We start from the raw sequence: 144,179 nt of genomic DNA, 5'->3' as shown, positions 1-144,179 counted from the left end.
ACACACACACACACACACAAACACAGCCATGGATCTAGGAAAGACACACATGCGCTGGTGTGTTCCACAGCTCCACGCTGCACAGAGCCTCCCTACACTCTCTCCCTGTAGTGTGTGAGTCACTATTCAGATACTTCCTGTTATAAGAGAGCCGTCTTTAAAACAGCCTCTCTTTCACTCCATTCCCGTTTTCCCAGTTTGAGGGAGTGAATGTCAGGCCAAACACACACCAAGGTGTCCTCTCTTTCCCGTCTCCCTCTCTGTTTTCTCTCTCTGCGCCCTTCAGTCTTGCACCTACTCAGCAGTATAAAACACACCTAATTGAACTCTCTCCTTCTAAAAGAGGGGCTCTTTTTTTTCTCTTCTTCTTATACGCATGCAGTGAAACAATGCACGCATGCATTTGCAGAGCGCCGCATGCATGCGTAGCTGCTTGTGCATGCGTGGCAGACACATACACACACCTCGGGGCAGCTCTTATAATAGCTACCGCTGGTATCAACACAGTGATGTGCAGCGTTCCGGCCAGCACCCATTTACATTACTGTATATGTGTTGTCGGGGAGTGGTGGTGCCACCTGACTTCAGTTTGCAGCATAAAAAAGAAACACATGGATGATTAGCACTTACACAGTATGTTCAAGATGATCTTGTTGACATGGCACAGATATTAGATTTTCTTTTTTTTTTTTTTTGAGCTTGCCTTCCGCTGTCTGACTGATTTCACTTCTACTCTCCTCCTGGCTGAAGTTCATCCCTCTGCTTTTCTCAAAAAAATACAAAAAAAAAGAATGATGCTGCTGCGTTCGGCTCCATCGCCGGCCTCCTCTGGTGACTGACACCTTCGGCCCCCTTGTGCTCAATTAGCTGGCAGTGCATTAGCGACCGCATGCTAATTGTCAGCTGGCAAAGGAGAGCAAGGAGAACCCTCAAGGAGATACCTCAGGGAGCGCCGGGCTGAGGGGCTGGTGGTGATGGAGGGGGAGGAGGAGGAGGAGGAGGAGGGGGAGGGGGTGGAGGGGGGTGTGGGGGGGGCTTTGTTACCCAACCAGCCCATGAGCACATACTGTATCTGCGAGCAGCAGGAGGAAGCCCTGCTCTCTCCATACAATGTGAAATATTCATGGGATATATCGCATTTCTCCCCCTGACTCCCCTCCTCTGAATTAGACAAATAGCATTGGAGTTTGATGACCCCCTCCTTCCCCCCACCATTAAATTATATTAAATACCAGAATGCGTAGTCATGTATTACGGTTTTGGACCTTTAGAAATGACAAAGAAACCTACAAACAGCATAAAACTGGCTCATCATATGGAAACATTGTGATATACATCAAACAAACAGCCACAAGAGGATATCGGACATTTCTCTGTGCTCCGAAATTGAGCTTTACCAAATCTATTCATTTCAGACAAATCTCACAAGTGTCTGCTGTATTTTGACACCAACATTATTCAAATAGGCCGTGTGGTTGCAGAGATATAGTCTTTTCTTTCAGGTGTATAATTTTCAAGCCTTAAAAAATGGGCTCGGTTTCAAAGGGTTGGAAATACCGAGCTCTCATACTTCTTCATGGCAGAGGCTGTTCAAGAGGAAGTGCTGCTCCCTCCTCCCTCAGTCTCTCGTTCTCTTTTTCTCTATCTTGTTGACTCGATCTCAAACAGCTTTTGGATCTCATCTATTTCCTGGTTACACTCCTCCCCTCCTTGTTTCTCTCTTTCTTTAAAAAAAAAAAAAAAAAAGAAAAAAAATCACATCTCTCTCATTTTACCCCTCCGCTCTCCCTCAATTCCTCCTCAGCCACCTTTCCTTTCCAACTTATCAAATTCCACAGGGGTGGGGAGGGGAAGTGAGGGGTGGATCCACCCACATGAGTGATCATTCACTGCTATTTTAGCTGTTGTTGTTCTCAGCCGGGGCCACAACATCCACCTGCGAAAGAAAAAAAAAAGAGAGAGAGAGAGAGTGAGAGGAAAGAGAAACATGCATATGGTTGCACCACTGCATCAGGCGTAAATTTAGGAGAATAAAATTGGCCCAACCTTGTTAAACCAAGCTCGTAATGGCTAATTTCCCAGTAGCAGCCAGAGGAGTGGATAGAGATGAAGGTAGATGGCTGACTCCTGTTGTTGTTGGTTCAGTGTGTGTGTGTGTGTGTGTGTGTGTGTGTGTGTGTGTGTGTGTGTGTGTCAGGCAGGGAGGGGTTGATGAAAACCCCTCTCAGTATAAAGGGAAGGTGACTGATTGAGAAGTCCCAGGTTGTGTTTTGTGGCTAATACAGTTATGTGGTGTAATCGTGCAATAATAACATCATAATCCCATCTGGAATGAGAAACAGTGGACTGTGTGCTACAGTGATTGAGGCCATTTCCTGTGTGTGTGTGTGTGTGTGTGTGTGTGTGTGTGTGTGTGTGTGTGTGTGTGTGTGTGTGTGTGTGTGTGTGTGTGTGTGAGTGTGCGTGCAGTGGCAGTGCATTTTAAGCAGCGGTGACTGCAGGAGGCAGCCTGATGGATACAGGATCATACTGCAGCGCTGACATTGTCTTCCTCTTCCTCCTCCTCCTCCTCCTCCTCCTTCACCCTCCCCTACTGTCTGCTTGCCTCTCAGCAGAATTATCACTCTAAAAACACACACGTGCACGCACACACTCGCCCTGAACCGGCACAGCTGCAGAATCAAGTGCAGCCACGACCACACACACACACACACACACACACTGATTAAAGTGCACGAGCCCGAACCAATGAGCAAAGAAGTGCATACATGCTGATGGAAGGTAGCTGCGTATTCCCTACAGTCAGGCTGCCCCCCCCACCCCCCCACCCCCCCCCCCCCCCCCCCCCCCCCACCCCGCCGCACGTACAGTACACATGTACTCTTCGACTCATTCAGAGGCAGCCATGCATGCTGGGAAAACGGTGAGCCACCAGAGCAAACAGTCACACCAAAAACAGTCAGCGGGGAGATTTCATCATGAAATCTTATGTCACCCCGTTTGCGAGGCGGCACGCGAGGGATCCTGGCGTCTGATGCCTTACAACAGGGCAAAACAGGAAGTGGCCGTCGAGCGTGCACGCATGGCTTGTTTCACTGGTGACGGCGGCTCCTCAAGCCCGTCCGGGCACAGAAACGCTTCCAAAGAAGCACAGAAGAAAGCAGTGGTGTTGGTAGCATGTGCACGTGCACGTGTGTGTGTTCAATAAAGGGGGGAGCGGGAAAAGGTGACTGAAGCTAGTGTGCGCTACGCCAGCACGTCTAACCCTCGCTCTGTGCATCGTGGTGTCCTGTGACAGCTTTAATATACACAACATCCTTCACTCACTTCTCATATCACTGCTTCCCTCAGAGGAAAAAAAAAAAAAAAACAGAAAACGAAAACAAAACATCCTCCCTTTAGAATATCAACATGTATAAACGTCTCCACACCGGAAGCTCATGAATAAGTTTGGATGACTGCGTTTTGAGGAACACCTCGCGCTCCTCGCCGCCGCGTCACCACCATGACGCAGTAATTAACACGCCGGCCTGGGCGCGCTGCCTGTTTGACATTGTGTCTGACATTGGATGTGGCGGTAGACGAGCGCTCAGAGGCATGTGATGAGCATGCCCAGCGAGAGGCTGGAGTCTAGACTCCGGGCGACACACCATATGATATTGATTATCTTTTGTTTGGCTATCTCTGCAGCTCCTTGCCCTAAAGGACTTAACTCACATTATTGTCTGGCATGAGGCTCTATTATTCCAATTGGGAAGCTCTCCAGGCCGCGGTAAATGCACTACTGTTGAAATGTGTCCATGAGAGCCTCTAACAAGGCTGCAAAACACGTCAGGTCGATTCACTCCAAGGTTTCAGTGACACAAAATGCTTTTTTTTTTTTTTTTCAAAGAATGCTGTTTGTTAGTTGAGTTTTAGCACACAAAAAGGACTGTAACTATTTGTTGCTATTCTAAATCACCAACCACAACGAACGAGGTATATGTGACTACTCTAGCATAGCTATTTAAAAGCCTGCATGCGCCACATTTCTTCATTTACTACTTTGTTTCAGTCTGTATTGAGTTCATTCTGAGCCTCTCAGATACAAACCGTTTGATCTGGCAGCTGCTGTACAATAAAACGCCAAAAACAATGTCAGCGTCGTGCTTAAAAATAGGTGCGTTCGCAAAGCAGACACAGAAATCTGCATCTCTCTCATTCTCTGTGAGTTGCAGGATAATTTTTTTTTGTTTTGTTTTGTTTTTTTTGGACTCGCCGGCTTTCATTTGATCCTGTAATATAAAAGTTCAAGTGGGCTCACACACAAATTACACTGTAAGACCTCAGAGATGAGCTGTTTCACCAAAACGGTGTGTTTTTAATAAGACCTGTGGTTTCAGTCGACCTAGTTTCTGGTGGATGGGCTTCGCTTGCAAAATTTATACTTTTGAGTTTAGTGCTTTTATCAGACTGGAGCCACGGAGGACGCTGCAGGAAGAATCTATACATTTGAGTTGGACGGGACTTTTCTGTGTTCAGGCTTTTCAAGGTACCTCAGCTTCCTCCTCCTGGTTCCGTTATAGCTCTGAGTTGGTTCTATAAATGGATTTCTACACCTCCAAACAGGATTATCACCATCATGGCAGCAATGAGCAATTTTATTGGTATCATGAGAGCTGAAACTCCTTAATCAAGAAGACTGAAAACATACAGATCAAACAGGAATAGTCTGTGGAGATTAACAAAAATAGTTGGTGGACAGACTAGAAAAAAAAAAAGAATTTCTTTGATGCTACGAGGTGATTTTAATAGCAGATACAATTAAACTGCAGTTGAATGTAAATTCTACACATTGTTCAGTTCCCAAAATGCAAAGAGGAACTATAATCCACGATATAAGTCAATATACCGTCCTGCACTGTAGGTTGTTGTTGTTGTTGTTGCTGTTGGTGCTGTTTCATTACTTTAATAGAATCCATGGACCTGTTTAAGACAACACTCTACAGTCCTCATTTGCAGCTCAATCGTTGTATTTACATCCTTAAATAAACATTTCAGGTAAAGATGTTTTATGATTTATTGAAACAATAGTGAGTTTAAGCTAGGAGACGGGTACTTTCAGAACAAAAACATGCTTTTTTTTGTACATTTTCCATCAATAAAGCTCATCTGGAGCTTCAAAACAAATTTAACCTTTAAAAATGAAGATAACACACAACCGAAAAAAATGTAGGCCGCATGTTGGTGCAGCGGTTAGCCCTTCTGTGAGGAGTGTGCATGTTCTCCCCATGTGAGCACAAGATTTCTCAGAGTACTCAAACATGCAGGCGAGGTTCGTTGACAGTCCGTCCCTCTGTGTTCGTCCTGCGATGGACGGGTGGGTGACCTGTCCAGGCTGTAACCTCGCTTCATCTCTTAGTTAGCTGGGATCGGCTCCAGCATGAAATAGTTTAGCACTTGGATACGGTCTTCTTCAGACACGCGTTTTGAGATTGTGCCGGATTTGTTTTCCTGCATGGATCCCTCACCGAGGCGTGCGGCTGGTGAAAGGCAGGTGGGCTGATGGGACGGGATGCACATTTCAGCTGAAAAACCGTTGAAGCCCTCTTTGATTTAAGTGTCACACTCGTCACCTCCAAACTGCACGATAAGAGTCCCTGTGAAGGATTGTCTGCTGTGCAATAAAATTGAAAGTAAGCACAAAAAAATAAAAAAATAAAATTACATTTACAAGCAGTTTTGTGAACGCTACAGTGAGCCGTGACAGAGGGGCTAAAGAGCTGAACGTGGCCGTGGAGCAGTGGGTTCAGACCCCGGGCTGAAGACTCAATATTAACCCGTTTCATGCAATGTTAGAAAAATTGTCTAATGATTTGCATACAGCGTTTTTATTTTGTGCAGACACAAATGTGTGTCTCGTGTGTGTGTGTGAACTGAAATTTGTGCGCGTCTAGACTCAACTTTAATAGTTCGGTCTTCACCTTCCCCTCGGCGCAGACCGACAGGCTCCCTTTTCATAGACTCTGTGGTTTTCTGCACTTTGTTTCCTTTGCTCTTTAACCCTCATCACACCCAGTGCCACTGTAGATCTCAGCGATATCTAACGCAACATTACAGGCCTGACTTGACAGACGTCTGCTTCGGTTATGAACATACGACTGTCATTGTGAAAGACAGGGAGCATCTATTTCACTCAGCAAGCATGCACCAAGAATATTACATAGATGATATTATACATGCACAAATCTAATTACAGGTAGGAGAAGGAGAGTCGCGGTCCGCAGAAGGCCAATTTGAGATGGACTCCTTGTCGTGTTTTCAGTGCGTTCCTCGATGCATTTTGCGGTGTCACTGGGTAGACTGTCCGCTCCTTTAAGGAAGTGTGTGTATTTCAGGAAGTATACACATGTATGGCTGCGATCCAGGCTTCACGGCGGAACATTTTGCTGTTGCTTTGTTTCTGCAGCCTATCCTGCTGCTCTCTCCCCCCAGGTGATGCATGTTGCTGTCCATGTGGAAGAAAGGTGATCCGGTAGACGAGATTTCCTCTTCCTTTTAGTTGTTTCGCAGCATTATACTCTCCTGTAATGTATGTTTTTTTTAATTGCAGACAGCATTATTTCATTATTTCTCTGGGGGGGGGGGGGGGTCCTTTGAAGAATCAGACTATACAGGTCAGACTTCTGCCCACATGTGAATCTTAAATCTAATTTAAACTCCACATGCAAAGGATATGCAAAGACTTTGTGAACCACGGAGCCTCTGCGTCGCCCGATTTGTACTTCCAACAGTTTCTGATTACACTGGTCCTCTCTACGACTTAGTGGGCCTTCCGAGGAGCTCCAGACGATCGTGTAGTAAATGTTACATTTTATTGAAGAAGCGCCGGTAAATTCAAGAGTGGACGGAACACACCAACAGTTGAATACACAAACAAACTCGATGCAGAGCTTCCAGGAAGCTCTCTGAAGAGACTGTGCTCTGCAGACGCAGCGGGACACATCAGGCTTCAGGAACCGCAGCCCTGCCTCTGGTCGAGCTTTCACAGATCACTTCTGGTTTTGGTGAACTCTGATCACTGCCCAGCGCCCAACAAGGCCATAATCCCAAAACGTACTCACATCCCATTAGAGTCGCTCAAATTAAACACCTCTGTCTTTCCTGTTTCCAACTAGAACTGACTGCTGCTGGTGCTTCATTCTCTCATCTGTTGACCTGGTCCCGCACCTGAACTCTTTCTTTATTCTGTTGCATCAGACTCCATGGACATAGTAAGTCTTGCCCATTAGTGACCCTGCAGCAGGTTCAGAGCATCCCCTTCCTTCTCCTTCGGACATGTACCATTTACCAGTCTGCAGTGGCGTCTCTCTGGCAAAGTAACATCGACACGGATGAAAGAGCCAAAGGTTTCTTCAAACTTGCTCAACTCATTACATTTAAACATTTTCCTGCTTCTAACACACTGAATAATTCCTATTGCTAAATACAACCATGGATCCACATAGTGTATTTAAATTACATATTTAATCGATATCTCTGAGACACTGTAGGTAAAATCAATTGTTAATATCAAATCAGCTGTTAGCTGTAATGTGATCATGTGTCAAGTTTAAATGGCTGCATTAAACAAAAGAGTAGAAAGAAAAAGCTTTGTAGCAATCACTAAGACCTTATCAAACTTAAAGCACTCCATCTGTCATTACTTCTCCGCTTTCTGCTCCGACCTGCTGGCATGGCAGGAAGGACGATTCCAGCCGCAGCGCTGCGGAGTTCCTGCCCCGTATTACCTGCTCAGCAGACACTTCCAAAGTCTGAAATAGCACTATATCTAAAAGTTGCTTACACACCCACTCATCTAACCCTCCCCTTAACCACTCTCACTCACTCATGCCCACCCCCACACGCACTTTATGATCAGCACTGGCAATTTTATTTTTCTCCCAATAATGTCACACCAGGGTTATTACACTCATTCTGATCGCTGCGATGCACATGTAACACTCTGTACGTAAAAATAATGGAAGATCAGGTGACAAGATCTGATTCTGCACTGCCTTCAGATGAAAAGACAACTTTAGTTTTTCAAAACTGATGCTACAATAACTGCAGACTGGATTTTTAGGAACCTTCCTTCACTGGTGGTTTAATTATAACTACTTACTAAACATGATAAATACATCAGTTGCATTTCTTCAAACACTGAAAGTGGCATTTTGCTAAAAAAAAAAAAAGGGGGGGAATTCAGTCATTTAACGTGTTTCGCAGGAGGCCCTCTGCGGAGCCGTGTGTGGGAGGATGCAGGCGGGTGCAGGCTATCGCCGGGCTGGAAGGCTGCAGCAGGCGAGGTCGGTAATCAGCTCCTCTCCGACTCCAGGAGTTAAGCACCTGTTGTTCGCTGGAAACCTGTTCGCTTGACTTGCACCTTCACTGCCCTCAGGGGTTAAAAACTAACCTGCAGATCACAGAGGGGGTCCGGAGCCCACCCAATTACTTTCCTGAAACTTCCTTTCAGGAATGTGTGGAGCCATTGTTGAGGTATTAATAAATACGAGCTGAAATACAGGAGTGTGTGCAGTTAAAAACAATTCCCAGTGAGAGAGGCGCTCCCATGAGGAATGTTTCAGTTAAGCCCTCCGACCCCCCTCCCTCCATGCATATGGTAAACAAAGTATGAGTCCAATGCTGTAATTTTAAAGCATTTATGCTTTCCTCCAGTATATCCCCCTTAAGCTGCTTCCCTCGATACATCTACATCTGCTTTATAACGGCCTCATCTCACTGAACAGGCTCTGTTTATTCATATCTGTCTGATAGGTGGGAGCTGGTAGAGCCAAATGGAGTCATTATTGGATTCCAGGTGTTTTTATATCGGAATCTTTATGATTTCAAATCACAGCTGAGATTTGGGGAGAAACATACAACAGCTCCAAATCACAGAATTAAACTGAAAGTACAGTTGTCAGATGAGACCCGCAGTTTCCTGATATTTATTAATGTCTGCTTTACCTCTGACATTAACATTCTCTTCCACTGTTCTTCACCGACTTCACATAATCGCTCTGACCTTCGAATGTAACTGTATCTGTTTGTTTTTCAGTGCCGTTGGACTCTACTATCAAACAGCAAAGCGGACTGGCAACCCTCACATGACAGAGAGATATTTAAGCCTCATGAAAAACTTGCATTTTGCCCCGTTTCCAAGGAGCATTTTCAAAAAGTTCCACCTTGGGAGCAGTCTTCTCTGAACACCGTTCTCATGTAATCAGACAGCCAAAAGGCAAGAAAAGTTTTACATTTTCTCAAGGAAGATTCTCCGTTGTGGAAACGAGGCCTAGGAGTTCTCAGTTAACCTTAAACAAGCGAAACTCTGGGAGAAAACTTGAGCATACAAAGACATGAGATACCGGCGTCTTTCAGACCATCGATTTATGCAACAGTGTCAGTGAACTGAAAACAATTCATAATAGCAGATCTTCCCACATTTTTTTGACTAAGAAAAATGGATACAATTTGTTCAGAACCTCTGATATGCTTTAAGCCAAACAAACTATTCATTACTTAATATTTAGAGTTTAAATTGTCATATTGAAAAGATCATTCTTGCACTTGACGTTGTTCATCTGGTCATTTTTTGCCAGTAGTCGCACTTTGTCACGCATAGGAGGTGGAAATAAGATCAATCAACATTTTACAGAAATTGATTCTATTTTTTTTAAGCTATAAACTGCAAAGTAAATGTAGTTTTTGACCCGTTTTAGGGATTATTTTCACTTATCTTTTAATATTAATGCCCTGTGTCTTTATGAGTAAACAGTTTTCAAAAAAACTTAAATTGGATTTTCCTAAGAAAGTCTTGAAGCATCCCAGACCCTGTACGTGGATCATCATTAAAAGACTTGTTTGTTGTTCTGTGGACGGCGTTTTCACCTTGTCTGTTTATGACAAACAACTGCACAGAAGCTGCATGTAAGCCTGCAAGTTGGGAAAACTTTACAAATTGTTGTTTTGTCGCTCAGAAGACACACACAGGAGTCGTCTCACATTGCCCTCCACTTATCTTGATCTCGCTAATTATATCCAGCACTTGTGTGTGTGTGTGTGTGTGTGTGTGTGTGTGTGTGTGTGTGTGTGTCTGCGTTCGTGTGTTTGACTTTCCTCCTTACGCCACAGACAGCTGTTGTTTGCTTTGCCCCCGAGTGCTCACGCTGACTTTGTAATTAGACTATCTAGTTTTTACTGAAGTGCGGAACCAGAAGAAGAAGAAGAGGAAGAAGGAGGCAGTTTATCGCCGTCGCTTGTTCCCGAAACCTCAAGAATATCACGATTATTACATACCTATTTAAACTCTATGAGCTTCAGATTCTGCTCATCTACTCTTCAACCTGTTGCTTTTTGAGATCAGACTCTTCACTCATAATCAAGCCATGTTTTTAAAAGTCGGTAAGTTTAAAACCACGCCGGCCTCGTATCAGAAGGTGAGAGAGGAAATCATGGCAAGGCATGCATTTTCTTTTTTTTTTTTTTTTAAAGCAGAGGGGGGATGGGTGGCTTTCAGATTGTCCCTCCTCCCTCTTCCTCTGTCTTTTCTCTCATCTTTGTTCAAGAGCTGCCTGGCTCAAACAAGCCGCCTCTGCACGCTCAGCTGCGAGAAACCAGACAGGAGTGAGCAGGATGAGAGGAAGGGGAAGAAAAGTGGGAATGGTGTTGTCACTGCATGAGAGCGAGTGTAGTATTACTGCAGTGTGTGTGTGTGAGTGTGTGTGAGTGTGTGTGTGAGACAAAATGACTGTGCGTGCGCATGGAAATGAGTGGGTGTGGTGTCAGGGGAGTTGCAGTGAAGTGGACATAAATGGATGTTTAAAAAAGCGTTTTTCTTAAAGTTACACACGTTCAGAAAGTTTGTTTTTGTTTTTTTTTAAAAATACAGTTTTTGGAAGTTTTCCTGCTCCCACTGTGGATTTCCTGCCTGCTCAACCCTCCCGATGAATAATAAATAAAGGAAAACATTTGTCATCCACAACATCATCCTGTTTTCTCCTCTTCCCCTTCATCACCACGCAGCAAGTGGCTCTGGTGTGTGTCTTTTGGTTTTAATGACCACTGATGACGCACGGGCGCCCGTCCTCCCCGCTCCATCTATATGCTGCGGGCAGCCGGAGACACACAAAGCTGCTCTCTGAAAAACTCCCCTCACAAAGCCCCGCATGCCTCTCATTGGTAAATCACTTAAAAAGCATGACAAATGTGCATTGGAAGTTTCTGAGCGTCCCCCCCCCCCCCCCTTGAAAGCGGCTCGCCAGCGCCTCATTCACACCCACTCCTCCGGTACACAACCGCATTGTGCGAGCCGGCCGTACGGCTTGGCCGCTACACGCACGGTCATTGTGGCTTAATTGGCACCGGCGTGAACATGCAGCAGTAATATTTACAGTAATGAAAGGGCGCCTTTGCTCCGTGCATGAGTCTTATCTTTTTTTTTTGTTTTGCTTGGGAGGGAATAATGAGATATGGAGAAGCGGCGCTGTGCGATTACTGGAGGAGTGTTTCTCCTGAGCAGAAAAGAAGTTTTTTGTGGTTGTGAAATGATTTGAGAGGGGAGAGAATGTTACACCCCAAATCCAAAACAAAAGGAGTCTTGTCCCACAACACTAATCCCAGAGGAGCATTTCTGCCACAGACTGGGATTTACTGTGTATTTCAGTCATGTGATGGGCCATCAAGCAGGAGGCTTACTGCACTTTCCTCTGGGTTCGGGTCTGAATGCAAGTTTTATTGCAACAACACTAATTTTGAATGAATGAGACGTACTGTTATCCCATTAAGATGGGAGAAATGGAAGATTCTCACCCCCAGTGGGTCAGTAAAGGGTCAATGGAATGGGTTATAACACCTCACACACGACTGGTTTTTATGTGTCCAACACACCAGACTGTTTATTTCCTTGCATATTGTTCTGTCCCGTTATTATTTAAGTTTGGGAATGTGTTACAGAAAGGAGAAAGAAGGAAAGCTGAATTACAGGAAGCAGACAGATTTGGAAAGGAGTCAGACTCAATGCGTTAATGCTTCCTCCTCTTTGAGCATGTTGGGAATTTATCAGATTCTTTATTTGTTTTTGAGTGTGTTTTTTTGTTGTTGATTGAAATAAAGCAGGGGTTTTAAACACACTTTAGATGAGGCACCACATACAACCCATTTCTTTTGATACGATGCATGTTTTACAAGCATCACTGACAGTTCCTTTTCCGAGGATCAATCGAGTGACTGCAGTCACTCACGGGGTTTTCAGCCTTTGGAGAACTTCATTTTGGATTACAACCACATCGTGTTTCCGTCTTTTAAAGTATTAACAGCTACACGGAGAAGTGGATGCTTTCAAAGCAATGTGAAGTTCAAACACAGAGGAAACGCTCACATTCACAAATGAAGAAAACCACTGCACGCGCAGGGAGATCGTGCAAACTCCACACAAAGACAACCAATAAGTGAATCATGTTGAGTCATCCATGAAACAGAAAAACATTTATTCACCAGATGCTGGGAATGTCAGCGCCAGCGCTCACAAATAATGATAAAAAAGAGCCTCTGCTGCCACAGTTGTCCGATTCTCCTCTGCTCGCCCTCTTGAGTCTGTTCAGAATTCAGCGATTAGCAGCAAGAACATGGAGACCATTCATTTCATTCTCATTCTGACATTTAGTCTCTTGTCTGCGGCTTCAGTCAGAAGCTGCACAAATATGCATGAATGGCGTTTTCCTTTTTTGTATTTGAACAAATGTCTCAGTTTGTGAAAACTGCATCACGAGACTGCATTTAATCAAAGATGACTTTTAAACCACATATTTCTATAATCGCATCATCTACTCTTTTATTGTCCGATAATCCGATACTGATGCTGCGTTGGGTTATAAATGAACCTCGAGCCGTTGCCAGATAAGTTCACACAATGCACATTTAGCATCCTGAGCATGCAGGGCAGATCACACGCGCCACTGACTTCAGCTGACCAAGCTGGCTAACGTCCCATTCAACCCCTTGTTAGCTGGAACAGGAAGAAGGATAAATACATTTGTGGCTGTTCGTCCATGTCCTGAATTTAACCGAGAGATCGCATCAACATCTGATCATACAGCATGTATCTTCCCAGAGTTCACATCAGAGTTAGTGTGTTAAATGTTGTCAGATTATTAAAATAAGTAGTGCAAATGAGTATGATCACCCACTTCATCGCTGAACTAGAAAACCCAGAACTTTTTTCTCTGTTCATACTGCTTTAAACATTTCTCAAGCTGTTGGAAAGTTCTCAGCTCACAAAATACAATAATCCTCCATGCATTTAGTGCAGCACAAAGGCCTGTTGTCTCAGGTATGAAAGCTATGCTGCAAAACACACGACACGCCATCTGTTGACAATGTTTGGGTTAAAAATGTAACTGCAAAGTGAACCAATCTGCAAAATAGACCCAAATTATTCTCTTTGCCTTGCCCAGGAATCCTCTCCTGAACCCAGAGGTTCATGCAGTGACCCTCCAGAAGGAGTCGATCTGCGGCTGGAGTTGGGAGCTGGTGCGCCGCGTCAGAGGAATTACACCAAAATACACCAGCAGTCAGAGCACAATGCAGCTTCAGTGTTAGCAAGCTAATAACATTGTGCCCTTACAGTTTCACTGATGTGATTATGTCACGTTATTGTGAACACATCCTTTGTGGAAAGACAGTAACTGCACCGATATTGCTTTTTCTCAACATTAAAAGTTTTGTTCATTTTCCAGACAAAGTCTGGCAAATACAATCATAGCGTGACGGCCAATTAAAAATAACTAACTATGCACTTCCAGAACAATGCCAGCTGTCAGCGGCCACTGGACGTCCGACTCGCCGCCGACCGACGAGACGTTATTACAGACACGAGATGAGACTGTCGTGCCAGATCCTTCGCCACGCAGAATAACTTCGGCCTAGCTGACTTTAGAAAAGCTCAAGACTCCCTTTAAGGATGTGGCCACAGGTAGCGGATCAACTCTGCTGTTGGGTTTATTGTTACTGGATTCAAACCTTTTCTCTGTTGTTGGAGATCTTTTCTCCTCTGGCAGATGGTCCGGCTTTATTATTAAAATCTGAGGAACCGTCTGTAACGCTGCCATGGTTTCTAGTGCTTGATGAAAGATTTTTTCTTTTTTTTTTTTTAAATATATCTAACATACAAAACCATTTGATATATTAATAGTGGTGTGGCTGCTGTGCATCTGTTATTGTTGTTTGATCCCTTATCCATATACTGACACTGTGAAAGTAGATTTAACGCAGCAGTAACTGAGAAATGTGTAAAAATAGATAAGACATTAACTTCATTTGTTGATTGAAATCAATAACACTTCCTGTCATGCAGACTAAGGGTTTTCTGTGATAATACAGCGTTTTGCCCCAACACTGAACAGCGGGTGCCAACAATCATCTCATCCTGAAGTGAAAACTAGTTTTCTTATTGCAAGTGAGGAAAGATTTGCATTGATTAATGCATACCATGAGGGTAAAAATGGGAAAACACGCACGCCAAAGGCTGCAGAGAGCCTGCCTTCTCAGAAATGACTGCTGTGTTTCTGCATTAATCACAAAGAGGAAGAAACTTCAGGATGTTCATAATAGATTTTGTAATAAGTACATTAAGTCTCAGTGTTTACAGGATGCACGCGTACCTCCTTGTGCTGAAAAGGACGAAAAAATTTAGACTGGTCAGCATTTATAGGATAGAACGTGAGCTTTTAAGTGAGATCAAACTGGACTGAAATGAGCGCGACGCCCCAGCTAGGGGGGGATCTGAGGGCAAATGAAAAAATAACAGGTATGGGTTACCTCGCAAACGTTGCTGCCAAGCAATTGTTGCCATCCTCACATAGAAACCCTGACAAAAGTGTAACACAATGCCCGTAGAGGAATCATATCCAAGTGCTGCTTCCTGCCATATGCAACTCCCCCTGCACATCATCCTCTGCTTATGAGGTGTGTGTTTTATCCTCATGGGCCATCCACCGACAGTGTGTGTGTGTGTAATGTTATCTTTGCCTTAAACAGCCAACATGAGTGTTTTTACTTTTAAAACCAGAGTGAAACGTGAGTCTGATCTCAGTTTTGAAGAGGGACTCATGTTTTGTACGCGTGACTATTTAAACCGACACGGCCGTCACGTCTCCGCGATTCGCCCGTAAATATGCTGTGATGAAAAATTAATGAGGTATACTTTGTCAAAGGATAAATTATTTATCCCTCCACAAGGTTTCGACACCTCCATTAAGCGTCTGGTCACTCCCTGCAGTGCAGCGTTCTTACCTATTCCACTTCGCCACAGCGCCGGAGCATTTCATAACACACATCAAAGTTTCCAGTCCACATCCTCGGCTCCCCCTGTTTGTGCACTTTGGTGTTTTGTCCCCACGGACGCGACACTCCTGCTCCCGCTAAACCCACCCGCTCTTGTGTCTTTTCTGTGCGAGACCCCGCCTCATCCCCTATTGTCATGTTAATTACCTGTTTGCTCTGTTTTTGCGAGAGCACGCCATCCATCAAAGCGTCTCCCGCCTTTTCATCTCGCACCATGCATCTCTACCTGTAATTAGGTTTGGGTGAGGAGGGGGGGCGGGGGGGGAGATGGATTTGGTTAGCACCATGCGGAGGGGAAAAGAAGACATTAGGCAGTCTCCGTGGCTGTTCTGAGACCGGCCTTTAATGGTGTCTAATTGATCTGAGCTGCCACGGGGCCATGGCTTCATGTGCTGGGAAGCTGATTATCCTTCTTTGCTGTCCTCCGTGCATAAGCGTTGGATCAACATTCTGGCTTGCGTAGTGCAATGAAGGTGTCGACAAATACGACGACAAACTCTTCGTGCTCTGCGAATGTCGGGCAGTTCGGGATCCTGGCGGTGTGCTGCGCTCGTCGTGGGGAGGCTTCACATGCGGTCAGAATAATTTAACATCCAGATGTGAGGATGCACAGACGGGGGGGGGGGAATCGATATGGATGATAGCTCCGGAGCAGGTGATGAGCAGAATGTCATAAAGTCAGAAATAATGGAGACAGATTAATATTTAACATTGAAATGGACCTAATGGATGGATGCTATTTAAAAAAAAAGAAAGAAGAATGTTGATTTAACAAAGAAAACCTCTTAAAATCTGGCAAGAGATAGCAAGACCATAACTGCTACTTACAGAATCAATAAAATACCTAAACGCATACCAAATATAAATCAATTTTACATCAAAGAAAGAACCCACTGAGACAAAACACTATTGATTTTGATCTCAAAGGCTATTTTGTGGTGTTGTTTGTATATCCACCAGTGTCAGCTAATTATTCAAACTGCCCCAGTTCATTCAGTGCTGCAATACATTCTTGCACCACAAGGAGGAGTAGTCGGTAAAACTAGCATGTCGCTCAACTAGTGGCTGCCTTGGTTGTTTTTGATCACACACACGTGTGTTCTTATTGTCCACCTTGCACGTGTGCAGAAGAACTACTTGCGACGGAACACTGTGCACGTGTTAGATAACAGCATTTTCAAAAAGCTGTGTTTTTGCTGTGCTTTCATGGAGACTGATCAGAACATTTTCACAAGGTTCTACCTTGGGAGTCATTTTCACTGAGCACCGCTGTCGTGTAAACAGACCCTCACAAGGCAAAGGAAGTTTTTCTGGTTTCACTTGAAGATGTGCAAATGGAGCTTTGGATCTTTAGAAAATCTCAAAGCACAAAGACATCAACCTCATTTACTTGAAAGCATATAACACAAATATAGTTATTGAAATATCATCCCATCTTTGCCTGATATTGTATATCATATTGTATAGATTACATTTACTGTATATTGAAACTAGTGTTGTTACTGCATCCTGTTGTTGGGAAACAGATTTACAAGGTGCAAATGCCTAATTGGGTCAATGTGCCAGGCGAAGCTTAAACCACTGATGAAATGGCATGTGTGATGGTTGGATGTGTTGGTATTCGGATATGATTTTACAACACTTAAGAGGAGCAGGTTATGTAATTCATCATCCCTTCGAAACATCACTCTCCAAACAGCAACCAAGGATAACGTGAATAACGCGTTGTACAAAACCATTTTTTCTTTCCTTGCCTGTAGGTTGATATAATTGCAAAATATTGCAGTTCATACACTATTTGCTGCTGTAGCTTGTTAGCTAGCTGTTCACGTTGAACTTTAAAGGTGGTTTTTGGCCTTGCTGCATCTCCTCATGCGTTGGGTGCATCAGCTCATCTTACATGAAATAAGACTGTAACGGTCTGCTCTTTAAACGAGAGCTGGAGATGGTCCGCGTCGGTGTTCCTTCATTATGTGGATACAGCTGTGAATTCTGCTTGCCTTCATTACTGTGGTGCAAATAAAGGCGTGGAGACATTGTTTTTATGACAAAGAACTGTGCTTAAGGAAATGTGTCACTATTTGGATTTGATCTATTTGGGTTGATTACATTCAGAACAGATAGAGGACCTGACATTCAGAATTCCTTCTTAACCACTGTATTTTCTTCTAGCTACAGACACACCTCCTACCAGGTTATGGTGAAATACAAAGATTCAAATGACATGGATAGGAATAGTAGTAATCAGAACTGTTTAATCTTGTTTTGCCATCATTCAAATGAAACAAATGTAGACGTTATTTTCCCATCTCACTCCAAATGCTAATAGGTTAGCCCGTTTTGCCTGAAGGTTTTGTTGTCCTTGTTTGGTGCACACACCAAAAAATATTAACCATCTTGCTTCCAAGCTGCAATGTACCCACGAGTATCTTCTCATCTCGAGGTTGTCTTGAAACGATTAGATTACGTTACACTCTACCACATTACAAGCTCTCATCAATCACGGCTGCAGCTTATGCTAACGTGTGCTCACTTGTGGCAGGAGCGCATTTCACAACCATCCCGCGTGTGTGTTTTTTTACTTGCTCGTGTTTTGCACTGCAGGGACGTCCGTGCTGCTCCGCTGACCTTCAGCATGAAATGAAAAGTGTCTGATGCCTCCGGTGCGTTCGGAGGGGCTTTCTCTTTTTCCGAAGATGGACAGCCATGCATTATTGATTACAAAACACTCCTGCAATGCTATTTCATCTTTCCAGCACAGCTGACCGTGAGTTGGGCTTTATTTTAGGCTAGTTGAGATCTCTGTCTTTCTCTCTCTCTTTTTTTTTTTTTTTTTTGAGGAGCTGTATGCTTTTGTTGGTGTAGGCTCCCCCCACCCCCACCCCCACCCACTTCCCTGTAGCGCCAAAAAGGAGGCTAAATGGTAGGTATGCAGACACAACCCCCTTATCTCCTGCACATCCACTGCACACAGACAGCCCAATGAGAAACAAGGTGAGGCCTGGGTCTGACAGATATTACAAATCTTTATTTCAGCTTTGTGTGTGAAGAAATTTGCACATTGTGCACGTTTGCATATTAACCAGTGATTTCTGCACCATTACGCACGTTGCGCAATCTGTGGATGCGCCATAGCCACAATTCAGATGCTAACACCCACACGCTGACTCTCTGCTTCCTGCTGGTGTTATTTAGTACAACCTGTGTGCTGATAGCATCATCTGAACTTATAAATCTTTACCTTAATTGAGTGTGAACAGGAACATGTCGTTAAATAAAAGGTATCTGAGCACTGGGGTGCAGAAGCCCCCCCACCCTCCTCAAAGGACAATAAATGTCCATACGTCATGTGAGTGGTTTTTCCTGTTTTATACATATTTTTCTTTTTTTAATGGTGGTTTTACATCTCTTTTAGGAGCGATGGTACATGTGCTCTTGATGTCAATGTGCTCATTTTGCAAATCGCATTTCTACACCTGAGCACTGCATGTTTGACACCATTTGACACAGTTGCACAACCAGCATAAGCTTAAATCGTCCAGTTATTGAGCACAACAGGACGAAATGCGAGCGTTTTGAGGACTCCCTGTGAGATTATAGCAGGAAATGCTTATACTGATTCACAGTCTTTAAATTTGCGTTATTGTGCATGCTGAGCGCTGCTTTGCTAAAGCAGAGAGGCAGCGGTCCAGAGAGTGCAGCTGAGCAGTGGCCTTACCTTCCCCGGTCCCCCGTCGAGGATGGTCACGGGGGAGGACGCCCGTGGCGACCGCGGCTGTCAGAGGCTGTTTCCATGATGCCACGGAATGATTGGTTTCATGGATCCGGACAGCGCTCTCTGACAGCGCGGGGAGGGGGGAGCTCGGACACACCTGGGAGAAGAAGTGCTGGCAGGATGTGAAATGTTACTGAGCAAGGTCGTTCCAGGGGTCATCGTCAGACCCATCGCCCATCTCCCCCCTCCCTCCCTCCCTCCCTCCCTCTCACTGTCTCCTCCTCGTCATCGAGGAATTTACATCTGGGCCTCGCGCTGCATATTGAGAATACGGCGTCTGTCTTCATCCTTTGTTTGAGCGTGATCAGGCTTTGTGTGAGGTGGTGGCGAATCCGCAGACGGCAACGCCGTTCAGATGTTCCTCTCAGCCGCCTGGTGTCATTACCGACTGCTAAGAAATCAAAGGATGAATCTTTAATTGCACAGGAGTTCCTTCACGAGATACCTCATCTGCAAAGTGCTGCAAACAAGCAAGCCACATTTCCAAGTCTGACTCATGTCTCGCCCGCTCGGTGGAAGAGCGCGGCCGGTATCACTGATGCCAGCGTGTGTGTTGGTGAGGCTTGTTAGCATGAATGACAAGGCCAGCGATGGGACTCAACAACAGCGGTTTTCAGACCCTCTTTCCCTTTTCAGCGTGTTTTTTTTCTCTACAACGCGAGTTCAGCGGATCTCCTGGAGAGGTGGGCTCCCTGACAATCCCGCTCCCCGAGCCCATGACAATTTTAATGATTGATCACTTTCCTCTTGACAATCAGCGAGGAGGGAAGGGAACAGACCGAAGCACAAAGAGGGGGGAAAAAAATGAAAAGGAGAGTGGAGGAGAGGGGTGTGGACAATCCCACAAGGTCAGCGTGATGTCCAGTCTTTTGTTTTCAGCGGTGAGAGATCGGTGGCCTGTGCAGCCGCGAGGGGACGCGCCAAGTAACCGGGGAGGCCTGGCAGGAACAGATGTTCTTACACAATGAACATGCACTCGCTTGGTTGCTTATTCGCTGAAGTCAAGGGGCTGACTTCCCCCATTTCAGAACGAGAGAGAAATGGAGGCGAGAGCACTTTCTACCTGTAGGCTGGCGAAAATGTTGCTGAGGCAATCAGCCTCATACAGTGTGATTTACATCCTGCTGGACACACACACACGCACACACACACAACAGATGGGATTCTATTTATGGGAAAGATTATATGTCGAAACAACAGTGTTGTGTGTTTGTACAACACAACATGTGCTATGTTTAGCATGTAGTGTATCAAACAGGTTTCACGTGACAAATAAAACCAGCATGATGTTTAGATACACTCTGACACCCGGACGACGGCATCAGCGAGACAAAGCTACACCTCGCTCAATGACTGAAACCAGGTGACCTAAACTAAGTGAACAAATGACCTCGAAAAGAGCTGAATTTACAGGACAAGCACACAGTGGAACAACACGACATCTAGGAACCGAAAGGAAACACAAAAAAGACAACTATTGAGAAAACTAGCAAAATAACATAATATATAGTAAAACAACAATGAAAATCAAAAGAAAAATACATAGATAGTAAAATGATACAGAACAACCACAAAGTGAGACAGAATGGCCTCAAAATGAGCATTAAGACATCTAAGATTACTAAAGAGGAACAAAATATGCAAAAGCAGCTGGCTTAAACTGTATTTGTTGCCAGTATCAAATGATGACCACACTGTAAACCGAAAAAGATACATAAATGGACAATATAAGACATAATACAACTACAGCATATGGCAATAATGACTACATAGGGATCTCCAAGAGACACAGATTCAGACACAATGCATGACTTTACAATATTAAAATACTGATGAACAACTCTAAATGATTCAAATTGTGGGATGCGTAAATGATACAAAATGACTAAAAGTGACACAAATGATCACATATGTACCTAAATTGGCTGAGTGAGGGCACTAAAGGACAAAATTAAATGTATGTAACCTTTTAATAAAGGAATTATTGAGTGTATGAGACACATGTCAAGTACAGAGTGAGATAGAAAAAAAATTAGATGGAAAATGACCAGAGGCAGCAAAAAAAGAAAGGAAAGAAAGAAAGGAAAAAGAGACATAATTTAGCTGCAATTTGAAAAATATATAAAAGTGAAATGTAAGTGATGGATTGAAGTCAAATGACAACAGTCAAACATTTAGGCCTAATAGTGTAAAACAGGCTCATGATGAGCAAAGTTGGATGAAATGAATTTCCATAAAGAACTAATAAATTACTAACAATGGACAAAAACAAGTGTGTGATGTAGAACAAGCAACGACTAACTGGTCTGACTGGGAAAAGCAGCACCAGCCTCAGTTGACACAGGCTTGTTCATATCCAGGTTTACTGGGCCATCAGTGACCCAGACTGCCATTCACGACTCACTGTCTCCCTCTGCTGGTGGCCATGCAGGATGCAGCCAATGTGACAATGAGACTCTTACACACAAGTAAAATGATCAGATCCTCCCTATAGGGCTATTTTTGTGAGCTGAAACTTAAGATATTTAAACGTTCAAGATATTTTACATCTGGCACTCCTCTCCTGTGACTTTATTGTGATGTTATCGTTGCAGCATATTATCTTGCTGTTCTGTATGGGCAACTATACTTCTGATTCTAATATCCTGCAGTGTTACACTGATGCAACGTTAGCGTGTCTATTTGGTCAAAACTTCAATATATTCTTATAATATCTTTGGCTGCAGTGGCTCGAAGGTGAGAGAAGTGAGTGTATGAGGGGAACTTTGCAGGTTATCAGAGGTGCCTTTCTAAAATATCCATTGAATTTCTGCCCAAAATGGTGAGGAGATTTCACTTCCATAGTGCTTTTCCAACAGCTGAGCAGTCCCCAGAGTGCTTTACACTGTTAAATACATTCTCTCATTCACACTGCTGTGCACGTCGCTCAGTCCATGGGAGCAATTTGGGGTTCAGTGTCTTGCTCAAGGATGCTTTGATATGTGGACAGATACAGAATCAAACTTGCAACCTTCTCTACCAACCAAGCCACAGCTAACAAAGTCAGTGGAAAATCAAACTTACACATCAGGAAGGGGGCAGACAAAAAAACTCAATATTAAAAATCAAGAATTAAGACAACAGCATATGTGACATTATTTTCCGTTGTTTCCGCTTCTGTCTCAAAACTATTTACATGCAGATGTTTTTCACCATTGAAAACCTTTTCAAACATGAAAATTATGAGTTTAACGGCTAGTGACTGCAAAAACAATCTACAAATTTGCCAGCGGACTTAACTAACTGATCAAATCAGGTCAAATTAGTAAGTAATTAAAACAGATACTGTCTTCTTTTTTAAGTACTATTTCTTTATATTCTAATTTATGTTATTAGGGGTTATTTTTTAAGGAAAATGTGTTTTCTCTAGAGCTTCATATATTCTATTGGATCTTTTTGTTATTATTTCAATTAAATACTGTGAAATTACAGACCATGATGTGTTTTCTCATCAAAGTTGACCTGTTTGTATATAATTTCTTGCCTATGTTGCTTAAATAAACATAAAAATCCTTTAAAAATCCACATAAAGCAAATTTGTTGAAAGTTCCATTGTTTTCCTGTACATCTGGATGCATAATCAACACACACATTATTGCTCATCATTTTGTTTCTGGAAACAAATTTTTCAAGGATTTTTTTTTCTGATGTTTAAGTGGCCCTCTTCAGTTTTCAAATGACAATCTAATTAAATAACACCACAGTTAATAATTTGTCAAATAAATTAATTGCAAAATAAAATAGTAATAAATTTTCCTTTCAAAACGCCAACTAATAGAGAATCATTTCCTGTAACAGAGTGGATGTGGGGCCCATTATGTACATTACAGACATTTTGAGCTTGACTCCTATACTGTATTTATCTTGAAATGTACTGAAATCCCTGGTACACACTAATAAAGGATATCTATGCACATACATACCTAAATTCAGTCAACAAAAACTTTACATCATGGGAAGAAAGTGGAGTGCTTGTGGATAGCCTGCATGTGCACAGGGAGAACATGCAGACTTCATGGATAAGCTGTGCTTCAACTTAAACTTCTTCCTTTGTGCTGTTAAATTTGAGAAAATGTCAGCCAAACAATTCCAAAAATGTTTTAAATGACTTTGTCCTGAAAGGCTACCAGGTCCTTCTTGGTTATCTGGAAATATGAATATTTGTTTGTTTTAATTGATTCTCTAATGATTTAGTAAATAAAAAAACCATGAAGCTGTGAATGTTTCATGATGCTGTTAGAGGTAAAGATTGAATATTTTGAAGAAACTGCGACACTTAAGTGTGGTTTTTTTTTGTGTGAAAAGCACTAAAATATATGAATATATTCAAAACAAATAGTCGACTCAATTTAAGGAGAATGGAAGGGACAAAATGTTTCACATTTGTTTGACTTAATTATGAATAATTAGCGTAACTATTACTGAAATGACCGAATAAAACTAATGGTCTTGTAATGAAGACAGAATGTACCGTGGAGAAACATGTTCCAGTGACAGTTTTGAAACCTCCGGAGCTGCAGGAGCTCCGGGGCGCCCGGTAGAGGTCTCCCTTGTCCGGGCTGTGGCTCTCTCTCCTCGGCTGCTGCTCTCCGCAGACCAGCCGAGTCGAGTCGCCATTTTGAAAAGCAAACCGTTCACAGCACACCCGCCCTGAGAACTGGAACTATGCCGCGGGGCCGGCCTCGCAAACTGAGAGTTAAAAGCAGCGACGAAGCAGGTAACAAGTATCAAAATGCAAGGAATAAAAACTTCAGGTTATGGGCTATCCAAATTATCCGGTGATATTTTGCCAAACACCTCCACGGCGTATATATTAACACTTGAATGTGGTGTATATAGTCCCCGGATATAGTATTGCGGGTGGGCTCTGTTTTGTACGGCGAGGTAGTGATTGAGGCGGAATGATATTAATAACATTTCGGTGGCTCTTCTTATTGGCTTCCACTCTAAATTGGTGTCCGCGAGGAGAGGAGCGCGCGTGTCGCACGCCGTTTGCTTACCGCTCGCGGCGTGGACATTAACGGTTTATCTCGTGCTCGCTGTTAGCTGGTCGCGGCTAACTAGCTCTTGTTGCCTTCACTTAGCTTCTCTGCTAGCGCGCTAGGGAGATGTTGGCCATTGTTTTGATCGTATCGGCGAGGCTGCACCGCCTGCTGTCGGACGGCTCCGAGCAAGTTGTGACACACGCCAGACCAACGCGACATCGCCAAGTGTTTAAACATCGTGTCAGTCGTGCATTTTCATGTATTCTTTAGGTATAAGTTATTTGGCAAATTGGCTCGATTGCCTCGTAACTCATCATATTGAATGGATGACGTCGGGTGTCACTAAACCACTACAACCCCATTGAAATCAAAAGCTAAATATGAACTATGGCCAAACTGTCAAACACACCTGCCTTGCTGACATAAACACACTATCATGCATGTAAATGTAAGCTGACTGTAGTTTCTTTGTGACTTTGAAGGTTTGTGTACATCTGTGTGGAAACAAGGCTAAAGACAAATGGGCACATCATGAAAAAGTCCCCTAACATCCATCCATTCATCCACATCCTGTTCATGGTCACAGGGAGACATCAAGTATCTTAAATTTGTGCTTGTGATCTGTTTGCTCCTGTTTTCCCCCTTGATGGTCATTAAATGCCTTTTTAAAACACAGGGACCTTCCTCAGGTCCCAGGGAGTCTGTGTGTGGGCTGAGGGGCTAGTCTAGAGCAGGGCTACTCACCCTGGTCCTCTTGGGCCACAGTCCTGCATGTTTTATCCTCTCTCTCAGTTGGCAGCACACCTGATTGCACTCACTGAGACCTACTGGGCTTTTAATAAGCACGATGAAGATGTCAACACCAGGTTCCGGTGTGCTGAAGCAGGGAGAGACCTGGAACATGCAGGATCATGGCCCACGGGACCAAGGTTGAGCAGCTGTGATGTAGAGTTTAGTTCTGGATTATATTTTTAATTAATAAATCTGCCCTCCCTAATGATCTTAACGAGTTTTTCTTAGATTGCTAGATTCATTATTTATGCTCATTGTCTTCTTCGGTGTTTATCTGATGCCTCGCTTCTATGGTTTCTATGGTGGGAACCATTTCCAGGTTCTAGGAACTTACTGTCATTTCACTACTGGACTCTGGGTTTAAGTTTAGAGTTTAGCTCCATGGTAGCTTTTATCTTTTAACCTCTATTAATACCTCTGGTCTAGGGGTAATATTTTGGAAAGGTTTTAAATCTGTTGGTGTGGGATCTGCTCTGCTGAATATATCTGATCAGATGAGCATAATTTTAATGTTTTGGATCCACCCTAAAATATCTATTATTTTTGGCTTTCTTTGTCGTCTTTTAAAAGGAATTTCTGTGTCTCATTGTGCCATTTTATTTGTCTATCATCAGTTTGCATGTTTGTGTGTCCGTTGTCATCGCAGTCTTTCACATTTTGTGGTCCATATGCAGGATTTCTGATAGTTATATTTCCTTTTGGTTTTCATCTTTGTGGTATTTAATGTTTTTCTTTGTGGTCACTTTGTGATTTCTCATTAAGTTACATGTAGAAATGAATTTCAGGAAAGGTAGTATGACTTTGTTCTCACTTTTTGTCAGCTTCTATTTTTTAATTTTACACATCTCCCCGGTCATTAAATGGCTCGTTTTCTTTTAACGATCATTTTATCTATTGTAATTTGCTTTATTATCACTTTTATGTGTGTTTTTATGGTTATTTGTGTCTGCATGTGGTTCTGTAGCATCTGTTTTTGATATTTTAAGGTTCTTTGTGTTTTTACCTAAAGTTAAATACAGTCAATTAGCATTTATTGATAATTATTACTTTGCAGGTCATTTTCAATCCTATATTATCATTTTCTGGGTCTTTATGGATACTTTTGTGTGTGGCCACTTTGGATCTCTCTGTGGTCATTTGCATTCATTTTGTGAGTCATTGTCTCAGTGTGATCATTTTGAGTTTTTGTTGTCTTTTTGGATTAATTCTTGGTCGTTTTGTGTGTCTGTTTTTTTTTTTTGTGTCTCTTTGTTGTCATTCTGCTTATTTTTGCTCGTCTCTTTGTGGTAGTTTTAGGACACCTTGGTGTCCTTGAATGTGCTGTTATAACTTTTTTATATTGTGGTCCGAACTAAGAACAGTGAAAACAGGTGTCAGTATTTGCTTTCATATGGACTGGTGAAAATAGCCTCCTAAAAAGTCATTATCGGTTGGTTCTATAGGTGATGCATAAGTGTGATTGTTCAACTCAGTGCAAGTAAATATAGCTTCTGAGCATCTGAGGCTGCGTCACATAAACTTCACATTATTCAAGTTTCCTGAAGACCGTTGTAATCCACTAATGTTCTCCTGTTTGTCTTCAGATGCAGATCCCAGTGAAAGCAAGGCGGACATTTTCAGCGATGGAGAGCTCAAGGACAAGAAGTGCTCCATATGCTCTCAGATCTTCACGACCGAGAGCCAGCTGCAGAAGCATCTCCGCGAGCATGAGAGCAACGACAAGGTAGTTTGGATCTGGCCACCCGCAGAGTGCACAGCACAGTATTGATACTGTTAAGAAAGCCTCACTGAAATATCTGATGTATTCGCCTTGTTGAATCTTTTATTGAGCAACTCATCACATTTCTCCTGGTGTCCATCAATTCAATTTCAATTTTTGTAATGAAACCACACACACATGACATGCAGAGAACAGTACACTATAAACAAAAGGTCCTCTAAATTTAAAAACATGTCTGATCAAGTTCAGTTTTAGGCTCTCACATACATTTCATGAAATATACCTGAAATCTGGGAGAATGTATTGGGACTGACTTGTAAAAAATGGACTAAGTCTTGAAATATTCCTCCTTCTGTTGCACTTTGAATGTGACTGAGCAGGTTTAAGCCCAGGAGACGCAGCATTGGTCTTCATCAGAACGGTAGCTGACCTTTGCAGAGTACAGCAGGTCATGTCATTTTGTATGAACAGAGGAAACTGGGAGGAGGAGGACGCAGTGAAAGCTGCAGTGGAGGACAGCAGGTTGGATTTGAGCCAGGTAGTGGTTTAACATTAAATCTGCTCTTGTCTTGTATATGTTTTCGTAATTCCGATGACTTCTTTAGTTGTGGAGCCTGAGCGCTGCTGGTTATTTCATGCAGCTGTGTGTCACAGCACACAGCACACAGCTGCTTTCTGCCTCTGCTTAAAGGGCATTTCTGGATGTACCTGCTAATTATCATGTCAGGAGCTCACATTTGAACATTTCTTCACGTTTCATGAGGTAATTTCTCATTCACACAGGAGAGTCGAGCTGCTAAATAAAACTCGGTGCTGAGTTATTTATGACTGCTGATGGTCTGAAAGTCAAGTGAAGTGAGAGATTCCACTACGGGAAGACGTCGCAGTGGGACCACAGTGGGGAGGCTGCTGGCTTTTAAACACATTAAAACCCTTCGCTGTAACGGTGAACGGCTGCCTCGCTCAGAATGATGGATGAAGTGAGAGTCGTTTGGATGAAAAGTACATCCAGCCACTGCTGTCACAGCTGAGCTCTGGACTCTAAACTGTTCAACAACATGCGATCCATGTGGTTCCTCCCACTGCCCTTCAGGATGAATTGATCGTATTTTACAGGAAGACGAGCCTCACCTTGTTTCATTATGAAATCCTCCAAGAACCAAATCGTCACACTGATTTGGCATTAATCAAAATTTAACTGCACAATAAACCCCTCTTGGGGATCCTCCATGTTTGTGGCGTTTCAGTTTCGCGGCCTCTCCATTGACTTTCATTTCCAGAGGAGCAATAACCTGCTGCTCTGCCGCTCACCGCGTCAGTGTTGAGCTCGGCCTTCAAGGAATTCTCCAAGCAGGCTGGAATTGAATCCGCTGACTCCTTTAATAAAAAACTTGAACTTAATATCGCCATGTCCGCCTCTTGGGAATAGTTCCCCTCTCTTGCTTGTGGGCAGATGTATAAAAAGGGTCGGCAGATTCAGACGTCCTTCCATCTCCAGTTCAGCTCACATTCTGTCCAGACTGACAGCTGCAACCTGTTTTTTTGGGGTGTTTTTTTCACATTTATGTCAAGCAAATTTAATTTGATGATTGTTTTTAAGAATACTAATAAGTGAAATGAAGCTTTTTTTATTTGAACCTGACAAATGGCAGAAAAGTATATTCAGTATACTTACAAAGACAATAATTATGTTTCCAAATGGTGCAAGTCCAATTTTCTTTCCAAAATTGCAACTGTCAGTCAGTTTAATAGAAGAATAATCCACAGTCTGAATGGGCGTATTGAGAAGTTTGAAGCGTGGGGTAAAAACAATTAATCAAGTCATCAAATAGAAATAGTTAAACACATCATTTTTAACTTCAGTTTTGCAGGATTCAATTATTTTCTTTCCTCTCATGTGAAGCTCTGTGCTTCAGAATTAATCAGTGGAACTTACAAACTTAATAATAATGTCACTTTTGTGCAGCAGGTGTCAGTAGTACGTTTCTGTCGCTCTGCTTGTTTTCAGTCCTTCACTTCCTCCAGTGTTCAGTCTGACGGTTTATTTATCGGACTCTGGCCAGATTAAATGTTGGATTTCAAACAGCAGAGCTGGATAGTTAGCCCGCTAACACCTGGATCAATGTTTTCTTTTATCAGCTTTTCTCTGGAAGCTGGTTTCCTTTAGGGAAACTAAGTGTCTTTCTCAATCTAATGTTTTGAGTGTACGATCCATCTCTGTTTCTGTTTGAAACACTGAATGATAAAAGGACTACACGGATATGGCTCTGTATGCCGCTGTACATGTAAACCACATGTCTATATTTTCAGAAACGACACCATGAACTCTTTAATATTCTCAGGACATCTTGCTTTGTGATAGTTTACCATCTGTGGTCGCAGGAGAGAGTGCACTTTGCAGCCTCACAGAAAATAAAATGTTCACTGACTCTTGTATTAACTTAATGAAAGCTTTTTTTCCAAGGACAGGAGCTCATGTGGTTATCCAACGCTTTACAATATAAGTGTGTGTCTCCCGACAGCCTCACCGATGCGACCAGTGTCCGCAAACATTCAACGTGGAGTTCAACCTCACGCTGCACAAGTCCACACACACCACGTCGGACTTCACCTGCCCCGTGTGCAACAAGAGGTTCTCCCGCATCGCCAGCCTCAAGTCGCACGTCATGCTGCACGAGAAGGAGGAGGTGAGTGGCCCCGGCGGCCGGCGCGTCCAGAGGAGAGCCGCGCCATCTCATCTCGTCTCGTCTCATCTGTCGTCCGGCAGAACCTGATCTGCGCCGAGTGCGGGGATGAGTTCGTCCTCCAGAGCCAGCTCTCGCTGCACCTGGAGGAGCACCGCAAGGAGCTGTCCGGCATCCGCGTCTACACCTGCAAGACCTGCGGCAAGGAGTTCAAGACGTCGGCGCAGATCAAAGAGCACATGAAGACTCACGTCAAGATGAGGTCGGGCTGGGGCTCCCCGTGCAGATTAGCCACTTTCTCAGACCCATCTGTTCACTTTTAGCCGCTCACCTGCAGCTTTCTGCTGATTTTAAGATTTTTGTGCAATGATAGAAGATATAAAAGACTCAAACACTGACTTACTATAACACCTGATTTAGAACGGAATGAGTGTAAAACAATCAAAACTGTTAAAATAGAGTCCTTATACATCATTCTTCCAGTGTTGAAGCTTTTTAAGCAGCATCTTTCAACAGATGCTGTCAGAGCAGCTCCTGAAAATGAGTTCTTCCAATGAAAAAACTCACAAGTCTGGCTTTCATCCCATTTGTGCTAATTGGTGTGAGCCACAGTAAATGAGTGAGAGGCCACATTTCTACTTGAGCTGCATTTTAAAATTCATTTGCTGATGAACATGTGATACTGCTATAAAGATTTACAATCACAATAAATAACAAACTTATGTTTATGATAGGGATTTCTTCCAATTTTGGGATTTTTTTCCGCCAAATAACCCCTCATTCTTCCTCTCTATTGACTTCAATCAGAGAGCGACACGTCTCCAGTGGTTAGACTTTTGTCATTTTAGTCATTCTTCCTTCAGTATTTGCACTTTGTGTTTCTTATTTGCCGTCATGAATTATGCAACATTGAAATAATGAAGTGAAATTCAATCTGTTTTCACACAATCTAGTGCAGTAGCTCAACAAAAGGAATCATTTACTTCATTTGAGTCTTTTGCACAACATATTTATAAACATATTTGCATATATCTTGCAGCTGTAATTTAGACAGGTCAAGCAAAATGCAGCTTGTTATAAGCTAATCTTGTGCAGAAGCTGCTTTCTCAGACCTCTGCAGCCTGTTGCTACTGGAAACTAAACAGGTGCTAAAAACAGTCCAGAAACTATAGTATTCAAAGAGAACATTCAACGGTTTTTCAGCCCATTTATGCGTAGAGAAAAAGGTTGAATGACAAAAGACATCTAATTAAACCTCAAGTAAATTTTAATTCAAGTCGGTCGTACTAGAAATAGTGGTTTCTATGGAAAAAAAAAAAATGTTTTATTCATATTCATTATCGTTTCTTTAGATTTATTTAATCAAACCTGACAAGGTGACTGTATGAAATGAATCACCACTGAGTAATTCCCACTGTTGCATAATTGCATGTCAGCGGCGGCTCAGGGGGGTGATTTCTATCTCGGAACGGCTCCGATTTGCTCCAAACCAAAAGGTCAACTCCCTGCTCCTTGATGGCTGCGTGCATTTAAAAAAAAGCCTGACCCGATCCTCCGTCCGCAGGCCGCTCGCCTCCAGCTCCAGGAACTACAAGAAGAACATCGATCGCAGCGGCTTCACCAACAGCTGCCACCACTGCGGGAAAGCCTTCAAGAAGCCCAGCCAGCTGGTCAGACACATCCGGATACACACAGGTGAGCCGGGAAGAGGCGGCGCCTCCACACCACACGGGGCTGAAAGCACATCCTGTCATTCCATGCTCGGCGTGGAAAATGAGGCTGGAACAGGAATGAGATTTTCCACGACAGACACACTTCAAATGGCGAGCAGACCTCGATCCTGCAACACAGGGTGAGATTATGGATGAAATGAAGGCTGGTAATTTCTTAAGAATATTATTTTAAAATGTAAAACACCTTCAATGGTTTACAGAGTTCTGAAAAAATCCAGCAGGTTTGCAAAGATTAGCTCCGCTGGGCCGCTGGAGCCTCATGGAAATGCTTCTCATTCATAAGAGCTGATCAGTGCTTTCATTGCTGTCAGGTTGAGTTTGTAAAAACATTCATACTGAAACAGCTGTAGCAGAGGTTTTTGGGATATTTCAGTGCATTATACACCAGAAGGTTTGATTAAAATTGGCTTTATAGTTGAAATTCTAGTCGTTTTCAGTGGTAATTGTTTGGTTTTGTTAAAATGTAGACACCGACATTACAGACACTAATCCACAATAAAGAAAATCTTTGAGTTTCTACTTTGAATTAAAGTTTCGACAATACACAAAAAAAATAAGATCACAAACTGAGCAGTGAGAGAAAAGGTTTACAATGGAAAAATGTAGTTCCCTCTAGAAAAGGTTGGAATTCACTGACGTTCACTGTGATCAGACACACTTTCAGCTCTCGGTTAAATGCTGGAAACATCATGAATCAGAGATCGACTGATTTTGATCAGATGAAGTTTTATTTTCTATTTTCATTCTTATTACCATCACCTCTGAAGGGGATTTCTTCACATTGACGTGTTGACTTGTGGACAGACGGGTGAAAAGCCAGTGATCAAACTGTCTGTCAATGTTCACAGATTGACTCAGACATGAAGCGATCAGATCTTTGTAGCTAAAAGGATTCTATTTAAATGAGTCACTTTGTCATGAAGATCCCACGAGGGAGGAGCTGGAGGGATGCTTTCTACCCGGTGTGTGTGTTTGTGTGTACACGAGGGACAAATGAGTAAGAAGAGGTATTTATGGTGGTAACCTGTGCAGGGATTAGACCACCATGAGCCTAGTTTTACCTCTGATGATGATTTGCTGCAGTGGAGAGCTGAAGTTCAACGAGCGGTGAATGAGTGACCATCGGCGGTTTGAACAGCCACTACCTGTTTTGACCTTCTTCTTTTTTGATGCCCATTAACCAAATTCAAAGCAGTTCCTGCTTGTTTTTCTCTCTGTAAAGCTCTTCTCCTTGTTGCCCTCTCGTCTGAGCGTAACCCCAGCAGGACCGTCCGCCTCGGCTCTTCTCTTTACCGAGCGTCGCAGAGGGAGCGGTGGCCGCGCTCACGTGTGGGGAGAATTTTGAAATGCGGCCTGAATTCAAACGGCGCCATCGTTCGGGGTCGTGCGGCCGCCGGCCTGCGCCCACGTGTTGTTTACACACCGTCCTCATGCTAATTCGGCCGGCTCGACGGGCGGATGACTAATGGTGGAGAAAGCTGATTCCTTTGTGTTTTGAATCTTAAACAGCCGGAGAGAGGGTGAAAAGTCACCTCGTGGATCTGTACGCACACACACGCGCATTTAGTGGGAGTGTAAGTGTTGTATTAATATTGAGTCATCCTCATTTATTTAGTCATTCCAGCTGCGATGACCTTCTGAAGTTACTGTGACGTTATCATGTTTATAATCAGATCATGTTTTCTTTGACTTTCTTCCCTGCTGGTGTGTTTTTCCATGATGAGACTGTCTGAATCCTGAAGCATCAGTTAACGTTCTTCATCCTTTGAAGTAGGGATGCACACTTAAAAAAATTTTTACGACCGTTAACCGACGCCCTTTAACCGGTTAATAACCGTTAACCGATAAGATTTAAGGCCTGTCTGGAGGGAGGAGAAGGTCTGCTGACAGAAGTGAAATGAACTAATCGCTCGGCCGCCGCCCCCGCGACTGAGGGAACAGGAAAAAAAAGGCTATTTAATTGATATTGAATGATAAGTTTATGACAATATATGTGCTTAATTCTCTCTAAATAATCTGTAACAAAGGAGCAGATAAACAGTCTGTAGTGCCGGAAAAGCTTCTGGAGGATCAGTGCGCCTGCATGGAATGGAGCGCTGCTCGTCGGTGGAGCGGAGGCTCCAAAGCGGGCGCAGACATTGGAAGCATGGACGAGCCTTTAAACGTCCTGTTGAGTGGTTACATGCTGCCGCTCCGACATTCCGACACACCACCATTTAGACATGTCACCATTCCGAAATGCCGCTATTCCGACACGCAGACGTCTCACCATTCCGACCAGGTTGCGTTACTCCGAGTGAGCGGCTGACTCGGCGCTGTCCGGTGCTTAACTGCAGATTTACAATGACAGCAAATACTCATCTAAACTGTGAAAAAAAAGCTACAAGATTTAGATATAATTAACAGCACTGTAGGTTTGAATCATCTCCTGTTGCTTTTTGAATTATGTGGAGAGCGAGCGTGCTGGTGATTTTTTGTGTGTTCTGATTAATTTCCAAATAAAGTTTTAGCTTCTGAAATCCGATTTTTAAACAGTTCTGATGGAGCTTAATGTTTATCTGGACGATGCAGCTTCATACCATTTCACTGTAAATCTGGACGACCTGCGGCGTCTGGAGATAAAAAATAATATTCAATGTAACGCCGGTTTTGTGCCACATGCGTAAATGCGCACAAAGATACACACCCTCCCCTACTGCACAACATGAAGGTAACTGGAATTAATCAGTCAATTAAGGAGTCATCTGCAGCGCCATCATTGATATCTGTAATATAATGCCAGCGTGCATGAAGACGCACGGCTCTGTGGAGAGCTCCGCAGGAAAAAAAAAAAAAAATTTAACCGATAGTATTAACCGGTCAAAGTTCCTGCTATCGGTTAACGGTTAAACGGTTAACCATGTGCATCCCTACTTTGAAGACAAATGTAAATTATAAGGAGCTAGTATAGAGGCTGAAACCAATGTTTATATTAGTGAAGTAGGATTATTCTCCACTTACACAATTTGTGAAATCTCATGGATTAGGTTTTGGCACAAGAAAGATGCATTCACTTAGTGAAGATCCGACTTGATGTCTTACATATGATGTGAAAGTTTTAACTTTTTTTGTCGTGTTTTTGTTGTTGCTTGCTGATAAGGAAGTGGTTACAAGGTGCAAACATGTAAAAATAAACTATTTTAGCTTGACAGCAGTGATCACATCCTGACTGACTGGATTTTAACGGCCTAGTGAGAGAGTGATGCTTCAAGATAATCCAAAACAGACCTGAGACATTTGATTTTTATTTAGAAGTTTTTGCATCAAATCCTGTAAAGTATAGTTCAGGCGCGTCAAACACAGTTTAGTCCCGAGGCCTCAAACAGCCCAGTTTCATCTTGAGTGGGCTGGACCGCTAAAATAGGGTCATAATAACCCTAAAATTTATATAAATAGAACTTCTGTAACTGTTATTTAACAGCGTTGTGTATGTTTCTACCAACTGACTGTGACCGTATGGCTTTAAAGCCAGTTTGAGAGCATTGAAATTACTGATTTCAGGCAGCGTCACTGACTTCTCATCTCAGATCTCAGTGTTGGGCTCTGTTTTACCTACTCTTAAAAAAAAAAAAAAGTCTTTGTTTTCTTTGAAATTTTTCTAGTTTCCTTGGTGGTTTGTCGGACCAGATTGGAGCCTCTTTGCGGGCCGGTTTTGGCCCACGGGCCTTATATTTGATTGACACTTCCGCATTTAAAGTGAAGTCGCCTGAGTCCGGTTGACCTCTGACCCGGGCTTCCCCCCTCCTCTCCCCCCAGGTGAAAGACCCTACAAGTGCGCCCACTGCGGCAAAGCCTTCAACCAGAAGGTGGTGCTGCAGACTCACATGGTGAGGCACACCGGGGAGAAGCCGCACCTCTGCATGTTCTGCCCGGCGTCCTTCTCCCAGAAGGGGAACCTGCACTCGCACGTCCAGAGGGTCCACTCAGAGGTACCGCACCACGAAAACAGTCGCACAGAGGCAGCGCTGGAGTGTTAAAGTCACAAGCCGTGACACGACTCGTTTTTCTCGCTGCAGTCATTCAGTTTGTTAAGTTTTACGAACACAGCGATCGAACTTCAGCATCAGTCGTCAGGCTGTGTGAGGACGTAACTCTTAACTACAGACCAGGGGAATAAAAACTCTCATCACACTTCAGGCTGGAATATCTGAGAAGACCCACAGTGTGACATGCATTAATGCACAAGGACACAGGGCGAGTGGGTAAATAGATGTGGAGGGGTTCGGTGCATCATGGGAGTCCTATACCATACCATGCCATACCATACCAGCTTTATTTATAAAGCACTTTAAAAACTTTACAGCTGGCCAAAGTGCTGTACACAGACAAATATAAATTACAAAATACAATACAAACCTCACAAATCCTGAACTGTCTCTCGATGTGATTGTGAGTGTGTGTGGTTGTGTGTGTCTTTGTTAGTCCTGTGATGGACTGGGGACGTGTCCATGATGTGTCCCGCCCTTGTCCAATGAAGATCGATGGATGAATAGATTTTTTATTGGTTTGGTCACATTAACAACCTTTATGTGTCTTTTGAACCAATGTTGCTGTATTTTTAGTTATTTTCTGTGAAAATCGGATGCTGGAGTCTCTCATAATGGAGAAACAAGAAAGGAGATGAACATTAAATTATGGCTTCTCTATAATTCATTTATAAAGAGCAGATGAAGATGCCAGAGAAACTTTTTTTTTCCACTTTAAATCTTTAGTAGAAACCAATTTTTCATATACAAACCTAAAATCAAAGAACCAAAACTACCGTCACATAAGACTAAGCCCTGGAGACAGATTTATGTAGCTTTTTTCTATTAAGTCTGCCAGCTTCTTGTCATCAGTTGATTAAAACACGGCTGTAATTTCAGATAGCGCTGATCAATGTTCTTCCAGTCATCAGACTGACCGCTTCACCGCTCACTTCAAAAGTCTCCCTCTCTAAAGTTTCTTTATGTGACTTCTTCTCATTAACTAACCAGTAAATCAGTGGTAATCTCCACCATCAGACACTTCAAACACTCTGTTCTTTCTTTAATTCTGTGTGATTTCTTTAAATGCTCCTGCTGCATGCCCCCTCCAGCCCCACACTAAATTACCTGTTTCTTTCTGCCGTGTTCAGACGAGCGGGACACATTGTCGTATTGTTTGACTGCCAGGAAGGAAATGAGGCGAAATTGCAGTCTTTTGTTCCTCATTTTGTTTTTCTCTTTCGTAAGCAGCCAATTTTTACAGCCCGCCTGGTTTATCCAGCCTAATTTAGCCCCGACTTTGATCTGTGTTCACCCTCAACTCTTTTTTTTTTTTCCCCCCACGGAGCCGTGTTCGACAGGTCGAAAGGAGAGCGCACATCAAAGTCTTCTTTAGTTGGACAAATCTTCATGTCAACAGTGTGTGGAGGGGCTGATGTTTGCGAGTTTGTGGACTGAGCCCATTACCAGACAGATGGAGGGATGGAGGGAGGGATGCCGGCTCGTAATGCAGCTCCAGTCTGAGCATCAGTGGATTCTCCACAATCAGCTGCATGAGTGCGTTTCAGAAAGCAGGAAAGGAAAAGCATGAAAGACACTTTGCACATGCAGCGCACGGCACGAGTGTGTTTTTCTCCGCCGCCAGCGAAGGCGCAGACATCTCTGTTTGGCACATTTTGTATCCAGGCACAGAAAATTGGGCCCAGAAATATTGGGAACGGCAGCCCTGATTGTTTGCTCACGGAACACACATCTGCAGAGGAAGACGTTGGGAAATTGGTGTGGCTGTGAACAGAAACCCGTGCGCACGTCTCACAGTAACAAGCAGTCAGATTAAAACAATGCTGCAGGGACTTTCAGTCTGCTGCTCTTTCATGGATTCAGATGGTCAAATATTCAAGTTTTTTGAATGAAAATTAGGTTTTTTCAATCATAAAAAGAAAAGCAGAGTTGTTTTCTCTTTCTGGTGTGTTTCAGGCTAAAAAGCAGCCGATTGGATTACATCTGACGGGACCGTTTAAATGATGCAGCTCATTTTCACGAGTGTTCCTCAGCCTTGCCGTTCCACACGGGGTTTGTCCTCATGTCCGACCCACTTTATGAATAAATCAGTCCTCTGTTGTTCCCAGAGATAGCAGGAGCAGATCCCTTCTCGTGAGGAGGAGCCCGGGGACTAAGGGAAAAAAAAAAGAAAGACACAAAACAAACACAGTTACAGTTAATGAAGTGTTTGGACATGGTAGATGCTGGAAAAACACTCGTCTGCATATAAATGACCAATAAAGCCGACGCTCATCAGACGCTCAGGAGCTTTAATCAAGAAGTAAGAAGAAGCCTGCATGCTTTATGTAACAGTGGAAATGTTATTATTTACCAATTTCTCCCAATATGTATTGTTGATCTATAGTTCTACAAACATTTAGAAAATAAAATGCCAGCAGATCCTCTTTAGCCAGTGATACCTCTGTTATACTCACTGGCCGTCATTTCCGCCTAAAACTGGGCTGTTTTGTTTTTATTTTAAAATGCAGAACAACTCCACATTTGGTTTTCCACACACGTTCTCTTCTAACATCTTCAGATGCTCTCAGAGTTTCACATTCAGCTCATTCCTGAACCCATTCTAATTCCCTGCACCGTGTTTCCGTCTGTTTATCTGAAGTCGGCGTTCTGACATTTACCTTTTTATCAGGTGAGAAAGTGAAGCAGGAAGTCACTTCAGTCCATTTCCCCCCCCCTCTTTCATCTCCTTTATAGGCCAACGGCTATCTTAGAGTGTTTGATTGTGGCTGCTCCTATTTTCTTACTTAAATGATATCGTATCTCTTCTCATCACCCAAGAGCCTTTTAGGCAAATGTGGGCTTCTCGTTGTGATTGAGTACACACCCAGCACATTACCAGGCACTTCAGATCCCCTCAGCGCTCCAGCATTAATGAATCCCTCTACAGATTTTCAGGTTTTTATCTTTCATCTGATACCTTCAGACCTTTTAAGTGTCGTCAGTTCAGAGCAAACGTTGAACCTGCATTCAGCCGAGGCCGGCATGTAGCTGTTAGTTGACATCTTTGTGTGTTTTTGTGTGATCTGGAGTTTGCGTTTGCCACAGCTGGAAGGCATAATTTTTGCAAACAGAGTAATTTTGGGTTGGAACATACACAGTCTTGAATCCTGATGGAGGAGCAATTCATTCTGCAGTGATGCCACATGGGAAATTAAACTCCTGCTGCGTGAGTTCACTTCAGCCCTGCTCAATATTCATCTATCGCTCAATAAAACGCTGTATTGTTTGCCTCCAATAGTGATTGGAATAGTAATCTTTCTTCTTCAGAAAGGTCAAACTCACTGGCTTCATGACGGTAACAGTTAAGATTGGAGGCAACTTTTCTCAATGTGGTATGACTCTTGTGGTGTTTCAAAATAAAATTCAATTACAGAATGAAAAAAAATCCAAGCACATTTCTATCATAATTACAATTTATGTCCATACATAAAGACTTTGTTCAACGTATATGCGAATCCTCCTTCAAAATGCTTAAAATATGTTTTCTTTTATTGTCTCAGAATTCTGACTTTTTTAATGGTAAATATTTTAAGAAAACAGATTGAGACAAAGCTTTCACTAACTTCCTGAAAACATTCATCAAAGTGAGACACGATAATCAGTACATCACAAATAGATGTAAAACATCCATATTTCAGCAGCAAATGTGAAGGTGAGAGGAGATAGAGGAGAGATCTTGGCAGCTGTTGTTCCACTTGAGTCAGTACAGAGTTTTTCACAGAAGAAAATCACTCATTCATATGGTAGTAAATTTTACTTTTGAAGCACTTTTCACAGATAAAAATCACAAAGTGCTTCACAGTAAGATACAACTCAACATAATCCACTAAGTTAATTTAAAGCTTCTGCTTCTTGGACGAATCAGTGGCAGAAATGGCCTTCATGATGTCCGGCGGCCATACATGTTCCTGTGGACGTGCCTGACCAGCCCCCAGGGTGTCACTGGGACTTTTTAGATCAAATGAAAGTTAAGTCTGTGTGGCGCATGTAGCACTGTATTACAAAAAAAAGTTTTCCATTGTTCTATTGTGGTTCACTGAACTCAAAATGTATAATAAAAATTGATTGGCCAATAAAACGCAAATACTGGGAAAGACTGAGAAAAGGTGGCTCATGAAACTAGTGACACAAACTGGTTTCAGTCAAGAGGTAATTCATGTGTCGCCCATCCATCGTAGAGCTGATTTTTCATGTGGCCTCTTGAGAAAATGAGTTGTCCATCCCGGATCAGTGGAGTCTGTGCTGTGCAGCGACAGCAGGACAGTCTTAGTGCCTGAATCTCCCGATCCCCACCAGGTTTAATCCAGTGTGTGGGACTAAAATCAGCTTCTGACCTCCCAGTTCAGGAAGGAGAGTTTGGTTTCAGAAGGTCTGAGCTGTACTGGGGAGCTTGGCCACGTTGGGCTCTAGAAGCCAAGGGTAAAATATCAAAACGAGTTCTAAAACTGAACGAACGAAGAGAAGATGAGACTGTAGTAATGTGAGACTGCTGGTTAAGATTCTCACTACAGCATTTTGCATCGTCTGAAAACTTAAACTTAAGGAGTTGAAACAAATAAAATGACTTGAAGGAAATTGCTGTTTGGCCATTGCTTGATTTCTGTTTGGTAATTTCTTTAAACTGACTGGTTTTTGAAAGAACAATATATCTGGACGTCATCAGCATAGAGGTGATGGGAAACTTTACTATAATGTCTAATAATTCAGACAGTAAATAAAGCAAGGGGAGAATCAGACCAGAACAGTTCTTGAAGTACCCGTCAGGGCAGATCTTTTAGATAAACACTAAAAGATCTCTCAGTGAGAGACAGTCTGCTTTAAGTAGACCAGTTTTTTTGTCGTGCAATTTGCTCATCTATGGGGTTTGTTTTCTAAAATCTTTGACATAAATAGTTATTTGCATGCACATTGGTCTGTAGCAGTTTGGAAGTGATGGATTGAAATGAGGTTTCTTTGATCGTGGCTCAACAACAGCAGAACTGCGCCATTATTTGGAGAGATAATAATAATTTCTATTATACTAGACCTAATAGAGCCGAGGAGACGACTGAAAACAGGGTGAAGGGTCGACATCAAAGGGACTTGAAGTTGTTTCTTTATATGACCAAGTAAAGCAGTGACGTTCTGGGTGTTCTGCAGGGGAAAGTATCAGACCATAGGATACGTGATCTGAATGTTGACTAGTGGAACAAAATTAGTTTAAGCTTCACTTGTGACTAATTTGCACGTTTCAAGAGAAAACTCAAAACTGTGAATCCGTCACATTTCCCTGAGTTCCTTCATTTTCCTCCGTCCTTTTTTCCACTGTTCTGTCTCTGCCTCAATACTCCTCACTGCTCCCTCTTCTCTTTTCCTTCTGCTCCCACTAAGAGGAAATAATGGCTCATCTGGGTCTGCTCTTGTTCCACACCCCTGTGCAATTATCCTCAACTGAGTACCGCCGAGCCATCGCCACTGCGCCGACAACATCTTTATGGAGAGAGCCCCTTCACATTTCTCACTGGCTTGAGATTTGTCCTTTCCTCTGACTCCAGAGTTCAGCCACCTTGCTGCAGCAACTTTCTAATCTGTTTGAGAGCAATTTATCCACCAACCCTCGTGTAGCGCAGCTGCAGGTTTTTTTTTTCCCCCTCCATGGAAAAGTAATGAAACCTCTCTCCCGGTCCGGTGTACCTTAATTTATAAAGGACTTAAAACAACCGCCGTACAAAAAGCGCTGTCATGTTTTTAAAATCTACACAAAGCAAGAAATAAACAATCCATATAAAATGTGAAATAAAAGTATATAATGCATGAGGAAAATATATACGGGATCTCAACAGTCCATGTTTGTCTTCCACTTTTACTTTCCTTGCAGTGATCAATGAGCTCTTAGTGGATCCATGTTTTTTTTTTAGGACGTTTCCTCAAGGTACAGTCCATCAGACGCCATCAGATGTTCTGGCTGCTCTCAAAGCTTGCTTTTAGCTAAATCCGCCCATCAAACTTACCCTTCCTCCCGTCCTCTATAAACCCATTTAATTCAGATAAAGATTTCAGGAAAGCATGAAGCAGGAACATTTAGAGTCATGAAACAACTAAACTAGAGTGTCTTCCTGTTTTGGAGGGAAGTGGACGTACACAAAGGTCCTGTTTACACATTTACAACATTCTCAATGCAAACTTCCAGTGTGCTTTAGGTGTCCATTTACACAATAGTCGCCACCAAAGCATTTAAAAGCTTCAGCTGCAGTATTGTAACTGAATATATTTGAAGAGAATGTCCTGAAGCCTGTCAGTGTAGATCATAATAAAAGGTCTCGCCTAAAGGGTATAAGTGGCCATAATTTACTCTCAGTAAACCACACACACGGAGCGTCTGAGAGTTCAGAGATGGGACCTTGCGTTTGACACAGACTGTTAGTTTTAATAAGACTCGTCCACGTCTGCTTTGACGAGGAACTGCAGACAAGGACGGCCGCTGAAGGGGGAAAGTGGCCATCATTATTTATCGCCTGGTCCTTTCAGCTCGTTCTGGAGCTACTTAGTACTGATGATCTGCTCAATAATCACATTTTATGAGACAGTTTTTAGTAACTACACGACAAATGAAATGTGTGAAAAGTCTCGTTTTGTCATATTCATCAGGAAGCGTCTCATATGGATGTTTTTAATCTCTTCCTTTACACCAGTGTGTTTACATTAGTGGAAGGCCTCGGTGAACTGGACACTTTTGAATTCCAATTGAATAGCATCAAATACAACACAGTCAGCAAGACACTTTAAAAGAGGAAAACCAAAAAAATCAACATGAGCAAGTACAGGGGAGAAAAAAAAAAGTTAACTGGAGGAAACTTCCAGAACCAAACTTTCTGTATCTTGATGTTATACTCACATATCCAGAAATCTGTTCTAAGACCGAGATGTTTAACAGCATCGTGAGCTTTTTCAAATAAGTAGCAGATGGATTTTACCATATGGATCCCTGTCAACACGCCTGACTTGATCAGACACAGAGTTATTCACACACTGGTACATCAACGGTGACGGCTTCGGTGCAAGGTGCTCACACACCATTAACACCTCCAGGGTCTGCGTTTTACCTGAAGTTGAATTTGGCTGAGCCACGTCCAATGCAAAGTTTGGATAACCGGTCGCCGGTCATTTGCACGTCAGCTTGTAATGATCTGGTTTTTTTTTTTTATTGTTTTCCAGACTAAAGGCGTGCCACTGTTTCCATGCATGGACTGCAGCTGCATATTTAAGAAGCTGGGCAGCCTGAACGCCCACATCAGCAAGATGCACATCTCTGTGATCGAGGCGCCCTCCAGCAATCCGGTGAGAGAAGTTAAAAAGGAATACTTTAGAAACCATGAAAGTAGTTAATATTGATATTTTTAAGCAGTGAGTTGGTTTGTAAGGATTCCTGTTCTCTGCGGTGTCATAGAAGCTTATTTATTTACTAATTGTAATTAAGTGAAACAACTTTTTTCCTTATATTTAATAGTCTCATTGCTCTGAAATCAGATGTCTAATATATGCATAACTCTTGGAGTTTAATTCTGAGCTTATTAAAAACATCGACCTTGAATGCTCCATCGCTTCGGCAATTACCTAAGTTCTTATGCCTCCATGAAATCAAAACACAGTAGAAACTCTCAGCAGAGTTTGTACTTCATTCTCCATCGAAGCCACAAAGTTAAACGAAGTGGGTTTTTTTCTTGCCTCCCCTAATATTTTCCAGTCCTCACTTTCAGCCTTGCTTGTTTTTGTTTGGGTGTGTGTTATTCTCATGTGTTTTCTGAAAAATAGCCAATAAATAAAATATCTCACACTGTATCGCCATCTAATTTCCTACATTTGCTCTCAAGTCCTTTGAGTTTCTGCTCTATTGCTTTTCTTTGTTCTGTGCTGCTTTGGCTCTGTTAATGCTTCCCCGTGACAGACGCTTTAACCTCACTTGCACTATCAGAGTTGTTCGGGGCTGTTTTAACCGTTCTCTCACTCATAAAGTGATCAGGCACGTTCTCTTCCAAACGTGACTTGGTTTCAGTCCACAGTGCAGAGCAGAGCCTGATGCTCTTCCAGCCAGCGTCGTCCCTCCTTCATTAGATTGGTGCAGTAATATTATGTTCATATAATTTACTCATTAGTAGCTTTTAGTGCTGGTAAATAGCTGTCAGTCACACATCTTCAGTCAGAGTGGACTTTTGTAAACTGCTTTCATTTAGCTAAGACTTACTAAAAAAAAAAGAGAGAAGAATAACACATTGACTTTTAGGGTAAAAATGCAGATTTGCTCATGAACTGTCATCACGTTTTCGCTGGTTGTTGTGTTTTTCTTCCATCCGTCCATCCATCTCTTCATCCACCCTCTGTTCTCTCCATCTGCCAGGAGACAGAGGCAGCAGGTCAGGGTCCGGTGGGTTCAGAGGGCGGCGAGGGAGTGACGGACGTCATCCAGCAACTCCTGGAACTCTCGGAGCAGGTGAGCGGGGAGACGGCACAGCCCCAGCCTCCAGAGCCTGCCATCGCCATGGAAACCGCCATCAACCCGGACATCCTGCAAGTGAGTGAAGGACGGTCGTTCACATAACTTCATCACTTTGAGGCTTCATTTGCACGTCAGTGTTTCAAGTGAAAATGGATAGTTGTGTCTTTGTTTCAGAAAAATTTACGTTTACGCAGCAATGTTTTGAAAACTACGTCCATTTACACAAAAATGGCAGAAACAAGACGAATAAAGAAGAGAATGTCACCCTAAGATTTATAAGATTCTAGATCTAATTATTTTTCCCACAAAGGTGAAATTTGCTTTGCTGCAGCAGCAAGCGGACAATAAATGGAAGAGTAGCTAAAGAATACAAACAATAATAAACATAAAACACAATAACTCAATAATAACTATGACACTATTGTACGATAATGTTGTTCGTGATCAGAAAGACACCAGTCATTATGTTATTATTGCACAGAAGAAAGAAATCCAGAACAGAGACTACAGGGAGGAATGACCTTCAGTACCGCTCCTCCACTCTGAGGGGAGGAGTGTGTCGCTGGAGGAGCTCTCCAGGCTGCAGGGAGTCATTGTTCATGAGAGGAGGCCGCTTCGCCGTCGTTCTCCTCCCCCCCACCTCCTCCACCGGGTGGAGGGGGCCGGACCGGACTTCTTAATGATCCTGACCTGGAGTTTGATTCTCTCTGATCATTCAGTTTCTTCTTTATTGTCCAAAGAGTGGCTGTGTAACAGTTTCATATCAGAATCATAAACTGGCCACTCTCACTTTTCCATATTGACCCCACCCCACCGGGTCTGACCTCTGGTCTGACCTCTGGTCTCCACTTCAATCCTTTTTCACCCTCTCCATCACAGGAGCCAGTCAGCCTTCAGCTCGATCCCCGAAAACAAGTTCTTCGTGTTCCTGTTCGAGTCCATTCATGTCCTTATCTGAATTCGTCCTTTTTGGGTCTCTTCATGAATAAATTGGAATGAAGAGTCCTGTTGTCGAACAACACTTCTTCATCTGAACAAAGAGAAACGGTTGAAAAGATCCAAACGGCCCTGTGCCAGAAATGAATGCTTTCATTATGTTTTCTCTCTCTTTAGATTAGTGTCCTATAACTTTAACTTGTAGGTGAATAAGTAGAGGAATAAGCAGGGTGGATTACACATTCACAAACAGAGTTAGATCCAAGCCACCGTGATGCAATTTTTCAAATGAAAAAAATAAAATCCTAAATATGTAAATGAGACATATGCGGACATGTTTTTCAAAGTGTATTTGATGCCAGGAGACAAACTGTGTTGTTGCTGCCTCTGCAGCAAGCTCTGGAGAACAGCGGGCTGAGCGTGGTCCATCCGCCGAGCGAGGCGGCGTCCAGAGAGCCGCAGAGCCAGGCGGCCGAGGGCGGCGCCGCCGTGGACAACAAGAAAATCCAATGTGCAGACAAACCGGTCCGGGAGAAGAAGAGGAGCATTTTTAAGAAACCCATACAAATGCCAGGTGGGAGGAATGATTCTGAATGTTATCGTCGTTCTGTCGAAGCACTGAAGATCTGAGAGTTTTGTTTTTTCTAGGCTCCATCAGGGAGGAGGACGGCGTGCGCTGGCATGGCTGCCCGTACTGCGCCAAGGAGTTCAAGAAGCCCAGCGACCTGGTCCGCCACATCCGCATCCACACCCACGAGAAGCCCTTCAAGTGTAAACAGTGCTTCAGGGCCTTCGCCGTCAAAAGCACCCTCACAGCACACATGAAGACGCACACCGGCATCAAGGCCTTCGAGTGCCAGAGCTGTCTGAAGTGCTTCTCCACGTCTGGCAGCATGAAAGTGCACATGCGGCTGCATACAGGTGAGACGCCGGCGGGGGGGGAATGCTCTCCAGGCCGAGCCGGATTCCGCTCTTCAGTTCACTCGCGCCGTCACTTCGCGGGCTTCCACACTTGTTTTACATGCGTAATCAGCAGAGGTGTCGGTAAACGGAGACCCACAGGCGCTCTCAGAATTGCCTCTTCATGTCCCCGGCAGACGCCGCTGTCATTTCCAATTTACCTGTATGTTGCGGTAAATTATCCAAGAGATTGTAAAAGCCGGTCCTGTGTAAATACGACGGCGAGAGCCCTCATCTGTATTCATGTGTTCGAGATTACCCTAAGCAGTCTTTCCCTCGACACGAAACGTTCACTCCAGCATGAACAGATAGAAAAGAAGCCTAATTATCATGTGTTTCTGCACGTTGTACCTCTCTACTTGTGTAATAATAGTGGAGTTATTGTCGAGTGTTTAGTTAAGCTCTGGTGCATCTGTCTGATTTTCAGCGTCTCCAGTCCTCCAAAAGTGTTTTTTTGTTTGTTTTTTTCTCCGCCTGTCCCAGGTGTGCGCCCCTTCCCCTGCCCTCACTGTGACAAGATCTTCCGCACGTCCGGCCACAGGAAGACTCACATCGCCTCGCACTTCAAGAGCTTACAGCAGAAGAAGCACAAATTCCCTCGCAAAGCCAACAAAGCCAAAGTGTCCAAAAGCAACCTACCTCTGCCCGACATCCCGCTGCAGGAGCCCATCCTCATCACCGACTTTGGCAAGTCTCAAAGGCAGAGAGGTCTTTAGAGTCGCGCTGTCTGTACATTCGGGATTTTTAACTGTTGCGTGTTGCTTTTGGGCAGGCCTCATCCCGTCCCAGAACCCGCGCCTGGCTTTCCAGCAGTACCTGGACGTGGTGGGCAACGACCGGCCGTACAAGTGCAAATACTGCAACAAGGCCTACAAGAAGTCGAGCCATCTGAAACAGCACGTCAGGTAAAATGTCACCGAAAGGTCCCAAACAAAATGAAAACAAAAAAAACATTTTTTTCCTTTGTTCATTTGTAAAGGGAAGCAAATTACTGTGATATAATGTCTGTGATCTTGACAAGCTACACAAACGTCCACTTTGAGACCGTCTGTGCTTAAAGGCCAAAAAGTTCAACAAGAGGCCTTTGTTGAAAATGACTCCCATGCTTTGTTGTTGAACTTGGCTGCAGTGTGGAGCAGAACTAAAAGGGGCCGAGGGTCGAGCCTTGGTGCACACCACGAGTCAAAAAGACCAGGCTCAGCAGCTAAAACCGCTTCTGTTGCATTATTCTCTCTTCAGCCTCTTTTGTCTCATTTGGAAGAATCTTTTTAATCTTAAAGGCTTAAATGAGCCGATTTCATTTAGTGTGAATATGATTTAACCGAGCTACTGAGAGAGGAGCAGGAAACCAGAGATATGTTGACTTCTCTTGTTTAAACCTTCAGGTCTCATACTGGAGAAAGGCCCTTCAAGTGTGTGCAGTGCAGTCGAGGTTTCGCCTCCTCGGGAGTCCTCAAGGCCCACATCCTGACGCACTCCGGCCTGAAAGCCTACAAGTGTCTGATCTGCGACACCACCTTCACCACCAGCGGCAGCCTGCGGCGCCACATGACCACCCACAGCGACCTGAGGCCCTACATGTGCCCCTACTGCCAGAAGACCTTCAAGTCCTCGCCCAACTGTCGGAAGCACATGAAGACGCACAGGTTGGTGCTCTCTGATGCCCCTGCATGTATGTGTGTGTGTGTGATCAGCGTCCTCACCGTGGATCTGCACGGAGCAGGTATGAACTGGCCCAGCAGCTGCAGCCTCAGTCAGGAGACGACCCTCTGGGGACGAGCACCGTGGCTCACGACATCCAGGTGGAGATCGAGGGGGACGGCCTCCAGCAGGCCGCGGGCACCATGGCGGAGCAGCAGAGCATGCTGGGACTGGGCCAGGCGGAGGTTGTGAACGGAGGACAGCAAGTGACGCTGGAGGCTCCGCTGACCGACCAGCCGCTGGTCCAGGGGGAAGGTAAACATGCTCACATGTGTATATACATACGCTGTGTATATATGCGCTGCTGGCAGTAATTGGTTTCTGCAGTATTCATTACGTACTTAATATTTTACTTTAATCAGTGAAAAAGCCATTTGTTCTCATGAATGTTTATATGAAGTAGGGCTGGACGATGGAAGATAAAAAGCATATCGATAATAAAAATCATGCTGATCATATCAGTAATTATTGATAATTTAATAATTTACTTTTAATAAAGAACACACAAACCATGCGCCCTGTAAATAAACATAGCTCAAATAAAAAAAATTTGATCTGAAATTGAATAAGTTCCATGACGTCAGCCAAAACATTATGATCACCCGACTCTTTAAGACCTGATATCTAGAAGATCTGTTTCAAGGAGGGTCGTCTGCGATAACCTTCAACAGTGACCTCATCCTTTTCCTTTTTTGGACCTCTGTTGATGGTTATTGACCTCTACAGACTGGAAATACCTGAAAAGTGTGTCAGACTATCTTAAAGTGAGCGGACAAAAATTATACAAAAAGAATAAGAAAATGCACCCAAAGTGTTCAGTGTGCTACAATCCAGTCACTTCAACCTGTTTGTTTGTTTGTTTCCGCAGACTCCTATGTGACTACCCAGCATGCATTGCCGCAGAACATTGGCCAGTTCGAGACACCAGCGCTTCCTCAGCCGGCGTTCGACCAGCAGGCTCTGACACAAGGTACAGACTGGGATGTGTGTGTGTCGTCTCTCTAGTGACAGACACGGAGGCTTCGGTCACAACAGCAACAACCAGTGTAGTTTTTTCTTTTTTAATATAATTGATAGTTTACAAATGTTTGTCTTTGAGCCATCCTGTTAGAGATGGCTAATTATAATCAATAAAACTTAAACAGTGGTGTAAACTTCAGGAAAACTTCTCCAACAAATCAAACATGTGCTCAAATCCACCATCTGTGAGCGCCGGCGCCTCACTCCTCATCTTCTGACGCTGCAAACGCGCAGTAGTGCACTTCAGACATATGGCGGCTGCTTCCTCCGCCTCCAGGCAGACTCGCCCGGCGTCCACGCTGCCAACTGGCGGCCGCCGTGTGAGCCGAGCGCGGGGACTCGAGTGGCGGCGGCATACCGAACACACTTCAAACATCTGGGACCCGGATCCAGCTTCTCCTCTAATCCTCCTCTGATCTGCTGTTGCTGTATACACACTGATGTGTGTGTAGCAGCTTTGTTTTATCTCTGGCTTCTTCGGCTTAGCTCAGACTCTGATTTGATAAATTCCTGCAGCACCGAGTTCACAGGTATTCATGCTGCGGCTCCATTCAGGGAGTCTTTAAAGCATCGCGGAGGGAGTACGCCCACAACTTTAAGAACAATGACTAATCTAAAACATATGGTCTTTCGAAAAAAAAAAGAAAAAAAAGTGAAGAGAGCCTGTAAGGATATTTGAGCATCTCTATATTGAGGCAGCTTTCAGATCAAAAACAGTATTTCTTAATATAATTTTAGTTTCATGGGTTAATTTAGTTGTATTCTTTAGAGAACAATACATCAAAGTGAAGTTACAATTCTCTTGATTGTTCATGTAAAGTACAAGATGTTAGAAATGGTAATGAAGAAACTTTCTTCATTTAGAATTAGAGGAGATGTTGATAAAAGGAATAAAAGGAATAATCTTCCTCTCCAGAGCCAGCATCCAGATTATACAGCATCGTCCTCCCACTAACTGGTGTAAGTTCAGAAAAACATGTTCAGTAAATCAGTATTTTACACTAAAAAGAAACTGACCTGTGATCAGCTGAGTAGAATGGAATCAAAATTCTTTAGATTAACTTTAAATGGGATCTTCCTTCGGTTCTCTGTGTTGGAAGGAATATCGCTGCTCCAGAAGCTCCTGTTTTCATGTTTCCTGTTTAATGTTCAGATTTTTGTTTAATACTGTTCTTACATGGTTTTTTTCATTTTGTTTTGTTGTTTTTCCTCCTGAGGCCTTTGTTCCACCATTTAACATTTTGACACTGAGTCATTTTCTGTGTCATTAAGTGGAACCACTCAGTTCTTCTCTGTTTGCCGCCATTTAAAATCAATGAGAAGCTTCTCCTCTGTTGACCCGGTTCCTGATGCAGAATAGACCCTCTGATTTCAGTGTCCTCCCACTGGAATAGTTTCCCACTTTAATAAACCCACTGAAACTGCGGCTGGTTTTTAATTCCCGGATGACGTGCAGACCGTCAGCCACGGATCCTGCAGCTGAACGGAGTGACAGCCTGAGAACACTCACTGCACAGTGAAACAGGAAGCGATTCTCTGACTGCCACGGATGTGTTTGATGAGTAGTTTAGGAGCAGTTGATACAAAAACATCCGAAGATAGTTGTTGAAGGAAGGGAATTCAGCCTAAATTTCAAAGTCATCGTCATCATTAAAATTGTTACAAAAATTAGAAAGTCTGCAAACTGTTTCCGCAGGTTTAACAAACTGTCAATAAAGTTTTTCGGTGTGTCATTTCAAAACTTACTTCACAACGTAACTTCTTAACATCCTTTCACACAGAGTTGAAATTCAACAATGTGTTTAAATTCACTTTTACTTATATTTTTTAATGTCCAATTTGCAAGGGTTTGATTTTTTTTTCTTGTAAAATCCTCCTCGTTGTAGCAGAGCGTAACGCTGGCTGCTGCTGCTGTGCGCCCCCTGCAGGTTTCACCATCGCCGAGTCGAGCTACGGCCAGTCGCAGTTCTCCGCCGTGCAGCAGCTGCAGGACTCCAGCACCCTGGAGTCTCAGGCTCTGTCCTCCAGCTACCACCCGCCCAACCTGCTGCACGTCCCCACCGCCGAGGTGGTGAGTCCACCTTTTTCAGTTTGAACATCTTATATGTTGTGTGTGGTATTGGGAACAGCAGATGGGTGAACAAGATGACATTTATCGTTAGCGTTGAACCCAGCGTGCTTCCTCTCTGTTGAACCAGGCGAACGGGCTTCTTCAGCAGAGCGATCAGAGCGAGCTCCAGCTGCCTGCAGACACACAGGAGTACCAGGAGGACAGCGAGGACAACACCAAGAGAGCCTACAGGTCTGCTTCAGGCCGGTTTATCCTGGACCCTCCAGGAAATATGATCGTCATGTTTTAGAACAAACGTTTGAGTTCAGGAGTCACAAACAGACCAGTTTCATCCTGACTGGGTCAGACTGCTAAAATAGTAATAATAATCTTTAGATTTGAACTTCAAAGTTTGTGCCTTCAAGTATACGTTTTCACATTTACTCGGAGAAGCTTTAACTTCAGCTTCCGCAATTAGTTTTAGATCAAAGTTTCCCAGATTCCCTGGAAGAAAGTCTGCAGAGTGAAGCAAACACTTAAACCAGTGAACACAAAGCTGGAACTTTCTCTTATTCTGGGATAGTTTGACTTGTGAAGGTCTAATTTTGGCGAGTCAAAGCTCAGGACTCAGAGTGAATCTCACAGCTCGTCACCCGCTGAAGTGCGTCTAACAGGACTTCACTGCTGAGTTCTCTCAGAGTTTGGAGCGATGGGGCTGAATCTCTGTGTTTGAACCGTTTTCCTTCAACACTGTCCCCAAAAACACTGACAGACACCTTTTGCATCATCAGGCTGGAAAATGGAAAGCACTTCAGCAGACTTCAGGGAATCGAAGGGTGAATTAAATCTTTTCTCTCCATCATTTGTTATTGATTGCTGTCTGAGGAGAGAAAATGCCTTTCAATGCCTGCGTTCCGAAGATGTGCTAATCTTTTTATCGTTTATCTGAATGCCGAGGCACGGATATGCACACATGCTTCAAATAGTATCAAATAGTATCTCTGCATTGTCGCGACGATGGTATTCGTACTGCGACCCTGAAAACCCTCAGCAGCAGAGCCTGATGGGTATTCCTGCTGCGGAGCGTGCCGGCTCATTAACTTCCCTCTATGCATTGTATCTGTGATTTGAATGAGACCCAAACAAATCTGTTCTCCAAGCTCAACAACTTTAATAAGATGGATGTTTGCTGGAGAAAAGCCTCAAAGCAGCTGAAATGAATCCTTCATGGAACTCCATTCATTTCAAACTTTTTATTCAAAATGAGCAGATATAGAGTCCATTTATTAGATGTAAATAAAATGAGCCTTTCAAACCAGTGCATCAATTTCAGTTCAATATTTGAATAACTTCTTAATAAAATGTATAGGCGGGATGGTAAACGTGGAGGTGATGTTATCTCATGAAACCATATAAAATAATGTATAATAGTAGCTGTGTTGCAGCTGTATCTGACTGTAGATAGAACCACTTCTCAGTCAGACAACAAAAACATAAAAAAAGTCTTTATCTTGTTTCTTCTTCTAATTCAAAGCACTCACTCTGTATATAATATTTTATCACACTGATGAGAAAGGCCTGATTCGGAAATGAGTTTGCCTGCTGTTTTGGTCTCATCAGTTTAAAATGGCTTCATGCATTTAAAGTACTTGTTATATCAACTTGCTCAGAAAAAGCGAACGCTGTTGTTCGACCTATAGAACAAATCAGCGGCTGTTTATGAGTTAGATATTTCAGTGTCTGCAAATTGCCCGATAATGGAGAAGAAGTTGGTTTCAGGGGCTTCATAAAGCCCAATCTCTTCTTCCGCAGCCCAGACTGGTAAAATACTGTCTTAATAACCTTTAAATTTAAAACTTAGAAGTTTTTCTTTGCAGCGGTGAAGAGTACACATGATGAAAATGTTCACATTTTCATAAAACCAAACAATTACGGGGTAAACAGACTACAAATCTCAACATGAAGCCCATTTTACGAAACTCTCGAGTGCAAAAAACAGTGAAATCACCAAAAACACTTCTTCTATAAACGTTACATTATGAATGATTTTTTGCAAACTCCCCTGACAGCCCGGCTTTGTGGCTAGTAGGTCTGATATTGTCCAAAAAAAATGCAGATCAAATGGTTTTATTTTTAATTTCTAAGTAAACACCTTAATGCGTTTTCATTCATTGAATGAATTTGCAAACATTTTAAAATTACTTGTGAAAAACGTGAAAAACAAAGTGAAGCACTGTGAATACTTAACAGATGTTCTGTAATGACCAAAAAATAAACCTAATTACAGTAATTTGAGCATTTCTGATGCCAGTTCTTTGTTTGACTACTTTTGATTTGACCGTTTTCTCGACTGTTGGTTGAGTTTTATGGATTTTATGGGCGTTTGGAGAAAAACAGTCACGTATTGTTTCCACATTCAGACCGAAGAGGTTGGAGAAAGAGTTAAAAAGATGACTGAAGCTCTGGACTTCATGAATGAACTCACTCTGTGGTATTTATGCTGATAAAAAGCATTTTTAGGAGCCTGCCTCCTTGCAAATAATCATCCTATTTGAATTTTTCTTAAACTTTTCAGGTGCTCGTGGTGCAACAAAGGCTTCAAGAAGTCGAGCCACCTGAAGCAGCACGTGCGCTCCCACACCGGGGAGAAGCCCTTCAGATGCCACATGTGCGGCCGAGCGTTCGTGTCCGCCGGCGTGTTGAAGTCGCACCTCAACACTCACACAGGTGAGGCCGCCGTTCGTCACGGCGGCGGCCGGGAGCGAACGACGGAGCCGTCCTTTAAGGCCTTTCCTCTGTCCAGGAGTGAAGCCCTTCAAGTGTAGCGTCTGCGACGCCTCCTTCACCACCAACGGCAGCCTGAACCGCCACATGATCATCCACATCAAGTCCTTCAAGTGCTCCATGTGCGACGAGAGCTTCCGGACCAGCCTGCTGTGCAAACGCCACATGAAGAAGGAGCACGCCGTGGAGCACCACAGTAAGAGAACCCCGGGTTTCTAACTCCCGTCAGACGCTGTGTTACTGAGCCAAACACTAAAATGATCCCACAACTGTTTCCAGTTGTAGGCTTTGGAAGTCAGGACGTGGAGGAAGACGAGGATGAAGAGGAAGGCGAACCGAAATCTCTGAAGAGGCGGAGCGCGGAGATCATCACGCTGACCGAGGAGGAGGCGGCCGAGCTGGCCAAAGATCCCGGCGAGGAGGCCTCGGTGTCGGAGCGCATCCTGGCGCAGTCGGCCGCCGAGAGGGATCGGATCAGCGAGATCAAGGACAAGGCCGTGGAGCTGGAAACCGAACCCAAGTTCGCCAACTGCTGCAGTTATTGCCCCAAGAGCTTCAAGAAGCCCAGCGACCTGGTCAGGTAAGCGCCAGTGGGGGGGGAGAGTGGATCACAAACAGACCACAGATATCTGCAGTCGTCTCAACATTTGTCTCGTTCGGGTCAGAAATAAACACGTTGCATAAGAAAAATTTAAATAAGTGTTGCTGTTTCGGCTGGAAACCAATTAAATCCAGCTCAGAGGAAAGTTGGGCAAGTTTCCAGTGAACAGTATAAAGACTTTTAAAATAAAAAAGAGAAAAAGAAAATGCAGCCAAGACCGCTGAAGTTTACACAAGTTCACATTTCTCATTTACCTGAGGCGACACCAGAGGAGCTAAAAAAAAAAAGAAGTTTGAAAACATTCTGAGCTCAGGGAAAGGTTTTTTTTTCTCTCTTGATATCATTCATTATCTTCCATCTGTTTCGCCGTGCAGGCACATCAGGATCCACACGGGAGAGCGGCCGTACAAGTGTGACGAATGTGGGAAGAAGTTCACGGTGAAGTCGACTCTGGACTGCCACGTCAAGACACACACAGGTTAGTCCTGAGTGTGCGTCGAGAAAGGGTTTGTTCTGACGGCGTGTCTGACCAGCGCCCGTCTCCGCAGGCCAGAAGCTGTTCAGCTGCCACATGTGCAACACCTCCTTCTCCACCAAGGGCAGCCTGAAGGTGCACATGCGCCTCCACACCGGCTCCAAGCCCTTCAAGTGTCCCTTCTGCGACCTGCGCTTCAGGACCTCGGGCCACCGCAAGACCCACATCCAGTGCCACTTCCGGCCGCACAGCGACGTCCGCAAGTCCAAGCGCTCCTCGTCGTCGTCCTCCTCCTCCGGCGGGGTCAGGCAGGGTCACGACCCCGACGCGGGGCAGCCCGTGGCCCCGGGTCAGGGTCAGCAGCCGGCCGCCCCCGAGGCGCTGCAGCCGGTGGGGCTGCTGCAGCCGCCCACCTCCGACCCCGGCATTTACCTCCCCGCCAACCAGGTCCTGACCGGACAGTTCGACCAGAACCTCCTGCAGCCGGGACTCGTGGGACAGGCCATCCTGCCTGCCTCCATGTCCGGTAGGACAGTCTGCTCCTCTGCTCGCTTCCCGGCTGATTGCCTCTTCTCCTCCAGTCTCGGGACGCTTTTTGATCATTTCCTGCCAATTATGTCTTATCAAACATCTATCAGAGCCGCTGCACACTTTCACTGATGCTGTTTGAAGAGATAAAGCTCCACCGCTTCAAAGGTTTCTGTCAGCGCTCTGCGTTGAAACGTCAGAAGTCATATTTACAATTAGCCGTTTCTTGGCAGGCGTTTTATTCTCACAACAGCTTTCTTGCCAAAAGTTTGAATTCAGGAGTTACTTTTTTGCATTTCTCATGTAAAATTGGCCGAGCACAAACAAACCGAGCTCAGGTTGGTCCGACTCCACTGGTTTGAGCGTTGGTTATTCGGGGTGTAATGTAGCTTTTTGTAGTTTTAACGCGTCTGATGAAGTACTGCTGTGGTTTAATTGTTGAAGCTGAAAGGCTTTTCCAGTCATTGAGCTTCGTCGAGCTTCCCATTCCAGATGTGCTCTCTCCACTCCTTCCTTTGGCTTTCTTCGTCTGAGAAAACAGACTTCAGTAGTACCTTGTCTCAGCCTTCTGGTGTCATTTATTCATGGTATTCAGTAGCCTGACTGAAGAGATCATCTTCATCCATCAGTGTTTAGGAGCTTGTGCGTCAGCCAGTGCTTATAATGTGTTGGAAGCCACGGCTTCACATCTGGAGGTGTGATAGAAGTGCATCTCCGTCCAGTCTGAAGCTCGGCGCCTCTGTTCCTGGCTCACACTCTGCACAGACTGCTGCAGTTTCAACTCCACATTTCCACATAATTAAAGCGTCAGGGCTATATTTTCTTTTTACGTGCCCAGCCGGGTGTCGTCTAGAAGGTAATGTCTCATCAGTCTCCATCGTGTGTCCTCCCTGTCAGCTGCGGGAGACCTGACCGTGTCTCTCTCCGACGGCCTGACCACGCTGGACGGCATCCATCTGCAGCTGACGCCGGCCAACCTGGTGTGTCCCAACGTCCAGATCTCCGGCATCGACACCAGCAACATCAACAACATCACGCTGCAGGTGACGGACGCAGCTTCATCCCTTCTTCTGGTCAAACATCATGAGCCGATCTTTAAATAATCCAGAGAACGAACAGGGATGATGGTTTTTTTACTCTGAACCACAACTAAGAAGAGTTTGAAACTTTCGTTTTAGAGGCTATCTCGCCGGTCTGGTTGGGATGGATGTGGACCCTGTACTAATATCTGTTTGACTTTGAATAGTGCCATGGAAATAAATGGCCTGGCGATATAAATGACACAAAGCTCAGCTGAGCTGATTCCACCGCTGCCACTTTCACCTTGAGTCATCTCTTAAAATCTTAATTAACTTTCCGCCTGACAGGCTTTTTCCCATTCTTCAGCAAATATTAAACTCTGGATTGATTATGTAACAGGACGGTTTGAGGAATACAAATGTTTCAATCCATTTTCACTGCTTGAGCATGATTTTACACCCTTTTTTTTTTTTTTTTTTTTTTTTATCCAGAAAGGATTTTCTCTGAATCAATCCTGTTAATCAGTTTCCAGATAGTTGTGTTCAGGCAGTTAAAGGAATACATTGATGCCGTCATTTTCTGCATCATCGGTCACTCCTCCGCCTTTCTCCTCCAGATCGACCACGCCCTCCTGCAGCAGACCTTGCAGCAGGGCGGCCTCCTCTCGCAGCCCCTCAGCGTGGACGCCGGCCTGGTCCCCCACGCCGGCGGCCAGCTCATGTCCGCCGCAGACCCCTCGGTGTCGGCCAACGTGGTCATCCACCCGCTGACCAGCCTGGCCCTGCAGCCCTCCACCATCGCCCCGGCGCAGGTCACCATGGCCGGGCTCTCCGAGCAGGACGCTGCAGGTGGCGTTAACGATTACACCGGAACGACTGAAGCACCAAAGGACCAACGGCTCATTACCTCATGACACGTCATGCTGGGTTTTTTCAGGTTCTCAAGACTTGAGCCACGTCATGGGCGGCGCCGGGCTGGTGCCAGGAGGCAGCGGCAGTCAGGAGATCACTCTGACCATCAACAACTCCAGCCTGACTCAGGCCCTGGCCCAGGTCCAGGCCCAGGCCTCGGCCGCCGGATCCAACACGTCGGCAGGAAACGCTCAGGAGATCACGCTCACCATATCAGGTACAGCCTGCCTGCTCCACCACAGATCTGTTAAAAGACACACACACACACACACACACACACACACACATGCATGCACGCACACGGCTAGTTCACAAGTACAGAAGGATGCTGTCACAACAAACACGGATGAGAAATCCCTCGAGGATCAGTGTGTTTTATTGATTTTCTTCTCATGATCACGCAGGCAACGACATAGAAAAAGTCAATAGTGACTCACTCATCTTTTCTCCTCGCAAATCTTCATTACGAGCCGAAGCTGCTGCCGTGCATTACACCTGATTTTTCAATTTTGCCATCAGCGTCCGTCACAGTCGCTCATTCATCAGCAGGAGACGAGTCCGGTTTCCGCTCGGTGGAGGAAAGCTGGAGTCGAGTCACTGAGTCCTCTAAATGAAGACGAATCGTCTGTCAGTTTTGCAGAATCTGTCGTTGAATTACTAAGTCCGCTGGGCCATTTATTTTATTGTACAGTGTTTGAGAGTAAAATGACCTGCTTGTTATCGACACAACAGTCTATCAGACAATAATTTGATGATGTTATTAAGTCTTCTCTTAATTCTGTAGTTGAAAAATGAGGTGAGTCATATTGTAATAAAATGATAAATATCAGCCTTCTGGGCAGTTATTAACCTTTATAACCATTTTTTTTTTTTAATTTGATCTCTGATTATGAAATTATGAACATTTGAAATGTAACCACAGTAGCAGCAGTAGCTTCTTATTTAGTAGAAAAACAGTGCTAACCACAAAAAGTAGCTTTTCTCTTATTATTGCATACCTGCACTTTTGTGATTTCAAGCTTTGTCAACCTTCAATCCTTCAAGTACTTCTAACTAAAGCTAAACACTAGTGGAGATACCCACTCCTACAAAGTATAAACGTATTTGCCTTCCCTGAGTTGAGTGTTAAAATATGAATACATGTTGGAAATTTAAATGTTTAATATCATTTTCACCAAAATCATGATGAAAAATGTGTGATGTTGTAATAGTGTTATGTATGAATGTGGATTTCTGCTGTTCTTACTGTGCATGTCTGACCCTGATGCTATTTTGTGAAGCAAAAATGCAACAAACTAGCTGGCTTTCGTGATTGCCTGGCTGATTTTTACTTTCAAAGAAAAAGTGTAGTTTTGTCTTCTTTGTGATTTACCATTTTGCCCTTTATAAACCACTTTTGACCCTTCTGCAGGTCAGGATCTGCTCCCGCAGCATAGCAATCCTAACGGTGCCGAGATGAACGGCGGCATCCGTTTGGCGTCACCGCTCACGAGCCAGCCCAGCAGTGCGACCTTAACTATCACCAACGACCACCTCCTACCTCAGAGCCCCGCCAGCACCGGGATGACAGGTGAGGCTCCTGCCTGGCTTTTCTTTTAGAGTGGGATTGCATGGTATCCCCTCCAGTGGGATATTCTGAATGAATGTTGTACATAGGTAAATGAGAACTTTAAGGCTTCAGTTGGACTTGGGTGTAGCGGCAGAGTGGAGGTCAGCAGGGCATGCAGTGGTGTGAGGGAGCCAGAGGATAATGCTCTATGCAGACGATGTTATCCTAATCGTCTGAAGTACAAACGATAATACTTTGTCTTGGTTTTTTGAAGCACATTACTTGTGGGTCAACATCTCCAAGGCTACGTCCAAAAAGATGGCATGCTGTCTTCTTGTACTGGTGGAGGAGTGGAGCTCTTGGTTTATCAGTCAGTCTTCAAACCCGCCGTTACTTTTGGTCATGAATTTCACTTTCAGAGTAGAAGACCAGGCGTCACTCTTCCAGCCAGCAGAAGTAAAGGACAGCCACTAGTCCTGCATATTGAAAGGAACCATCTCGTACTCGAGGTCTCCAAGGTACCTCCATCTGGGACGTGGCCCCGGGGTCATCCAACGACCCACCGGAGAGATGATACTCTCTGGTTGGCTGGAAACAGCTCAGGGCGCCTCCAGAGGAGCTGTAGGAGGTTGAGAGGGACAGATATGGCCAGACCTCTTTGCTCTCTATATTTCCTTTGTGACTCCCTGTGGACGACTAAAGGAAGAATAAAAATGCATGGGTGAGATGAGTGGAAATGCATTGTTTCTGCTTCATCAATAGACGGATAAGAGTCAAGGTCTCTGTTGTCCAGAACATCAAGTTTTATGAGGAACTCCAAAAGTGTCCCGGAGAAAATCCTCTCCTAGTCTGATTAGTTTGACACAGAGAGTTTCGGCGACCTTGTCCACACACTTTGAGGTGTCTGGGTTCACACCGCAGTAACTCACTTCCTCTCGGCAGATTGAATTGACACCTTTTTGATTGAACAAGCATGCACACTGTGTCGGAGGCCTTCCTTTGTGCTCCCAATAAAGAAACGGGAACTCAGCAGTGAGCGTTTAACCTGGTTTGAACAACAGAGGATCGCGCTGACAGAAGGACTGGGGTCTCTCTCCATTAGTCGACTCAATACGAAGACGTTTCTTTTTGTGACCGCCAAACAGCAAAGGGCAGAGATCATCTAAACAGCTGATTTTGGTTACAGGAACGAGGCTTTGTGAATAAATGAAGCCGCTTGGCTCCAGTGTTTTCCCACCAGTCGACGGCGCATCAGTAACGCAGGCGTGACAGGAACTTCAGGTTCAAACTGTTTTCAGTGGTTCAAAAGGAGCTTTTGTGAAGCCAGTAGCAGTGTCAGATGTGAGAGTCTTTATATCATCAAGTGGAATACTGAGGTCTCTGTCCTCACAGTCATCTGAGCACTTATTGGGAAACTGAAGGGCAAAAAATGTCAGTTTTCACAATCTTGGCTCCACTCGACTCTCATGAGGCACAGTTACTCTCGCTTTCAGGGGATAAAAAAGCTCGATGTGATGCTCTCCATCTCCTGTGCCCTCTGTTTTTAGTTGACCATATATTTTTTTTGTGTTGAAACCTTTAAATTGAATCCTGAAGCCCACCACAGCTGGATAGTCTGGGCGAGTTCCTGCTCGGGCTTTCTGCAGAGCTTCATGGTGAATGATGATTCGTTGTCTGTCTGTGTCAGAGGAGAGAAACATAAAGCATTGGAAATATGCAGAAGGTAAACGCCCAAGTTAAAACACCAAACGTTTGTTGTGTTTTGAGTGTCCGCTTACACAACGGTGCTCGGTGAAGACAGCTCTCAAGGTAGAACCTTTTGTAAGCGCTCTGATTCTGTCTCCATGGAAAACAAACAAGCAAGTAACTTTATTTAGAAAGCATTTTAAATTAACCTCAGTGGAACAAAGTGGAGTCTTCTCATCCCGAACCACTAGATCGCCCTATCATTGTTTTATTCCTCTTGTTGTCTCTCTTTAGCAGCTTTCTCACTCTTTCTTTTAAAGTTAGAAAACTAAGCTACACAAAATTCTCCAATTAAGTGCAAAGAATTTAAACTTGGCGAATCCGTGACAAGGTGCTAAAGCGAGCAAGCCAAAACAATTTGGCTTTTTTTCCCCCAATCCACAGATGGGCCTCCCGATCTGTTTACGCGTCACCTGGAAGCTTAATCAAACGTCCAGTCTGGTTTTTCTGCTCGTTACCGTCCTCTCAGGACTGGAGCGGTAACCGTTCGGGGCTGCTTCTCAGAGCATTCCTGTTTTCATGGATTAGCATTCCTGTCACTCCGCATGGAAATCCACTTCAGTGTATACTCCCACTGAGAAACAGGGTAAAACGCAGTTTCACATCTTCACAGGAGACATTCGGGATTGGTGTGGAAAGATTGTATTGGGTTAGCTAATTGGAGAAAACGTGCAAAGGATTTTTATTCTAAGGGTAAAGTCAGCATCTAGTGATGCGTGATTGGGATTTCTTTAGATAGAGCAGATAGGATTGAATCTAACCTGTTATCTAATCTCTGAGGTTTTTATTTTTAAGCAAATTGAAAAAACAACTTGTGTCTGCAGAATCGCTAAAGGTTAGACAGACTTCTGTGTGGGTTGGTGATACATATTTATGACTAAAAATGAGAGTATTTGGGACTTACCATGTGGTTAGTTGTTTCTTACACTCAGGATTGTTGCTGTCACTTGTATTATTTCCCTATTTAAAGAAGAAACATCCCACCCGCAGCCCCGCGGGGCTCTTCCTGTCTCACCCTTCACTCCAGAGACGTGCCTGTTTGTGGAATTGGTGTCATGATGTTGCCCAAAGGTGTGATTGCGGGTGATTGCTTGTCTGTGTGTTATCGCCCTTTGTGTTATTCTCGGATAAATTGGAGGACGCCGCTTTGGATGAAGCAGCTGAATTCATGGATACAAACAACTCACGGGTTTCCCCTCAGTTTTAGTGCGTTTTACTCACATATCTTTGATAAACATGTTGAAAATTCCTCTAGAATCTGAAAATTAACACTTAGAATTGTCTGTCGGTTATCAAATCAGAGGATTTCTGAAACTTTTGGCGTCTTTTCCCTTCAACACTTAATTCATTAGCAGTTTCATTCGCTCTGGTTCTCTGATCTAATTTATGTTCCTTGTTTTTCCAGAAACACAAACATTGTGAGATTGGAGGAAAAGAGATTAAGTGGTTGCCAATCTGCTTGTTTTTCCAGCCTTTTTGTTTTGTTTTTTTTTTTTTATTAGGAGGAAAATAAGACAATATTTATCTGAATGCGCTTCCTGCACAGTAGACTGTTGAATTCTCTCAGTGTTGAGAAAACCATGGTTATATGGAAATGCTCCCCTCTTCCAGTCACCAGCCTGCCGGCGAGCACCTCCTTACCGCACACCACCGTGTCCCAGAGCCTCGTGATGTCCCCAGGGGGCGTGGCCAACGACGGCAGCGTCACGCTGACCCTCGCCGACGCGCACGGCATGCTGGACGGGGTCACCCTCAACCTCAACACACAGGTAAACATATCGACGCTGTGTTCTTTCCAGCATGTGAAGGTGTTTGCAGCCCGTCAGCTGTTTCAGCAGAGCACCGTTCCATCTCCAGGGTCAGACGTTTCCCGCCGTGCTGAATGACTCCAGCTTACCGGGGCCGCCGGGCGCCTCGGGCCAGCAGGTCATCCTGGTCAGCCATCATTCGCAGTCCACAAACGGCGCTTCAGACAACGGATATAATGTGAGTGTTCCTCCAAGGCTACGGGATAATCTCACTGGGTGGAAGGTTTTCACTCTTTCTTTCGCTTTTGGTGTAATCTAGATTTCCGGCAGCAGCCAGAAGGACGGGAAAGACCCTCAAGGCGAGAGTGACAACCGCAACCAGTGCTTCTACTGTCACGAGGTGTGCCAGAACGCCAACACGCTGCGGCGCCACTGCAGGCAAGCTCACGGCAAGGACCGCTGCTACGTGTGCAACGTGTGCAGGAAGGGCTTCAAGAGAGCCACACACCTGAAGGTGAGGCCACGTCTGCAGATCAACGCTCGTGAGGAACGTTTCTGATCAGTAAATGATATGCATGTTGATCGTGTGTATGCACGAGCAGAATATCAATACAGACACACACTGCTATAACAACCCCACAGCTTGTTTTTCTATTTATTATTTAACATATGCAGTGACATGAAACGTTCAGATGTTAAAGTCACTTTACAAATTTATTATGTCTTCATTTTTAGTCGTGTTATAAAAAGTTATTGAACTGAAACTCAGAATATTATCATCATCTACCACTCACTGATATTGATGTGTGTGACCTCTTCAGTATAAACCCCCACTGTAAATTGATTTATTAAGTGAATTTCAGTGGAGAAATAAAACTCTCCAGAACATAATTAATCAATCCTCATAACCCCAGTCTTGTTTTCCTTGTTGAGTCAACAGCGCTCATTCACCGACTCTTTATTATTTGTCAACGAGGAAAGAAACATAATTTCCAAAGTGTGTTCTAACCATTTGAAGCGCGTTGTTTCATCAAGTGCTATTTCACCAAGCAAAACACTCCACCCAAGAGGTGCTCTGTGGCCAAGTCATGAAGAGGCTCGTCTTTTTCCCATCGTCACTTGGTGCGAGGCTGCGGCTCATGAAGTGAGTTTTGAGGATGAGTCTGCCAGATGTGATGCTTTGACAGGAAAGCCGGCGGGCCGCGGGCGGTGGCTTTAAATACTCCTCAACACGCTGTGCAGTAACTGTCTCTCACGGAGGCGGCGGCGCTGGGATCAGGTGCGTCTCGCAGCACGAGTGAGCCGGCCCTCTCCGAGCCGCGCCGCCGCGCCGCAGCTCCGACTTTTTTCTTTTTTTTTTTCTTTTTCCCTCCAGAGCTCATTGATGAGGAAGTGAAATTGGTCGTGCTGCTGCGCTTCGCTCTGCCAGCCCGAGGGTCGGCGTTTCACCCTTTAATTACAGCTCCACTGCCAAACAACTGTTGCTTTGTCATTATTAAAACCGCGGACATTTTTAACCAAACCTGTATGAGTTTAGGAAGATCAAGAATCGGTTAAATTCATGATTTGAATCAGAATCAGGCTTCTGTTAAAAAATGACATATTCAGTATAAGAAGTGTGTTTCTCTGCAACCACAAGCTCTGTTTGTATAACGTATCCAAAGAGCTGTAAATATCGCTTATTGCACATTTAAAATCAAACTGCTCCACTCTTCTACCAAGAATTCGCTGGCATTCCCAGGTTATAGTTTTTGACACCGTCTGTGCATTAGAAATCTATCCTGCGCTGAGCTTCTGTTCAATACAGCCAAACACAACAGATTTGTTGAGATTCCATCCATACATGAAGTAGTAATAAACAAACAAACAAACTGAATATGGACACATTATTGCTCATTAAAAGTCACTTTCCTTCATGCTAAAGCTGCAAGCTGTTGTTTTTTGAGGAGAGAGGATGAACCTCACACTGTCCACAATAGACAGCTGTCTGTACCTTCTGGATATAACGAAGACACTGCGCTTCTCTCGCGCTTCTCGACTTACTGAGTACAAATGAATTCAGATGGTATCAAGAAGAATTATAAAACTAGTTCATATGACATCAGTAGCTTAAGTTTGGCTAAAGTTATCCCGATGTTGCTCATTAGTTTAACTGCTCAGCAGGTCCCTCCGAGCCAAGCCACATGCTGAAGAGTTTCAAGAAAGAATTTTGAAGTTTTAACTTCGGTCTACAGTCTACGGTATGTATAGGGCAGATAGATAGATGCTACACACTGCCTCGTGCGTTTTGGAGATGCGGCAGTACATCGGTGCTTTAGAGGCTGTTGGTCGTGCACGTAGTGTGCACGCAGAGACTGGGCAGAGGAGGTGCACGACAACGTGTTGGAATGAGGCTTACCAGCATTTAATACCGTATTCATGTCAGTGCTGAGTATCGACAAGCAGCTAAAGGTTAGTTCTTGTACTCTTACGTGTTTCTTTATGAATTCAGCAACTTGTGCATGTTTCGGGGCTTTCCGCCTCCTAATATAAGAGTAATCTATCACAGAGCCGCTCTCTCAGCCTTTCATGACCTTCATAACTTTCCTCTTGCAGCTCAGGGTCATCTGCCAGTGATTCCAAAATAAATATTGAAGATATCAAAATGTTGAGCCATGAACATTTTCAGGCCATTATTCAACAGCGCAGCTCTGAAGCTCGGTGGCAGAGGGGGAGGTCCGCTCCTGAATGGGAAACGATATGACACCAGACACTGTGGAGACTATGAATGAGTGGAAGTCGATTGATCCCGCTCACCTCTCTTACCACACCTGTCTGCTTTTACTGAGGAAGGAGAGAAATAATGCTTGGTCCACTGGTTTAGAATCTTTCAGAGCTTTTATGTCTGGACAGATGTGGTTGTAACTTGACTGAAGAGTTAGTGTTAGTCTACTGCTCGATGATTCACTCACCTGCCGCCAGATACACCTGGTCGGTTTTCAATCTAATTCACTTCGGGTTTTATTGAGTCATTTACAGCAGGAGTGTTTCACAGCCTGCTGGGATTTCTACTCAGCCATCTGGAGGGGTTTCTACGGGAAAACTGTCCATTGAGCGACGTTCTCTACATGAAGACGTCTCGTCCATTGCCAGAAATCAGAGAATGACGATTTAAAATGAGAAGAAAACTCTCGGTGACATGACGACTCGCCTCAACCTGCAGTCTGCGCTCAGCGGACCTCGGGGCAGACGTGTTAAAGCAGCAGAAACGCAGTGGGGGCCTCCTGTGCTCGCTCGGAAGAGAAAAACGAGGCAATAGTTGATGGAAAATGACCCCATGAGTCTGAATTTCTGCCTCGGCATTCAGATTATCAGGGCAGGATAAGGTGGGAAGCAACAAGACAGCGTGGATCCGTCCTGCTGCGGGTGTAATGACGCAGTGAAACAATCAAAGTGTGCTTCGAGCCAGAGGATTTTCATCCACATGATTCTTTTTTTGGGGTTTCATTATCAGCAGAGTGCGTAAAGTGTTGATGCTGCAGACCTGCAGGGTGACTGATGAGCGTCATAATACAACCAAGATTTACACCAACACTTTTATATCTTCATTCACAATTGTTTATGGGAGAAATATCTTGCTAAAATCACTTTTTGCCTTCGTGAGAGACGAGAAAATGCCTTTGTTTGAGACGTCATGACATTTGTCAGCTCCTTGTTCTCGCTGCAGATCTCCGACGCTGCGGTGGGAAACAGTTTGCGCGTCAGACTGTAAACTGAAACGACTTTTCCTCTTCAATGTGCCCACAGGAACACGAGCGGGTGCATCAGCCGGGACCGTCGCCCAGCTCCCAGAAGCCCCGGGTGTTCAGCTGCCCGTCCTGCGAGAAGGCGTTCGCCAAGCGCAGCCAGCTGGAGCGACACAACCGCACACACACCGGTAACAACCACGATAAAAATCACCAGCCAAAGCCCCGCCGCTCTTCAAATACTCTGCTCAGGAAGCCGTAACGTTTGATCGATTAGTGCTGCACCTCTCTGCAGAGCAAATACGTAGTGTTTAAAAAATACCACCTTAGTGCTCTGGGTGGCAGCAGTGAGTCGCTTCATGTCTCCATGTTATTTCGTTTGTTCAGCGACTAGATTTTCTTGTGTTTTTTTTTTTTTTATCAGTATTCGATACGTGGAGGTCAGACCCCGCCCCACAGGTTTAACGCCGCAGTGGCGATTCACACACAGACTGCAGAACTCAGCAGAGAATCGTGACATTAACCGGTGAAATGTTGAGTTCCTCTCTCCCTGGAGGATTTCCTTCAGCATTGGCTTAACATTAAAGAATTCGCTGTCATTCCATTACCATTTTAGTGGACTCATTTGAATACCGTGTTGAGACTGAGCTTCACTTTACAACCTCGCACTTTTTTCTGGTACGTGAAAGTAATGAGGATGGAGACCTTTCCTTCCCTCCTGGTCATTAAGTACCCGCCTCCATCTTTCTGCAAGTAAAGAAAGGAACGTAGAAAGACACCAAAGCTCCGGGGATAAACAAGAAAAGAGATGGCCATGTATCACATTAAATGTGCAGCAATAATCTGATCTAAGATCAGTAAATACAATTCAAACGTTCCAGCAACAGACTGGATGAAAACACCTCCTCATGCATGTGTGTGTGTGTGTTGTGTGTCCAGGCGAGCGTCCCTTCAAGTGCAGTCAGTGCGATAAGGCCTTCAACCAGAAGAGCGCTCTGCAGGTGCACATGGTCAAACACACTGGAAAGAAACCCTTCAAGTGTGAAGTGTGCAGCATCAGGTTCACGCAGAAGAGCAACATGAAGCACCACATGAAGAGGTCACACGGCTACGGTGAGTACACACACACTCACACACACACACACGGATCTGAAATAAATCTGCTCTGATGAAGACTGTTTTTCCACTTCATCGCTGCAACAAAGAAAACTCGAAAGTTTCGATTCAGAGGTCGTCACTGTTTCGGCAGTCCGGCCGGCTCCAGATGAAATGGGACTGTTTGTGTCTCCTGAACTGAAATGGGTTTGACACCTCTGATTTGAAGGCTTTCAGCAGCTTTCCAGGCACAGACCCTTCTATTTCACTGTCTGTCTTTAAGTGTTTATACAGAGCCTTTCCATTGTCATGTGCTCAGCCGCCCACACACTCCAGACAGATGTGCACAAACACTCCACCCTGCGGGTTTGATACGACCACTGAGGAGGAAAGCTCTGCTCGCAGGTCATCACGCTCGCTTATGTACCTATTCTGTGTTACGTTCTCCCATTAAACCCAGTCGGACGCCTTTTTAACGAAGCGAAAAGAACAACGGGGCTTGGTTAACGTAAGAAACCTGCCGCTCCAACGTTTCTTCCTGGCAGAGTGGACGTAAAATGTCAAAGATACAAACAAAGTGGTGCATTCGAGGTTTCCCACAGGCAACAAATGCCAGAACATCTCTACAGGACTGGAAAGAAGTAAAGTTCCCAGGTCTGCTGCGAGTTCACAAAATCATTAAAAACAAAAACCTCAAAGGGAAATTGATTCACTTTGAATTCTGCCGTCCCTGGTGGAATCACAGGTCTGCAAACTCTCTACTTGAACAGAGATTAAAGTCTTAAACATCCCAGTGGATTAAAACACACAAACGCACCGCGTGTGTCTGATTTCTGTGACTAATTTCCATCAACATGGTGTGACTGGAACAGTTTGAAGAGGGATAAAGACACCATTATGAACTTCAATAATATATTCATACCATCTTTTTAAGGCATCATGAAAAGGAAAATACATTCAAGCAAATTTTGCATTTATTTCACTGAAGTTAATGAAAGTCCTTGTTTGTACTGAGCTGTTCACTCTGACGACGCTGTATTTACGAAACTGGATAATGACACCTTTTAAAAAAAAGCCTGATTTGACTCCCTGGGAGAGAGCACGGTCTAACTTAAATGACTTAGAGAATAAAGACTCTTTTTCCTTCTAAAACAACATTCATTAAAAAAAAAAAAAAAAATCTTTCTTCATTCTCCATCATTTAATCCATTATTTGTTAAATATTTTTCACTGCAAACAGAGTGATTTTTTTTATTCGTGCTCATACACACAAGCTGGAGATATTGCTACCGTATCGTCGTTTATTTTCAGCTGTGTGTCTGCGTGAGCTGGTGTGTGACGGTGCTTTAATCCAGGCTCAGTGAACTGGTTATCAATTTACCACAGAAAACACCAGATGGAAAAACTCCTCTGACCTTCGAACCAGCTGCAGTTATCAGCAGCCTCCATTTCCTCTGAAAACACAACTTTCCCTGAACTAAGGTGAACGTGACTGAAGTAATTGGCTCAAGCAGTTCACCATGTCAAGTGTAATCCATCAGATCTGGTTTCGGTGCGAGTAGTTTTCACACGATGAAATAAAAATGAGAATATCAACACAATTTTGTAATTACCCAAATTTTTACTATTAAAATTGTCACACCTAACATTAAACTACTTTAATAATTCCTAGCTCATGTGTGTGTTTTGTGAGCGATACCTACTTTTCCGTTATTCTGCTCGTTTCCTCTTTTTCACACTCTTTGTTCTCTCTTCACTCGACTCACTGTCGCCTTAACAATCGACGATATCGATCCTTTTATTTCTGTCATTTATCTCTCTTTTTTTTTTTTAACCACCGCATCAAACAGTTTGACTCCCTCGCTCACTTTGCTTTTGAGAAATCCCTTTTCTGACTGTGGACCCCACACTCCTGCTCTGCTGCTACATCTTAATGGAGCAATGGAGCAACAACGAAAGGGGGTAATTATACTGAATTCAGCGTTTAGCGTTTAGCCTGCAACAGGACAAAACTCTTCCTCTGAGTTCTAATTCATCCCTCCTGACGGTAGCTGCGCCGTTTTCTCCTTCACCTCAGTTGGACTGTTGCCATTGTGGCGTCTCCGTCGGGTGAGAGAGTCATTCGTAACCCCCTGGTAGACTGTAAGGTTGATGACTTTATTATTATTCATGTTGAGTGGCGGGGGGCCTCATGTGGTTGAGGCGCCATTCCTGCACCCCTCGCCCAGTTTATCGGAAAAAACGAACACCAGAAGATTCTGGACCGGTCAACAACGTGGCTATCGGGCCCGGCTGTGACCGTGACAGGACTTCCTGTCGAGGGCATCCCATTGGGTGTGGAACCGGCCTGTCAGGGGACTTTCATCACGGTGGGCTAGTGCCTGTCGACACGTGGCGTTTCGGAGACAATAGTCTGTACAGGGCAGCGTCCACGGGTCATGTATCTGCCAGGTACCTGAGCCTGCTGTCAGGCTCCCTGTCCCGTCAGACTCCTCCACCAGGAGAGTGGTGCCTCCACCCTGGCTGTGCGCACAGCCTGGGGTCTTTTGCTGGCCATCACCTTGGTGAAACACGTGGGTGTTATGCCTGAAGTTGCACCCGGATGTTCGGGGTGCCACTCCAATACTGGACGTTGTCCTTTTCCCATGGTGCAGCGGGTCTACAGTCTATTCAGCCTATGGGGATGGCTAGTAGCTACGTCATCGAAGCTAAATACGTCACTTCCGTGTCCAAAGGGGCGATGGTGCAGTGCTGTGTCCCGTGTTGTAACAACAGGAACGAAGTCAACAAAACCATATCCTACTACTGCTTTCCTCTGATATTACATCATTATATTATTTTTACTGATATTACAAATAACGAGGCGGACTCACGTTATATAGATCAGATTTTTATTGTTTCATTTAATGATGTCTCAGAGCCAGACAGCAGCGGCACCGCCGCCAGGTCTCCTCCCCACAGCGGGGACGGTCCCACCGAGACACACACCCCCAGCACCGGACCCGGTCCTGAGCAGGAACCCGGACCGAGCAGGACACAGGACGGAGCGGACCGGGACTCAGTCCACGAGGGCGGCGCGTGCCCCCCGTTCCCGGTGCTGCTTAAATTAATTAAAGACAATTTATAGAAGTCTAAATAAAATTTTTGGCTAAACGTCCTCTGTCTGTATTTAATCTCCCTTTAGCTGATATTATTTTCTAGGCTGCTGGCATCACATCACTGATTAAATAAATCATTTGCTAAACTTTAGAGTTTATTTACATGTCAGTCGCGGTTCTTCAGGTCCTGCTGGTTCCCACATCAGCTCCTCTCGTGGCACCGGCGCATCAACAGTAACTCTATCGGCCAGTACAATATGGTGTAAAACAGCACAGGACAAAATAAAGTCCCACATCTTTTCAGGGCTGAACAGCAGCGTTTCCCCCGCTGGATCTGAAGCTGCTCTGCAGCAGCTGTGTCTTCTCTCACTGTTAAAACTGCCTCCTCTCCGGCAGGATGGACCAGCGGAGTTATCCAAAGTTAATAATCCTTTATTAATCCCACAAGGGGGGATATTATTAGATATTCTGTAAGGGCTTTTTTATTATTATTATTATTATTGTTATTATTTTACTTTTTAACCTGTACTGAATGTGTGCTGCTTCTGCTTTATGGCGTGTTTGAGGTTTGGTTTAAAATTATTTCCCTGGATGACACTTCTAGAATAAACTGTAAGTTGTCCACAAACCGCAGACAGACAGTACCCAATTCTAACATAGATAATTAATTAATAGTTAAGTTACACAGCATGATGCGACGACTGACACCCTCGTGTTAATGCTAGCTAGCTACTTAATCACTCACCTCAACCTCGTAAATGTTGTTTTTCATTGAAGCCTGTACTTTCCATTTCAGACTTCCACCTGTCACCACAGAAACAATTACAACTCGGTTTGAGTTGTAAGGATTTAAACCCCTCTTCACTAACTTTGGAAAGTCAGCAAAATTCACTGTTACCATGAAAAAAGTGACCGGTTCTTTGGCAACATCCATTGTGTTTACATTGCGCGCTAGAAGCCTTGGACCCGGAAGTGACTTGTGACGTCACACTAGCCATTCCCATAAGGCTCCAACACTATGGCTCTAAATCGAGCATCCCTCGAGACGGGGCGGAACTCTTGTGTCCAGTAATAGCCCCGGGATGCTGTATTGACCCTACCCTGGGCATTTGTTCCTCCGGACATCCTTGGGATGTTATGGCGGCGCTGAGTGTCTCCCTGCTCTCTCCAGCCAGAGCTTATCCTATTGGGTCGTGGATCCCTTTCACCATTCTTATCAGGTGGCTCACCGCCCTCTACCACTGGGTGTGTGCTGCCACTCCCATCCTCTGGGTGTGGCCCTGGGCTTTACAGAGGCTTCTCAGTAAATGTAACCATAGTTATATTTGTAAAAGTTACAGTTTGAGGGGAAGTGACTGGTTCTGTGTTATTCCAGACGCGGTGTGTCTGAAAGCATATTTCTAACTAACAGTGAACATGTTCTGCATCTGTCGAGCCCAGCCATGCAGTTTGTGATATGTCTTCAGTGATTTGTGAAAACACAACAGAGGAGAGGAGCTCGCTTTCTGATTGATGTCCCCATTTGCATGACTGCCGGCCAGATGGAATCCGCAGCTCCTGAGAGAGTAATAAGACTTCTTCTGCCTTCTCCTCCCCTCTGTTCTGCTCCCACCAGGTCAGATCCAAGACGTGCCGCTGGGGCAGGATGAGTCGGCGCCTCAGGTGGACGTAACACCCGAGCTGGACCTGGAGGTGGTCCCAGAAGCGTCCGGAGACTGGCACAACGTCTTCCCCTGACCACACGGCTGGAGAAGGACTGGAAAGCACTGATCATGTTGAGGCTTTGGCCGCGCAGCGGGGGGAAGGGGGGGGCTGTTAGTCCAGATTAGCAGAGAAGCGAGTGGAGGCTGGTCGCCTCTGATTGGCCTAATGACTTCTATCTGGTCTGCTGCAGCCCGATGTTGGTCGATATGATGACCTCCAGGGGGATTAGACCCCCGCACCCCCGCTCAGCTGACCCCGTCGGTAAGAGAGCAGGCTCTGGAGGATCGACGCCGCCGCCCCAGCTCTTTACGGCCGCTCGAACGACAGGAAGCTGCACACACACACGGCATAGGAAGCTTTTCCTCTCCCTGCTTGTTTACAAGACTCTGTTTCGTTGTTGAATTTTTTTACATACTGAAGCTGTAAATATTAAACAGAGGCGCCACTTTCGGTTGGTTTTCCTGAGAAAAAACCTTTTGTTCACTGTAGTTTCGTCTTTGTAAATTGCATAATTAGACGAGGTATATATTTTCTGAGGAACCATGGGTTGTTTGTGATTCGAGCGTAATGAATTTCTAACGAGGCCAAGCCAATGTACAGGTAATAAGCTTTTTCTTTTTGCAGTTTCATTTTCTATTGTCAATAATAAATTAAGAAATCATTTTTGTACTAACTAAAGCTCCCTTTTCTGTTTCTTGCACCGGGATTACACCATAGTGACTGATTTATCACTTCTATCTTGTAATTCCTGCTTCAAGTGGCCCCGTTTCGCTCAAATATTGCAATAATTCCTCAGTGTGTTTTTAATGTCTATTAGTGGCTGGACAACATTCGCCTCCGTCTTCCTCTGGAATGAAGGTCTTCATCAGAACTGTCAGATGAGAGGACTTTACATCCCTCAGGTCCAGTTGAGCTATGATCAACTTTTCTGAAATGAAAACACAAAAGTAGATATTTTTTCATCGCTGGTTATTTCAGTCTTACATATTTCTGGCACAAACATCTGCAAGGAATTCCCAGCACACTGGCCAGTGGTGGGGTTTCTTCATATTATTGACTTGCCTGTCTATAAAGTCTTTGTATTTTGAGGAGATATTAATAAAACAAGAGGAGAATTTGGTAAGGGCGCCAAAAACTTCCACGAAAGGTCGTCATCGACTGCAAAGGCCTCCGATCAATAAGAGTCAGAGGAAAGACAGACTGTGAGGCTGGAGGTGAAAAGCAGCTACAGTTACAGTTTTCCTTGTGTGCATTTCTCCTTAACAAAAAGAACACGGCGGTGTACACAGAGAACACAAAAAAAACTAATTTGTTGTGTTGTTCAGAAAATGTACTGAGTTTTTTTTTAAAAAAGTGAGTTTGTTAAAAAATATCAGCAGAGCCATCTGTGAAAACCAGGACTGATGTGTCGACATTTAATGTTGATGGAAAGCTTATTCACACAGAAAATGGGAGAAACCTGAAAATTAACATTTTTGAATAAGCTTTTTCAAGCGAACATCTCTGTTGTCACGTTCCCCATGGACAACAAGGAAACAAAGGATGGAGAAAATGCTTCACTGTCATCAGGAGTAAAGAAAATGTTTAGTTCTCACACATTCCCCCTGGTTTTTCTTGTAGTAAACACTGAAACCTGACATTTTTCATTAGTTTTTCACAATAAATTCCCGAGCTTGCCGGATGTCACCGTTCAGCTGTGGACATTAAATCAGCCTCTTCTCTGATCGTGCTTTTGAAAGATTAGACACCTTTCAGATTACTTTCGGAGCTATTAAAAAAAAAAACAAAGCTGTTCTTTTCCTCAAGCCACCCTTTGATTAAAATGTCATTTGTCAGCTGTGCCAAAAGCGCCAGACTGTCTCCAACAGATCCTTCCTGCACTGTGACAACTCCTGAATTCTATCTGCCCCAAACATTCACAAAGACTTAACTCAAGTCTTCATGGTAAACTAATGAACCGACTCATCCCGTCGCTTGTTTCACTGTCGATGAACACGTTGCTGCTCAGATGAGCGAGTTTTTACTGGCTCCCGTGTCATAGCTAGGAAACAAACTTTGTTGGTTTTATATTTGTAATACTTTAAGGTGCACATGAAAGGTAACAATAATAATAATAATGATGACTATGGATTTTATTTATGTGTTTTTCCAAGGCTAAGGTCACTTTGTATTGAAACAGCTCAAAAATATAACAAGTACAATAAAATCTTCAACTGGGCTGTTATGGGAAATGATGCCAACAGGAAGGATTTTTTTTTTCATAGCAATGAACACTGAATCCGTGATTTCTGAAAGTACAAGTGATAGAAGGAACATACTGAAGAGAAGGGGGGCCTGGACAAAGCCCTGTGGTGCACCACCGCTGTATGTATAGCTCCAGGGAGGAGGATGAGGAAGACATTCAAACTGTTCACAGACTTTATTGCGAGCGAGATGACTGTGACTGTATGAAGGAAATCATTTGTCAAAAAATTGTGAAAATGGAGGTTTGAATCATGTTTTATGCATATTGGAGGTTTTAGTGCTGTTTTGAGGGGCGACTGGATGGAGTTGGAGGAAAGGGAAGCGAGAATGATGCCAGTGATGAAGACTGTTCTGTTTCATTTGGGTTGTGGCAGCCAATCCAGTGCGGAGACACTTCTCTCGAGGTTGGAGGATCAAAATGAAAAAAAAAAATAAAATAAAAAAAGATGTGAGAGGAAAAGCAGGGATGAGGCCTATTTATAGGAAAGTAGCACTATGGTGGTTTATTGTAAACATTCAAAAAGTCCATTAAACTGTTGCAGTGGGTGGTAGAGTCCATAGAGGCCAATGTGTCAGAGGGCTGAGGGTGATGCCCCTGTGTAGTCTGTATGTGTGGAATCAGACACCATTTGGCTCCAGAGCTTCCTCGACCCGTTAACCTGTGAACAGAAAGCGAGACGGACGCCTCGCCAAAGCTCGTTTCACTGAATCGAAGCCTGGTTCATGTCAGAGCTGTTCGGTCCTGGTAGAAATGTTGATGTTGATGATGTCTCAATCATTTCTGCAGCTTTAATGTGAGTAAGCGTGACCTAGTGTGTCAAAGGAAATGAATTAGTCTCATTGTGTCCTCTGAGGGCAACACTCTCATGCTTTCAGTGCTCGCCAGCCTTTGTGCGTCCACATGACGAGAACCCTACACACCACTCCAGCCTGAAAAGCTGGGCCTGAATGACGCTGACACGGTGAATCACTTTTTTTTTCTTTCTTCCCCCGTGAAAGAAAAGATTCCATAAATTCAGTGTTTGCCGTGACCCGACCTGCCGGGTTTTGTTTCCCCATTAACAGAAGAGGAGAAGCACACACTCGACGCCCACAGGAGGGAGCTGCTTTTATAACTCTTAATTTTTTTTTATTCTCAGTTAAGTGGCTGGTCATGTTTTATTACACGTACACCAAACAGGCAGATATTTACATTCATTCATAGGATCCATTCACAAAAAAACACAACACTGCACAGCACAGCACTCACGAGGCTCAAGCAGACAGTCGGAGGGACGAACACCTGCTTCCTGGAGGTGGATTCAGCAGCACCAGAGGTGCTGAACGTGTTTTCAACAACTTTATTGTTCTTTTTTTTTTTTATTCGTTTGTACAGAAACAGTTTACGACATGTGATTACAGAGTTAGTAGTAACTGAGCACCTTTTTGAAATACAGTTTTTGTTTTAACCGTGAACAAAAAAGAAAAGAAAAAGGAGACACAGCACATTTGTTTTTTTTTTTGGTAGTCAAGAAGAAAGATTTTTTGATTTCCAGTGCGTGCGCTGTGCTTGGGAGAAAAACGATGAAGACGAAGACGAAAAGCATCAGGTCTGAATCTGGCTTCGCGCTGTGGCACCGGCTTCAGATTCAGCATATTTTAGATGGGAAGGTTGACGTCGAGGTGACTTGGTTACAGACAGAAAGGTGAATTAGCGTGAATTATCTCGGGGACTGATAGAAGGATTGATTTAGAAGGTTTAGAGGTGTAACTTTCACCATGAAATATCCACAGCCAGCCTCTTGGTGGCGGACGAACAGTGACGTGACACGAACGACGGGACACTTAGCTACAGAGAAGAAACATGAGGGGGAACTCAAGACACGCCAAAGGAAACTGGCTCTCTCCCGAACGGCGAACCAAAAAGGTGTTAAATCTTCAACAGCTTCTCAGGAACAGAAGAAAGTGGGAGGGACGGACGGAGACGGCGTCGACGGGACAGAAAACCGCTCTTCTCTGAAACCGGCAGCGACCCGGTTCTTTTCCCAAACGTTCGGCGAGCGGCAGTGACGGCCGAGTCAGTCGGACTCGCGCCGGCCCTCAGGGTCCCTCCGGCGCTCCGGGTCGGCTCCCGGTCCAGCCACCGGCCGTTAGAAGGAACGACGGAAAACACATCGGTAAAACTCAAGCGCAGAACACATGAATATATAGATGAGGAGAGAGCCGGGGGGGGGGGGGGGCGGGGGGGTCAGGAGGTCATTCAGGCTGCACATGTGAGCGGCTTCAGGATCAGCAAACAGTTCACACCGATGATCAGGGCGAGGCGGGGCGAGGCGGGGCGAGGCGGGGCAGATTGTGTCGCTGTCGGTAGCGGGGGGAGATGAAGGGCTTTTAGCGAACATTAGAGTGTTAACTGAGGCAAAACGGGGACTTTTTTTTGCTCCTATTCTTCTTCTTTATTTCTTTTTTTTGTCCCCCCCACGTGCTGCTGAAGGTCTGCCCTCGTGCCGTTGGCAGGGGTTTGGAGGGAGGGACTTCAGCGTTTGGCCGGAGACGCACTCCTGCTTCCCTGTGAGGCACAAGAAACAGTTTGTGAAAACCTGCAGGCCACCCGTCAGCTTCAGCACCAGAACACAACCGGCCGGGAGACAAACCGACAGATCAGGTCAGACACTTCTCGTCCATTAAGGGGAATGCGTGAAACGGACAGTTGGTGGTTATCTTGAACGAGTTCAAACCTTCAGCAGTTCAGGCAGAATGACTCAAAAAACATGGACTGATGAGAACGCAAAGAAATCCAACATCAGAGAACGGCTGAAGAAAAGAGGGCGTCTGAACCATGATGTTCATAAAAATATTCATCCTAACAACGTAAACACAGTCATTGTTGTTGTGTGTATCGATCCCCATTGTGCTCATCCTTCACTAAACCCCACAAAGTCTTTTCTTCAGGCTGAAAGCAGCATGTAATCACTCCCCCAAAAAATCTGGTTATGCTGATGACATCCTGGTCTTCCTCAGACTGAAGCTTTGGATGTTTGTTTTTTTTGCGTGTGTGTGTTTTCAGGGCTTTTGTTCATTATGAACTTGAAACTTCACATATTTTCTATTTTTTATCTTTTATGCGAAGAATGTTACCATAAAAATCTTCTTTTTCCTCCCTGCTTTGTCCTCACAGACTGAAACAACAGTAGGAAGCAGGAATGTTGTCTGAAGTAGACTGAACTTAAACAGTTGCTCAGTTTCCCAGCATCCACCTCCAGCGGCGGCACTCGGTTTCACATCGGAAGTGGAAAAGAACTGAAGAGCTAATTTTAATTAAAAGTTAACCTGACTTTATGCTTCATTATGCTTGGATTGCGATGGTGTGATTAACTGTAATTAAGTGTGTCAGAAAGACTGAAAACAATCGTCCTGGAGGCCCAAAACCTCCGGAGCTGTTTTCCTCGGAGGGGGACCCGGCGACTCCTCTCCAGCCGCCACAATTACCCAAACAAGTCCGAGGAGTTACAGTCTAATTAAAACCTGTCAGGGAGGAACGGGCAGAGCAGGACGGCGGCAATCTCTCTTCATAACGGAGGAAAACAAATCAACTTTTGAAGGCAAGCAGTTGTGAAAGAGGCGACTTGAATGTAATGAGAGGATGAATGAGAGAAATGTTGGCTGAATGTTAAACAGAAGGAAAGATTCGTCATGGGAGTCACTTATAATGTGGCAGTGAACTGTTTCCCTCCAGCTTTCCCTGTAGCTACGCAGCTATTGTAGCAGAAAATAACATTACCGTGACGGTACATTTAAACATATTTGCTCACACATAGTACTATAGTTACTTAAGTTTGTATATGCTTTTATTTCCTTGCTGTTTCCACTGTATTTTTGATTAGCTAGCACATGCTAGCACACTGCTTTCAGCTCTCAAACCGCACACACACATACAGGCAGGGAGCAATAATCTATAAACTTTAATGGAGAGTGTACAGACCAAGCTAGATTGTTATTCGAGGAGACTTACGACTCTCAAACTACCAAGTCTGGCAGAATCTGGACTGGGAGCCACTGCTGTTTGGATCCGTCTACTTGCACATGTGCAGTAGCAAGATTTACTTACTTCGCGTGCCCGGTAACAGAGTTTCAGAAAAGTTGCGTTTTCTCCCGTTTCCAAAAAAAAAAAAAACAGTTCCATCTTGGAAACAGTTTTCAAAAACTTGCATTTTCAGTGGCTCGGACCACCGTTATTGTGCAAACGGACACTTGACAACATAAAAATGTTGTGGTGTAAAGTTGTTTGGTATCTTATCCCATTTTCCTTTTCTAGTAGTTCGAAGCTTTTTCGCCAATTTAGCTGCTTTTTTTCTTAATTACAAAAATTTCTGTAGCTTTTTTGCCGTTTTTAGCCACTTGAGGAATTTTAGCTTTATGTACGTATCGTTTCTTTTCATAGTATTTTTTGAAAGCTGGAACCCACTATAAAAGAGTTAAGGATCTGCTCATAACTGCAGCTGAATTAATAGTTCACTGGTTTAAAATAACCTATTTTTAGTGGTTAATGTTCATGAGCTAGCTTCAACCTAATGCCAATTCCATTCACCTCACAAGAAACAGCTTTTCTTTCTTTTTTTCTTAACAGTATTGGATATGAAGTTCTATTTATATGGAAATTTGTTAAACATTTTCATCAATTTTCAGGATTCAGTGACGACTCAGGTGCTTACGAGCTGTTAATACCATCAGCCTGGTTGTCTAATTTTGTAAGTGTTTCCTTGACATGAGGCAGTACAGACCATCTCTAAGCTTATTAATTGCTTATCAACGACAGGAGCAGGCCATAAATAAGCATTACAGACGAGAGAATTGATTTGGTTAAGTATGGTTTACTTTCTCTAATGGAGAGAAAAGCAGTCATTAGCACTTAAAACACTTTTAAAAAGTTTTGTTCATTTCCTCTCCTTTCTTCGTTGCTTGTGTCATATTCCTTGTGGCCACTAGAGGGCTCAGTTCATTGTATCTAAAAAGGCCGACATGAACCTGATGAGCAGACTTTTATTCGCACGCTGCTCTCCTTCCGTTTATTTTCAGCCAAAAAGACAATTCTCCTCTAGAGCACATGTTCTGTTCTGGCAGTGATCAATGACTCTGTTCACTCTTAAGGTTTTATCAAATACACAGAAAAGCGTAAGCAGCGTTCCCTCTTGTTAGCTGTAGCCCTCCTGAAGTCCTATCAGGGATTCATCTGCAGCGTTCAGCAGGATTATGGCAGCGGTGGTAGAAGCTGGCGGCGTGCGCCGCATCAGTCCTGCGCCTGACAGCAGCTGTAATGAGGTTATGATGTCTTCGAATGCACGGCGAGTTAAATTCAATCAGTTACTCACTCTGCTGCGGATATCATCACTGAGACAGAAGAGGGAAGAGGAGCCAGAAGGTGAGCCCAGAAAAGTGTGAAAATGCTTTTTCAAGCGACCGTCGTTTTGTGTCTCTCACCATTTTGAAGATCCTAGTCAGGGAGCCTTTGCCGTCCCCGGCGCCGGCCTTCTTGGCTTTGGCAGACTGTGACTTCTGAGGACCCTGGAGGAGTGGAGGGAGAGTGTGTTAGAAATCAATTCAGAAAGGTGAAGACGTGGCCTCGGCACAAAAGGTTTATATTCAGCTGAGTGAGCGGTGATGAGAAGCAGATACAGGGCCTGAAAGGTTGCACGTTTGAAAAAAAACTGTATCTTTGGCACAAGATAATGTAGGTTTGAGTCTGACTTATGAGTGTGAGTAGAATATCAGACATGTCTCACCGATCATTTATGACATCTGATAAAGCTTGAGCTTCTCATTATTGTGTTTGAAAAGAAGGTGCAAATGTTCTGCCGTCTTCTCCTTTCCTGGCGGACAAAGGCCTCATCAACACGACGACGTTTTCAAGTGAAAATGGAGAACTTGTCTGTTTACGCGACAACGGAATCACTGAAAAGGCAACTTTGTGAAAGCTGCTTCCAAAGTGGAACTTTTCAGAAATGCCGCTGCAGATGAAACAGACTATGACAGTAAGGATGAATATTTTCTGAAACCCAAATGAAAAAACCAGGTGTTTTCACTTGAAACGTCGTCGTGTAAACAAGGCCTTGATATGAAGACAGATGTATGTTTTTTTCTTTAGATTTATTTACCTTCAGGCTTCAATATATTCGATAACTTCCTTCACCAACATTTTATATTTTTGTTCTGGCATCACAAAACCCCCTGTTTGTATGATGGAGTTATTCCTACTGAATCTCCTGCAAACTGAAATCTCAGTGTAACGACCTGAGTGAGCAGTTTTTTCGAATTTCATGCAGGATCTTAATCAGTCAGGCCCGTATAGTTAGAAGGCGCTTCCTCTGCTGCACAGTGAAACAATATGGGACAATATTAACACGCAATTCAGTATCAGTCCTGTAATTCTGAAGGTTTTCATCAGATTTATTGCATGAATTATGCATGAGCAAGAAAATCTAGTAAGCAGCAACAGCAGGTAATACAATTTTTCTTTTTTAATTTAAGAGCAGGAAACCTCATTTGACTTTTGGAAACGGTGCATGAGTCACTAATATTACTTCCTAACTGGAAAACATGACGGCAGGTGCAGGGTGTGATGGAAGAGCAGGAAAATCAATCATTTGCAATTAACCAAATTGATTTTTTTTAAGACAGTACAGATGATGGCACTCAAACAAAAAAGCATTAACGGATTTGTGCCGGGATTTATTACTGTAGAAAATCACTGCAGTGGAAAATTAAGCTGAAATTACCCAAAGATATTGCTGTTGTAAACAGCACAATTATGCTCAATAATAGAAGTTATGAGGCTGCTTTAATCTTTATGGCAGCTTGAAAACTGCATGAAAATTAATGGATTGGCTTATTTTTACTTATGTAAATAAGAAGGGAAAAATGCTAATTTATTTGCAAGTTTAACTGGTGCAATTATTGTCAAAAGTACAATTTTCAGGTTTAGTGCTGTAGAAATTCTCACTGTTAGGAAATGACTGGACTGGTAATAGATGCTGGATCCACCTCATGTAAAAACACTGCTTAAAGCATAAGAAAATTAAATTACCAGGTTAAATTTAAGCCCTCAGACTTGAATCACTGTGGAGATTCATTTGAGAACAAAGATAATTATCCACCTAAATATTATCTGAGCTTTGTAAAAGAATAAAAGTCTCTCCCTCAAAACAGGAACAACAGTGTTTAACTGCTACAATTATCCAATAAATGTAACTTTTTAAGTGTTTTCCTTTGTGTGATTTTCACTGGTAATTTAATTTTGGACTGTTTGAAAATTATTGAAGAGATTCACAACAATTACAAGTAAATATGAAAAGTTTGAGGCTTTTAAGGTTTATTTAAAATGTTGCTGCATGAAAGTGAAGGGTTTTAGAAATCCTGCACAAAATGCATCAAGCTCAATGTGCAGCACCGACGGCTACAATCCTGCCTAAAGACGTCGTTTAAGAGCTGTTTTAATGTGAATTACTGTCAAAATGCAGTGGATAACAACATGGAAAGGCTGACGTTTTAGTGTGGTTCGAAGAAAGTTAAGATGAAATGAAAGTAAAAAACATTCAAGTTAACTTATTGGAAATAAAACTAAAACAATGCTTCAGCATTAAACTGTGAAAATGAATGTTAATGAATAAATAATAGGCTACAATAATAATAATAATAATAATAATAATTCACTGTTTCAAATAATTAATAGAAAAAGAGTATTGATATTTTGAGATATAAATCATTACTGTAAACGCTCCTGAAATTTCTGTGTTTTCTGTCTGAATTCATGTTAATTCCTCTCTGTTCCTTCTCCTCCCGTCTGCTGCTTCACACGCTCACGGCGACCTGATATTAGGCGCCGGTAAAGCCGCCAAACGAAGCAGACGGCGGCCTGCCCGCCTGCAGCCGCTCACAGAGGAATTTTGTGAATGGAAGGAGGCTGATGAAGTGGCGGCGGGGCCGTGTTATCATGAACACACAGTGATCCGGATAAGTCGGCCTGCGGAGCAGGAAAAAAAATGGCCATGATGCACTTGAAAATGGACCGGCGGCGGGAGGAAATGAGGGCGTTATCGCTGATGTATGGACAGATTACCAGGGCTTAAGTGGATGATGGACGCTAAATGGACGTCATGTTCGTGAAGGCGGTGTGAGGCCGTGACCTCGCCTGCTCCTTAAAGTTTAATTAAGCGTGATATCTCCGTGTTTTTCAGTGAAGGGGGGTGGTGGGGGCGGGGGGATTCTGGGACCACCTACCAGGCCCATCTTGGCTGCTAGTCCTCTCCACTAGGAGGGCAGAGAGACAAGAGACAAAGGAAGCAGATAGAGAGGAAATGTGTCTTACTCAGCGTAAAGGCGGGATGGGAAGGAGGAGGAGGCAGGTGGGAGAGTCCGTCCAGAGGGGGGAGGGGGGAGGAGAGGTCACAGAGGGGGGAGGAGGAGGCAGCGGAAGAGAGGAAGAGCCAAACACATACACAAGTTTGTATCGTTCTGTTCAGGTTTCACCAATAATGACTGAATGAGTGATTTTGCGTTGGGATAAGAGAGTGAAAGCGGACTCACCCTGGACTTGGGGGGGGCGGGGGACACCTGAAGAGCCGGAGAGGGTGGACAGGATTAGTGACGCAGCAGAAGAGGTGAGAGCAGACAAACACGGAAAGAGCAGGAAAAGGCAGAAAACAGCAGTGGCGGCCGTCGACCGCGTCACACGTTTACTCACGATCGTGCGGAAGAAATGGACCACGGCGTTCTCGGCACCTCGCTTACGGGGGGAGGTCACGGAGGCTTTCTGAGGGGCTGGAGAGAGAGCCCCCCGGAAAGAGCCCTGGGGGGAGAAGGACAGGGATGGTACACCTACGTTTTAGATATACAGTCTGACCGGCTTCCAGCTGCTGAGGCTGCTTCTCAATCTAATCACATCGTCACACTCAGGATGAAGACGAGTTCACACTGGAAAGAGAAATGTTTCTATGATCTTATTTTAGATAATTAGACTGAGACCGAATCAGTATCTGGTGCATGAGGACTGCATCTCCACTTACGCAGATGACGGTGTAATAAATGAGCATTATTTGCGTGGTAATGCCTCGAGCTAACCAAACCCGCCATGCGGCTCATTAGCGTCGCTAACAGCATGTTCGTCACTGTCGTCATGGCAACCCAAAGAAAATGTGTGGTTCGCTTGTAAACAGGAAAACACTGTTAAAAATAATGGAATGTAAATAAGAATCCAACACATCACCACTAAATGAATGTGATGCACATTACATCAGGCTGATTTACATTATAGACTCGAAATAAGCTAAAAAAATACTCATCTTTAAGCAGACTTGCTTCATTCTGGGGTATATCTCCATGGTTTAGTTCTGGATAAGAGATCAACGAGCATAAAAGCTCCGCCTCCTGACCAATCAGATCTCCTGGAAAGCGACTTGCCTGTTCTGAGAAGATCTTGGTTGCAGCACTTCTGAGAGAAAGAGTTTTTGGGGAAAGATGCAATCCTTCTGATGTGATAACACATAAAGCCTTGAGTCCCCGAGCACTTTGAAGTATGTTGTTTCACTTTTTCTATTCCAGCACGAAATGTGCTCGCACTGGGAACTGGGCCTCAACGGAAAATCTAAACTGAAGGACGGACACCGAGGAAGCTCTGCCTCAAACATCTGAGCCATAATAAAGTGAACACAGTGCTTTGTTTTAACAGATGAATCACTACTGGATAATCTCACAAAGTTAGGCTTTAACAGAGTGTGCAGTTTTCTGCCAGCATTCCTTCCTGGCTTCTGCTGCAGCTACAGTGTTGCCTTCATGTTTTCATGCTTTTGGAGAGTCATCACCTGCTACTCCATCTTGGTTGGTGAGATCCTGAGAACTCCACACCTCTGATGCGCTTGTGAAAGGGAGGTACAGGAGCGACGCCCCTGTTACGCTCAGTCCGCTCGGTACTGTGGGCTTCTGGTGAATTGATGATTTAAGTTGTTTTCTTCAGAGCCTCTGCAGGTTTCTCCACTTTCAAAGATGTCACGTCGACAACGTCATAAATAAGAAAATCACAGTCAAGCAGCATTTAACTGCTGCTGAACGCCACACTGCAAACAAAGCCCACCTCATTAACCTCCATTCATTCATGCCTGGTCTCCAATCAGCGCAAACAAGTGAAGCCGGAGCTGCTCAAGGTGTTTTCTCTTTGATGGATTACTGTGCTAAAAATCTACGGAGCAAAGTTGTATTTTGACAAAACCAAGACAACAGCTGGATGAGGTTATGACAAGAAGATCTACTGTTTTTATCAAAAGTGAAGAAAAACAAACCCCCTCTGCTTTGAACCAGGCGGCTGATTAAAACAGAGATACTGGGAGCGAGGAGAATAAACCCTACGGACGCCGGACGCCGGCAGCATGGCGATCTCCACCTACTCGCTGTGTGCGGCTAATGTGTCCCCATCCATGCTTTCTCCAGGACCCCATTAACGAACGGTAATGTAACACGTGTGGCGGCGCCGGGGCCGCGGTGTTACCATTCAGATCCATTACCTCACATCAAAGACCCCGGAGACCAGCCGGAGGGGGAAACTCTCGCCGCCGCCGCCTCCACGGACATGTGGTGTCACCCGTTTCAGCAATTAAAGCCTTTTACCAAACAAAGTTTGTTATTCTTTAAAAAAAGGGGCGAGTGAAACATGAAAAGATCTGCCTTGTTTCCTCCGCCGATGCCATAATGACACACTCATACATGAACGTCTTTCGTTGCGTGTCTGTTTTCTGCATTTGTGTAAATGATGGGAAATGAAAGGAACCCGGGGAAAATAGATCTGCGATTGCGTCTTTGTGGTGGTGGGAAGTTGTCGTCTCAATTTTTCCCGCTCAGCGTTCGTTTCGCTCGTCGTTATATTTCCATCAAAGAAGCCATCATGATGATAAAGCTGCTCTCTTCATGGCGCTCTGTTTGGTGGCTTCGATACAAATCAACCGAAAGACGCACAGACTCCGGGGAGGGAAAGAAAAGCTGGGTCTTCCATCCTGGTAATGAGGACACACATCTTTAAAAACAAGTCTGTGCTCTGATAAACTCTCAAAAGATCTCTTCTGTAAGTGTTCTCTTCAGATTTCAGATCTCTACATTTGTTCCTCTTTCGCCGAGGCTTTGAAAGGAGGAAGCTTCAATCTTTGATGTCTGAAGAAAAGATGTTCATTTTTATTGGCCTGTGACTCAGTTTGAGTTCTCCTTTCTGCGTACTGAAGGTTTTTCTGACGTATTAATGGACTTTTTCTGCTCAACAGCTCCCTACTTAGGCTTTCTTGTGTTTGCGTCTCTGCAGGCAGGATGTAGCTTTATGGGTTAGCGTCACTCCGGTCCACGTCAGTAAACGCCATCAGCATTTTGATGCTTTTCCTTTTAATGTATACATAAAACTAAATCTGTGATGAATAAAAAGTTTGTGATCGTGAATTTTTATCCTTAGTGGAATCATTTTTTTTGCCATTTTTTTTCTTTGGGAAAGCTAAACACAAATGGAAGGAGAACAAACACTTTTAGCAAAAGTAAAAGTCTTCAGAAGCAGAGAGTTTTGGTTTTCAGGGGGAAAAAATGTACCCATGGCTGATCGAATAAAGATTTTAACGGGTTACGATATGTGCAACTTTGTGGTACGCGCAGAAGAAGTGTTTCAGAAAGCTTCCATTTTCAACCATTTCAACAATCCACGGTGGTGGACTGTTTTCTAAAGTTCCACCATGGGAGCCATTTTCAAAAAGTTACGTGTTTAGTTACTCTGAAACACAAATCCCAAATGCAACAAAAGTTTAACATTTTCACTTTAGAATGCAGGGTAAACAGAGCCAGAGAGAATCATTCTGAAGTCTCAACAGAATCTGTAAAATGATGCAGTGAAGGACGAAACGCGGCCAACAATCCATGCTAACAAGACCGTCGTATGTTTTACTAACCTTGGTCTCTGACAGAAGAAAAGTGTTTTAAGTGGCTTGTTTAATGTGGATGACAGACAGAAAACAAAGGCAGCTCAGGATTTAGGACACAGATTGTTCGGTTTAATATCAGAGCTCAAGCACTGATCAGGAATCTGCTTTATTATGAATGATACTCAATAATTTCCAGTGTTTCTTAGCTAACCTGACATTTTGGAGGAACCTGGCGTTTTCCCCTCATGAGCAAACAGATGATTCACGCCCTTGTTCAGGGATCTGGAGGTGAAGAAGAGCAGGTTGTTTTCCCTCTCTGCCGCCACCCTCTGACCTCCTTCCTTTAGGGTGACGCTCAGAGGAGCAGCTGAGGCCTCAACATGGCGGAAACGCCTCTGACTCCTCATGGAGTTTGTGGAAAACGAGACAGCTGTTTAATGGTGGAAGTTTTTCATCTTTAAAGCTGAGATCGAGAAGGATGTAAAGATTATGACACTATAAAAACACTTTCACAGCAACGGCTGCTGTTGAATTTGTCGCTGTAAACAACGATCGACTTCTAAATCTTATTTTACAGAAAATCCAAAAACACTGCTGTCCCCATGAATGTAGGATTCAGTTGAAGACCAGAATACACAGGTGTGTATCGTTAAATTATTGAATTAATGTGCAGTAAATATTGTGAATTAGTTTAAGTGAAAATAACATAATTATGAATAATTAACATTATTCCATTATGTTACAATTCTCTACTATTTGATCTATAAAACCGTCAAATAAAAAGCAGAAATAGTGTTTTATAACAGTTTTTTTTCACAAAGTATTTGCTTAATTTATCCCTGACAATGATTTGCATTTTAGTAATTAGCTGCATTTTTTTCCCCCCTCTTCCTCCCATCTATTTGGAATAAGTTTATTTTCAGAAGAAGCGATGAACAAAATTCTTATTAGTGAAACAATAAGCATCCTCTAATTTCCTGCGCTCAGGGTTTGTGTGCCGTTTATTCATGTGTGACTGATAAAACCGTCCTGCTCACATTTCTGAACTATCGTCCACCCTCAGCTGGTTCGCTGCATCCAGCTTCTCGTCTGTTTTCACTGTTTGAATATATTTCTGGATCCCATATTTCAGTTGAAATGAACCTCAGAAAGTCTGACGGCAACTTTTTAAAAACCCTAAAAATGACGATGAGTTTTACCTTCTTTTCAGGAAAATGCTTTAAGATATTCCCATTTTTTACAAATATTTCTTAAATCAAAGTAATAAATGAAGACTATAATAAACTTGCAGTTTTCAAAGTGTGGAGCAGATCCCTCTAGGAGGCGCCAGAGAGTGAGAGGAGGCAGGAGAAAACATTTGAGTTTGATTTTTATTCTACTAAATTGAACTTTTTTTTTTTTTTAAGCATTTACTGTAAAACAAATTTAAATGACCTGCTTCAGTGGGACAGTTTGATAGTATATAACCAGCAGCAGATGAGGAGATTTACTTTTTATTGCCTCTGTTCCAGATGTTAACAAAGATACACTATAATGTAAAACACATTAGAGAGTCTGATATTTAAACAAAAACTAGTCCAGACATAAAGCATGGGGTTTATATCCTGATGCACTGTTTGGTTTGACGTTCAGGAATGAATCTGACTAAACTGTTATCTGAAGATTTATTTTCCACATTTCATTCACAATCAGTGGCTCTGAAGCAAAGTGAAAATTAGAGTCTGTTAAATGTTGTTAGCACTGAAGTTAATATGTTTCACAACAGCAAAAAAAAAATAACGAAAAACCACAAGCGAGTCCAAACAAAACCACGAGAGAGCGGAGGGTGTTGTTAAAGAGTTTTAATCAAGCAGTAGTCCAAAGAGCGTAGAACAGGGATCAGGTTAGGAACAGCTTCACCGGTCACAACAGATACAAAACACTGACAAGTATCCAGTGGCAAACAAGAAAACACACACGCACACACACACACACACACACACACACACACACACACACACACACACACACACACGCACACGCACACACACATACACATACGGAGGGTGGACCCGCGCCGATCCACCGCTGCTTTTAAGAAACTCTCAAAACACCTGAGGCGAACAAACTGCTGCGGGTGGGCGTCGACGCCCCCTCTGCTCCCAGAATCCCCTCTGAGCTGAGAGGACAGGAGCTGCCCTGACCGGCGCTGGACTGATTTTGTGGCATTACTGATGCAAATTAAGACCGAAACAGACAAGCGCATCACAATGAAGCAGAACACAAAGAAAGAGAAACGTCCATATAGATTAGATTGATTTAATTTGTAATAATCTGAGATTATAAATCATAAAAACTAAAATAATAAATCTAAAAATCTTTGACTATTTCATTTGAGCAGATATTTTCTCTGAATTGTAAGACAAATATCACAATTGAAGCTGTTTAGCTAAATAAGTCAAACTTTTCTTCTGTATTCAGATTTTTTGAGATGCACCTGTATTCTCCCTTAAATGCCACTTCGTTATTTTTCATAAGATAGGCATGCAAATTTCTGTTTTCACCCCCTTCCAATTAGCACATAATTAACCTGGTATTTTGGAAATGATCAAAAACCCGTCGTCAGCATATTCCTTTACGTTTCTAGCAGTAGCGTCCTGAGACTACAGATTAGTTTTTGGCGTGATCGTGCAGCTTGTTAAACTTTTCTCTTATTGAAAAAGTTCATTTTTTAAAGCGCAGACTCAAAAACTGTGAATTTAAATCAAAGGACATTGATAATAATATTAATAAGAATAAAACGGATGAGAAATCCACAGTATGAAAGCAACTCAGCACTACAGGAAATAAGCATGCATATTAATAAAACCAACTTTCTGACTAAATACTGTAAGACAGAAGACAAAAAAAATCTGCGTGCACAGACGGGGTGGATGGGAAAGTAAGCCTGAAAACGTCTCGTCTTCATCATCATTGTTGATTTTTGCAGGAAAAGCAAGGTTTTGTGATACGAGAGGCAGCAGAGGCGGGGCTAACCTGTTCTGAGACGCGAGCGCTCGTCACCTGAAGGCAAATCCTCGGTGAATCCATATAAATATATCTTTTGCACAGCTTTCGTAAACTTGTAATCGGTACTGAGTTCAACAAAACGGCTCCGGAGCGAAAATCAAGCAAACACTGCGCTCAGTGGAAACGTAATCGTTTGTCCTATGGATATTTTTCCCTGAATGTTTTCGAAGCAGAGTAAATGATTGGTGACATGCTGCACGGAGGAAAGTCAGCTTTCATCCTGGAGCTCGCTCTGGAGGTCTTTCCAGAGTTGGCGTAAGGCGCAGGGGCGATGCATATCTTCACGCTGGGCAGTAATTTCTCTGCAATTAACGTGCCAAAAGCACCCTGATTACACTCTGCGGGTGGAGAAAGGTGGACAGAGAGACGTGGGAAGGTCGTGAACAGCGGGAACATCTCCATCCAACAGAGTTTACTTTGCTTTAGTGCAGATTTCCTCGCAAGCTACAACTCGGAATCCTTTACATCGGCTCTTATAGTCTGCTGCCACAAACGTCCAAATGTGTTCTATTTCAACACTGGCTCCTTCTAGGAGTCCTGAAAGACGATCCAGTTCTCAGTCGGCTGTGAGAACAGAGCCAAGCAGCTCATGTGTCGTGGAAGCAGAGCCCAGCACGTCTAAGGCAACATGTTTTCAGTCGGATCTGGACGATTGGTGCGGATTTCTAACAATATCTGCAATACTAAGATCTGCTTTTTGTACAAGCTGCTCCTCAAACACATGGTTATTATAGAGCCGAGGATCACCGTGCAAACAGGAGCTGCAGCAGCAGACGCTCCCACAGAAATCAAACCCATCCCCGTGATTCTGTCCAACGGGGGAAAACACGCGGCTGCTCCGAGTTCCCAACGGCGCCAAACGTTACGGCGCCGCGTCCAGAGACGTGTAAATGCTACGGGTGTCAGTACCGCTCACATAATGACAGGTGAAACAGATTCGGATAATCACAGCCTCTTTGGAAAGGAGAGGAGAAAGCCCAGACCCCACCCGAAGTCCTGGTCCGGTACGCATCCGTCCACACGCCACCGGACGGCGTCTCACTCCGGGTCAAAACAGACGGCGACACTCAAACTGATTCTACGTGATAAATACAAACTCTCACAATGCGTGGTTGAGAATTCAAACCGTGGTTCTGAGAGCGAGTCAGCCCAGCGGACGGAGAAGCGCGGGGTTTCCATCCTCACCTTGCCCTTCCTCTTCTTGTCCCCTCCAAAGAACTTCCCGATCTGGTCCAGGAGGCCGGGGCTCTTCTTCCTGCGGCCCAGGCCGAAGGCGGCCTGTGCGGAGCTGCTTGCGGATGCCATGGTTTTAGAAAAGCTGGGGTTCGTTTGTGTAAAATGAAGGGGCTTGGTGTCTCTCTCTTAAATGAGAGGGCGAAAAAAAGAACAAAAAAGAAAGAGGAGGAAAAGAGGCAAAAGAGAGGAGAAGGGAGGAAAAAAAAAAAGCTAGCCTAATCTAGGTCCTGCTCGGGGCTCTCCGACCCGCACTCTGAAGCCGCTCCGCTGTGCTCCTGGATGGTCTGCAGCTCGTCCGATTCGGAGGGTCGGTCTTTGAAGGTGTTGTCCTCTCGGCCCGGGGCATCTCGGGAGAAGAGGCGGGCCAGGTGGGGGCGTGGCGCGGCGGCGTCAGGGTCAGCTGTGCTGGCGGGGGTCCAGGGCTGGCGGGGGCCCTCAGCGCCCGTGGAGTCAGTCACCGCCGGCTTCTCCGAGACGCAGCCATTGTTCTGGTTCGCATCTGCCTCACCCAGGCCTGCGCAGAAACAACAAGGGTCATCTATGGGCTCGGGCCTGCATGGCACACGGCACAAAGGGCCCCTTTCAGCGGGGCGGCCCTTCCTGCTGCAGCCCAGGAGGCTTCACATGGTACCTGCTGGAGCAGGTGGCAGCGGCACACTACAGGACACTCAGAGGGGATACTTTTCATCTCACAACTAAACATGTAAAACATCAAAAAGATTTATTTTTTTTACAAGCTTTCAAGAACTGACCCGAAAGCTTTCACCCTGTGACTGAACTGAAGATGTAAAACTACCCAACGACAGCGTTAGCTCGACTGAGATGGAAATGCAGACGTCCAGCTCCCACAGCGGAGGACATCCAGTGCATTCCTCCCTCGCCAACAATATCCGCACTGTGCGTCCGTCCAGCGGCGGCGGAGCGCCACACCGGAGAATCTGCATGCAGATACCGGAGGAAACAGTGCGTCGTTGTCAGAGCCGCATAGTTATCGCAGAGACACAAAGGGCCCAGTGTCACTAAAATAACTCCTATAAGTATGGATTTTCAGCCTCATGCACGGTGACACTTATCTGATCTGCGGCCGCGGGAGCAGCGGGGCTGAACGCTAAACCGTGGATGGCTGGGAGGTGAAAAGGGAATTTCTCTGAAAGCAATTCATCTCAATATTTTTCTGGGCTCGGTTTTCTTCTGACAAACGCGCCAGTCATGTATAAAATAGGAAAGCGAGCGTTGGGCGTGAATGTGATGTGGTTTATGGACTTTCTATCCTTTCTGAGCTGCTGGTGTAAAACCAGAAGCCATTTGGAGGGGTGTGTGTGTGTGTGTGTGTGACACTACAGAGCGTGCCCAGATCCTTAAGTGCAGCAGATGTTTCCTGGTCTTCTGTGAATCTTCCAATCAAAGGGTTGCTGGTTCGATCCCCATATCTCTGTTCATGTGCAACAAAATGAACCGCAGTGGTCACTGCACTGCGGCCATCACCGCTGGTGAGCCAGTGTGTGAATGATTTTGTGGGTCTGTGTGCGACTGGATGAATATGAGCGATAAGTTTAGTACTGAATTAACACTGTTGAGACTGCGGAAGCTTGAAGCACACGGCTCTATCAGCGACTCCTCTTACCCCTCCCTCACTCCAATCTCATAATTTCATTCTTCTCAAAGCCTCAGAGGGAAAAAAAAGAGGGTCTTAGAAGAAGCACAAGCTTTGACTGATACAAAAATCCCTGCAGAGAAGATGATGAATCCCACCGACGCTCAGATTACATTAATATTACTGTAGTGGAATCAGCAGCTTACAGCTGTGAAACTCCTCCGGTCTGTGCTGTCGCTCGTTTATTACAGGACGTCGGCGATGCGATTACCCTCAGAGGGTCGGATCAACAGCCTCGATCAATAAAACCAGTCACTGTCAAACTGCTGAATACGTCTGATAAATACTGGCTGATTATCAGTGAAATTACATCTGGATATCTGTTCACATTAATACAGTCACTTCTTTATTGTCACATTACTGTCAGGTCTGCATTCATTCCCCGCTAACAAAACGTCCGGTGTCTGTATGAGCTGTGCTTTCATCTAAACCTAAAGACCTTCTGAGAAGATGCACCTGTAGTCTGTCTTTTATTTTACACTGATCGATATTTGTTGATGATTTAAAAGTAGTTTTTAAAGCAGGAGTTCCTTTTGCCTCATGAGAGTTGTGTTAGACATTACAGCTGTTCTATGATGTTTTACAAAAAATGAGAAGCAACGAGCCGCGAATGAAACTTTAGGAGGATTTACGGAGGATTTAGGAATCAAACAATAGACACTCTTGTTTTTTCCCTGCCTGCTGGGGGAGTATTACAGTCTTTTCTTGGGCATAAGGGATTTTCTTAGGATTGCTTTCAGACTTTTGTTTGTACTTTAAAGGAATAGCAACTTTTTACCTTGTGGAAGGGGTTTATGTTAATACAACATGTTAGATTTTCTAAATGCAGCAGCTTTAATTCCACCTGTGTCATTTCTCTTGTTGAAAGAACGCCCGAGGTTTACTGTGGAATTAATGGTAAAAGGACAGAGCTGAACAGATGTCCTGTAGCATCCAGAAAAAGAAGGCAACCACATGATAAGGACAAGGATTACAGTTTTCAGAAACCTGCTTCTGAATATTCTCATTTGTCCATAAATCAAAGAACAATGTGAAAGTGGAAAGACTTTTTCTTCAGCCCACCATATCTTCTCATTCATAATATCCTTATTTCTTCTTTCCAGTTCAGCTTGAAATGTCCACAAGTGACCTCCTTTGAACCCAGTGTGACCTCAAGTGACTCCAAACAGCACAATGAAGGTTATTATGGCACGAGAGAATCAACGGGCCCGACGTCGGAACAACGCGGAAGCCCTCGTCCATCATCATATGAAGCCTGTAGAGACTCACCAAGAGTCCAAATACCTGAGAAATCCTCCATTTAATCAGGCTGACCAGTCCAGGACTGACATCAGGAGTGAAATGTCTTCCAACACAAACAAACAAGTCCTGCTGATCTGAGATTCCTCACAAAATAATGAGTCATACTGTTGACTTTCTCCATGTAACTGTCAATAGATTTAAGAACTGCTAAAGCCAAAGGTTCCAGCATGTCTGGCAAGAATGTCTGATAAATTTATGGATAAACAACCTGTTAGTTATAAATAATCTGAATTCTTTGTAGAATCCTGAAGAAATTTCTCATAATCAAAGTCAGATTGTGTTGCAGCCTATATGAAGGTTTTGTACTTATTACAGTATCAACATTTCTAAAATATCTGATGTGAACAATATGCAGAGAAAATCTTAACGTTCCTGAATCAAATGCAAATGAACGGAAATAAACTTGGCAAACATCTGATAAAAAATGAATCAAACGGATTGCTGTCAAACTACTGAAGTCGTGACTTTTTGGATAAAAACTCTGGTTAAAATGAAGAAACAAAGAATTTTCAAAACATATATTTTATTCATATGTCCTGACGTCCTGCTGGACGTCTGTCAGACTCATTAATAGTCTCCTCTGTTGCTCAGTGAGCTGCACTGTATCTGTGAGGGGATTCTACTGCGGAGACGAATCGATCCAGCTCCGATATGAAGATGAATACAGAAGAGGAATTTGACTTTTCTGAAGTTTCTAATTAATGGAGGCAGCAGCATCATTTGGAGAGTGAAAGAGTGAGAGCAGCAGATAGTATGTAGCCGGTCTCAACAGGTATTGATCTGCTCTATTGTCTTACATACATAAAGTTGTGTATCTACCAATACCTTCATCCACAGATCCACAGCTGCATTAAACAAACATCCTCAGCAGGAAAAACACAGAGCAGCTTCAGTTGTTGTCAGAAGAAACTGTGCTTATTTACACTGCTGCTCGCTCTCAGAAGCTCCTCTGAGGCCGTTATTTCACCGCAAAGAGGAATAAAGAAGAGAGCAGCTGTTTGTCTGCCCTTTAGAGGCCGACCCATGAGGCCTCTCAAATAGTTTCCTTCATCCATCACCTACAGCACGCTGTCTCTTCCTCGGCTAAACCCCGCTGCCATCTGCTATCGGGAGCGCCGGCGAAATACAAATCACGGCGACGTAAACCTGCATTTAACCTCCTCTCGCAGGGAAACGGAGAACCTGGTTTCCCAGACGCTCCGGTCATAAAAGGACGCTGGGTGCAGATGGATGACTTATTAATCAGCCGACTCAATACGAGGTTTACTAATGGTGCATTAGCGTCGTGGCTCCATCGTCCGGGAGAAAAGAAAAACAGGCCTTTAATGCTCGTGTGGGCCGATTAACGGGATCGCTGATCGATGACGAGGACTCTGTGATCACAGAACCAATATGCAGACGGATGACGGCTCACTCGTTGTTCCTGCCCGTGAAGAATCTTCTCGGCACACATTTCCAACTCCATAATGATGAATAATGGGTGGAAATGAAGGTCCAAGCAAACAGCAGCCTGCTGGGATGTTTGGAGGATTGTCTTTGGATCTTTTTACAATTACTGAATTTAGTTTTTTCTTATTATTAGTAAATCAAGACAGTTGGAGAAGGCTGCTTTAGCTGAAATAACTACGGACTTTAAAGAACGTCCATGCATGTTCTTTGCATTAAATACATGCTGGCAGTGACTCTAACCTGCGAGCATTCATCTGACGGTGAGTGTATCTGGTGCTTCACGGTGCTCAAGCCGTTGAAAAGTGCTCCATGAGTGAAATCCATTTACGGTCTGGCAAACAGAGGAGTGCACTTCTGAAAGCGGCTAAACAAGGCTTTCACTGATTGCAGATCTATAAAGTATCCATATCACTGCAGGAGAGAACCACGAGTGGAAATTTAATTTCACTTCATGCATTCTCAAGAGTCTTTTGTAAAGTGGAAGTGAAAAGTAACATCCAGCCCTCATAGAGAGGTGACCGTCTCATCACACACGGCGACTGACGGGGCGGACGGTTGTTTTATCTTCTCCCTCAGGTTGTGGCAAACGCTCCGTCAGCCCATAATTCACAGCGGCTGAGTCACGACCTTTCATTTACACTCAAAACACAAGTCATTTACTCTCAGCTCTTCGAACAGCAATCGTATGGCCGCGTGTTTCAGAGTCACCGACAGTCAGCGTTCATGTTTTTAAAGCAGACCTAAGACGTTTACGCTCTTTTCGCCGTTATTCTTCTTCCGCTGTGGAACGCTGTGGAACACCAACAAATAATATTGTAGCGTTAGCAAGCAAATACTGGGAACTACTTTTTCTTGTGAAATCACTACGCCCAGACGCCATGTTTAGTAAGTAGTTCCGTCTTAGCAATCTTCGCATAAGCAACTCAATCTGGTAATTTTGCATTAATATTTCACAGCGTAGTGAATGTGCGGATTATAACGTGTCCACCAAAGTGTTTTGGGGTTGTTGGATTTTGTATTTGATGAGTTTGAGAAGGGGAAGCAAAAGTACCATTCACTTCCATTGTGTCCGTCCCGAAAACCTTTCCCGACTCACCTCTGAATAAACAACAGCTCGCCCTCACAAAAAAAGTAAGTATGCTTTTCGAAATGACTACGGAATTGCACTAAATGGGCCAATTTGCCAAAACGTTGAAGTATCCCGTTAACCTTTGTTTAGTGTGATCTATGTGTTTGTGACTTGGATTGTGATGGATAACTGATCTGAGTACAGTGTAAACTGATTGTCCTCAGCTGGGATCAAATTCATCCCCTCACAGTCCCAATTTAAATGAAGCAGATACATAAGAGAGATGGTGTTCAGGATTCTGTAGACCACTTCAAATCAGTCACAATCTCAGGGAATCACAGTGATTTAAAGTGTGTTTAGACCTTTTGTCTTATCTTGTCTCTTCACAGAGGAGGTTTATCTTATCCTGCATGTGTATTGTGGGAATAATGTATTGGTCCTGCTTGGTTCTGAGTTGTTTCTTTTACAGCTTAAAGCTCTATTTTCACTCTCACAATACTTCTTGTGTGAAAACCCCCAACAAAAGCATATCCGTCAAAGCTGCTCCAGTCAGTGTATTCCTGACTGACGGCTGTGTGATGATCTGCACTTCATGTTCTGACTTTTCACTGAGACCCACACTCGGCGTCTAAAAAATGTCAACCACCGTCTGACATGTTTCCTGCACGAATCAATCCCACCTTTGATTTAATCCTCGCAACGGAGAGACAGGAAATCAATCAGCACCTAGCGGAGGCTGATAAAACCTCCAGAACACCTAACCAGTTTCATTACCAGCACTGTTTGTGCCGCTCGGCCTCAAAATGACAACTAATCTTGTCTGAACTGTTTATTGTGATTTAAAGTCACCAGACGGCTCCGAGCTGTCGGCTTCACTGTGGAACGTTGTGGTTGAGCGTCAAAAGAGGATCGAGTCTGACAACGATCCCTCTGAACGCTTTCTTTCACCCTTTAAGCAGAAGCACCTCGGTCTTCCTGCAGCCTCGGCGAGACGACGCTGGCTGTGGAAGTGGTAAAATAACACCGAAGTAATGACAGCTTTTCAAACTGGTTTAACTACCGTACGTCACACGTTTTGTTGGATTCTTTCCTTCTCAATGCCTTCAAGAGAAGCTGGATGTCTTTGCAGCACTATGGCCGTGTGAGGATGACTGGTTAATGACCTTCTACTGCTGCAATTAATTCACCATGAAACCAGCAAGGTGTCTTCATGACAACTAAATTGTGGAGACGGCTGGATAACGCTGGGAAAATTGCAGGGAGTAATCCTGACGTGACATGATCCGCCGCCTCTGAGGACGCTTAATATCGAGAAGAGGACGATCACCCTCATCACCTCTGTCTCCCCGATCGACTCGGTTCAATAACCGGGCCAAAGGCACCGAGAAACTCTGTCGGAAAAACATCCAGAAGGGAGGAGGTATGCGGGGAGTGGGCCTCGAGCACTTCATTTTTCCTCCTCTTCCTCGGTGTGAAGAGGAGCCGAGCGGCTCGGACAACAACAAGGGCTGTGGTGGGACCGAGGCACGGGAAACATTCCTCTGAAAAAGCTTCCATCGCTATGTGGCCGAGGACCAACCCTCCCACCCAGAGGCACCGAGGCCTTCGAAGCACCCACAAGGCCCCGGGCTCAAAAGACGCTCTCTGTCTGGAGAAACATCTGGCATTCAGGGTGTCAGGCCTCCAGAGATTCAGCTGGAGGGGAGGAGAGCGGCTCCTGACCTCAGCTCCTCTCTCTAAACATCAAATCCAGCTTCGCGTCTTCCTCCGGTGCGATCAAAACAATAAAATTCAGTCACAAAGACAAAAAGACTTTCTCCAAATGTCAGTTGAATCAGGTGACGTTCCGTCTCTGATCTCTTCCTCGTCGCTGCCCGACATCAAGCCTCCAGATGTAATAACAGCTCTGGACCGCCACCGGCAGCAGCTGTTGATTTGTTTTCTCACAAATAGCGATAATTCTCTTTTTCTCTGTGTTTCAACACATTAAGGTGAAAGGGGGAAGGACGACAGATAGGTTTTCTATAGGATACAGTTGAGAGCAGAGGGTTCTTCAAGAACAGCATCAACATAAACAGGATGACAATAAACAAGTCATTAGGTTTTTACAATTCTAAATGTTTACATTCCAGATGAATGTGTGGGTGATGAGGATGAATAATGAGGTCTTCTTGCTGTAATAATAGTTTTTTTTTCTGTCAGTCGATTCGATGAAAAAACACAATTCATCACACTTCTGTTTCATTTGGAACTTGCAGAGCATGAATGCACAACGCATCTGAAAACTAATTTTCAAGGACAAGTCGGCCGTCTGCAATGTGTAGATGATGCATGTTGATATGGGGTTAATGATAAACGTCACGCAGCCTTTAATAGCTGAATAACTGAAGGACAAAATGCAAAATGAAACACTGTGGGAAATAGAAGTGCTTTAAATGCAAGGAGAGGGTTTGGAGAGGACAAAGGTTTAGAAATGATTCACAATTCAAAGTGGACCCAAACAGAACAGCGAGTAAAGATGTGTATTTTATATTGCAACGACTTTACAATAATCATTAAAGAAAAGCTGCAGTGGAAATGGATTCTCCTACACTTATAAATTGTGTTTGTGTTTGAGGAAAGATTAAAAATAGGAGAAAATTGCATCAGTTTCCACTAAAGCTCTTGTATAAACAGTTTATAAACTAATCCCTTTGCATTTGTTTGCTTTTCTTCATGAAGGCTAATTGAGTTTCTGAGCGAAAGAGAGCATCAAGTTTCTACTCTGAGAATCTGCTGCTCAGGCCTCTGCTGAAGTCTCACCGTCAACGACGACGAGATCCAATAAAAAGTGGGAACCTGATACTGTTACGGAGGTGGAATACACAACGCTGACTGCTCCTCTCTAGCATCAAATCCTCCCTTCGAGAAGTCGGGAAAACCCTTCACAGCTTCTGATCTGACATGCTGAGGGTTCGACAGTCGGAGCAGATTAACGCACCGAGGAACAGAAAAGAAGAATCCACTGATTGAGAGAACACATTTCCCCCTCGACCCCCTGACGAGTTTACTATTTCAGCAGCACGTCATTAAAAAAGCACTGAAGAGAAACCTGCTGTCACTTTGGCTCAGTGGGAAACACAAATAATAAACCATTCAGACAATATAGAGGATTTACTGACAAAAAACAGTCAACACCGGCAGAAAGCACACTGCTAATGAGCACTGCTGTCATGCTCTGGCTGCAAACAGGACCAGTGAAGTTTTAGGCCCCGTTCACTAACTTTTGTAATGTTTTGTGTGTCTGTTAAGATGATGAAGCTCGGAACCACTGAAAACTCCATGGAAACGGGGGAAAACACAACTTTTCTTCTCAACTTTTCTTTTTCTTTCTGCATGGAAGCATAAATGCATTGACTTTTTTTTTTGCATAAAAGCATAAAAAAAATCATATTTTTGAGGTGAATTTCAGCATCATGTCATCTTCGATTTGGCTTCACGAAGCAAAACAGAAAAATCAGTAAAATAGCTCCTCTGTTCACAGAACGGATCAGTTTTGAGGTGCAAACCACTTCTGCAGAATCCAGAGCGCATTTTTGTCACATTACAAAAAAAGAGATCATTATTCATGAAAAAGCTGGCGGATGAGGTTTTAGAGGTGAAATCTGGTTGGACTGCATTGTTAGGTTTCATGTCAGGCCTTTTCTCAACACAACCAAAATCATCACACCTTTTAAAAAGAAGGTGCTTAAAACCACGGCTGCCTCCTGCAGTGACACACGACTGCTGCTGTCAGTACAGGAATAAACACGCATTCACAAAAGAAGAAGAAATGACGCTTGAGATATGTTTTCATTCCAATGGAGTCCATTTATTCACGTTTGTTGATGAGTTTTGTATTTTCACCTTTTACGATTTCGCAGTATTTAGAAACTGTGCTAGAATTTCAAGCAAATATTGTTATTTTATCTGATTTCATTGCATTTATTCTGGCAGCTTGTTGTTTTTATGACCTGCTTAAAAGGTGCCCATAAATAAAATGGATTATTATTAAATACAGCGTAAAACAGTGACACTGTTATGTATTTTCTGCATATGCAAGCTGAAAATAACTCATTTGTGTATTCAGTGATTACATTTCTTAACCTTCATGTGAACCACTTTCTTGTCCTATTATTTTACTGGGAACTCTTAAAAACTTCCCACTTTCCCAGTATTAGGATGTGGGATCTTCCCAGTTCCACATGAACACACCATAAGTGTCCATAAAGAGTCAAGAGAAGAAGAGGTCGTCTGCAGCTCATGACAGGCGGGTTAGTGGAGAACGAGCTGCTCACTGGCAGCGTGTCAGCCCTCGGCGTCGCTCCCTCAGCCACGGAGACAGGAGCAGTCCAAACACAGCGATGTGCTCCAGCATGGAGTCCTGACACAGCTGCACGCCGGCGTCAAAAAGCCTTGGGCTCAGGCCTCACACTGAGGTTTCTCTTTTCATGAACTGGCGAGAAACTCTTCACGTCGACTGTCTGAAAGCCTTCATGCTCGTGCAAACGGCAGTGGGATGATGTGAGCGGCGGTCGAGGAAAACAGTCGGAGCACGCCCGTCTGGCTCTCCAGTGCTCAAGCCAACAGCTGACAAAAGGTTTTTAGTCCAGCAGAGCATACGGCGGTCGACACACTGGGACTGTGCAGATGCATGCTGGTACGGTTAATGACTGGACCCTCTGCTCCCCGTGTGTACGGTGAAAGTTGACTATGATTCGGGTGGGTTCAATGCAGAGGAGGATGTTCCTTCTTTCTAAAGCTTCTGTTTTAGTCAGAGATATTTCATGCTGAGTTTGATCGGGATCAATCAGGCCCTCCTCCTCCAGTCAAAACGACAAAACACATCCAGGACAACGAGATCCCGATTTTATTCAACAGTATAATCTATTCTCATATTAGAATTGACTTATTTTGATGTATTTTTGTCAAACATATATGATTTCAAGTACAACATTTCATATACAAGCCTGAAGGTTGCTGTTTGAATGATTTGAACTGTTAAAAATTCATATATTTCATGTTCGCTAGAACGAGTGGAAGCAAAGAAATATTACCCGAAGGGACTCTTCCACAGCAAAAATATGGATCCGGTACAACTATTTCTATTTATCAACTGATGTCAGGCTGTGCCTGCTTTCCATTTGTGTCGCTGTCTTCAGAAACGCTGCACAAACTGGGTCATTTCAAGTATTCCTGTAATTTATGCCACGAACATGCATCTGTGTGAGGAACAGATTTAATCCTGTGGTGGATGCAAACCGTCACCTTAATCCTTCAGTATTCAGTGAAGGGTAACACGAGTGTGTGTGTGTGTGTGTGTGTGTGTGTGTGTGTGTGTGTGTGTGTGTGTGATGACAAGACACAAAAATACATCTTATTATAGTTGCTTCGGTCTATCAATATTTAGTGAGTCATTTTCTTTCTTCTTTTTTCCACTCAAAAGGCAAGAATAGCTGCTAAATGCACACTGCATATTCGATTTCACAATCTCGCCCTCTGAAAGCACCTTATATCATAAGTCACAATCAGCCATTCACACACTCCACACGCCGTCGATTGGAAATGAGGCCATTCACAGGAATCTGCTTTATTACCTGAGCCACAATAAGAGCTTCTGCCTCCTTAAAGCTCACGTTAGCGTCTCTGACGCCACTATTTCTGCCAAGAATCGCTCTAATTTGATGAATTTGAGAAGATACAGTGACTTAGAGAAGTATTCACACCCCTTGAACACCTCCACATTTTGTCGCTTTGAAACCACGAAAGATCACAGATGTATTTCCATTGTAGCTCCTCAGAATTATGCATTATGTGAGAAGACAAAATGTGGAAAAAATTCAAGAGTGCGAATACGTGCGGTAAGCGGAAGCGGGAGAAACCACTCAGCTGGATACACACATAATGGAGAGCTCCTCCACAGCTGCACTTCCACTTCACCTCGAGTCTTCTGAGAGAAGCGCTGCAATTCATCCTGTGTGGCATATGGGCCGTGGTGGCCGGGACAGGGCCCTCTCGGTCGGCCCCGGACCCCCGTGGCCGCGGGGCCAGCTGCTAACACACACATGCATTCAGCGATTGTCCGGCCAGATGGTCGGGCGCGGATGACGTGCTCTCCCGGACTCACGGCTGACAGTGAAGCTCCTCAGACAGACAGGGGGACGGTGCAGAGGCTGCAAACACCATGCAACGTCCAAGTGCCTGGATGCATTTGGGGGATGTGCAGGGAACCGTTTGGAGTGAAGGAGAAGGGAAAGAAAAAAACAGCATGGCGGGAGATGAGAGGAGACAGTAAGGTGAGAGAGGACATAAGAAGAGCACGAACAATGGTGTGGAACCAGAGAACACTGTCCCAGTGACGGACGCTGCCCTCGAACAATCACAGCTTTTGAGACGGGACGAGGAGGAGGCGCTTCGTGTTGGCAGTGCCAGGGCCCGTACCAGCTCGAGGCAGCCTCCGCCACAGAGACAAATGAGTGAGCCACTGCACTTCTACACACACACACACACACACACACACACACACACACACACAGACTCACACACTCAGAGGAGGACCGATCTCATGCATATTCCCTCTACTGTATGCACAGTCAGCAGTGTGATCACACTCTCCAGCAGATGAGGGCCACGGCCACAAAAACCACGGTTGGAGAACGCGCTGGATTCATCAGCCTGACGTACCTTTACAGATCTGACAGCATGAGGAGCAGGAAATGAGGTTAAAACAGCCTCGTTTTGACAGTTTCCATGGCGACACCTCATTTCAGTAAATACTATGTACAGATCAATTTGAAAGACAATGAAGGCGGACTGAGGTGTGACCTACATTATCCGCAGGTGTTTTTTTTAAGCGGCTCTAACACAGATTTTTATAAAAGCAATGACCAAAATAATTATGTCACAGTGAATAAAGGAGGAGGTCTTCGACCACTAGACCTCAGGCCAGCATTTTCCCATCGATCATAGCGTACGAGGCTGTACAATAAAATAAAATAAAATAAAATTAACTGTAATTACATGCAGTTTATCTCAGTTATCTCCAGGTTCATTAATTAAGCAAAAGAAATGCCACTACTATATATTTGTCCAACACTTTGTCTTGACTCAGCCATTCATTTTTCCTACAAAACCTCCAAAAAATGCTCCTGGACAGCTCCTTTGAAAAATGGTCAAGAGGTGAAGATGAGACACCAGAATAACAAGAGTCTTTTTTAAATCACAGCTTTGTTGCAACAGATGATTCACATGCTTCACTCTGAATAAAACACGGTGACGGGCGCGCTAATGAAGCCATAAAACCTTAAAGCTGCTTTACAACACAAAGCAATCAGGAGTTTTTCATCTGAGTGCAGTGGCTGCTCTGTACTGCATTATCTGTTTGGAAATTCAACATAACAACCACCCCAGTGCTCCACCTTCATTATTGTCACGGATGGATCTTAACAGCCATTTATCCTGACAGTGGCGGTCTCTCTGGGTGCAGGTTCAGGTTTTTAATTTGAGCACACCATGGCTTATGGAGCCATCGAGACCTGATGCAACCCTCTGGAAACAGACTCAACATGAACCTGGCATGAATCTGGGACGGGTGAAGAGGAACTGCAGGGGACGCAAATACAGGCTCACATCAGGAGAAGGATTCAGTCAGGAGGCACCACAACTCAGAATATTCAAGAATAAGTTTGTCACAGCACAAACACATCAGGTTTTTACTGTGGCTCTGTGGTTTTGACTTTGTTTCAGTACAAGCTCCTATGAAGACGTCATTCCTGGCTTGCGATAAATGAAAGTATTTGCACCTGTGAGAGTTTCAGTAATCAGTGAGAGCACTAAAGCACGCACCTGGAACCAATCTGCAGTGGAAGCAACGACCTTCAACAACGTTTCAAGTGAAAATATTGTTTTTAGTTTCAGGAAGCTTTTGCATTTATACCCAAGGTTTTAAAAACAATGTCCATTTAGGTGAAAAAGAAGGTGCAGAATGCACGATGAAGGGAAAACATGAGAGAAATTTGGCGCCTGCACAACAAACACATCAGGAAGGGAGTGAGAGAAGGGTCAGAGGGCAGAACAGCTTCAACACAATGAAAAGCCCATATTTATAAAATATGAAATACACTCAGCAGTAGTGTGTTATTCTGCGAAAAACAGTCAGACTGAGTCCAGGGAGCAGAGTTTGTGTGAGAGAGCTCTCTGGAGCTGGAAAGCTAGAGGATGAGTGTTTCAATCCAAAAAAGAAGCACCAAGAGGAGCATAATTCTGATGTTTTAAATAATGCGATTGTGGGCTGTGATGAAATAAACACCTACATTAAACACCAGAAGATCTCAAATCGTACTCGGTGATTACTTCCCTGCATTTATCCATTTCTGGCCATACACACTCATCACCCCTTCTTCAATTCATCCGGCGTCTCATCAGCTTTGGTCTGATTAAAACCAACCGCAGTGCGATAGCTGCATTAATATGTATGGAAATGATAAATATGTAAGTGATAATTCCATCCAAACTGTTAGTGTGCACCAAACAAGACAAAGCAACCCAACAAACTTTGGAGTGGCGTCACTTAAGTTCAACTCATGTCTAAATGCAAGAAAGATGAAAAAATGCCTCAATAAACCACACCCTCACCCACAGGAGGCTCCAGCCCACAGGACCCTCCTGATCAGGATGAAGCAGCATAGATGAAGGATGCATTTATGGTCAAACATGATGGGAACATCTGACATGATTTCAGCCTGAATGACTTTGACCCAGTGTCACTGAACATTTGGGTTGTCTGAGATTTAAATGTGGTTAAAAAAGTTAGTTAATCTGTACTTCAGAAGGCTCAGACTTCACTCATTAATCAATATTCAGACTGGAGTTATGCATTAAAGTGTCAGAAGTGTTTTTCTCTTCACTGCAGATTCTCCACAGCCCTTGGAAGTGTGGTTCGCCCCTCCGATCGCCAACCTGCTCTGGGATCGTCATTAATCACAAGCCTCAGTTTACGCGGCATATTGGACCACTCCAGTGGTCTGTGTGCGACGGGACGAGATGGGCTCTCATCTCTCTATTTGCTCACACACTCATCGTCACACAGATGGTAACGGCAGCGATGCCTGGCGCTCCAGCACTTGGACATATGGACGGGAACCGGACTGCCAGGAGCTGGAGGACGAGCCGGTTCACCAGCTGATCGAGACGCCTTCCAGAAGCCACTCTTATGCGGGTCTGGACACACTCTGAGTGCACCTACATCCCGGGCTTGTTTCAGGCTTCTACACTTGGATATTTGTCACAAAATAAAATGATGTTCCTGAAAAATGAGGACACTGTCCCGCTGAGAGTGAAGACTTCACAGTTACCAGACGCCATGAGATTGTTCCACAGGATGATTATCTGTGTCTTGATGAAGGCTCAGTACACCTCCGGGCAGTGAACAAAGGAGCCGGCGGAGTGAGGAAGAAGATACATTCATTAGTGAAGAGAGCAGACGAAGGGCACGGCAATAAATGAAAACCCCAGCTGTGTACATCACACACAATGCAGCGCAGGCTAAACCAGATATTAACTATGCACCGAGCTTCACACGAGGAAATCTAATTTTCGAAGAGTGAGTTCTGTTTTCAGTACGGCTCCGGCTGTGTTTTCAGGAGTTGGTTGGTATCCAAGGAGCAAATACAAAAAAAAAAAAATTATACTAACGATGACTAGAGTTTGTTTTGCACTGCTGACCAATGTGTCAACATATAACACACGCTGTGGTCAACGCTGGACAGCAAATCCAGAAAAAGACAACCACTTTACAACTGCGACCAATGAGCACACATCAATCAATAAACTAATGAAGGAACAGATTATAGCAATCATTCCTATTCAGTCCTATTATTGCACCTGAGATAAGAAGTTGGTGGAATTGACAAGCGCTTCAATGTAACAAATGGATTTTATAAATCTAATAAGCGTACAAATTAATTCGTAATGATTCACAGCTGAGCACACTGTGGGCTACACATAGACAGAAATAACATCTGGCCTTTTGTTTTTGCAGCAGAGCCTCTTGGGAAATACCTGTCAAAACAAATCGCTGCAGTATTCTGGGGAAACCTGTGGTCCGCTGTAATCTGTGTCCTTTCAGAAACAATGACAAAAAAGTAAAAAGTCAGACAACACACCAATCAAACCTAATTTAAAGAGAAATTCTTCATCTTTGAAGACAGCTTTCATATAGTCTCTTGAGGAAGTAGGAAAGAAGCAGTTTTAGACTATCCAGACACCCAACTCCAACCGTTTATGACGGATTACACAAGCAGTGACCCACATGTCCCTTCCGGCTCCCTCAGCCTCACACAGCTGATCAGACAGCCACTGTTAAGGCCTGAGTGTCTGTCTACAGCCGCTGATCACCTCTCCTCACTTTACTACGTGATAATAAAGAGAAAGTGACCAGAAAGACGGAACGGGCAGACCGGCGTCCCGAGCCGGGGGCCTGCTGCTAGCCGGGCCGGCTAATGGAGTCGTAATGGGCTTTTAACGGGCGCACAGCTGATGCCGGTGTTTGCCCTTCAGTGAAAAAAGCAGCGCAAACAGGAAGTTTAGCTGGGAGACGTCCCCAGACGCCGCGCAGGCCCGGGTGAGTCACGACGCCTGCTGATGGCGGCCACACCAAAACCAGATCCAATAAAGACATCCGAGCTGCCCTTCCATAAAGCACTCACAGCGCGCCAACTTGATGGAAACTCCTCATTCTTCCTCTCACCTCCAAATGGTGCTAAATGACTCTGACCCGGGCGCACGGGCCGGAATGGTGGTTTAACTGGAAGGAAACACGAGTCTGAAACGACATCGGAGGGCAGCGCCGAGTAAAGAGGCAGGTAAACATTAAACGTGTGCACTTGAATGCTGATTTGCACAGAAGCAGCTTCATTAACAGACTAAATGCTATAACGGTTCATTTTTACTGAAACAAACCCGAAGAAAATTGAGCCGACTTTCAAGCCGCTGCAGCAGCTGAATGAATGTCTGTAAATGCCAGTCTCATTATTCCTCCTCTACGGCGAGGCCAGACTCATCATTCAGAGCACATCTCAGGGTCCCTTCGCTACCAAGCTCGCATCCCAGGGTAATTTATCTGTGTTCTTATCACAAGCTGGAACAGGCGCCGCTGTGAGGAAGCCGAGGTGAGAAACTACTACAACAAGGTGGATTTGAAGATCAGAGTAAAGAAGGACTGATATTAAAATAGTTTCATGCGCAGAACCGGAGAGCTTCGCATCCCTGGATGCTGCAACACTCTGACTCGTGTGTCGACCCAAGCTGGAACTTTATCTGGTCGAATGCAACACATGCTGACGATCGGTGAGTCGACTAATGCCGTCAATAACTTGTTGAAACTCGCAATATGACGCCTCTTCAGGTTGTTCTCCTTCATACTTTGCTGCAGTGCCTCCACAGAGTTTCTTAAGAAAACTCTGTCAGCTCTGACGGGAACTTCTGATAAGGAGTCTGATGAGAATGTGTGATAAAAACAAGGCGACACTTCATTATCGAGATGATTTACTTCTCTACATCTCGTCAGACTCCGGGGTGAAAACGCTCTGTCAGTGTCAGTACAAATGAAGAAATCACCGCCTGTAAAATGACTGAAAAAACATCCATCCATCAATCCTGACAGGGAAAACTCACAACTACAAAAACAACCGACAGCCCCCACTAGTGGCCCGACAAGAAAACTACATCCTTCAGCATTTGTGGCATTTTTGTGAAAATGAACAGTAAATGCGAAAACAAAGTGTCTTCACTTGAAACGCTGCGGTGTAAAGGGGGTTCTAGCCGATCTTATATCAGCTCCTCGTGGTGTCAGGGCTCTATCGGCTCAGTCTTCTGCTGCTCAGGTTAACAGATTCCTGTCCTGTTTTAATTAAGCTGAGACTTTATTGACCCCCTTTAGGGAAGCAACACAGAGGAGGTTAGAGGGGTCTTGTTCAAGGACCCCCGGTGGTAACCTGAGGGTACTGCTGGATTTGAACCCACTAACCTCAGAATAGAATACAAAGTGTTTAAACACTGGTCTGAGCTCAGTATCGTCTTCTAGTTGTAGTTCGTCATCCTGGATTCTGATTCTAACCTGATCTGTTGAGTTTTACAATCAATCCTGCTCTGTCATGTGTCGCTCTGCTGTTTATCTGCTGCTCGCCGATTGTATTCATCCGTATCTTGTCAGCATCAGTTGCTTCCATTGTCTTTTTAAGTCTAGTCGGTCCCGTTTAACACGCTGTGTTCATTTTGTGTAAAGAATCTGCTCCGATAAAGACTGGAAACTGACGGCCACAATGGTGGTGAGAGAGCTGCTTTTTCCTCCATTCTTTATTACTTTAGACCAACTGTAACACAAGGCTACCACACGCAGAGAAACACAGTTTCTCTCCCAAAAAGCTGCCTTTTTACAGTCTCTGACAGAAAAACAGGTCACGAAAAGCCTCAGAGCTGAACTCTGGGTTAAAGAAGCCTCCAGCTACTCAGTGACAGTGATGGACATCTCATCCGATCCTCAGAATTCATCCTCATTCAAAGAAAGTCAAGTGAATGAACTCAGTAACCACCAGTGGACGTGCTTCAGGGCATCAGACTCTGCCCTCCTCTGCTGAGCTGCAGTACTACAAAGACACTTTCTCACCTCTGCCCTTTGCTTGGACGGGAAAACTTTTCACAATTTAGAAACTCTGGGCTCCTGAGTGCTTTTTTTTTTTCTCCTGTGTTGAACGGCTGACTCCGATATAAAAAAAAAAAACAAAACAAAAAAAACAAAACAAAAAAACAAATCACAGCCAGAAAGCCTCCTCACATGAATTGCCTTGAGGGAAGATATGCACTCTCTTCGTTGGCGTGATGAAGCACAATCTGCTTAAAGTTGCCAAAAGCAAAACAGGCAAAAAAAAAGCTGAGTTGAAGCAGCCTGCAGGGTCAATTCTGTGTAACCCATCTTTAAAAGAGACACTTTTAAAATAACTCTGACAAGACCTTTGCTGGCATTTTGTGCAATTCCTATTCATGATCAGTTGTCCTCAATACATTCCTGCTTCCTGCACTGACGGAACACGTTTCAACCAGCAATTCAGGATATTTCAGATATCAATTCCCAAGACAGACATTGCATTTTGTTATATCCTGTCGAGGGTGAATACATACCCATCAATCTTGAGGGTGTCTGCCTGTTTGCAGCGTAGCTTTTGGCCCAAACACCAAATATTGACCCCTAAGCATCAATAGTTCTTTTTATTTGTAGCTGTTTTTAATTCATCAAGATTTACAAGAGCGATTGCTGCGGCAGTAAATATCTGTAGCTCAGTTTCCTCACACGTAACGACGCCAGAGTGGCTTCAGCCTCACACTTTGCTCTCCCAAATACACTCGCATAAGCTACTGCATCTGAATCTGACATATTTTGTCATGTAGGGAATTCAAATGAGTTTCTGTGCAATCAAATTAATGTTTAGAATTTTAATGGATTTAATCCCTACACCACAGATTGGAAGTTTATTGAACTAAATGTTAAATAATTTATATTTTCCCCTGTTAGTAAAGTGGCAACAGCATCACTGGAGGCATTCAAGGAGCGTAGGCCATCTGTGTTTTAAAAATTCTTCAGACGTACTTCATAGGTCCTGCTGAACTCTGGCTTGAGACAAAAATATCTGCTTTTGGTTGTTCGTTACATTTTTAAAAACTTGAGATATTTTACAACAACAGCTGGATTTTGAGAAGAATAACATCCAAACAACCCGAAATGAGACGCGACTAAGACTATTATGCAGGTTTCTTATACATATTCATCACGTTTGTGATATTTTTCCTGTCTGTTACTTAATTAGGAAACTCTTACTGAGTACAACAAGTGCCGAAAACACAGAATTCTGCCAGATGAAATGGGACGTGGGACAAATACAAGAAAGGAAAAGCAGAGTGGTAAACAATTAAATAAGAGCTCCATTTTCGGCGCTGAAAAACTTTCAGCTGATGTCTGAATGCAACTGGAACACCTGCTTCAGAAAACAGGAAGTGGAGACATCTGCCCCATGGAAAAAAAAAACAAAACAAAAACTACTGTATGAAGCAAAATAGCTTTCTTAACTTTTCAGACTGTTTTCTCAAATTTTGTTTTCAATGTCAGTGTTTTTAATTGCGATGATGTTTTAATTTTGAAAAAATGTTGCTAGTATGAACAAAGCCAAATCATGTGGGGGAGAGGCATCAAATCCAGCTTAGTTCAGGGGCCACATGCGGCGCAGTTTCATGTTGAGGGGGGCCAGACTGGTAAAATAGTGCCAGAATAACCTTCAAATTTAAATTTGACGTTGTCGGTGTACGCGGGGGTGGGTGGGTGGGGGGGGGGGGGGGGGGGGGGGGGGGGGCTGCAGGCTTGTTTTGTGTCGTTGGTGGTCTTTCACATGGCGGGGGTGGGTGGCGTTGGCTCCGGGGGGTGAGGCAGGCTTCCCCTCTGGGTCTGAGTGGGGCCCTGGCTCTTCTTCAAAATGCCGAGTACATGTGATGAAAATGTCAATATTTTTGCAAAATAACCACAGAAAAAAACCTTCCGGTGCAAAATACAGTGGAATGTCCAGAATTTGTCTGATTCTGCTTGATGCTTCAGCAACTTCAGAAGGATGTCAATGTTCAGTTGTCAATTCAAAACAGACAAAATCGCTGTTCTGACCTGCTCTGTTGAACTCCACACATGTCCATATTTTTTGTTTAATTCCATATTTTGTGGCTGGCTTCAGGTATCCTCAAGGCACAGCCCTCTGTGTGTGTATTTGCTTGTTTATGCTGCTCTGCAACACCTTAAAGTAACACTGCGGTGAGGTCTGAGTGCTGCTTTGATGCTAAATAATACTCTGCATTATATGTTTTGAACTGTTTGTACTATTATACAAGACATACTACATTCCCTGCAGACTACAAGTGGCCTTTCACTGAATATGCAATCTCACTGTGAGTGTGTGAATACACACATATTCCTCATTGTGTGCAGCCTGAGTTCACAGTAATGTCAACATATGCTTTTTACGGCCTCTTACCGAAAACTTCGTCCTGCACTTCAGGCTCCGTTGCATTCGTCAGCGCCGTGGTTACTACCGCTGCCTCGGGTTCGGGTGTCGAAGCCTTTAAAAGAACACACACACACACACACACACACAGATTGAAGAGGTGAGACACTGGGGCGCCATGGCAACAGAGCAGAGACGGAGGCTGACAAAGAGATAGTGAAGCTTCCTTTTAGCACCTGTTCTTCGATGGAGCCCAATCACATGCACACTCAGAAGAACACGAGAGCCGATAGGTTTGATAAAACATGCAGAAAAAAGGGACAAGCATAAAGATTTAAGTGGATCTGAAACGAGGCCAAACAGTGAAAACTGCAGCTCTTGTGAGCAGATCCGTCCACCAAAGCATTGCTGCAGACTCTCATGGAAAATGGTAATAACTGACTCTCTTAATGAAACTGATTTGAGGAAAACAACTAGTTGAAGCTTGACCTGACATCTAAATTCTCTAAAATCTCAATCCAATGGAGCATCTGTGGGATGTGCAGGGGAAGAAAGTTGAATCCATACCTAAAGGAGCCACTCATAGCAATCGGCGGTCTAGTCAAGGTCACGTCCACACAAATCAGGTTGGATTGAAAAGGAAAGTTTATTGTGCTTGTTTCAGATACACTGAAATACACACAAGAGGAAATGAAGGCTTCCTTTACTGATCAACCTGTTAGATTACACAGTGAGATTTACTGGAGACAAATCCATACACAGTTCTTTAAGTGCCAAGTCCAGCGAACAGAGTGGGATCTGGTGGTGTGGTGAAGCCGGGGCTCCAGTCCTTCCAACTGGAAGTTAAATTCATGGCGACATTGCCATCTTGAGTCCTTGAAGGAGAATGAGCCACAGTGAAGTGTGTGCAGACAAAGGCAGCTGCTGTTGGCGAAGAGTCGTCAATCATTTCTTTTTTCTTTTTTTTTTTTTTTTGACACAAATGCTGATGTGAAAGTTAGGATTTAATTAAAGGGTGTTACATCGTGATCACAGCTGTTTGAAATCCCAACAGTTTGTTTAAAAGAAATGTTGCCGCATCTTGGGTTTTCAGAGTGAAAACAGGAAGCAGAGCTCACAGATGTCTGCTGTGATGCTTAGAGAGACACGGAGACATCACGACTGAAAACACTGCGGCAGCTCTCTGTCTGCTCAACCTGTCAAGCAATGTTTAAAGTCATAACTTTAACAGGATACGATCTGAACTTGGGCCGCTCTGCAGAAAGTACTCAACCACTTGGAAACAGTTTCTTTAGTTTTCCATTGTCTTGCTGTGGGAGTTTCTTCAGTCTTGCTTGATTTCTTGACATTTGATTGACAGAATCACTTAAAAGTGTGCACCCTCAACAATATAACCTGACAAAAGACAAACAGCCTTTCATGGTTTTGCTACCAAAACTCCAGTCTGTGACAGATAATATCTGTTTGTTTCACTCGTCTGGTTTATATCTGACACTATTTATTTTCCTCAGAGTAAAATAGAAACGGAACATTTTTCAGGTGCCAGCTTGAACTGCACGACAAATAGACAATTTATTTTCACTGGGACTTCAAGATGTGCAACAAACACGTCGCAAATGAGTGACTGAGCTGCGTTGAATTCAGCTCATGCACGTTACATTCGTATTCTGCAAAGTCAAAATGAAAGCACACAAAAAAATGTGTTTAACTAATTAAAAAATCGGCATACTTTTGGGACACAAGCCAGAAGTCAGAAGCACAATAATGAAGAAAAATGGCCAAAAATAAAGCGCTGCTGGTGAGCACTGCAGACGCACGTGGAACAGCAGGTCACAGCGTAATGGCCGGTAATGTAATGATTACCATGGCTTTCTGAACGTGATAAATGTAATAAAGCCAATAATGGAACAATTTGACATTAATGTAATAGAATAAAAGATTTTTCACGACCGCAACATCGAGAAAATGCTGCAGAGTTTGAATCCTTGGGATGTAACAGCTTTCCCATGTAATATACTGTACCAATTTTTGGGTAAACTTGTCTTCATTTTCACCTAACCATGGTGATTTCATGCGTTCTTATTTCCTCCTCATCTTCAATGACGAAGCACATTTTCTACTTCCGTGTGGGTTTGCTGTCATGGCAACATCATTCAAAGAGAGTTCGTACGCCGTCGCTAATGAAGCCAGCGTGCAGAGAAGAGCGGCGGTGACGTGGTCCTATCACCACAGGACATGCGGAGTGCGGTGAGCAAACACACTCCTCAGGGCTGATTAAGGTCAACAGCTTCCAGATTATTCAAAATTTCTGGCGGTTTAATTATGAAAACAAATGACATACATCATTAGGTGATGAAGAGACTCATGTTCATTAATTAAAGGTGGCACTTGACTGTGTGATGGATGAGGGTCCTTACTTTTTATCACAATCATTAAAAACTACGCAAAATACAAGGTTACCAAGAGATCAATCACATGTATGATGTGGACAGGAAGAACCCGTCAGCAACTGGGATTTACTCACACAAATTACAACAATTTCTTCAATCGCAGCAGGGGAAGTCTATCTAATGACAACTGTTTGTCTCATCAACGTAGTTTAATGAAAGAATGCTTTTAGTAGTAAATTCTACTTGAAATTCAGTCTTTCTTCTCTTTCTTCCAGTCAGATATTTGAGCTTCACTGCATGAAGACTCAGACAATGATCCTTCTTTCCGAGTTCTTCCCCTGAAGCAGTCGATCTGCGCTCACTGAAAACCTGTTTTTAAAGGGCAAACCAACATTTCTGACCCGACGATGATTCCGTTTCTAATCAATCAAACTGACGTGACGCCAGTCCAAAGACGGAAATTCACGCATCCGAAAGAGACTTTAAAGTTTGCAATCTGACGTGGTTACAATGTCCTTTAGTCTTTCATGCATGTCAACAAAAAAGCAAACTCGCGTTGCACTGCATAATGAAGACAGAGAGATGAGAGATAAGGAAGACGCTGCACCAACAGATGGATGATTATTATGAAACAGCACGACAGACAAAACGGAAAGACAAGCAGGACCATCTGCACCTCCAGTCTTTTTAGGGGGGAAATTCATAAAGTTCACATTATCGCCGCCTTCTTACAGTCTGGCACAGTCGGAAGTTTTCCTTCATTAACACACTCAGCATCCAGGCTTTATCACACACACACACACACACACACACACACACACACACACGCAGTTAGCCGTCTTATCTCTGTCTGCAGCCTTGCATTTCGTTGCATAATGCAAACAACAAATTCACATTCAGCCCATTTAGCTGCTTTCTACTGGACGATTCTGAATCACACCCCCTTCAATATGTTGTGACATTTTCCAGACTGGACATGTAGCTTACCGACGGCCTCGCTGTCATCCTGACCTCACACTCACACCTTCATCGGTGGTGACAAGTTCTTTTTTCCAGGCGATAGTGAAGCATCACCTGACCTTGCAGCACAGAAACTCGGTTTGCCCGTTTCCTCTGAATTACATGGAAAACAACCACATGTATGAAGTTATTAGAGACAGCTCACCTTGCCTTCTGTAAGAGTCTCGGTAGGGACTGCTTCCTGGTTTTTGTGCAAGTCATTGCATGACTCTACGTATGAGGGAGCAGAACGAATACTCTATAAAACGATCTGCTTCTGTAGCGGTTTATATGAGGCATCAAGCAGATTATCAATTGGCCAAGACTATGTCTTACCATTCGATCTGAAATTTAATCTGATCAGAGTGAATCGGATCCACTTAACGGTTTACATGAGACATTTAAAATCCTCACAATCTGATTATAAGGAGGATCTATGGACCCATGTACACAGGGCGACTGACTGCAGCAGCCTGGAGGAATCTTCTAACAGACAGGGCTTTGGGGATGAACACATGCAGTTTCCAACCCTCACAATCTGACTTTTGCCCACGTTCACTCATCACAATGTCCCATTTTTCTTGCTTCCATTCCAGCAACCTTGAGGACACAATCAGAAAATGTTTCTTGGTTTGTTTTCAATAAATATATTTTCCAGAAGTCCCTGAAATGAAATAATGTGGCCAGCTTCGTGTGTTCATGGTCAGGATCTTCAACTGAATAGAGTGCTCATAACATGCTGCTGAAGGAAGGGTGGCAAACAAAGGAACAATGAAGAATCTTATAAGGCAGTTCAACATTACAGCAACATGACGGTGGCCTCAGAGAGACAACGCGGCTCCACCCAGACGTCTGAATCCCATTTATAGGTGGGATCTGGATGGAAAATTGAGCTAGAAGAAAGAAGAGGACTGCTGTGGACGCCTTCCAAAGAGACTTGATTGAAAACTTTCAAAGCAGACGCCTGTCCCGTCTCCAGTCTGCTGCGAGGTGATGTCCGTGCCCTTCACGGTTTCAACCCGTTCATTCTTCAGGGACAGGAGACAAATGGAGTGCTCCCATTTACCTTCACCTTTTCACAAGAGGTAAAAAGAGGAGCGACGCCTCTGAGGCCTTTTCCTCAAAAGGCCAGATTTTATACAGAATTGATCTTTGCCAAAATGCCAAGAGAACAATCTCACACTTTTCAGGCTACCTATTGAGAGTCCAACGAACTTCAATCATCTGCTGAAACTGGCCAACTGATGACCTTTAGTACCTGAGAAAAAAAGATGTTTGCAGGGTTTTCCACTGGAAGGGCCAAAGGAGTCATGAAAATAAAGTCGATTCGAAAGATTATCTGACAAGATGAAAATATCAAACACTGTTTCTTCCATTGGGATAAATCAGCCAGTAGGGTTACCAATAAAATAACTTCATTTTCTCATCCACCCATCTTCTATGACTGTGTTAGGAAACCCATATACACACAGGGAGATCATGCAAACTCCACCCAGAAAGGCCCAGCTGGTATTTGAACCCATGACCTTCTCCCAGCGAGGCGAGAGCACTCACCTTTCACTGTGAAATTATCACAAAACAACTTTGATACTGTGAAAATTAAGGTTGATTTGGATTATAGTGCGAGATTTACGTCTTTTAAAAGCAGAGAAATCATCTTCTCTCTGTTTTAAAAAGGCAATTTATTTGAGGTATTTAGTGCGGAGAGCAGGTGAAGCACCGATTAGAGGGGAAGCAATTCTGTCTCCCTGTTATGAAAATTAAAGTACTAAAAAGCACTTTGCTACAGAGTATGCTGTGAATGATAAGGTTAGGAGTGGTTAAAAACTCTGTATATTAGCTCTGTCGTTGATTTACGATGCTGCTGAACCCGCCCGCCAAGTAACACTCACTGGTTTAATGAAGTAAATCTGAGTCTAAAGAATGTCGAAAAACTGATGAGCGCTACATCAATCAATCAATCAATCAATTTATTTTTGTATAGCCCAGTATCACAACAACAGTTGCCTCAGAGGGCTTCAAGATGTTACATTGGTCGGTAAAAATAAAAACAGTGAATAAGCATAATGGTAATATGTCAATATTTACAGTAACGAGACAAAACGAAGCAACCACCGCCTTAGACCTTCACATCCGGCAAGAAAAAACTCCAAAAACCCAGTGGGAAAAGAAGAAATCTTGGGGAGAACCACAGTATGGAGGGATCCCTCTCCCAGGGACGGATATCAAACACATAGACGCAATGAGACGATCTGTTCATAGAAAAAATGAAGTCAATAACCTGTACAGCTATCTTGTTGGAGATGTTCTCCAACAAGTATTCTGGCCACACTGGATTTTGAAGAGGATCATCATCCTGTTTTTTTTTTTTGGAAACATAAGAAAATAACTTTTCTGGGGAAAGTATAAGTGAAGAATTAAGATAAATATGTAGATATGAGCTCCCTGAGAGCTGCTCGATCTGTTATATTTGTAAAATCCCCAAATGAAAGGTTCCACAAAATGAAAAATAACTCGTAAAAGAATTGTTAGGTACAAAGAGGAAAACAACTGTGAAGAATTGTGGCAAGAAAAACACGACCAACAAAAAAATCAGTGGCGAAAGATCTTCTCAGAAGTCATTTTATTAATGGAAACATTAAATCACAGATACAGACTCAAAAAGGCTCAACTGGAAAACTAATGGAGGAAATGGACTGAAATGGACAATTAGTGAATAAATCTGTCTTTAAGGCTTGAATGATATGAAGTGATAATTCATTTTGTGTGTGAATAAAACGTTAGTTTTTAGGTAAATATTTAAGCAACTAATATATTTATATATTTTATATATTGTAATAAGTCAATAATGTAATAATCTAACATTAGATTAATAATAATGTTTACATAACACTGTCAATCATTTCTGAAGTTATTTCCTTATTGGTTGATTATCATATTATTGAAGGCTGCATTTAAAATAAAATCCTTGAGTAATATTACTTGAAGAAGAGTTCATTTCTGGTGAGTGGGTTTATTACCTCCTCCAGGAGGCTATGTAATCACTTCGGTTGGTTGGTTTGTTGGTTGGCTTGTTAGCAACATTGTGGAAAAAGTTATGGAGAAATTGCAATGAAACTTAGTGGAAAGGTGGGTCTTGGGCTAACTTAGAATCCATTAAATTTTGGTGATGATCCGGATCACTGTCTGGATCCAGGAATTTTTTAAAAGATTCTTTATCATTGAGAGATAGGACCGTCTTTCACATAGTTGGGCATAACTCAACAATAAATGACGAGGGGGCTTAGCAAAACATTACAGTGTCAGTTCTTCAATGACTCTAAGAGATATCAGCTGCTGATCCAGATCAGGAAGTATTCTGGATACCAGGATCCAGAAGAGACAAAAATAGGGGGATTCCGGAGTGTCAGTCACTGTGAGGCAACACACTGAGATATGAACATGCAACAAACAGCTTTCTCCCATACATTGTTTGTGTTGGGGAGAAACAAAATGTTTTTCATTATACATGGTGTTCTTATTGTTGTTGGTGACTGATTTGAGCTGTGGCGGAGGTCTGCGCTCTCTGAGTGCCAAATTCTAGTTTAGTCTGTTTTTAAGCACGTTTGTGTAACAAAAAGAAAGTTAAAGTGGATTTCGCAGCCCAGAAATCAATCTTTTTGAATCATCAGTCATCGTTCTTTCTCAATTATATTTGCAATTTTATTATATTACCGGGAAGTTGATACATCATTGTTAATAAAAGAATTAAAACGGTTGCGACTGTGGTGATCAGATCAGCAAAAAAATTTGATATCTTGATCAATATGTGTACGGACGGATAGAGATATTGCCTTTCTGTTATTTTTGTGCTTTGCATCAGATATCTTGGGTGAAAGAGAGGACTGAGGATGGAGAGAGCGGAGTGGTGAATCAGATGTGACAGTCGGTTCAGGACTCACACAGCAAGTGTGAAAAGACAAGAAGAGTCCTGCTGGGCCAGTCGCAATACCAGGGAGCGCTGTGATTGGTCCAGCTGACAGCTCCTGAACGCTGGCGGCCCTCTCGCTCTCTCCTCTCCTGAGCTGAGCGCTGCACTCGCCGGTTCCAGGAACAGGACTGTCTTCCAATCAGACACATTAAAGGCAGAGCGCTGAAGCAACATCTTATTATGAGCTGTGATCTACAGTGTCCGGCTGCACTACCACCCGTGAAGGCTGTGTAGAGCCAGGGCCGGCACCGAGAAACCTTCGGCTGTTTTCAACAAGATCTAATTAGTACTGGGAAGGGGAACTTCACCATTATCCACTTGCTGCTTTAAATTTAATTTGCTGCAACCCAGTTTGAGTTTTTTGTTCTTCCCGTATTCAACATTTGCAATTTTAATTCCCTTCTAACACACAAACGCAGCTAATTATTCTGGTGCTTTCACAAGGCTACAATTGACCCCTTCTTGGAGGCCTTTACACATCAGAGACACACAAAATATTAATCAAAATAATGATGAAGCAAACTATTTGGCAGCACATGGTTTGATGACATTTATTTTAACTGGCACTGATGCAAACTTTCTTCCAAAATTACAAATGATTTCAGAGACTGTTGGTATTACGAAGTAGAGAGAGAGGATTGATCTCTGAGCGTGAACAAACCCGGCTGACGATCTCTCCAAAGCAAACTGGAAAGCTACTTTCTGAGCATCCTGGCTTCATTCCGTCACAGACTGTGAAGGTTATGAGGAGAGCAGCCATGTAAAAGAGGTGAAAACCGTCCGCTGCACCTGCCACTGCAGTCGTTACTGCGTTGTTTAATCAGGAAGGGATTCATGGATTATCTGCCGTTTCTGCCACGGGGCTGCAATCTGCAGTGGTTTCTGGCTCCAATATCAACAGCACATGCCCGCCAATTACCGAGAGCATAAGCTATAATTACAGTGACTAACAAGGTCTGAAGATCTATTTTTATCCAGCGGTTTTCATTTTGTTTCTGTAGCGTATTCAGCAGCTGTTAAAAAAAACAAAAACAAAAACAAAACAAAACCATAGCGGTTGCTCCTCTGAGATTTTATTAAAGATCATGAACCTAAAATTTAATTGTATTGTATGTTCCTTTTGGGGAAGGTAATCCCCAAGTAACACCTGCAAAAACACTTCTGAAAAATGTGGGCATATTTTAATGGAATTGAATGTTAACTTTTTTTTAAATCAGAATGCAGTCATCGTGTTTGAACTATAACCCTGCAGACTTTTATCTGCAGAGAGGGTTTCCACACACAAAGAGAGAAACATGTTAAATCAAAGAGAAATTAAAGGAGCACACCGTGTCCAGCAGTGTTGGTCAAGTTACTTGAAAATAGCAATTAGTTAGTGATTACTTCTCCAAGAAAGTAATCCCATTCCTTTGCTGAATACTCATTTTCAAAAGTAATTTGTTACTTTATGGGCTACATGGTGGCGCAGTGATCAGCAGTCTTGCCTCACAGCAAACACTGGCCGGGGCTCAGGACCTTTCTGTGTGGAGTTTGCATGTTCTTCCCATGTCTGTGGGTTCCCTCTGGGTACTCTGGCTTCCTCCCACAGTCCAAAAACCTGCAAGTGAGGTTAACTGGTGACTCTCATTTGCCCTTACGTGTGAGTGTGCCTGGCTGTCTGTCTCTGTGTGTTGGCCCTTGGCGGCTCTTGCACACAGCAAACACACAGTGCTCTCAGTATTATGAACACATGAGTGCTCAGCCCCAATTAATACCAACAACATGACATCCTGAGTCCTGGACTTCAACAGACCTCAGACTGCCGGGATCCAACAACACTATCTCCTCCTTCAGCAGCAGATGGTCAAATCCATGGCAATGCGGGTTGTTTCATTCACTGATAAACGTATAACAGTAGAGCAGGCGAATGCTTCAAGCGGTTGATGCGATGTCTGCTCTTCACATACATGGCATCCATGGCATCTAGTCTTTAGAAATCTATGGTAGTGTCATGGTTTGTGCCATAAAGTGTTGCAAAATCTTTGGACGGTGCACGTGCCTGTTGTTATTCTGGCATATTCCATTTGATTTTCAAAAGTAAAAAAAGCTCAATGATCCATGTTGTTATCAGATATACCTGAAAAGGGATAAGATATTTTTTCAAAGCACTGTAATGGATTACAGTTACATTTTTTGTGTATATTAATTACGTAACGCTGTAACATGTAAACCGTTACTCCCCAACCCTGGTGTGCGGATCAGGAATGTAAATATCGTGATAATGGTGAAAAGGTTGTTTTCCCGTTGTAGCTGTAAAAACAAAAACATCTCAGCATGAAACCTCCAAGTCACAACTGAAGAGTCATGGCATAGTACAACCATTTCACGTGAGATCTGAGAGGCATACCTGCCTTCCTGAATCTTGCAGTGTTTGATCAAATGTTGTCATACGGGGCGAAGCAGATCACATATTTACCATCTAAATCTCTAATGCTGCAATTCAACAGGCAGAAAGATTCAAAATGTGATTCAAAGACGTATTTAGAGCTGAAAAACATCAGTGGAGTGAATGTTTAAGAGGACTGAAAAAGAAACACCTGACCAAAGGCGTAACAATGGAAGCATGACTATTTTGTCTCACTTTAATGATCACATCAATATAACTCAGCCACTTCGCAGAAAACAGTCTGCTCAGACGCTGATAAAAGATGGATATTAGGAAATATATGACAGAAGCTTTGAAAGTCATTAATCACTTTACAGAGAGAAGCTAAACCTGGGTGTTAGAATAACTGAGAAGTCAATCTGCTGTGCTGGAGGCATTTAGGATTCATTCTTGACACAGAAGAGTTTCGGCCTTCTGGTACAGACAACATTAGTAGAAATTGGCTTTTTCTGTTTGGGCTTTTACCCCAAAAGTATGTTATGAATGAGATCAATCCCTATAAGCCAAACAGAATGACTCGGGTAGCAAGACGTTGAGGAAAATGTTGGGCCATTAAACTGCTAATGTCTTGGTTTTCAAGAGCAGCTACAATTCTGGGATTATTGGTGTAAAGTCGAAGGTAAACCTCAATGTCGTCTGCATAAATACATTTCAAAAATAAACATTTTGGCGCTGGACGACGAGAGGGATTCGGGAAAGGGACAACAACTCTGACAATGGCGTCTAACCACAACCTGCTCCGCTCGGTCACGTTCTGTTTCTGTTTGATTGTCGTCATGGCAACCCGCTCCTCTGCAAAACCTTTAGCTCGACGATAATCAAGGTGAAAAAAAACCAAAAAACAAAAAAAAAACAAGGAGAGACCCAGGGAGATAATAAGGCTAAACAAGCAACGCTGCCCTCAGCACCGCTCCCACCAGCTTCACCCCGGACAGATCGATCCGCTCTCCTGACACACTCTCCCGATGGTGTTTTGCAGCCAAACAAAAAATCATGTGTGGGCCGAGAAATGAGCACACCTGCTGCTTCCAGGTCGTCCTTTCACCAGACAATCAGCCAGGCTGGACGCAGTGAGCCAGAGCAAACAGGCCGATCCCAATGTGCCTCAACCATTAACATTCAAGAGTGCTTCAGTCTTTTTTTTTTTTTCCTTCACCTCTCGTCCTATAGTTAAAAGTTCAGCTCACAAACACACTCACAGCCTCTTCAAATATGATTACAGCCTCAGCCGTAATGGCCCAATCTTATAACACCGACTATCATTTTGAAAAAAAAAGAGTGCGGGGAAAAAAAGCTGTGACAAAAGACGTTAAATAAGGCTGAGGTTAATTACACAATGTCATTAAAATTCATTACTGCCCCAGTTTAGGCCTGACTGTGCTCTACACTTAGCACGGAAGGGCATCGTCGGAACTGTAATTTATGAGCCCACAGAGCAGGAAAATAAGGAAAAGAAAACCTCTCCTGTGCATTCATTTGATTTAATTACAGCACTCTTCACGCAGGCAGATATTTTCAGCTTGAAGCAGCCCCGACACTTTGCAGCAGCCACCTTGGATACAGGGCCATATGTCTAGAAGAGCCTGATCACTTTCTTAAAGATGAATGAAAATACTCCTCAAGAAGCACTCCATGAGTGAATTCACCACATGAGCCTCTCTGGGTGCGCGTAATTGAACTTTTGTTTGATTTGTAGCTCAGATATTAAGCTCTTTGCAATTTTCCCTGTGGAGTAAAAGAAACCTTTACTTAAGACCAGCCGACAGGTCTAAAAAGGAAAAACACCCAGAAAATAGCTTCAATATATCACCCTGTGCTCAGGTTTAACATCTTCCTTGAACTTTCTGAAGCCTTTTAACTCAATGAAAGTGAAAACTTCTTCCAACTGCACTGTTTTAAAAATGCAGTCGAATTCAAGGCACTGGCCCTGTGAAGGAGTAAAACACTAATTTGTCTAACTGAGTTTAATCATTAAGTGGACTTATTGCCTCATACAGCCTGGATTAAACTCCAAAAGGAGTGATAAATGATAGGAAAATAACCACAAGTAATGGGATTTTTTTTTCACTTTCTTAACAAAAAACAACATAAAAACAGTTAAGGATAATGCGAGGCTGGTTGGATTTGCCCCCCGGCACTCTGATTTTGGCCTGTTGACCGCATGTTTCGCACCCCTGCAGGAAACCCTGCGGATGTGCAGCTCACGCACGTCCTCGGCTCTCCAACTGTAATTAGCTTTACAGTTTAAAGCGCAGCGCCTGGCCCGTGTTTAATGAAGCATGCGATGAAACAGAAATGTCGGACACGGACGTCCACGCTGGATGAAAAGCCTCGCCGCGCCGTGGCCAGATGAGATGTGTACCCAGAGAGGCTTTAATGTCAGCAGCGTCTATTTATTCTGGCCAGTTCAAACGGACTGCTTCATGAAGGGCCGTCGAGGGCCGGGCTCCTGGTTTAAAGGGGTTATTACAACCGCAACCGTGGACCCTCGTCGCGCTCAGGCTGTTTCCGTGGCAACGCTGCTCATTCAGGAGCACAATGCTTAGGGCTGTCTGAAGCACGGAGTGCAGAATATTACCCCGAGAAGAAATTCCAGCAATGTGGTCAACGTCTTTCATGAGGCTAAAAAACCCGAAGCAGGATTCTCCAGTAACACTTTTCAAACTGGAGAAAAGAGAACTGGTGGGGTGTTCAGGCTCTTTCTTTTGATTTTGATCTGAGTCCATAAGTAACCATCAAATTTGAAAAATGTATTGTAAATACAGTGCATAAAAAAATGTAATATTAAAGTTATATTTTTTTTAAAAAAATGTGAAAGTTGCAGACTATATGCTGCTGGCACGAGATTCTATTCTATGATCAAAACAGTAATTTTGGGGTGTTTGTACCAAATCAAATGTACGTGGAGCCAAAAAAACATGTGTAACCTTTGAAACGAGGCCGACCCAGCATCTGAGGTTTCACACCTGCAGTAACTTTGAAACACATACAAAAACTGTATCTAATGTTGCATTTACGAAATTACAATTACACTTCAGGATGGCTAACATTTCATTACATTTTTAGCGGTCTGACACTGGTTGTTTTTGTACCTGATTTTAGTGGTATTATTTATGGTATTTTTCACACAACTTTGACATTTCGGAATAGAATAGAATAGAAGAGTATACTTTAATAAACCCAGAGGTTAAATCCTATGGGCATCGCTCCACTTCAAATAAAAAGAAAGAAATTTGAATATCAACCAAGACAGGATAAAAATAAAAATTAATCATTGAATATTAGTCTATCGGTTTAACGCTGACTAATATAAGCACAGAAAGGATTAAATTAACCAAGACACAGCAAACACTATTGACAGGGAGGAGTTATAAAGTCCAGGAAGAAAGATATCTTAGCGATTTTAACCATTTTATCTCTTTTCTATACAGTTCTACTTTAAGCTTCTTCCTGATAGAAATCCTGATCTTTTTTTGCATTTCCCACCCTCTTTTCTTGTAGTTTTACCTATTTTTTTTTCACATTTTAGTGATTGTGCCTTTTGCTAAAAAGTCTTTTTTGATCCAAGAGACAAGGATCCTGGTGTGTTAATTAAAAAAAAAAAAAAAAAAAAAAAAAAAAGTTTAATGGAGTCATAACAAAAGAGCCAAAGAGCCACATGTGGGTCCAGAGCCACAGGTTACACACCCCAGTTCTAGAGACTCAAATATTGGTGAATTAATTATCATTACTGAATACGATATGAGACATTATATCAGGTTAAAGAATGGACTTAGGGGTGTGTGTGGAGTTGGTCTGTTCCCACAGCTCAAAAACATCCATTTGGAGTTAATGGGTGACAGTATGAGTATAAATGTGTGTGACTGGCTCCAGGTTGTTTACCGATTTTATCCACAGTTATCTGGGAATAAAACCACATTCTTAAAGTGGAGAGAAGATTGAACCAGAAGTCCAGATAGATATTCATGTCCATAAATTGATTTCTTTAGGCTTGATTACTAAAAATACTTTATATTACCTCTTTTATTACATTTTCATATTATTTTGTGAGGCTATTCTGGCTTCATTATTGGATTTTAATCAGTAATCTGCTGATTGAGCCTTTCAGCTCAGAAGATATTGCCTTGAACTGAGCTCCATTAGCGACAAGCCATACACCACCATGCAACAACTCCACTGAGCAGCATTTGCAGCGGAGAGGCTCAAATATCACCAGTATGGAAATATTTCAAAGTCGAAAACAAAAAACAATCCAACGATTATTTGCAACATCTGCAATATGCAGTGGTTCAAGAAGCATCAGAGCTTCGTTCAATACAACCAATTTGATGTAACCTACACAGAGTGAACATGTAGCAGACTTTATACTTGTACAGTTATCCTCAACACACAATAAATCAAAGGTGTCAACAGTGCAAAGGGCACGAAAAGGTAAAAAGCTTCCGCCCTGTGATATTATTGAGCCACATCGCTTTTCTTCACTGTCACTATAAAATCTGGTCGTGTGATTCTAACACAAACGCCGTAAATACAAACAGGTTGGTGGTCGAGGAATAAATGAAATCTCTGAAATTTGGCCGTCTGCAAAAACATTACCTGCAATCTATTTGTTATTTTCTACCTCAGTGTGTTGTTGCATAAGTTATTTTGTTTTCCAAAACTGTTGCAGTACTTGAACAGTGTCAAGCAAAGACTCGGTGGTGGCAATAAATCAGCAGGAGTCACACGCTGACAGCTCGTCAGTCCAAAGTCCTGCAGATAAAGGACCGCTCGCACTCTGATAAAGTTCAGAGAAAAAGGCTCCAACACATGTCTCATTCTCAGGTTATGACAAGGCCCACACAGGCAACAGCGTTCAGGGTCAGGGTATTCCCCGTGTGCAGACAACAGCATGTGAGGCATGTGCGACGTCCGGCGTGGATCCTTACCTTGCTGTCTGCGGGGGACTCTCGCTTTCCTAGATGCTGCCCCATGCTGCTGACGGAGACTGAAAGAAAAGACAGGAGAGAAGGAGTTTACACTAGGAGAAGACTGTTAAGCAGCACATTGTGTGAGGATGGGAAGACAACACGCTCCTCCTTATCAGAGTCTATCTAATGAGTCAGTGTGTCAAACTGTGGCGTTGCACACACAGACAGAACCGACGGGATGCTCCCTGATCGCTTCCAAGTCAGATCTGGATGAATCCTGACATACAAAGAACACAGAGTCTGATAATCCCTGAAGGCAAACTTCAATCTGCATTTTGAGACACATTCTTCACTAAACTGCTGCAGTGACGATGTTTGTTTGACTGAACAGCAGCCACTGGCGCCAACTTCCAACTTCGAGGAGGGCGGCTCATGAATGGGCTTTTACTGGCACCGCTCCTTTTACTAGCTAGTTTTACAATGTTTTACCAGCTTAAGTACTGCTTGGATGTTGCATCTTCCTTAAATGAACCTCACTTACATGGCAAAAGTAAACAGATGCAGGTTGGAAACACCCAACAATCTCAATATCCAACGTGTCCGTCGATCTGCACTTTAAAAGTCACTATTACACAAGAAACGTGAGCAACAGAAGTTGATTCCATTAAAAACACTTGTGTGATTTAAAAGATGCTCTTCATATGCTTGAATTTGGGATTTTTTGCCACTTGACTGTTGGAGGAACATGAAATCCTGAGCATCTCCAGACGTGGCATCGATGAACAGAGGTTTGAGTTTGAGAGAGTATTCATGATACAATTGTTGAGAGTTTCACAAAGCTAACAATTATTATTGAAAATGTCAAAAATCTCATCATAAAACCAATATTAATGAAAGCTTCTGGTGCAAAACACAGTGGAATTTCCAAAAAACTTGTCCTATATCTATTGTCTTGAGCATTTTTTAAAAAAAACTCACCCTGACAGCATGACTTTGAGGCTAATGCTAGTTTGCAAGCTTTCTTCGGTGCTGTGTTTGACTGATGGACCATTTGAATCACCACCACCCACAAACATGCCGTGGGAGATAAAGCACCTGGATAACACCCATGACTTGCCCTCTATGAGACAAGAGTGCAAACCACTCCATTAGTCTCCATATTTCTGAATAGGATGCAGTAATTTGAATTTGATGATTTAAAGTTTTATCTGCATGAGCTCCAGATGGGAGTGATAATCTGCAGCGGCGCTATGTCACTGGAAGTGCTGTGGTCACTCGAACGACAAAGTACAACATTAAGGTTATTTATCATATAACGCCGCTTAATTTCCTCCTCTGATTGATCGATGAGATTAAAAACAGCCACCAGTATTGCTGAGGTGCTCTGGCTGCACTCAAAGGCCGGCCTGCAGCAGTTTCAAGATATATGACTTTGACAGCGGTGACAAGGATAAGTGGTGTGAACCTTTTTAAATGTGTCCTGGTTTCCAGCATGACACTGGACATAAAATGAGTTCTGCTCTTCATAGAAACACAATGTACTACACTAAAGGAGCACTTCCAATATTCTAATGCCCTTCAAGAAAGCAGCCGGCGTTGGTCGGGAGCGAGCGAGGGTAGACCCCGGCTGCGTAGAGCACACCTCGGCCCAGCTTGAGCTTGTTCTGCCAAAAGCAATTACAATTTGTGGCTGAACGGTCTGCCATGAAAGAAAATGCTTTCCCCAAGTTCCTCACCGTGGAAGTGAATCTACAACACTGTGGATTCAAACTGTGGAAATCTACCTTTGGGATTGTCAGAACCTGAAGCCATCAGGGAGGATGTGTCATTTACAAGAGACGCCAATATGAGAGGAATAAAGAATATCTCAGAATGTTCCTGAGCTGAAGCATTTCTGTGAGGAAGGATGTTCAAAATGTCTTCTTTAGATTCGCTGCTGCTCGAAGACCTTGACAGGTTATAATATCTAAATGAAGGTTGATGAAATTATGACCATCTACAGTCACATTAAACATCAGAATCGCGTGTCTAATAGAATATGAAGTGAATTATGTTTATCTGTGAAATTGTGCTGTGGTGTTTGTGGCTGACACTCGTCTTTCCTTTCTCTGGAGTTTGCATGTTTTCCCTGTGCGGGAATGGGTTTTTATTCACACACTACATGTAGAAGTCACACTACATTGATGCATTTTTTTGTGGTTTCACAAGGTGGATTATTTATGGAGAAAACTTTCCGTTGTCGGGCTGCTTTTTGGGTGAAGACAGTGTGAGGACACTGGACACTAGGAGTTCTGGATGCAAATAAAAGAATAAGTAATTTTCAAAATTAGGACTCAGATTTCCTTTACCTTCATTCGTCAGATACCCCAGCAGGCAGCGCATCCTGCTGTAGCGTCTCCCCGGCTGAAAGCACTGGCTTGGCGTCTACACTACAGTTTCCTCTGACGGACTGAAAGCGTGTTCGGAAGTGACCCCAAACACCCCTCAGTGTCTGACTGCTGATTCTCTCTAGACAATCTCCACAGCAATTCAAAATTGGATGAAGCAGCATAGAGTAGAGCTGCACAAGAGTTATACCACAATTGCGCAGTTAGGAAAGGAAAGGAAGACAGTAACCGTGTGTAATGGCTTTAGATTTGTCTGAGACTTGAAGACACACCAGATCACATATCTTGTGACTGATTCATGAAAACTACACAAAAACTCATCGACTTACAAGCACAATGGCTACAAAAGCAGGTAACAGAGTGACTCGGACAAAAAAGACACACAAATGTGTTCAGAGAGCAGAGATGGGAAGGCTCACTTCTTCCTTTCTCAAGGAAGTGAGAAACAACAATGAAAACCAACAAGTGTGGGAAGATTCAGATTCTGACCGGAGCAAACGCAAGCCTTCACTTATTTATAGATCTGAAGATTGATTTAACATGTGAAATGAGGAGAACCAGAAGAACCGAAAGCTGCATTATTAGCCTGCACTCAAAGAAAAAAAACAAGAAAAAAAACTTTTTTCCATCTCCAGAATCATCCAACTTTACTCTGACATAATCACTGCATGCATTTCTCTGCTTTTAGGCAACTTCTGCATCCATCACACGAGGCTTTCATCATCCCAGACACCCAGGATATTGCTTTTCTTTTCATTTTATGCAGAGTGGATGCTGTGGAGACTGTTTACACTCCATTACCGCTCACATTGGAAGAAAAAACGTGTGAGGCAAAGCAGTGCATTGATGGTCTTGTGAAAGTCCTGAATGATGCAGGAACAGACTCTGACGTTACGACTGGATTCATGAAGGCACGAAAACTCTGCAAACAATAAAAGCAACTTCATCGCACCAAGAATGTGTCAGCTTTTATATTTCTACTACAAATGTGATGAAACCCTCCGACTTTCCTCCTGACAGGTCAACCAATGAGGGGGTTGAAATATGCTAATGAGGCCTTTAAACGATCAGAAGAACTAAAAAACATGAAGTCATGACAGAATATTGGCATTATCACACCATCATGGATGATTAAACACTTTGTGTGCTCGGTGTAGCCGTCAAGTCAGTTTATACTTGAGGCTCCCTTTTCACAGGGAAGGGAAACTACAGCCACAGCATAAAGGAGATTCTTCAGTGGGCTGAGTATGATTTAGAATCAGTTTCTGAATCACAGAACATGAGAGTACGCTTATCTTCCCCAATGATAACTGATCATTTAGCTAGATCTGCATCTGTATGAAAATAAATGAATGAATATGAAGGGATTCCATTCAGTGCAGCACAATAGGAAAAATAAAAACACGCCAAATGATTTTGGTGCAATGAGAATAATTTAGCATTGATTGATCCCACAGTTGCCGTTAGTGATTAAAGAAGGCGTTTCATTCAACTGATGAAACGGAAGGTTACATTGGCAGTATGGAGAGTAAACAGACATCCTCTGGCACTCCATTTCTTTCATCCAAATCTGCAGCCGATCCCTTAAGGCTGCACGATTAATCGATTTTGAATCGTAACCGACTTTTTGGGTTTAGACGATGTTAAAAACACTGAAATCGTATATGAACAGCTTCGGCTTTTCACATGAACGCGTCCTTTTTGGTGCCTCTAAGCCACCGTAGTTTCTCCGGCCCGTCTCATGACGTCATGATGGAAGTGCGCGCCTGCCTTCGCTCAGCGTCAGGTAACTAACGACAATAAATCATGGCTACTGCCGGAGAAGTTAAATTTGCTCAGGGAAGTAAAGTTTTAGGCTGTGTTCATCCCGACTTGGGCATCTAGATCGACCTCGGACCTCCTCCTCGGCCCGACCCAAAGGTAGGTCGACCCAACGTGAAAAACGTGTTCACACTGTTGCTCCCGGCTTTTTCTTTTACAAAAAGTGACTTTATTCATTTTATTTTTTGTTTTATGTAAGAGCAGGGACCTGGAGTGTGTTAAGATAAGGTGTTCTTAATCCCAAGGGATTCTTGTGTTTATTTGCAACAGAATTAAGTTCACTGGCAATAAGGATGCATATTTGAGATTGATCGTTCATTTTGGATTTTATAATTGACAGTTTTGCACTATTCAATCAGTAACGTGATTGTAACTTTTGGACTTGGGGTTTGTTGAATCCAAACAGAGAAAATAAGGTTCAATAAAAGACATTCAAAGTAATTTATTTATTTATTTTTTTTCTTACAAAAAGTTGTAATCGAAATCGAAAAATCATATTTCAGAGAAACTAATCGGGATTTTATATTTAGGCAATATCGTGCAGCCCTATGATCCCTCATCCCATCGCTACTGAAGAAAACCCAGAGACACCTGATCTACTTCTCACCCTCTGCCGGGAGAAGGCACACCATGACAGAACTACTGAGTCAGACTTGAGGGTGTTGATCCATATCTCAACCGCATCCCGGAAACCGTTGTGTGAATGATGGAAAACGCACCATCATCTGCGAAAAAGCACACACTCCTCCTTGTGGTACAGCAAAAGCATTTCAACAAAGACACAACAGGGCGTACTCTTTAAAGGGAAACCCTGATGACCTCTGAAAAGGATGCAGATGCTTTTAAAGCCTGCAGCGCTGCGTTCTGTTGGAGAGACGTCCTTTGGGTTAAGGAGATCTCTAAACGGCTCCCTCCACCTCTCGACAATGTCCTTTCAGTTGATGAAAATGGACATTTGCTTACGCGCAAGGGAACAGATGAAACACTGTGCACCGTCTGCAAGATAAGATGAATAGTTTTCGGAACGCCGTCTCTCTTGAATGAGAAGAAGAAACACATTGTAGCGACTCCATTCTTTCTTTTCTGTTCAACGTGTGCCACTGCTTACAGACACGTTGCTTCAGTCCTTGGGGGTGTTCAGGTGTAATTAACGTTGTATATCACAGTGAACAACTCTGCACACAGTGGAGCAAATACGCAACAAAGAAAATCCTGTCGGATTCTAACAATTAACACTCTCCCAGGAGCCAAAAAAACTATTTTTCTTTAAACTTGACTTTTAAATCAGTACTTCTGAAGTGATGAGCAGAATTCTGTCAAAGGACCAGAGTTGAATCAAAGGAGTAATATTGTGGGAAATTAATAGCTTTTGATTTCATTCAGCTCTTTTCATGAACTCAATGTTTTTTTTGTACCAATAAGAAGCAAAAACAGCAACATGCAAAATGTGGTAACCATGGTAAACATGGTGAAACTGTGCTTAAATGATTGATTTGCCACAAAACACAAAGAAGTCAAGGATGTTAATTTGCTTGTGTTATTTTTCAGACCTGTAGGGAAAAATTAGGGCCGTCCATGACTCAAAAGCACATTTTCAATTCATATCACTGAGATTAAGTGCAGATTGCAGTTTTCTTTCACTGTGGTGGTTACGTATCCTTTTATGAGCTTATCTCACATTTACAAAAACGATAATTGAATTGGTGTCATTTCATGTCAACCGTCTGCACAGAAAGACCTTTTTATAGGATAAATTTATGTAATCCAACAGATCGGCATCGGAGCTATTTCTACAGCGACCCAACACGATGCATCCAGCCACTTACAACATCAAACCTAGTGACTTTTACGAACCGATGGATTAATGTCAGTAAAACATTTCTGCCGGGGGCAGATCACTAAGGTCTGCGGAGAAACATGTGCATGAATGCCTCGGTGAAAAAAGGGCCAAATGTGGCTGTGGCTAAACAGTCAAACAAAAATGAGCTGAAAAACCCTCACTGCCTCCGCAAACAGACACAATTATGCCGCCTGTGGCCGCGGCGTTCAGCTTAGCGTAAAAACTGTCCAGTGACGGCCTAAACTGTCCTTCCTGGATGTGGTTCGACAGCTCCGGGATTGTGTGAGGCAAAAAAAATGCCAGGCCCTGCAGCCCATCTCCCTCATGGACGTTACACAATCCAAGCCAAGATCCTGCAAGGACTTGCAAGAAAATACTGTTGCATAATGCCAGTGTGAGAGCGGCGCAGACAGAGGGAGACGCAGAGAGGGGGAGACCAGAGGTGAGGCAGGGGCTGGACTGCAAACACAATTTAACACCAGAAAACACAAAAATAAAAAAAATTTGCTTGTTTAATGTCAATTTTTGTTTCCACATAATTTTAAAAATAGCAATTAACATGTGAGAAAATAAAGATGTTACTTTCTAGAAATTTAGCCCCTATGAGTTGCTTTCAGTAGTATTTAAATACGTTGTTATGATAGAGAAGAAGCTCCTCTTACATGCGCCAGCACCTGGAGAAGCCCATTAGCGCTCAACGCATCGGCTGTACCATACATGAGCAATTATCTGAGCCGTCCATTACCTGCAGCCATTTCAAATCATCATCCTCTAAAGCCGCTAATGGTTTTCCATGGCTTTGAAGCGGATGAGGAAAAGAGCTCATCAGTCTGTATGAGGATAAGTCTTTGGGAAAAAAAAAAAAAAAAAGGAAAAACACATATAAAGATGTTATTCAACTGTTTCTGCAGTTTGTGATCATTCCTGTTGTCAGTTGTCATACCTGCACGGCAAAAAGAAGCAATCTAATGGGAATGTTTGACTTGGCTACCTTTTGTGAGGAGGTTGAAAAAGACACTGAGATTTTTTTTTTTCTTGAGAACATACTGACCTGCGAGAAAGAAAAATTATATTATCTTTTAGTAAGACAAATCTGTCTCTCAGGATCCATTGTGCTTTGTCGAATGCTAACAAAAGGCCAAATTGATTCCTCCAGAGCAACCGCCAAGCAATAAAAGACCTACAGAGCAATTACACTCACCAGCACTGGGATAATTTTGTCAACCTGACACAGAACTGAGTTCTGAACAAAGCAGAACTGTGCCAGCGATTTCACGTCACAGAGTCTGAACGAGACTTCCTCAAACAGGCGGGTGAGCGAGCGTGACTTTAACGGGACGGTGACTCACAGAAACGGCTGAGGTGAGACGTAAACAACCGGGAGCATTTCTGGCTCAGGGATGGAAGGTTGCTGATAAACTGCGGCGACTCGGTTTCTTGTTAACTGGAAAAAAGTGATTGCTCGACCGTCTGTTCAGTTAAGAAGGGAGTTTGTCCACAAGAATGTCAACCAGACGGAGAGAAATCCAAAGTAATGCTGGTTGACCTTCATATATCAAACACAGTTTGCTTACTGGCAGAAATAATGTGGTATTATAAAGCTGCTCCACAGAGCTGGAGCCACTCTGCTCTGCTTCAAGCCCCCAAACTCCCACTTCGGTAGTAAATATAGTGTTTTTCTCAGTACGAGACGAATAAGCTCCAACTGATAACCACAGGAAAAGATTCAATCTGTACTCTTTTCATTTCAAGTATCTCACAAATCTTTATAAACTTATTTTTTTTTTAAAATCAATCCCAATTAATTGACAATTAATTAATAATTGAACAATCATGTAATTAAAAAATGTAATTGACCAACACTGTTTTTTGTAAAAACAAATCTCAGTGTAGAAATACATTAACATCATCTACGTACGTGTTTGCATCTATTGCAAATCACACCATTACCAGAGTGTATCAAGTCTAAAATCAAGGCTGTGTTTTTTTTTTTTTTTCCTGATACCACAGTGTACTAAGCTCTGGAAAAAGTCTGAAATACTGACCTTGATCTCTAAATCTTTATATCCCTTTCATCTGACTGGGTCAAAAACAACTATATAAAGGAGGGAAAGTCCTGATGTTGCCTGCATTTTTACAAATTCACCCTGAGGAGCCACTTTTAGCTACAGCTGTACGTCAGATCCAGGACACCACACCACAATATGTCAGGATGTGGGCAACACGATTTACTTAAATCACAATACAAAGATGTTTCTGTGAAACTGAGCAAGCATTAGAAGAGTTCATTAATCACCTGTAAATGATTTATTACTAAATCACTGAGTTACGCACAACAGGGAACAAGTGCCCTTTGGCAAAAGGTGAAAAAGCTGGAGGGAAAAATGGAAATATTTAGCAATATAAACGCAGATAAGGCAGCCTCTGAGAAAAGTTAAGGGTCTGGGTTAAGACTGGGTTCTTAAAGTTTCTGTTGACGCTCACAGCTCGACCCCGCAGCTGTTTGTTCAAGATAAAAACAGCACTAAACACAAATATAAGGTGCATTCTTCCCCCCACGGTGAGTCATGTTGGTACATCTCAATGTTCTCACATGGTTTTCCCACATACACACAGAGGGAAAACTAAATAAAACAAGCCACAATAATCTTTGGGAATCCGTGCTCCATGTTGGGCAGATTTTGGCATTTGGGAGGCATTGAGGGATTTAGGGGGCTTTCAGGTCAGTGCTTTCACAAACACCGAAGTCATGGAAGTGCCAAACATGGAGCAGATTGAAACGGGAAAAGAGCAGTGTCGACAGCCAGAGTTCTATCATATTAGTGTAGATTTCAACATCCTGTCTGGCATCAAGCAGCAGACATACAGCTGTTATTGTAAAGTTCACTCATAGGTCAGTTCCATGTTGCAGACACAATTCGTTTTTACTGTTTAATCAAGTGTCTGTCTGTCTGATGACATTCATAATACCAGGTAATAAAAAGTGTAACAAATGAAAGAGACTGCTAATTGGAGAAAATGTAGTTGGTCATTCTGGTGAGAATATAAACAACACAACACAAAGCTGCCTTCTGAAAACTCCTCAGCTGAGCTTCCACAGGTTTGAATTGTGTCTCTTTAAAGGCTCAGGACTCCATGGTGAAAGTCTGAGCCTGACGGAAAAGCCAAAATTATACTGACAGTCCATAGAAACTTTGAAGTAGAAATGTGTGCATGTTTCTACCTGGGGGGGGGGGGTTGATTATTCATTGTGGATTCATTGGTGATTTGGTGCTCCGGTAGTTGAGAGAATGGTGAGTTGTCATGTTGTCATGCTTCACTGCACATGGGTTGGTCTCTTTGCATAAGTGGACCAAATCCACACTGAGCAACACTCCGTGGGTATCTGCACAATTTGAGTATTGGTTCTAGAGACTGAACACTCCCGACCAGGTTCGCTACATCCGGATGCAACACCTGTGGGACTGGTTTCGACATGCCAGCCGTACAGCACGGGAAACACCCGGCAGGAACAGCCCCCGGATCAGCAGCCCCACGGGAAGTCAACCTCCGAACGTGGAGGCCTTTATGCACCAACAGCACCTCCGACGGACACAGCAGTGTTGGGTGGGTACCCTGTTCTAAGGTGAGAGTCTTTTCTGTCTGGGTAATCTGGATGGCAGGCAGCATGTGTGTGAGAACGTCACGCAGAGTGCTGTATCCAGGAGCAGAATGGCTTTCCAGTTGAAACTGCTACAATCAGGTACAAAAATAATTTGAATGTAATAAAATGTTCACTATTCTGAACTGCAGTTAAAACTTCATAAATGCATCATAAAAAATAGCTTTTTTTCTATGTGCATCAAAACCATATATGAAACTTCATGCGCTGCAATAGCCTCATTTTCAAGGTTAAATGTGCTTTACGACTGCAGTCCAACTTGACTTGGCAGAAACTCATAAAAACACAAAAATGGCTCTTTTGGTCATAAAGGTTGCAGACCCTTGCCGTAGACCCACCTGTCATCATCATCATGCCCCCCTCATGAATGATTTGTGGACCTTTAAATTTCTGAAGGGTGCGAAACGCTGTGAGTAATATTCTTTTTTTTCCCTCAGTGACTGTGACAGCATTTAGCACTCAGGTGTTTGTTTATTCTTGGAGTGGCTGAAACCTGTACTTTAACCTATCAAAGGGTCTGATTTCAGTGTTTCAAATTTGACTGTGAAAAATCTGGTGTATTGTGTATAAAAACAGCCACTACTTGTGTGGCAATAGTCTCATGATTCTTGACCTTTCACCTTTCACAGCAACATAAAGAATCCCGTGTTTCACGCCTTGTTCCAGCAAAGCAGCTCTCATTACCAGCACCAACCACTCACTGCTCCCTCCTGCAGAGTGTGTGTACTGTACGTGTGTGAGCATATACACTCCCACAGTCATTCTGGGCTGTGAAGTCTCCAGACTCCCTTAGTGGCGTTTGGGCAACGACACTCCGTCTATAGGGTCTTCGTGACAGCTGCACACTGACACTTAGATGGAAGGTGGGAAATCGTTGAAAAATCTTTCATGGAAACCTGAAATCTATGGTCTGGGTTTGTGGGCAGCAAGTGTCGGGGATGTGTGACCACTGACCGACACACACATCACTACACTGTGAAACCCAACAGGCCCACAGACTGGATCAGAGGTGAAATCTGAAAAATGAAAATTTCTTTTTTCACATTTACCCATCCTATTTCTAGGGTAAGATGCGGAGATACATTAAAGCTCGTGTCCGGAGTTTTGAAAGAGAGGGTTTTTATTAAACCAACGTCTCAGGTTCCGCCCTCCCTCTGCTTTCATGAGCGACCAAGCCACGCCCCTTTAATTGTGCATGCTATTATCTGTCGGGTGAAAGTGAGAGCCTCCGAGTCCTACAGCATCCTCCATGTTTAGCTGTTTACGGTGGATGTTCAGCAGACAGTGGATATATCCGAGGTAAGCGGGGTGGCTGCTGCGGAGCTAACTCACCTCTGCCTGGGCGAGTGTGCGTGCTCTCTGGCTGCACACTTTGATTGACAGCACGAGAATGCAGAAGCTCGAAGTCTATTGGCTGAAGCTGACCGGCGCTTTTTCGGATAACACGGGGGTCTATGAGACGAAGGCAGGGCTCATAAATACATTTTTATATTGCTTTATGCTAATATTATATTGTAGTATCGAACCAGACTGACACATTTAAGCTCTGTTGAAAAATGATACATATGTTGGAAATGAACGGAAACTCCGGACACGAGCTTTAAGGTGCCCTGGGGAGCTGATGAAGGTCAAGGGTCATGCTTGATTAGCCTTGTCTGCTGTGGGAATCGAACCAGAGAACTTCCGATCCCAAGTCCGCTTCTACAGATGCTTGGCCTTTAAATATGTTGTTGTATCCAAGAAAGTGACCATGCACAGAATGGAATTAATTAACGGAATACATGCAGGTATATGCTTTAAAATCAGAATGAAGCTTTATTCTCCTGTGACTGTGGCTCCTCTGAGCCCTGGTCAGATCACAAGCCCCGTTAATGTGTCTTCTCATGTGTCTCATTTGAGCTCTTCATGCACTGAGCAGGGTTCCTCTCATGGAACCCTTTGACGGAACATCGGGCTGTGTTTGAACGCAGCTGTGTGTCGTTACTGAACACAGAACCAGATAAAAGTGTCTGCGAAAGTTTCTCACAATCATTTCAAAGACACATTGTGAGACTCATTGTTGGGCAGCGGGTAACAGGGACTCACTACGCTCTCATGGCCTGTATGAACTCTGCTGTAAAGATTAGACAGCTTAAAAGGAAAGTTTTTAAAAAGGGGAGACGCCTCTACTTAAGCACTCCACTGGAATATAAAACCGTGTGCAGGAGGAAAACCGCCTCTAAGTGCTTGTGTGAGGTTAACTTGTTGAGCAGGGTGTCTGCCGCCACCGTCTCTTGATAACACGTCCGTCCCGTAATGTCACAGCTCTGTGGTATTTCTCCTCTTCTCCACAAGTCTCACAAACACGGATGATTCTCACCCACAAACTAACGACACGAAGGCAGTATCGATGAGGCGCTTAACTAGCGTTGATAATCAGGGCGTATGCATCTGACCTGATGAATATCATGAGAGGCAGGAAGAGGATCTAACAAAATAAAAGCATCCCTCTAGAATACGTGCTTCCGTCTAAAGTTTTCCGCTGAGCACAGGAGACAGCAGCCTCGTTTTAACCCTGCAGCTGCCCTCCGTGTTTTCACCACGCTACACTCTGCTGTGAGAGTCAATTACATAACCGATACGGGACATGTGCGTCCGTGTGAGTGTGTTTGGAGAGCAGCTGAACGCGTGATGATCTGAGAAATCGGAATCCCGTCACCCCGCCTGCGCGCCAATGAGAAAACTCTGCTCGGGGCAAAAGATTCAAGGTCAAAGTTCATGCGTCTATCCCTAAGGGGCATCTGCCTGCACAGTAATGAGGGAAGAGGAGGCCTGACATCCAGCCTGGTTAGTTTCATTCTCCTCACTTCCTGTTTCTCTTCTCTCGTCTGTCAGCTCACACTCAGGTTTGGGTTTTTTTTTTTTTTGCTCTATGTGTTGAAAAGCTGCTGTGTAATCTCCGTAAATGAAATAAGCAACTCAGCTTTGAGAACGGCAGGGAGTTTCTGGAAGCAATCCCAAGAAAACATATAAAAACTGCACCACATGCAGAAATCAGGGGGCTAAAGTGGGAAAACGGTGAGGAGGCCTGGAGCCTGTCTCAACGTGCAGTCCACTGCTCGAGCTCATATACGTGCTGTTCTGTCCACTTTCTGCTTCTCCGGCGCTTAAAGGCAACACTGATGTTAACGAGACTGATGGTTACCGTGATTTAACCAGTAATTCTGCATAATTAACCACAGAAGCACTTTTCAATCACAGTTTAGCAAAGATATTTTTGGGGCAGGTTTCACTTCACTGTGGAACTTTGAACTTTTCACACAACAGCAGTTTCACCGGAAACAAACAAAACATATCATGACATGCATACAAGACATGAATCAAACCTGCAAAGTTTCATAAAATAAGATAACCATTACTCTTTCAGGACAATGTAGTCCAATTTATATCTAAAATAGAAACAAACATGATTTTTCTTCATGACTTGTGGGAATTGATTTTGGGAAAAAGCATTAATATCTTGACTGATCGTGACTGAAACACTGAACCTCCTTTTAAAGGTGCTGTAGGCAGGATTCTGCATCTCCGCCATCTTGCTTAGGGTTACCTAAGTAAGATGGCGATCTGAAACCCAGCACAGTCAATCCTGTCCTGTTTTCTCTGACATCACGCCCTTACGCAAGTTAAGCCCCTCCCACAAGAACGTGCGACGAACGCCCCTCGACCAATCACGGTTAGAGCCTCAGGGGCTCTTCTGATTGGTCAAAGATACCTGGAGCTGTCGAGATTCCTTTTCAGCTCAGAACAGAGACAGATGGAAATGCTACGCCCTCGCGGTAGTGCAATTATGCTACACTCCTAAAGGATTATCAATGGATACTCTGACATTTAATCCAAAGGAAACACAGAATAATTAGCATTGACTAGCAAAATCCTGCCTACAGCACCTTTAATTTGCATCCCTGAAACAGAAATTGTGAATCAAATCCAAATGCAGCCTGAGCGTAGATTCGCTGTTTAATCTGATCCAAGTGTATTTTGGTCGAGTTTAGCATTATTTTAAATTCCACACGTATTGTTCATTGATACAAGGGGTTTGAAGAGTTTGGGAGTCGTGGTGATCTTCTCTGATACCATAGACAGGTCATGAAAAAAGGATTGCAACAATGTTTTGTTCTCTTGCAACAAAATCCCAGATATTTTCCAAGCGTAAGCACATATTTTTCTAAATTTATTCGTGTATTTATCATTTAGTCGCCTCTGAGTGCTCTATTGATCGATGTTCAATATATAAACGCTTCATGTGTGAACAGAAAGACAAAAACAACAACAGTGCCAATAATGTGTATCTTCATCTGCTTCAACCCAACTCAGTAATAAAAGATCTGACTTGATTTATATGCTAACATCCTTCCTGGATGCTGTGTAATTCTTTATTTTTGGCATGAAACAATGCCTCAGTGCAGATCGGATTGCAGATTTGTTGACTTGCCAATACGATGTTTGATTTCAGTGAATAGTGAGATAATTGTGATTAGAAGCTTTTGTAGTTTTGAATATCAGCCACTGGCAAAAGAAAGAAAATTAGGTTCAAACAATGCAACACAATGCGAAAAAATTTACAAAAACACAAAGCTGGAATCGTCAGACTGTTCCCTGGAGCCATGTCTGCATTTTCTCGCACATCATCAGACTTGGGGAATGAAAGACAGGCTGAGACGGATTCCCATCATCACTGGCAGACAGTAAGCTCCAGTTATCGATGGCATGTGTTCGTTATAACAGAATCACTTCATCATCAACACACTGACCATGAGGGCAAAATCAGCCCACTGTCCAGTTCCAGAGCGAGGAGTCCTGTCCGCCTGACGGCCAATGAGCCGTCGGCAGATCCCAGACTCGCTGGCCCGACTTGACATGAATCATCACATGGAGTGTCGGTCTGTCGGCTCTTTGACTCCGACTCGACATCGACCAGCCGTGCACATGCTCTGACGCCGTTTTACGGGCCGAGTGCATCGTCTGTACCGACAAAGCAAATATTGAGCTGGTGTCGGGCAAACGCAGCCGTGGAGGGAAAACGACTCTCCCCGGGGGGGTGCCATGTTGTGTACGCGCATCGTTTTGCTCATTCAAGCAGACACTTGTTTTGCTTTGTCGCCTTCACCTCCGGTCGCTCCCAGGGGTCCCTCGCTGAGGGAGCTTGGGGGGCTTAAATCACTCGCTCCTCAGTTTAGACGTGTACCCACAAGGACCTGGGGCTCAGTTTTCTAATGAGCTAGGCCACAAAGTATTTACTGCAGTGAATTTGCTTTTGTTAGGTTATTTCGTGCTGCTTGGTGTTAATAAACCTGCTTATTCCCCTTGCGAACAACACAAACACATTTGTGGGATGAGCAGTTGCGCTTTGGGTTTTACCATTTAAAGAATCCATAGGAACATTACTGCCAGTTGCCTCTGAGTCTTGTTTGCATCTTGTTTCGAGTTTTTCCTAAAGGCTTCCTGAAGATTTTTTTTTTTTTTTTTTGCATTCTTCAAATAAACCATCATCTAAACTACAAACAACTGACTGGAACTTCGATTCTGGGCTCTGTGTCAGTTCACTCCTGCTCCAGCTGTGTAGCAATGGCAATAACTGAACAATGAGATGCTGAAAAGTTTCAATCACATCAGCATTTCCTGCTATAAATATACTGAAAAGCCGAATGTTTGATTGTCTTCAGATTCAGTGACCCCAAACCTCCAGTGTTTTATTTGTTTTCCTTTTACTAATTGGGATATAACCTACACACTAAGCTCTGCTGCTCATCCCACAAATGCATGTTCCTCTTGAATGTGATACTAAAAGGAAAATTCTGGTTTATCGCAGAGGAGCACTGTCACAAGAGATAAACAGACAACTTCTCTGTTTTATTCATGTGCTGTTGCCTCAGATCAGCCGACGTCCTGGCAGGTTGTGACGCCACTTTTCCCCCGCAGTACCAGGAGCCACGCCTTGGAAAAAAAAAAAAACCCTCAAGAAAAACGATTGCGTCACCGCGCATGAGGTGTTTGTACGGCAGGTAATGTGACTCAACCTGTCTGCCAAGAACGGGCACAGACAAGGAGAGGAAGCCACGAACGAGAGGAAGTCTGTGACTCTACAAGAACGGAAGTCGCCCACAGCTTTGCACATCACCTGTAGATGCAGCATGCATGTGTGTGTGCAGAGACTCCAATGCTCCCTGTAGAACCACACTCGAGGGCGTTCGCCGGTTTTAGTACAACGTGTTCATTAAAACAAAGGAATGCTGGGAGAGACACGTGACAGCATGAGCAAACTTCTTGGCATTTTTTCCACAGGAATGCAATGCTGCGGCCCCCCTGGCTCAGGTAGTCGCAGGAACATGTGAGTTTTCACCTCAATATAACAAGCTGGAGCGACAGACTCTGGTATCTCACCTTGACTTACACAAACCCTGCATGTAGACTCAGTGATTCAAGGAATTCCACGGATTCCATCACAGATTTCGACTGGAATCAAAAACTAACAGGCAGTACTGTTGAATTCTCGCTGCCTCATTCATGTGTGGCCCGACGGTAAAATCCCAGAGTTTTTCCAGGCAGAAGAAGGTGTAGCTCAAACAGAGCCAGAGGCTATCTTACACAGGAGCTGTAGGACACCGAGGGCGGCAGGCATTGGTAAATCAGTGCAGTTCAGATATAAACACCCATTCATGTGCAAGTGCTTTATTTATAGCTGCAACAGCGAGGGAGCATGTCAGCGCAGAGCTGAGCTCCGATCGTTATAAATCAAACTAATCAACCAAGTGATAAAAATAACATATAATTCCAGGATTTTCTGTGGCTGTTCAGCTGCACTGACCACAGAGTGGTCATGAACAGCCGTTTTGTTCGTTCAGACCCACAGAGTCTGTGCGGTTTCTCTTACAGGCCTTCAGTGTTTTGTTTTAATGCAAAACTGGGTAACAATTGGAGCGTGCTGCAGACGAGTCCATGCTTAGCATCCAGAGTGATGTAATACTTCATTTCCTCCAAGACATACATTGTATGTTATTGTACTCTGAATGCAACACACTGTCAGTCTGAAACAGCATTTTGTTTCAGTCACAGCTGCTTAAAACAACACAGCCAATCTTGACTTAACGTTTAAAAATGATAGAAGGAGAAATGATTTGTTACTATTTAGTGTCAACAAGAAGTGCCATATATCACAGAAGCTGCCACATGCATTGACCGCCAGGCTTTGTGAAGTCGTCAAAGTTTAATCTTTTAATCAATATATTATGGAGTGTTCCGAGTCAATATTAACACTGATTTCCTTCTTTTGCCTACCTTTAAATTTGCGTTCAAAACCGTATCAGAAAACAGTCAAATTTATATTTACATCACTTTGCTGCTGGTGGCATTTTATCTATTATCCCAATTCAGAACTTTAATGAGTCCTTAAAGTATTCTGACAAATTCGGCACTTTTATTTTCCAAGTCCCAGGTTATAAATATAATATTGGTCAGCTAAATAGTGGCTTACTTTGTTTAACTTCAGGCAGAACACGCTGTCGCTTTCAGATGGAAAACAGAGCGGAATCACTAAAAACATCATAAATTCTAAGTAAATAAAACCCAGCTTGTGAAGTTACAAGCAAGCCGAATTAAAAACATCATTATAATAATTTATTTCAATCATTTACTCCTACTGGGAATGGCGTCATTCTCCCTTTTAAGCGAAGACGTTTTAAATTAGCGGATACGCTGACGCAGTTCGGAGCGCGGTGGGAGAAGGCAGCGGGGTCGGGAGGTGGTGGCGGTAGTAGAGGGGCTGGCGGTGGGGGGGGGGGGGGGGGCGACGCTGTCAAAGCACATGACAAACGCGATGACAGCGATGCTTTAAACAACACTTTCCCTCCGTTTGGACGCATTAAATCGCAGCAGCGTGTTATTAAAGCGTCTCTTACGCACTGTAAACAAGTCGACGTGGAGAGCGTGTTTACTCTCACTACACACAACCTGCCCTCGGAATAAAGAGCAGAGGGGAGGGGATCGAAACCAAAAATAAAAAAAAACAAAACAACGGACACACACTCGCAGCGTGTGTATCTTCACACACACTTTTAGTTGCATGAGTGTTTAGTGTATTTTGATGCAGCTCGGAGGCGCACGTACCCTTCTGCGGTCAGTCCGTGTCAAATGCATCCACCGCGCAGCCCGGACTGGATGTTACCAACTGTCAGTCTGCTCCCGGTGGACCGAGCACGACCACTGCGTCGACGACAAGACAAAAAAACAAAAACAAAACGCCTTTCCCCCCCCCTTTATGGAGCTCCGGTGAAGCGTCTCCGTTAGAGGGAAATAAAAAAAAAAAAAGAAAGAAAGAAAAGAAAAGAGAGGAAAACGCGTGTCGGCGCTTCCTGATTTGGGTTACAGCGGTGGTGATGTTGTTTGTAAGGGGTGGGGCGGAATGCAGCTTTTAGTCGGCCAAGAAATGTGGGCTCAAAAAGCGCGTTGGTGCACGTCCCTGCGTGATTACTGACTCCTGGATCCGCCGAGCTGCGGGGGGAGAGGAGAGCAACGCGCACCGTGCAGCGGTGGTTTCAAAACAGCAGTTTGCCTGCCTTGCTCAAGGGCATCGTAAGGAACTCGGCGATGCGGATGTTTTTTTTTTTTTTTTTCTAAACTTTGACAAGATGTATGGTGGGATAGCGTTTTATGCTCCTGCCACACTGCAGTAAAACCCCTGGTTCAAGTCCTCTGGAGTTCGCAAGTTCTTTAGAGTTTTTTCCATGTATATTGATCCCGCTCTCCAAAAATGTGTTTGAGGTTAATTTATGAGCTTAAAGCTGTTTCTTTTTTATTTTAATTAATTTATTTCAGTCATGTCACAAATTACAGATAGCGACATGTAACGAAAAAAGTCTATTTGTGCTGATTTGAATTTACTGTTTACTTGCATGAACACACATCAATACGATGATGATCAATGAGCTATGATTAATTGAGCTGATTGAATAGAAACTATTGTTTTGCTTTCAGAGAAGTTTCACTCTCAAAACGGGGTTTAACCATCCTTCTGACTTTTTGGGCTTTAAACAGCAGGTGTCATAAAAGTTCCAACACTGATAACTGTCTTGTGGCGGCCAAGCGACCATGTTGCTTTTCAATTCTTCGATTCTCTTGTGAAGCAGAATTCAGTGAGCGTCGGATTGTTCACCAGTAATGAACGTGAGCTGGGATTAGACCATCGTGACGCAGATTAGTTCTACCCTCCTGATGATGTGTTGTAATCCACAGTTTCCAAAACCCACTGTACATGTGAAGAAAAGCTGAAAATGTAAGTTTGCTCCAGTGATGTGAAGTTTCATGGAAAGAACTAAATATGCAAGACTCAAAAAAATGAAACAGTTAGGTTTATCTCATTTAAACCGTCTTTCTTCAGTGTATAACTCAGTGTAATTCTGGTCAGAGTTTCCAGCAGTGGACAGGTGACCAGTCCATCACTGGGACAGACAACCACACATCCTGGCAATCACATCTGTGGCAAAGTTAGGAAA

General features: G+C 43.6%; 3 protein-coding genes across 6 annotated transcripts; 1 reads left to right on the top strand and 2 right to left on the bottom strand.

Annotated features, from left to right (window-relative positions):
• The first annotated feature begins 23,811 nt into the window (after positions 1–23,811).
• On the top strand, positions 23,812–71,946 carry znf236 (zinc finger protein 236). Its single transcript, XM_030102067.1, has 32 exons — positions 23,812–23,891; positions 26,535–26,674; positions 29,194–29,358; positions 29,439–29,617; positions 30,920–31,050; positions 34,884–35,056; positions 42,350–42,472; positions 43,530–43,703; positions 44,958–45,138; positions 45,213–45,485; positions 46,008–46,211; positions 46,297–46,429; positions 46,910–47,170; positions 47,248–47,480; positions 48,094–48,195; positions 50,174–50,316; positions 50,444–50,547; positions 52,871–53,022; positions 53,099–53,275; positions 53,359–53,659; positions 54,055–54,158; positions 54,229–54,681; positions 55,581–55,726; positions 56,320–56,551; positions 56,640–56,831; positions 58,026–58,184; positions 61,521–61,678; positions 61,767–61,895; positions 61,977–62,171; positions 65,444–65,573; positions 66,322–66,495; positions 71,191–71,946. The coding sequence occupies exons 1-32, from the start codon at positions 23,840–23,842 to the stop codon at positions 71,310–71,312; spliced, it is 5,595 nt and encodes a 1,864-aa protein (XP_029957927.1). The 5' UTR covers positions 23,812–23,839; the 3' UTR covers positions 71,313–71,946.
• Positions 71,947–75,061: 3,115 nt separating this feature from the next.
• Positions 75,062–90,038, bottom strand: LOC115396286 (myelin basic protein-like). Of its 4 annotated transcripts, XM_030102071.1 has the most exons (7): positions 89,672–90,038; positions 82,240–82,344; positions 82,083–82,109; positions 81,777–81,806; positions 78,981–79,064; positions 78,872–78,890; positions 75,062–76,071 (listed from the first exon to the last, which is right to left on the bottom strand). In XM_030102071.1, exons 1-6 carry the CDS (start codon positions 89,789–89,791, stop codon positions 78,888–78,890), a joined length of 369 nt encoding a protein of 122 aa, XP_029957931.1. In that variant the 5' UTR covers positions 89,792–90,038; the 3' UTR covers positions 75,062–76,071; positions 78,872–78,887. The 4 variants fall into 4 exon arrangements, with proteins under 4 accessions (XP_029957931.1, XP_029957930.1, XP_029957933.1 ...); XM_030102070.1 differs by lacking the exon at positions 78,872–78,890; XM_030102073.1 differs by lacking the exon at positions 81,777–81,806 and having other exon boundaries at positions 78,981–79,055.
• On the bottom strand, positions 89,841–142,949 carry LOC115396285 (myelin basic protein). Its single transcript, XM_030102068.1, has 4 exons — positions 142,795–142,949; positions 124,962–125,020; positions 110,280–110,364; positions 89,841–90,236 (listed from the first exon to the last, which is right to left on the bottom strand). Exons 2-4 carry the CDS (start codon positions 125,004–125,006, stop codon positions 89,938–89,940), a joined length of 429 nt encoding a protein of 142 aa, XP_029957928.1. The 5' UTR covers positions 125,007–125,020; positions 142,795–142,949; the 3' UTR covers positions 89,841–89,937.
• Between the last annotated feature and the right edge of the window lie 1,230 nt (positions 142,950–144,179).

This window comes from Salarias fasciatus, chromosome 11 (assembly GCF_902148845.1).
Source record: "Salarias fasciatus chromosome 11, fSalaFa1.1, whole genome shotgun sequence".
NCBI lineage: Eukaryota > Metazoa > Chordata > Actinopteri > Blenniiformes > Blenniidae > Salarias > Salarias fasciatus.
Note: the sequence above shows the minus strand (reverse complement) of the source record. Positions and strands in the feature narration are given on the sequence as shown.

Coding starts and splice junctions, on each gene's coding strand:
- znf236 (XM_030102067.1), top strand. CDS start 23,840: ATGCCGCGGGGCCGGCCTCGCAAACTGAGAGTTAAAAGCAGCGACGAA. Junction 50,317..50,443: donor ACGTCCCCACCGCCGAGGTG/GTGAGTCCACCT, acceptor CTGTTGAACCAG/GCGAACGGGCTTCTTCAGCA. Junction 53,660..54,054: donor AAGCCCAGCGACCTGGTCAG/GTAAGCGCCAGT, acceptor TTCGCCGTGCAG/GCACATCAGGATCCACACGG.
- LOC115396285 (XM_030102068.1), bottom strand. CDS start 125,006: ATGGGGCAGCATCTAGGAAAGCGAGAGTCCCCCGCAGACAGCAAG. Junction 110,365..124,961: donor AGTCCCCCGCAGACAGCAAG/GTAAGGATCCAC, acceptor GTTCTTTTAAAG/GCTTCGACACCCGAACCCGA. Junction 90,237..110,279: donor AGTGCAGGACGAAGTTTTCG/GTAAGAGGCCGT, acceptor GTTTCTGCGCAG/GCCTGGGTGAGGCAGATGCG.
- LOC115396286 (XM_030102070.1), bottom strand. CDS start 89,791: ATGGCATCCGCAAGCAGCTCCGCACAGGCCGCCTTCGGCCTGGGCCGC. Junction 82,110..82,239: donor TCCATTTCTTCCGCACGATC/GTGAGTAAACGT, acceptor CCGGCTCTTCAG/GTGTCCCCCGCCCCCCCCAA. Junction 76,072..78,980: donor TGACTAGGATCTTCAAAATG/GTGAGAGACACA, acceptor TGTGCCTCACAG/GGAAGCAGGAGTGCGTCTCC.